This window comes from Oryza glaberrima, chromosome 4 (genome assembly GCF_000147395.1).
Source record: "Oryza glaberrima chromosome 4, OglaRS2, whole genome shotgun sequence".
NCBI classification, from domain to species: Eukaryota; Viridiplantae; Streptophyta; class Magnoliopsida; order Poales; family Poaceae; genus Oryza; species Oryza glaberrima.
The window spans coordinates 2,959,604-3,103,782 of record NC_068329.1 but is presented as its reverse complement, the minus strand read 5'-3'; the positions used below and the strand labels follow the sequence as shown (position 1 = coordinate 3,103,782).

At 42.2% G+C, this 144,179-nt stretch overlaps 7 protein-coding genes and 2 pseudogenes across 14 annotated transcripts; 1 reads left to right on the top strand and 8 right to left on the bottom strand.

The window, feature by feature from the left end:
* Window positions 1-15,578: 15,578 nt before the first annotated feature.
* On the top strand, window positions 15,579-17,668 carry LOC127771664 (uncharacterized). The gene is made up of 2 exons (XM_052297590.1): window positions 15,579-16,858; window positions 17,248-17,668. Exon 1 carries the CDS (start codon window positions 15,626-15,628, stop codon window positions 16,847-16,849), a length of 1,224 nt encoding a protein of 407 aa, XP_052153550.1. The 5' UTR covers window positions 15,579-15,625; the 3' UTR covers window positions 16,850-16,858; window positions 17,248-17,668.
* An 11,113-nt stretch (window positions 17,669-28,781) lies between these two features.
* LOC127771387 (zinc finger protein ZAT5-like) lies at window positions 28,782-30,343 on the bottom strand. The gene has a single exon (XM_052297290.1). The coding sequence runs from the start codon at window positions 30,063-30,065 to the stop codon at window positions 29,025-29,027; it is 1,041 nt and encodes a 346-aa protein (XP_052153250.1). The 5' UTR covers window positions 30,066-30,343; the 3' UTR covers window positions 28,782-29,024.
* Window positions 30,344-36,031: 5,688 nt separating this feature from the next.
* On the bottom strand, window positions 36,032-51,431 carry LOC127770519 (polycomb group protein EMF2A). Of its 8 annotated transcripts, none has more exons than XM_052296261.1 (23): window positions 51,157-51,431; window positions 49,392-49,536; window positions 48,387-48,523; window positions 48,128-48,244; window positions 46,838-47,006; window positions 46,709-46,764; window positions 45,365-45,479; window positions 45,035-45,278; window positions 44,155-44,291; window positions 43,412-43,471; window positions 43,017-43,141; window positions 42,141-42,193; window positions 41,913-41,965; window positions 41,592-41,645; window positions 41,444-41,503; window positions 40,925-40,971; window positions 40,720-40,847; window positions 39,772-39,886; window positions 39,632-39,680; window positions 37,287-37,370; window positions 37,054-37,133; window positions 36,401-36,490; window positions 36,032-36,243 (listed from the first exon to the last, which is right to left on the bottom strand). In XM_052296261.1, the coding sequence occupies exons 4-23, from the start codon at window positions 48,160-48,162 to the stop codon at window positions 36,120-36,122; spliced, it is 1,878 nt and encodes a 625-aa protein (XP_052152221.1). In that variant the 5' UTR covers window positions 48,163-48,244; window positions 48,387-48,523; window positions 49,392-49,536; window positions 51,157-51,431; the 3' UTR covers window positions 36,032-36,119. The 8 variants fall into 8 exon arrangements, with proteins under 8 accessions (XP_052152221.1, XP_052152223.1, XP_052152226.1 ...); XM_052296263.1 differs by having other exon boundaries at window positions 49,449-49,536; XM_052296266.1 differs by having other exon boundaries at window positions 49,449-49,502.
* Window positions 51,432-71,276: 19,845 nt separating this feature from the next.
* Window positions 71,277-78,296, bottom strand: LOC127770011 (G-type lectin S-receptor-like serine/threonine-protein kinase At2g19130; annotated as a pseudogene).
* A 3,749-nt stretch (window positions 78,297-82,045) lies between these two features.
* LOC127770190 (uncharacterized) lies at window positions 82,046-82,975 on the bottom strand (annotated as a pseudogene).
* Window positions 82,976-87,338: 4,363 nt separating this feature from the next.
* Window positions 87,339-91,813, bottom strand: LOC127769528 (uncharacterized). Its single transcript, XM_052295116.1, has 2 exons — window positions 91,696-91,813; window positions 87,339-89,341 (listed from the first exon to the last, which is right to left on the bottom strand). The coding sequence occupies exons 1-2, from the start codon at window positions 91,724-91,726 to the stop codon at window positions 87,426-87,428; spliced, it is 1,947 nt and encodes a 648-aa protein (XP_052151076.1). The 5' UTR covers window positions 91,727-91,813; the 3' UTR covers window positions 87,339-87,425.
* A 5,711-nt stretch (window positions 91,814-97,524) lies between these two features.
* LOC127769529 (uncharacterized) lies at window positions 97,525-98,596 on the bottom strand. The gene has a single exon (XM_052295118.1). The coding sequence runs from the start codon at window positions 98,594-98,596 to the stop codon at window positions 97,544-97,546; it is 1,053 nt and encodes a 350-aa protein (XP_052151078.1). The 3' UTR covers window positions 97,525-97,543.
* Window positions 98,597-113,493: 14,897 nt separating this feature from the next.
* Window positions 113,494-115,718, bottom strand: LOC127771719 (uncharacterized). The gene has a single exon (XM_052297645.1). The coding sequence runs from the start codon at window positions 115,636-115,638 to the stop codon at window positions 113,494-113,496; it is 2,145 nt and encodes a 714-aa protein (XP_052153605.1). The 5' UTR covers window positions 115,639-115,718.
* A 3,515-nt stretch (window positions 115,719-119,233) lies between these two features.
* Window positions 119,234-121,282, bottom strand: LOC127770189 (uncharacterized). Its single transcript, XM_052295854.1, has one exon. The coding sequence runs from the start codon at window positions 121,280-121,282 to the stop codon at window positions 119,234-119,236; it is 2,049 nt and encodes a 682-aa protein (XP_052151814.1).
* Between the last annotated feature and the right edge of the window lie 22,897 nt (window positions 121,283-144,179).

The window sequence follows — 144,179 nt, the reverse complement described above, 5'->3', positions numbered from 1 at the left end:
GGTGTATGATCTTGATCATAGAGCATGAGAAGTATCTACACAAGTCACAAGAGTTTGACAAAGTTCAATGGAATGACAAGTAACCAAAATGTATATGGTTTAACCATGATAGCATATTTTTGGCTCTGGTAGGAATTTATATCAAATGAGAAACTTTCAATTTATCATTTTGAAAAAACAAGACATCCGAAATTCAAGTCAAACTAGTCTCAGGATTATAGCAACTCATATTTACTATCTCATATCTCACAACAACTTAGACTCAGATCAGCAAGTGCAGCCCATTTACCTCAGGTTCCCGGATAATAGTTGGCTACTTATATTTAACCTTTGAGAGAGCATTTACCAAGAACCCATATATCAGAGATATAAAACAGAGCAACTATTCATTATTTCAACAAAGAGAATTAGCTTGTCTTACCTAGCATGACTCAAACCTATCCTATCTTTTTGGTATTTTCTATTTTGCAAATTTTTATGTTGTTTTTTCAAGTTTTATAAGATGCAATTTGAAAGCAAATATGCAATTGGAAAAGGGAAATATGCAATGTGATACAAGTTAGCTCAGTAGGGGGAGCGATGTCTCCTCCCTCCCCCCCCCCCCCCCCAAGCTTGGCTTTCGCTCAGGGTCCTTGATGAGGATTGAATCCCTGAAAACGAAAGTACGCTTGAAGATCATCGTGCTGTTGCTGCATCATGTTGGTGATGTTGGTGAACTAAGCATCAGCAGATTGTTGCCATTCTTGCGTTTGTGCTATGTGTTCTGTGAGGTTGTACTGGATCTCCCCCGTCTGCATATCAAGGGTGTCCATTCTCCTAGTGATTTCACCCAAGTCCCAAAGAGAGGAACTCACTACTACAATACCCATTATTCCGGGCGGTTGAATAGATTATCCCGTGCAGTCGCCCGGCTCGCCTGCAGCTCCTCGTTTGGGAAAATCTTTATTTTTGCGTGCGGGCGGGCCGACCGCACGGGATAATCGATTATCCCGTGCAGTTTGGTTATACGGACCGCACGAGATATTCTATTATCCCGTGCGGTACAATACGACCGACTGCATTATCCCGTGCGGTCAAATTAAGTGGCCCGCACGGGATAATAGGTTACCCCCCACGGCTAGCACGTGCTAGGGTGACCGCACGGGTTAGCGACTAGCATGTGCTAGCCGTCTGGGATAACCTATTATCCCGTGCGGTCGGTATAATTTGACCTCATGGGACAATGGATGGAAAATTAGCTGAAACATCAAATTAAATCATATTACATAGAAAGTATAGTGTTTATTACAAGTATCCCCCGCAACAAATACATCCATTTAGCCCACAGCATGTTGCCTCTCCCACTCTCTTAGATTCTTGAATTTGGGGTCCGTAGCAAGTTCGCTATGAGGATCATGGAACTCTCCTAGATGATTGCAGATGTCGCGACGAATGAACCGGCACAAGTCCGTGCACAAGTTGATAAGCGTTTTCTGATCAAACCGGCTTGTGCTATAAGGGATACTCGAGAGCTATGGAAATTAAAAGACAAACGATTTGTGTTACAGTCAAGTTTAATGAACTATTTGCAATATCTAAGGAGAGTTTAATGACTTACATATGTAAACTCAGTTCTGTCTCTCCTATTGACCCTGAGCATCTCGCACACGTAATAACCGCATAGGTTTGTCAAGCTAGGTTGCTTATAACACTGCATACACAAGTGGACACGTCAGAAGTAAGAAGTGCCAATCGTGATGTACGTATCGAATAAATGCTGACATACCGGCCAGTGTCCCCTTATGTACAGTTCCTCTCTACTTGGATTCTTTACGTACCCGCCATATTTCTCATAACGGCCGTGTGCTCTACAAAAATAAATTAATTAATTATGATAAATCTATTTTAATGATCTTTACAGAAAGTTGGAATCTTTACGGAAATTGTTTTGAACTTACAAGTTCAGCAAGCATAGGAACTCCATGTACACGTTCTTGTCATAGTCCGCCGGATCAAGAACTACGACGGTTTGGTCCGTTGGATAGACGAGGAATAGTATGTAGTGCTCGCTGCGAACACGGATTATGAAATTACGTAAGACATATTTTCATGCGATGTTATTAATACGTGAACAGAAATATGTCGAAGTTGCTTACCCAAAGTGGTAGGGGACCATGATGACTCATTTGTCGGAGTGTGCGAGAAATGATGTGGCCAAGTAATTTCCCACCTCAGCCATCTTTCTCTTATGCAGACGCTCGATGTAATCTTTTTTTCTCCTAAGGTGTCTTATTCTTTAGTACCGCACTATCCTCCGATATCCGCACAGTGTGGGCCGTCTCGCAAACCATCGTTGGATTTACGTAACCGATTGAGGCCCCCGTTCTTTGAGCGTCTACCCATTGTGACCTGAGGAAATTTGGAAGTTAGAATAACTAACATTAATATTGGCACACTATGTACAATAACGAAGTACATGGAATGCTTACAGGCACCACGCGCCGACGAGATTGATATCCATTTTATCCATCTTAAAGAATGCATGGAGGTCCTTGAAACTGAAGGCGAAGTTGCGTTAGGTCCATCCTTGAATGCGCCTTCCGGGACATGTACTGTAATCATCCCGAGACCTAACTCGCTTGCCCTCAAGTACCACTCATGCATCAACCTCATTGCCCATGGGAGTTCACACATCAAGTTGAACGGCAAAAACGGCTTGCCATATTCATACTCCTTAGGCACTTCATCGGAGGTCCAAGATTGCATTTTGTCAGCAAGACCTACAACGCTCTTCTGTGCGTCTGAATACTGATTAGGTCCAACTGGCTTTAGCGAACCCCCTCGACCCTTGAAAGACTGCAAAACCATCCGCGTCTCATACTCTGCCATTTTCTCCTTGTTGTACGTGGATACCATAATGGGTATGAGCTTGCGGGCTTCACAGGTTTTTGGCTGCTCCTTTGATGTATCTGGCTGTGGAGGTGGCACATGTTCGTCAAAGGGTGGAGCAAGATACGACGACTGAGGAGCAGGAGACGGCTGCCGAGGTAGGGGAGTTGGGGAGTTAGGTGCTACCTGTTGTGGAGGTGGAGAAGGACCTCTAAGTGGGGATATCTGTGGGAGTGGAGATCTGGGTGGGGTAGTGCAGATCAGAGGGGATGGCAGTGCAGGAGGTGCAGCCGTAATTGGCACCGATGGAGCTGGTGTCGTCGACATGAATTGTCTAGTGAGGATGATGTCAGGACGATGCCAGAGTATGAACTGGTTAACCGCATCCCCGAGAAGTTCAATCCCCTCTGGTGTTTGGATGTCAAGCTCCAACGACATCTGGTCGCCATTAACACGTGCGACCTGAACCCTTGCGTAGTCCGCCGGAATTGGGCTGTTATGGAACTGTCTCCCCGGTATCGCCAATCCAGATGCAACCTCCTTTGTTTTTCCCGCTCTCCCTATCGGAACGACAAGGCTGCATGGTATCGGACCAGTTATACTATCTACCGGGTAGGTTGTATTTTCTACTGACCCGACAGAGCTTGGGATCTATGTCGACTGTGAACCATGAGGAACTAGGTCAGGGAAGGCTTGAGGATGTACGGCAAGACTGTAGAACTGTTGGTGACTTGTTGTGTGACTTGATTTGTGATTTCCTGGCGCATCTTGGCCTTGTAGGCGTCGCGCTTCTTGTAACTTTGGGCTTCCTGTGGAAACCCTACCTTCCAATTCGTCTTGCATGACTGTCCTCTGACCCTACCGGAGTGTTCTGCAGTTCCCAAAGCTTCGGTCAGCTCATCATGCTGCCGTCGAGGGACGAACTCACCGGTCTTCTCCTTCTGGACGATCTGTTGGAGAGACGTGGTCACGTTCTGGATGTCCGGACAGTCCAACAGCATCTCACCCTCATTTTTCACTTGCCCCGAAGTTCTTGCCCACACCCAATTTCTAGTTCGCTTATTTAGGGGCTCCCCAATCAAAGGTTTGCCTTCGGCGGCAAAATTTTCCTCCGTAGCTCGCCATTTCTTCTCGTGACCGGCGTATCCACTTGACCCTAACCTGTGTGGATATATGTTCTTCTTCGCCTGGTCCGACATCTTCTTCCTCCTTTGTAGAGCTTGAGGCGTTGTCATCTTGGCCACGAACTTGTCCCACTCAGCTGCTGAAATGGTGCCCCATTCTTCAAATGGAGTCTTATTCTTCTGAACATAATTGGTGTTCATGTCCGACTTCCACTGTCGCCACCGATGGGCAATTGTTTGCAGTGCAAATTTCCGGCCAAGTGCCTCCGACCCAGGCGGATAAATAAGGTGCTCCTGCAGACCTTCCCACATTAAGTTCTTGATGTGAATGCTAACGTGCTTCCATTCATCCACGTTGAGAGGCCCATGAAGCCTTGCCAGCGCACCGCATGCGGTGCTAAACTTCGCCCTTACATGTTGCGGCTCGACGGGTTTGCCGTCATCGTCGAGGGCAGCAATGTAGTACGTCTCTTTCTCGCCACGTGGTGAGAAGGTTCCTGCCCTTCTCGCCACGTTTTTTCTTTGGACAAGCTCCCCCACTCGTCTTCGTGTCCGTTCATGGTGGTCCCGAGGTTGTTGTCTCCGAATCAGCTTCAACCCTGACGGCACTTCATTTTGACCGATGACGGGTAGCCATCTACACGGTTAAGTCATTAGACCGCTACGACGGGGAAAGTTTAATTCCAAATATATATATATTTCGACAGGATTCAGTTATTACCGCCTGCTCGATAGGAATATAATCCGGGTCATCCTTAGGTCTTTCATACTGCAATTGCGCTAGTTCTAGCTCAAACGGGTCGCTCGGTGTGCGCCACGATTTCTCGCTCGACGCCGGTACCTTCCCGGCATCTTCTTCGTGTTGGGGAGTGTTAGTGACATCGGTTTTATGCCTGATGGAGCTGTCCTGAGCATTCATCATTGGCCATTTATCACCAATATAAAACAGCCCACATATATCAGCCACAAGTATAAAACAGCCCACATATCACTCACATATAAATCAGCCCACATATATCACCCACAACAATCACCCAAATGTATCAACCACAGTGAGGCATAAAATAGCCCAAAATATACGGTACAAACAAGTGTAAACAGCAAAAAAAAAAAACAGCACACAGTGACATAAAGCAGCCATCTATCCCATATAGACATACATCTATTTATCACAAAGAGCACAAGTCCTATCTATCACAAATATCATCATCTCAAATATCATCTATCTATCACAAATAGCCATCTATCTATCACAAATATCATCTATCTATCAGAAACAACCATCTATCTATCACAAATATCATCATCATCTTAAATATCATCTATCTATCACAAACAGCCATCTATCTATCACAAATATCATCATCATCTCAACATCACAAATCAACATATCATTCATCCATTCAACCAAAAAAATCTCGATGTCAATTTCACTGGTGGAGAAACCATCTTTAGTCAGTTGCCCAAAATCCACAGTAGTCCCGGTTCACTAAAAAATCGGGACTAAAAATCATCTTTAGTCTCGGTTTATAAGTGTGAGAGAACTTTGTGATCTTTAGTCCCGGTTGGTGATGATCTTTAGTCCCGGTTTATAAGTGTGAGAGAACTTTGTGATCTTTAGTCCCGGTTGGTGATGATCTTTAGTCCCGGTTCACCTCGTGTCAGGGGCTGTCAGGTCTCCCGAGATCTTTAGTCCCAGTTGTTGTTCCAAACCAGAACTAAAAATTAATATACCTTATATAATCCCTTCCTCTTATCCTCAAAAATTTCTATCTCCTATTCCTCCTCTCTCCCTCCCTCTTATCCTCTCCTTACCTTCCTATTCCTTCTCTTATCTCGGTCTTATCCTCTCGGTGAGAAAGCCTCGGCAGGGACCGCGGGAGAGGCGAGGCGATGGGAGAAGCGGCTGCCCGCGGCGGCAGCGGTAGGCCGTGGAAGGAAGCGGCGGTGGCAGCAGGCCGCGGCAGTAGGCGGCAGGCCGGCCACAGCAGGATTTCATTTTTTTTTCTTTATTTTAAGAATTTGTGTTTCATTGGATCTGTGATGTATTTGTGATCTGTGATGTAATTTTTTTTAGAATTTATGATGTTTTTTATTTTGACAATATGTTATGTAAATATTATGATTTGTGATGCTGTTACTTTTTTGATTTGGTGATGTAGGGAGTATCTCGATTTGAAACTTGTAATGATTTTGTGATTTTGGTGAGATTGGTGTGAAATCAATATTCAAAGAATAATGAAAAAATAAAGAGAAGGATAGGGACCTGAGATTTGGCGCAACCTCTTTAGTCTTGGTTGGTAACACCAAAATCCGGGACTAAAGATTCCCCCTCTTTAGTCCCGGTTGGTGTTACCAACCGGGACTAAAGATTGATCTTTACTCCCGGTTATTTCACCCGGATCTTTACTCCCGGATTCGTAGTCCCGGTTATTTCACCCGGATCTTTACTCCCGGTTATTTCAACTGGATCTTTACTCCCGGATTTGTAGTCTCGATTGAAAAACCGGAACTAAAGGGGGTTACGAACCGGGAGGAAAAAACGTTTCTCCACCAGTGTTTGAGGGATCTCCGGTGAACTTATTCCCCCATTTTTTGGGATCAGTTTTGTGATGTCCAGATCACAGGAGTTTTGTGAATGCCCTTTTGTTAAGCCCCAGAGCATAGTAAAGGCCCGTTTTGTGATTGTTCAGACCAGATTATGTTAGCCTTATTCTCAGTTCAAAAAATAACGACACACTTGTCCAGATCCAAGCTTTTGTTCATACGTAGTATATATCACATGAAGGTAGTACATCGCATGATAAAAAGATGATTCATTACTGTAAGTGAAATATATGAATCAGGACAAAATGGTGGGGTGATTGTCACCAGTAAAAAAGTTCTTGCTCCGTTGATCAGACCTCCTATAAGGCTAAAACCGTTGACTAGTAGACAGAGTAAAATACACAATATAATCTCATATCTTTGGTTATCACTACCTCGTGGTACCCTCTACACCACCATGTACGGATGTACCTTCTTAATCTTACAAAACAACATAGGTTAAATTCAAAACATACTCATATAGAACTTTATTCCTTTTACCTTGCATAAGCAGCAAAAAAAATCATACATACAAATATAATAATTCACATCGGTTAAAAACTCTTGCTGATTTCTGACCAAAATTCAGAAAGAACAAGCATAACAATTCGGTGTGCAAGGTTGTTTTCACACATGACATGAATAGGGCAAACTAGTTATTAACTGATCAGTGAGTGAGTACCTGTGCCCCTATTTCATCGACTTTCTTTTTACTTATATTCATCCACTAGTTGTTGACCAAATAACCCACAATGTAATGGTAGGGCAGCAAAGCAAATGATAACTAATATACACCATCTTTAATTTTTTCCGCTAGTCTTGAGAAACGAATAAATATTGCTAATTATCTCAATATACAGGAGCAAACAAAACAAAAGCACTCTTAATAGGCATCAATGTGGATCTGAGAATTGTATGGACAAGTACCACATTGAAATGCATCACCCAACCTGCATTGCCATGATCATTTCACACAGATAAGCTTGAGAGGAGAATGAAACAACAGATTTGAGAGAGGGAGATACTCACATTGCCACAATCTAACTCATGAAAGTTATTGATCTGTTTTTATGTGAAATTTAGCTTCTCCACTTTCTGCTCAGCCTTAGCCCTTGCCACAAAGTACAGTTCTTGCATTCTAAATAAAACACACCAATTAATTGCAAATCTAAGGGCTTAAAAAGACAAAAGACTATTAAGAGTATATGTGAAAAACCTGAACTGTATGGATAAAATAGTTTACTATATGCACAAATAAACTGCCCCATATATACAAATTAGAAAGGACCAGGCATCCAGAAATTCTTATCTACCCCATATAACAACTAACACAACTACTCAGTACAGCTAAAAATTTGGTAACTGAATTGCAAATGGGACACACAAAACCACTTTTTTTTTTGCTTTTTTTTAAAAGGCAAAGGCAAAGGCAAAGACAAAAACAAAAACAAACGTACAAATTCATCTTGACTACTAGTGCCTAACAAAAGTACTCTATGAACTAAATAATATGATTTAATACTTATTTTCATGTAGATAGTGCATCAACTTGATTAATATGTAGCTAAAATTTTTTTAAGAAAAAACAAAAACAAACACAAATCTATATCTATACCTAATATAAAAATTCGTATTTTCTAATCGTCACACTCCGATTCATCTGTCACAATGCGCTTTCACAGCCGGCGTGTATCCTCAGAATCGGACAGGGAAAAGTCAAGCATAAACACATGAACAAAATCAAAAATTCCCATGTAGCTAGATCGTTTCCAAATTCCCAATTCCCAACACGTACACGGAATTGAAATGAGAACATTGAATTTGTCAATTTGGACCCCAAAAATTCCCACACAACTAGATCGTTTCCAAATTTCCAATTGCCAACTCATATACGAAACTGAAAAGAGAATACTGAATTGTCACATTAGACTCTAATCCACACAAATTGGACTCTAATCCACACCAAATTAGACTCATAATCCACACCAATCCAATTATAGTCAAAGCAGAGGAATCCATGGAAGAAATCCAATCCATCCCAATAAAAACAAAATTAGCATTGCAAGACGAAGTAATCGACAAATCGGACCAAGAGTTTGCGACTCCACCTTGACCCTTTTTTAGGCCCGCCCCGGATTGAAGATGAACAAGGGTATATCCAACTCGCCATTGCCATAGAGCTTCGTGCGCCTGTGGCCGCGGTCACGCCATTGCCGCATGCACCCTCCTTCTCCGCCGCCTACGTCCAGATATAGAGAAGATTGGGGGTGGTCGCCGGCCTCCGTCTTGCTTGCTGCCCTCGACCCATAGCCAGCCTTCACCTTGCTAGCCGCCCACCGCCAGATCTACCATCTCCATGGCCACTGCAGCCGCCTTCTCCTCCTCTTCACCGTCGTTGCAGTGTCTCGGAGTGGACATGAGATGAAATGCACCGCGGGCGTTGAGCTTGATGTAGCGCGGGTGCAATGAGTGACGCCACGACGGGCATTATGAGAGGGCAAGCTCAGGGCAGAAGATGAGAGAAAGAGGAGGAATGGAGAAGAGGCAGAGGCAGAGGCGGCGAGCCGGCTGCTCTTGCGTGGAGGATGCGAGGATGGACTGGTTGGTGGCGGCTGAGGGTAGTGGGAGGGAGAGGACGGGATTAGGGATTAGTGGTGTTGGACTATGGGCTGAGGATGGGCTGCTTGCGACGAGCCCCCTGTTTTCATTTTTTTTTTCTTTTTCGAGCTTCTTTGCGTTGAATTCTTTTCTCTCTGCGAAGAGCTGGAAACATGGCTGCATGCAGTGCTGCTGTTTCCGCATCATTTATAAGTGTAAAATTTGAAATATAATAGAAACATAATAATATTTCTAATATATTATATTTATAATAGCATGGATCAAATTAGCCATTATACCTATTTAAAAAATTAGAACTGTGACGGTAGTGACACTGTTCCAATTTTATAAAATTCCTGTGACATCCACCCATCACCAATAAGAAAATGATACTTCCTCCGTTTCACAATGTAAGTCATTTTAGCATTTTTCACATTCATATTGATTTTAATGAATCTAGATAGATATATGTCTAGATTCATTAATATCAATATGAATGTGGGAAATACTAGAATGACTTACATTGTGAAACGGAGGGAGTATTTTTCTAATATGGCACAGTTTATAATGGTTTGGATCAAATTAACACTAAATATAAAGATATTTTAAGTAAGATAGCTTAGGTTCTCATCCCACATCAAGCGAGATTTTGTTGTTACTAGCATTTTTTTTCTTAGGTTCACGTCCTTAAAAGTTTTATTTTATTCTCTCCTTTTCAGTTTGGCATATTTGAAACCTCGCTCTTGCCAATACTGAGATAGGTAGGCTAAAGTTAATTTGGAATTTATTTCCTATTTTGAATAGATTGGGTGTTTAATATCTTTCGTGCGCTCATATTTATGTATTTTGCCTTGCGAGAGAAATCTGTACAATTTTATCTGTGTGGTACTTGGAATGCCTACAACTATATAGCGGAAGGTTTCATCAAAGGAAAAGAAAGCGCAGTAGGAGACGACATAGAAGGACGTGGAGTCGTGGACTCTTGATCGCAGGCTAGTCTTGTGAACAAACCTAGACTCCTGGCCTGCTCCTAACGAACCTAGACTCCCAGACGGATATGAGAGCGACTAAGGAACGCAAGCAGCGTGCAACGAAGGATATCGGATGACGCAAATGCGCACACGAACGGACCTCCATGTGAAGACTATTTTTTTTATGAAAGAGCTCTAATTATTCACAATAAACCTTGATCACTAAAATGATTTATGTAATGTTAGTTCCCCCGTTGCAACGTATGGGTTTTTCTTCTAGTTTGACAAAAAAATAACAAATAATATAACTATTTCTGACAGAACTGATTGTTTAGAACTAAAGAGGTTGACCTCTTTAGCTACTAAATACTGCTACCCACATGAGAAAACTATTTCTAACAAAATACATAACTGATTGTTAAGAACTATAGAGGTTGACCTCTTTAGCTACTAAGTACTGCTATCCACATGAGAAAATTATATCTCTAACAAAATATAGAACAAACAAAATAGGTTTCTAACACAACTACTCACAACACATAAAATTTGGTAAGAAAATCTAGAAAACTAAGTATTAGCTAACAAAAAAGCTGTTAGGAAAAAAGTTATACTCACATTGCCACAAACTGACTGTGGGAGTGTGGGTTATTGATGTGTTGTGATGTGAAATTTAGCTTCTCCATCTTCTACTGAGCCTTAGCCCGTTCCACAAATTATAGTTCTTCGCATTCTAAATAAAACATACAAATTAAAGTGCAAATGTAAGGATTTAAACCCAAAACTTTTATGAGAAAACAAAGTATTCTTCATATAGCAGATACAAAGAAAAAAAAGTAGTCAAATTCAGTGCAAACAAAACTAAGATCTACTTTATTTCGAGGAAAAAGTATGTGCTTTAAGTATTTAAGTACTATTAGTTGTAACAAAGCATAGGACTTGACATAACCATGTAGATCTAACCGAGCCTAAGGCAAGAAATTAGCATGTGGAAAAGGTACGAACAGTCCTTAATTAAATTCCATTTACATACAAAAATTTAGATCACATAGACATTCTCCAAGAATGCACCTAGCTTGATAGACTGCATCTCCAATCCACGCAGCAAATAGGACAAATTAGAAAAAATAAACTTTGATCTAGCCAAATCGGCAATAGAAAACAACAGGGAACTACTGACATAGGTGCCATAGTCACATAAAAAGCAGCAGCCAAGGAGACCCTCCTTGCCTCGCCTCTACCGTACCTCATCAACTATGCCTGGAGACACCGCACCCTCCCCTGCTACTGCTGTAGTATGTTGGATCCACCGGCGGGGAGGCCAAGGACAAAGCGGAGAACAGGGGCGTATCTATGGTTGGGGCTTGTTGGGGCTTAAGCCCCAGCTCTGCCCGTCCAACCTATGAGCCATTCCAACTTTCCAAGCTGCAATAATGCAATATTGTTTACTGAGAACCAATGAGTATGGAAAACTTTAAAAGCTATGAGTATTAATTGACCAGATTGTTTGTTAGCTCGTTAATCCTATCACATGATCGATGAGCAGATTCTAAGATAATGTACCTGATGTGCCAATTAATAAACATTGAGAATACCAATTTGTCAATTTTGGTTGAATTTTTTTTTATGTTCCAAAAACTATAAAGTCATTGATAATTTGGGAATTTGGTCATACGGTTAAACTATTGAGATGGCCATGGGCCACACCAACAGTTTTGAATCATAATTTGGTTATACGATTCATCTTTTCATTTCATTGTTTTATTTATGTACTAATTGATTGAGTTTAGAGAAATGACAGGCATAAATATATTTTCTTGGCGCCAAAATAATTTATATATATAAGAGCATGCCCTTAAATTTCATTCTAGATTCACTACCGGCGGAGAAGGAGAGGAAGAGGGTGGGGGTGGAGAGATGGATAGGGGAAAGAGAAGAGGGAAGACGGCGGCGACTCGCGTCCTCACCTTTGGTGTATCTTCCTCCCCTCTGGCCGGCCAGATCCACCGGCGGCAGGCTGGGTCGCCGGCGACGACGACGGCGGTTACGCTCGTGTCTCCTCGTGAGGAGGGGAAAGCGATGCGGACAGAGGGGAGTGAGCTGCGCGACCACGACTGGTGTGCGGAAAGATCAGGAATACCTGCACAAATCTTGGAACGATCGGACGGCCAGCAATTCAGCTCATAAAAACAAACAAAACTACCTGGACGGCCTTGATTAAGGCCCAAGCAAAGCAATCGATCAATATTCCCAGAAAAAAAAAAAAGGAAGTCCGATCAATAATCTGTGTACGCTTCTATCATCCTGAAAAGTCCTTAATTACTTAATTGTTTACACTTTAGGTTTCTTTATATACTTTACGATGTATTATTCTTAGTCTTGTTTTGAACCTAAAAACTAACATGGAATTAATCATAATTAAAAATAATATCGGAGTTTCTGTCGATCTTACTTAATACATATGCATCTTTACTAACTTTATGTATATTTATCACTTATATAGACATATCATCCTATATAAATATACCAAGTTTAGATCAGTATCGGCTGGGTCTAATTGTTATTTGATATATTTCTATAGACTAGAAAAAATGCCCGTGCGTTGCAACGGGTAAATTTTTTTATTGATAATATACGTTTTTATGCATAATCATGTCAATGACAATGTTTCTTTTTTAATGAGCGGCTTTTTTATAAACAGTGTTTTTTTTTCTTGTGCGATTTTCTCAATCCATTTTTCAGAAATGGCGTATTTCTTTATAACAAATTTTTCCTAGCATGTTTTATTTTGTTTATTTTACTGACGAAGAAAACCATATTTTTCTCCTTTTTTGCTTTTCTTTTCTCGTGTGTATTTTTTTTGCCTGTTTTCTCGCACGTTTTTTTTCTTGTTATTTTCGAATGTTCTTTTTTGCTTTTTTTTTCCAATACAGTAGAATGTATGACGAAATAAAGCCATGTAGTAGATGGCAAAAAATCGATGGATCCTATCCGACTCAAGCGTCCATCAATTTAGCTTTTATCTAACAGTTTTTTCAAAGCAATTTATTTTTCAGTAGACGGTGTTTTTTTTCACGTGGTTTTTTAAAACCAAACTTTTAGAAATGGAGCGTTTTTTCTTATAATTTTTTCCTCGCATGTTGCTTTTAAAATATTTTTACCGACGATGGAAATTTTTTTCTCGCGCATTATTTTATTGAAGATGGAAGACCTTTTTAGCGTGTGTTTTTGCGCTTCTTTCTGACTTTTGCCTCACGGGTTTTTTTGAACTGTTTTTATTTTCTCATGTATTTTCTCTTTTTAAATAGTTATATTAGATTAGAGACAGAGAAGAGATATATACCGGTTAGAACTCGGATTTTGTTTTGCCCTTTCGATTTTTTTTCTCGTGTGCATTTTTTATTTTATACGAACCATTTTTTTCGCCACTTTCTTAGGGAATCGGACGAACTTTTTTAGATGTTTTTTTAGATTTTTTTTTTGCCTTTATAGGAATCAGATTTTTTTTTATTTTTAAAGGAATCAGATCTAGCTTTTTTTTCACCACTTTTTTTTTTGCCTTTTCTATTAATCAATTTTTTTTCCATTCGGATCTACAGCTTTTTTTCGCCACTTAGGGGAGAAATACTTTTATTCTTGTTGTTTTTCTTTATTTTCTTTTTTGTACGGCTTTCCTTTTTCTTTTTATGCACCTTTCTGTCTTTGTTCTCTCTTTTTTATTATTTTTTTTTAACAAAAACGACCTCAAGTACCTTATTGTAGTAAGATTACAAGGACTCAAATGTAAATATAAAAATTACAGGGACTCAAATGCAAAAAGTACAAACCCAAAAAGTTAAAATAATACAAAACGTACCTGTAGCTTCTGTTTTTCAAACAGATCATCAATCCGGCACATCAATTTTCACCAATCTAGAGTCGAATTTTTTTTGGTTTCTCAGAGGGAATAGGATATAGGAGTAGGACTTTTTATTTTATTTTTTTCGCTAATCAGCCCAAACGGAAACGGACGGGAGTTTGTTTCCTATTTTTTGGAATCGAACAGATTTTTTTCTTTTACCGCGTCGATAGAACTTTTTTTTTTTGGATCGGATAACCTTTTAGGTTTTTTTCGCCCTTTTTTTTCTGGATCGGACTTTTTTTTCGTCCGGTTTTTTTATGGATAACTTTGGTTTTTTTTGCCTTTTTTTTGATCAGACTTCTTTTTTTCGCACTTTTTTTCCCGGCTTTTTTATCAGACAAACCTGGTTTTTTCCGTCCGGTTTTTTTGTCCTTATTTTCTGGATCGGACTTCTTTTTTTTTGCCCATTTTTTATCGGACAAACCTGGTTTTTTCTGTCCGGTTTTTTTGACGGAGGATGGAAGCACCTCTTATTTTTTAAGTAGTAGAGATTGATTTGTTTATATAAGTTTGTACAGTTAATGAGTATTAACTAGTACATTATCTTTATTTATCTATCTTGCTCTAAATATTGTTCCATCAACTAGGTCTTGAATATCATCTGAAATATATTTGATAAACCAAATAGATGATATTACCGCCGATGAGGCATGTTTAGGTTTTGTGTTTAATTTATATGTATCAATCCGTAGCCAATCTGGTATAACTATATTAACCGGGACTACCAACGATACGTCATTGGCCCGTTGGGTATCGACTGACTTACTCTGCTCGTTGTTTTCCTCGCTGGTTGCATTATCAAAACAGGTGGCACACCCTTAGACGTACTCGAGGCTAGCCTTAGACCTGCATTGGTGTTAAGTAGATCTCCCAGGCAGTCGTGTTTCCCGTCAACAGGAGGCCAGATAAAGTCTTCAGGGTCACATGTGACGGAGGAGATTGTTGGGTTTAGTCCCGGAATGATTTCCATGGATCACATGATGGGGAGGCCAAGGTAATTGATGATGGGAGAGTACGACTTAAAATGTGGGGATAGTCATCATCCATCTAACTAGTTTTTTTTTGCGTTGAGTAGACCTAGGACCTAAAGCCGTGACTCCAGGTAGGCATATGGTAGAGTAGATCCAATGTGATCTAGGTGACTCACGGTTGATGAGCCGGTCTGCGCACTCCAATAAAATCAGAAGTGATCACGACGCTAATCACGTATTTTCTTGTTGGATTCTGATTTTGATTCGTAACGCTAAGCTAACGACACTCGACGTGTGCACGCGTAACAAATCTTGCGCGTATGCGCTAGTTGGTCTGTTCGGTTTTTGGACTACTTCTACACCTATTTTATGGTTAAGGGACACAATTGAAACTTAAACCTTAGATGAGGGATGAAGAATTGGTTTATTTGGACAGGCCTCAATCTGGCCCAAATATCTCCTACCTGGACGGCCTTGATTAAGGCCCAATCAAAGCCATCCGATCGATACGATCAATATTCTCAGAAAAAAAAAATCCGATCAATAATCTGTGTACGCTCCTATCACCTAACCCTAACGTAATACTCTATTCGAGAAATCGTTCTGGTGATGCGCGCGCCGCCGCCGTCGCCGTCGCCGGCGGTGGCGAGGACAGGATTCTCCGAACTCCAGCCAGACCTTGTGGGCGAGATCCATGGCCGCCTCAGCTTCCTCGACCGCCTCGCCTTCGTGGCGGTCTCCTCCGCCGCGTCACGCGACGCGTTGAAGCCGGAGCCGCCGTGGCTGGTCCTCCCGGGCGAGACGCCGGAGACCGCCACGGTCTTCTCCCTCGCCGACCGCCGCACCGCCACCGTGCGCGCCTCGGACCCCGCTATGCGCGGCCACGTCATCATCGGCTCCTCCGGCAGCTGGATCGTGACCGCCGACGAGCGTGGGCGGATGCGCCTCGCCAACCCCGTCACCGGCGAGCAGGGCGAGCTCCCGGCCATCACCACCATCCCCTTCGTCAACGCCACCTCGCCGGGGGGTCACCACTTCATCATGGACATGGAACCCTTCGTCCACATCCGGTACAGAGGCGACCACGAGTCGTGGCCGCACCCGTACGGCACGTTCACACACACCGCCGAGGACATCCGCCTCTGGTTCTACCGCAAGGTCGTCCTCTCCGCCTCGCCGCGCCCTGGCGACTACGCCGCCATGCTCCTCTTGGACAGCTACTTCGGCGCGCCGGCGTTCGCCACGGCGGGGGACGGCCGGTGGAGGGTCGCGCCCTCGCGCGACGGCGTCGAGGACGCGATCCACCACGGGGGCAAGTTCTTGTCCGTCACGTACACCGGCACCGTGGAGGCGTGGGAACGCCGCGGCGGCGACGACGGCGAGTTCACCAGCGAGGTGGTGACCACGCCGATCTCATGCCCCCCGCAGCGCCGCAAGTACCTGGCGGCGGCGCCGGACGGGCGGCTGATGATCGTGCTCAAGAACACCAATGGCGGCGGCGTCAAGAAAGGCTACTTCGAGGTTCAGGTGTTCGACGAAATGACACAACGGTGGGAGGCGGCGGAGGACATCGGCGAGCTCGCTATCCTCGTCGGCGTCAACAGCTCGGTGTGCGTGTCGACGGCGAAACACCCGGAGCTCAAGGGCGGATGCGTGTACTACACCGACGATGAGATCGGGAAGGCATGGCTGCGGAGAGAGTACGGGTACAGCAACAGCAAGCCGAGCGTGGGGGTGTACAGCCTCAAAGACGGCAATGTGATGAGCATCCCGGGGCTCGGAGAGCACCTCAGCTGGCCGCCGCCGGCGTGGTTCACGCCTTCCTTCCGGTGATGATATATAGTTAGTTCTTGGCCTCTTCATGGTCTTCTACATACATAATGTTTACATATTCAGCTTTGCTTTTAGAGTGAACTTGCGCAGATCAACAGGCCAGGACAATAACTCATGAGGTTTAGTGGCTATCATATACGGAGTCATTTAGTAATTTGGTCTACTTGAAACTTTAACCATATGTGCAGATGTCAGTCACAAAACGGTCTTGTCAGAAACTCAGTTTTCGCTATTTTGGGCCTTACAAGATTCTGGGTCGCGTTGGAGCAGTTGCCTATCGTTTGGAGTTGCCTCAGGGCAGTCTTATTCACCCTGTGGTGCATGTTTCACTACTCAAGAAGGCGATTAGGCCAGCTATTCCTGTGTGCTCTGACTTGCCTGTCCATTGTGTTGAGCAGGATGATCAGGTCCAGCCAGAAGCTGTGCTCCGTCGTCAGCTGATCAAGAGGGGTGGTGCAGCTGTGCCTTATGGGGCTAATACGCTGGACCAATCTAACTGACGATTTGGCGACATGGAAGAACCTACGACAACTACGTCAGAGGTTTCCTCAAGCACCAGCCTGGGGACATACTGGCTGTTAAGGAGGGGGAATGTCACGCTGCTGATTCTACTGTAGTTCTCTGTGATCTATTTTAGACTTCGATTGTTGCCATTGGGCCGTGAGCTATTGGGCCTCGAGTATGAGGCCTTGTAATCGTTGTGAGGCGCGGCTATAGAACAAAGTACACCGAAGGTCCCTCAACTTGTCATCGAGTTACAAAATCGTCCTTGAACCGCAAAATCGGATATATGTCATCCTCAATTTACAAAACCGGATTACCTTGGGACCTCAGGCGGTTTTTACCCCGGTTTTATCCGACGTAGCAGCTGAGTAAGCGTGGGGCTCACGTGGAACCCACATGTCAGGGTGACACGTCATCACCTCACTTTTCCCGTCTTCTCTCCCTTCCTACTCTCTCTCAGTCTTCTCTAGGCCGGTAGGGAGGGGCGAGGCGGGGTGCATCGAGGCCGGCCGGAGCAGCAGGACACGGCCGGCGTGCTCAGCGTCTTCAGGGAGCTCAACCCCAATGAGATGCTGGCCAGGAACACACCCAAGGTACATAGCTGCATCCATTAATTGCTGTTGCTGTTGCTGGATAATGAGGAGGATGATGGGATTAATGGAGTTTGTGAGGTGCAGTTCTTGGTGGAGAGGAGAGAGGGGGGGGGGGGGGGGGGGCACGCGGGTGGAGATGTACTGCGCGGCGAAGCCAGGGCTGCTTCTGTCGACGGTGAGCACGCTGGAGACGCTGGGAATGGTGGTAGCAGCAGCAGATCGAGCAGAAAGAAAGATAGAGAGAGAGAAAGAGAGATTCAGAGTTCGGTGTTGTTGAGTAGGGCAGGAGAAGAAAAGTTTAGACCCGACGATGACGACGACGTGCCGGGGTGACCACCCTCAGCGCCGCCGCTCTGTACAGGCTCATCCTGTCGCTCGTCGAGCTCGCCTACAAGCACGCCGGCGGCGGCGGCCGCGCCGTCACGTATGCGCTAGCGATGGAGATGCAGCTGGTCAAGGGCTTCTTCACCACCGCGTTCTGCACCGTCGGCATGGTCATGTGCTCGGAGAGGAGAAGGTCCGGCGGCTGGCTCGCCCGCCGCCGCTCTGCTCCACTCCACCTGTCGCCGCGCGCTCGCCTGCCGCCGCCGGTGCTCCGCTCCACCGCCCGCCCGCAGACAAAGCGGCCGCTGCCGCTGCCGCTCCGCTCCCCTTCGTTCGCCGTGGCGTGCTCACCCGCCTCCTCGGGTAGTCTTCATCGACCTCCTACACCCCGTCCTGGCGCACAGGCGGAGGCGGCCGGAGGGGAGAGAGAGGAGGAAGGGAGAGAAGAGGGGAAGAGAGAGGGGTGACGTGGACACCCTGACATATGGGGCCAACGTGGGTCCCACGCTGACTCAGCCGTCGTCGCCACAGACGCTTCGCTGTCGACGGGTACATCGCCTACCATTGAAAGAATAATTAGCCGTAAATGCGAGTACCCGTGTTAAATCTAGGATTTGAACCCGGGTGGGCAGGTTCCACCACAAGAAACCAAACCAGTTGAGCTATGCTCATTTCGCTAATCCTCTGCATTCTGAAAACACAAGATAGCATTTTATTCGTTCTGGCAAGTAGCTGTTGATGATCTGTTGATTTGGCTTTTTTTTTCTTTTTTTTTCTTGAAAGAGAGGATGTGGCTGTTATGTGTGGGCTTAACTGGGAGTGCAACTTAGGGAAAGGAACATATGTGGTCCCTTATCTTTATCGAATTACAAAATCGTTCCTCAACTGAACAACCGGATATATGACATCTTTCAGCATATAAAACTGGTTCACTTTGAATTCTTAGACAATATTGACATTGGTTTTGTTCAATATGATGGCTGAATCAGCATGGGTCCCACATGTCAGGACATTTTAGTCTTTTAAATAATAAATAAATATTCCATCTCTCACTGTTGCGAGCGGCAGCGGGTGTGGCGAGTGGCTTGCCCGCGACGCAACAGGTGAAGCGGGAGGGATGCCACGGGCGGCCATCGCCGGTGAGGTAGAACGACGGTGACTCCAGCAACGGCTGCGGTAGCGCGCCGCGGAAAAGGAGAGATGTGATCGATGCATCGCTGAAAGCCTGAAACCGAAAAGGAAAACAGGGAAAAAAAATGTGAAATCTGAAAGCGAAGAGGGAAACAGGGAAAAAGTCGTCAAAGCTCAGAAGGCACACAAATTCTGTCCTGAATAATCAGGTAGACACACCGGACCCACCGGTGCTGGTGCTTTTCGTCATTGCTTTCTGCCATTTGCTACGTGCGGCAGTATTTAAACAGGTCGGCCATAATGTGATTAAGCAATACGGTACTAAAAAAGCCTAGCGCGTCAAACCGAAGCGACTGCAAGGGCTTCCGGTTAGGTCGGAAGGTAACATCCAATAGATCAACTCAGACTTCGTTAGGATGGGCTCAGCCCGAGGTCGTCAGGCAATGATGGGTCATGTAGGGCTTGTTTAACCCTGCCGTTTTGAGGCAACGATGGGCCGGGCCTCTCTTCTAAAAGGAAGAGATTTCTCCATTTCCAGCCCAATTGAGAGAAGTGGTGGATGTGGTATTCCCTACGCGGCTACGTCACACTACAGCATCCACGAATTATCAAATTTATTATAACCCAGAAACTTGCAATGTACTTCCTCCGTTTCATGTTATAAGACTTTCTAACATTGTTTATAACTTCATATTTATATAAATGTTAATGAATCTAAACTTATATATATGTGTATAGATTCATTAACGTCTATATGATTGTGGACAATGCTAGAAAGTCTTATAATATGAAACGGAGGGAGTATTAGAGGTACATGTATTATACATACTGGTGGTGTACTGGTGCCCGACGAGAAGGCATCGCTTGGATTCAAGGCTGTTTTTGACAAGGTTTATACGAAGATTGAGTGCACAAAAAATAAAAAAAAAACATTAACATATAATTAATTGAGTTTTAATTATTATTAATTTTAAAATAGATTGTTCTTTATATTTTAAAGCAAAGCAACTTCTATATAAAAAGTTTTCGTATAGAACACATCATTTTACAGTTTGAAAAATGTGCTAACAAAAACCGAGGCAAAATCTACATCTTAATCATAAAAGTATGGAGCCTGCCAATGCATGCTGAAATGGAAGGTAAAAAAAAAAATTATCAAAGCTCAGTGGCGCACAATTTCTGTCCTAAATGATCAGGTGAATACACAGGACCCGCCAGCGTTGGCGCATTTCGTCATTGCTTGGCGATGTACTTGCTCCATGCAGGACTATTTAAACCGGTCGGACATAATGTGATTAAGCAGTATGGTACTATAAACGTAGCGAGTCGAAACAAAGTGCGTGCTAGGGTCCCTAGTAGGGTATAATAACCAATGGCCCAAGTCTGATCTAGGCTTTACTAGGATGAGCTTAGTCCGACCGTTTTGAGGTAGAGCGTTTTACTACGGGTATCCAAAGTAGTTACATTCATGTGATTTTAGTAAAAAAAAAATTACCAAGTGATATATAAGTAGTCGCTTTCGATATTGGTTGATTTCAATGTGCAGGGGATGCGGCTGTTTTCTACTGGGAATAAGTTCACTTGACTTACCTTAACTTGTTGACGAATTCGATTTTCATCCTTCAACCGAAAAACTAGGCTTACGATTAAAGGACGAAAATCGGATTCGTTGAAAGTTAAGAGACCTCAGGTGAACTTTTTTCCTTTCTGCTGACTCATTTAGGTGTGCAACATAACACCCATCAAAATCTGATGGGCCCAACATAAGGCCCATGTAAATCTTACAGGCTCATTTGGGAGTGCAACTGGAAATAGTCCACTTAGAGTCCCTCAAATAATATAGGTCGGATCTCATCCGCATCCCTCAAATGTAAAACTAGGTATATCAAGGGTCTGTTTGGTATAGCTCCAGCTCCAGCTCCATCCCTCCTGGAGCTAGAGCTCAGCCAAACAGTTTTAGCTCCACCAAAACTGGGAGTGGAGCTGGGTGGAGCTCTCTCACAAAATGAACTAGACAGCTCCACAACTCCACTTCAGACCCAACTCCTGGAGCTAAATTTAGAAGTTGGAGCTGTACCAAACAGGCCCCAACTCTCTTTTAACTATCAAAACCATACCAAATGACTTTCATGGATGTTTTGAGAGCGGTTTTCACTAATGTGGCGTCCACGTGGCAGGCTAGCAGCCCAATCGTTACAAGAATAAAAAAAATGACCCATGTGGACGGCACGCCAACTAAAACCACCTCTTGAAACAATCAAGGGAATCGTTTTGCACAGTTTTAACAAATAAAGGGGTTGATATATTCGGTTTTACAATTGAGGAATATAAATCAATTCCGACCTATGTTTGAGGGAGTCGAATTGGACATTTTCCAAGTGCAATTTAAGGCACATCATAATCTGATGGGCTTAGTTGCTTACTGCTAGCTGCTGCTGAGCTTATCTTGATTGATTACAAGAAGTGCAGATGAAGCCTAACATGATGATGACTGAATTCGCTAAGTTTGTATATAAAAAAAAATTCTAAACAATCACATAAGCATATCACAAATATTGCGTATCACAAATATTTTGACAACAAAAGATTAAACCCTCAGCACAGATAGAAGGTCTCTGCAAAATGAGGCTGTGGTGCGGCTGGCTGTATTCACGGAATTTTGAGCGACTCATTTTCTAGTAGAAACCAACGGGTTCACGCATAATTAAGGCTAATTTAGTTTAGATTATTAAGAGCATGTACAATAGCAGGCTATAAGCCAGCTGCAAACATATTTTAAGAAGATAAATGAGGAGAGAGAAGGGCAGCGGGCTACAGATTTGTAGCCAGCTGTAGCACAGACTCTAAGACACAGTGTGTGTATGACAGGTGGGACCAGATATTAATAGTGTAGTATGTAACTATTGTATGAATGAGCTATTAGATTGGCTATAGATGAATTGGAGCTAGTAGTTGGCTATACTATTGAACTTGCTCTAAGTATTTTATTGCCATGGATTATCTACTCGATTATAGTAGTTAATTAAAATTTAAGAGTAAATTTCATAAAACCTCACATATTGTGATTCAAGTTACATGAAATTATTAGGATTTTATAACGTGGCACATAACCTCAGGTATTATATACTAAAGTCTCATAAAACCACACCGCTAACTAATTTAACATACTCCTATATCAAAATTAAAAAGAACTTTACTTATACAATGTAACATTTATATAATGGATAAAAAACCTATAAATTTGAGTTATGGTTGTAATTAAAAAGTATGATTGATTAAAATTAAAATGATCAATAGTGTGATTTTGTGTAACTTTATGTTCATTATATTAGACTTATATGCCATGTGTCAAAACTCCTGCGATTTTGTGCAATTTCGACCATGGTGAAGTTAGTTGAAATTTACTCAATACTTAATTTAATAAATAGCTTAAAATAATTGGCTTAAGTAATGCAATAGAAGTTTTTTTTAAGAAAACATATTTATTTAAAGCGCAGAGATAAAAAAATCCGATGAATAAACTGAAAAGAACATGACCTAAACTACCCGTTTGATCATTTGTTACTGCAAAATAATCTGAATGTGCCTAGTGGAAGAATGTGAGCGTTCACAAGAAAGACCACCGAATCAGGGCAGGGAGATATCCAATCCAACCGGTGAAGCCATCAACACCACTACTCCACTCCCCAAAGAGCTTTCATCAGCTATGTAGCATTGTAGCTTTAGCTACTGGATCACTTGGCTGCCATGGCACGGCACTAGGACGGCTGGGCCTCTAAATAATACCCCATGCACCCTGTGAAAAGATTGTGAGGTGCCTCTTGTGATCAGCTAGCTCATATGGCCTTTTGTTCTTCTGCCACTTGCCACTGAGCCCCATCCATATGCATTTTCATTTCCAATCAACAAAAGGTTCCAAGTAAACGGACGTAATCAACGATAGGAACAACAAAAGGGGGAATGAGATATATTCATGGCTAGAAACAAGCTATGGGTACACCTCGAGTTTTTTTTACACGTCATTATTTTGGTCTCCTTTAATTCTTATGATTTTAGCGGCTAAAACCTAGTTAGAGCAATATGTCTTTTTATGCCAGAGAACCATGGACCTATTTTAAGATAAAAAAAAACAACACCTTTTTAATGCAATTCCTACATAGCAACAGTGCTTTTAGTGCCTTTCCCCACAAGTACTTTAGAATGATTGAAGAAGGTAGAATAATCATTTGTTCTCTCCTTCTGCAATCCCACTTTAGTTAGTGCATTTTTGGCGCATTTTTTTCCTTTTAAGTGGCAAGTATGTAACCTCATAACTCTCAGTGACAAATATGTAAGTGAACCTTGTTAAACTAGTTTGTACTGAGACAATCCATGAATCTTTTCAAATAGAAAAAAATAAAAGTAGAATAAATAAAAATACCAGATCCTCCTATCTGCATATTATTAAAGTACAAAGAGTATGCTCCACATGCTTTAGTTCTCCCACTAATTTAATGACTCAAGGAGTCAATCAAGGTTGATCACATAGTACCACTATTGCTTTAGGTCTAACCATATATACTAACCTTTTGGTATAACAAAAAAAGTTTGCATAAAATATATATTTAATGCCACACACCACAGAGTGTACATTCATGTACTACTACTGTAGCACCTTAATTTTTTTTCAGCTCTCACAAAACCTTTTGGAAGCTGGTGTAACAGTGTGTGTACATAGCATTTTAATTGTTGTGGCATATGGATGCTTGGAGGGGGGCAGTTAGTTGTGGGCTCCACAAGGCAGTAGGTTCCAACGACCTCTAACTACTGGAAGAGAGTGTGGCTGCTGCTGCTGCTGCTTTAATGCCACTGGAAGTGAAGTCCACTTTGCTGAGAGTGTGAAGCACTCCACTCCACTAGCACTGCTACTACTTCTTCAGCTGAATCCAGCTGCTCTCACTGATCACTCACTGCCTCTCTCTCTCCTTTCTTAATTAGTAGGTGACACTCTGCTAATCAACTTGAGCTAACAGCACCCACCACTATTAGTACAACACACACACACACAAACACATGTGTCTTGACTTTTTTTCTCTCTTGTTCTGAAACCCCATCAGAAGATAAGTCTTCTGTTTGTAAATTAATTCAGATGAAAGGTCCAGTGCTATCTCATCAGAAAGATAAGTACATATCTTACTGAAAGTTGCACGGAGCTCTTAGGTCATGCTCTGCAAGAAAGCAACAAGAATTGCTTTTTTGTGTGTAGAAAAAAAATGGAGAGAGAGTTGAGAGATAAGATCGAATTGTGCAGGTATAGAAATACATATTAGGTCAGGTGAGTATATAATATTATATATGAATAATACTGAGAAAAACTAGCTTGTCAATGAAAAAGAATATGCTAAAAACTGATCTCATGTATATGGATGGTCTAATTAAGCTAGCTCAAAAAATGCGAGATATATGAGACCCTTTTTTAATTTATCTTTGTTTTAAATAGGGATATTAATTCTGAAGCAAAGCAATTTACTATTTATAATTTCCTGGTTGTTGGCAAGTTAGAGATAATGGAAGACTAGTCCTAATTAATGGAGTGTTGCTCAATTGTATTAGAGTATAATGCCACTAGAGCATGCAGTAGGTTAGCATGTGTATGCATGCTTCAGAGATTAGGGCCAGTTGATGAAGTATACAAGCATATAGAAAAATTAACTAATCTTTTGCATGTGCCATGCTCTGATCTCAAACACCTGACATTTACTCCACAGCTAGAGATATGCACTACTTGCATAGTGACAGATGGATCGCTCTTTAGTTTCAGCCTTAATTACTCCTCGATCTCCAGGTTAAACATATGCATAACACCCCGGCCACTTCGATGCATCTTCTGTTTATTTGGGAGAGATTTCATTTTGATTTTCTTCAGATCAATGTGCTAGCTAGCTAGCTTGGGATAATGCATGTATCTCTTCCAGGTAATAATTGGGATGTGCAGCTGTTGAAAGTGTGTGTAACCAATCAATTATAATCATGTATATACTCTATAAATATAGTCATATGGTATACTCTCTCACTCTGATTCGAAATGTAAAATGTGGGTCATTAATTCTAGAGTTGTGCATAGGGATTAAAAAGGTGTTAAGATGACATTATTTTCCCTTTTATAGACGCTACACTAGGGATGAAAACGGTTCAAAAAGTTTCCGATTTCCAGACGTGTTTTCGGAATCGGAAACAAATATGGTGAGGCTATCCACCAGAAATCAGAATTGCCGGAAATTTTCCAGAAACGAAAACTTTTCATATACAACTAATTAGCTTCAGTCTAACCTACTCTAGATGTTCATATTTCTACTGAGTATTGAGGTGGTTAGTGGAATGAAAATATGTTTTTTCTACTACGGTTCTTTAGATCTGTTTTTCTTTTGCCTAACTATTGTTTTTAGGCCATGCTATACTAATTATGTTTATAGATAAATATAGTCCTTGTTCTTCTGAAAAATAAAGCGTACAACTAACTGTATTATTACTAAAATTGATAAAAATTAGAAATGTTGATTTATTGTTTTAGAAAAGATAAAGAGCGAAGTCTCTTTTGTTGATTTGAGATGTTCACTTTGAGGGTTTTTATATTATGATAATATCCGTTACTGTATTCGCTATGTTTTCGTATTCAATAATATTCGATTCCGTTTTCGTATCCGAGATTTCCGATTCGGATTCGGATTTCTATTTGGAAAAAAAATATGGAAATGGAAACGGTAGAGGTGGTTTTCATCCATTGCCGAGTCGTTTTCATCCCTACACTACACATTAGAAAGTGATATCTAATTTATTGATAAGATTTGTACGTAATAATATTTAAGCATCGAGGACATAAAAGGGAAAATGGGAGAAAATATATAGAAATCCTATAGCAACTAAGATATGAGACTCTAAAAATGTAGATAGATACCTCCCAAGAACGTAGAAGAACCTCGAAGTATATACGTTTAGTTATTAGAATCATATATATGGCACACAATTTAATTTTAGCCACCCATGGAGATTATATTGTCAAAAGATCTTTATTTTAAAAAAAGAGAACAATCAATTAATGATCATTTGTTAACCATGAAATCCATGAGTCTTGCATTGAACTATCACGTGGAGACCTGTGGTTGACGAAAAGGAAGGCCTACTTAAAACTTTGAAGATCGATCGATCACAAAGCAAAGTGTTAGTGTTCACATGTTCTATCAATTTTCAATGCAATGAAGCATGGCACAGCATATGGTAGCATGCTTGAGACTGTGGTGTGGTTGGGAAGGTGGAGGTGATGTAGACCAAACCCCATTATTAGTTCTCTTGAAAGACCATTTCTACCATGCATCTTATTGATCAACAAATTAGAAGCGGTTGCACTAACCATTTTCGTCTATATGTTCTCCAATACACCTCATCTCTTTCAGATTTATAGCAAATTCCACACAACTCTAGTGAACCATTAGACCAACGGAAAAAAAATCCAACATTCTTAGGGCTTATTCGGTTCGAAGGAAAAACAAAGTATTTGGATTTCGAAAAAAAATAATTCCTACAAGTGCCATTCGGTTTGTAGGAATGAAGTATAGAAAAACCAAAGGAATTTTTCCTTTCCCTCCAAATTGTAGAGAGAAAACATAGGAAAATTTTCATCCACTCAAGCCTCTTGAAAAAATTTCTATAAATTGATGTGTGCAGACCTTCCTATTCCTATGAGTTGAAATTCCTCTAAACCGAACAAACCCCTTAAAGGTTTATGTTCCTGATTAATCTATATTGTTCCATTTTGTACCATAATAGAGCGATTGTTACAATTTTAAACTAGAGACCACGGGCAAGTGATCCGCTATACAAATTGCTATCAACGAACACGAGTAGTACGAAATGTCATCATACAAGCATTTTTCTTTCTTTTTGGATATCGCCATTAGTCTTCTACCAAACACACTCCAATAACCCTATGTAAAAATATTCTTTGCACTAAATATGCAATACCACTACTAGAATTGCAATGCCAAAAATATTGAAAACAAACACACATTGAGATGGCAATAATACTAGAAGCCATGAGAAATTGGGAATATACATAGAATAGTTAGTAATATAAGTTGGGGGAGGGAGTGGAGGAGCAATACAACACACTAACATGTATACTCCACTGTTAACACATTGTTAGCAAGCAGGTGGTTGGAGTTGGGGGCCTCTCACTGATCATCAACTCTTTTCTTTCTTTCAGGCAGGAGCAGAGCAGAGCTGTGCCAGTTAGTTACCATGTTGCCTCGTTGTCCAACCCCAGGTGGGACCCACTGCCCCCACCGCACGAGCTCACCCCGGATTCTCTACACCGCCACCACCTCCTCCTCCTCCTCCTAACCACACTCCTAATCACCCAACTAATCACACTTCCAATCCAAACCATTCATTAGCTGTCCCTCTTTCCTTCCTTCCTCTTACACGTTTCCAGTGGAAAAATAATGCCACTCTTTCATCAAGCCCCTTACACGTTTCGAAAGGAATACCGTACCAACATAGGTATCTATATGTAAGACTCGCACCGCATACAAAATGTTGTGAAAAAATCGGGAAAAAGATTGGTGACATGACGTGTACGGTATATACTATCGTGCAAGACGCAATGTTACAGAGAAAATAAGTAGAAGGTGAAAAATATGATTGTTCTGTAGTACCTGGTGTTGTTTTGAACATGAGAAATTATCGATGCACCATAAAATCTAACTATTTCGAATTGTACCTGGATGAAATTGCGAATTCAAGACGATGTCGATAGTGCGAGTTTGTGTGAGAGAATAATGTGCGAGTTTACGGTGTGCCACAGGTTGGAAAACTGTAGAGGATCCATGAGGATGATCACCCAATGTGGCATTGAAGAGTTGGGGGGGTTAGGCATGTTCACCTTGCAAAGCAATTAACCAAACCAAACCCAAGCTAACCCTCCAAAAGGAGGATTAATTAGTAGATGACAACAATGTAGAGAGAGAGAGGGACATTGAAAGAGAGGGAAGAGAGAGAGATCACATAATAGCACACACCTAAAGAGAGATAGAGAGATCACTCCCTTTACGTGAGCACAATGCCTCCTTTTCCAGCTCTTTCCCTCTCTTGCTTGCTTGCCACTTTACACTCGTTTGCACTCATCACTACTAATCTCTCATCATCACACACATCCTAATTTGATCAAATCTTGTACAAACAATCCAAATTTTGATCAAATCAAGTAGTTGTACTATTTGTACTAGTGATTAAGAGAATTAATTAAGAGGAACCGAAAAACAGAGCAGAATATATTGGGACAGTACTCCAGCTGGTTAATTAGCTGTGAATGAATGAATCAATAGAATTAATCACACAAAAGGTCAAACTCCAAGCATCTGTAGCTGTAATTCACATCACCCTTTCCAAATTCCCCAATCTTTTGAACAAATTCAAATGGAATTAGAATGGCAAAAGAAGAAGAAGAGAAAAAAAGAAGAAAAATATTTAGATCACAAGAGAGAGTATGTATGTGTGTGTGTGAAGTGTGTAAGCAATGAGAAATAACAGAGAATTATATCTAATTTGAATTGAATTTTGTGTTTAATTACTCTCTGTCGCTTGTGCTGCTAGTAATGGCATCCGACCAGCGCCGCCGGCACCAGCAGCGGCGACCTGTCGCTGACGGCGAAGGCGAACGCCGGCGAGGTGGCGGCGGACGACGTCGTCGTCTCGGCGGCCGCATCGTCGCAGGGCGCCGGCATGTTGAGATCCAGCTCGAGGAGGCTCTTCTCCTTCTGCCTCGGCGCGTCGACGGCGTCGAGCACGGACACCACCGCGGACGACGCCGACGCCGGTATGAGCGGGCGGTGCCGCCGCATGTGGCCGCCGAGCGCCTGGCCGGAGGCGAACTCGGCGCCGCAGATGGAGCACTCGTGGACACGCGGCTGCTTGGAGACGCTGGCAATGGCGGCGGCGCTGTTGGCGTCGAGCACTTCTTGCTTCGGGATCACCGGGATCGCGAGCACTGTTGGATCGGTGGCGATCGGCCTCGAGGCCGGTGGTCGCGGCGGCGATGGCTTCGGCGGCTTCTCCTCGGCGGCGGCGGCGGCGGCTGTCTCCGGGATGGCCGGCTTGACCTTGTCGTCGGCTGCCGGCTCCGTGGTCGCCGGCGGCGCGACCAGGCGAGGCTTCTTGTGGCTGGTGCGGTGGCCGCCGAGCGCCTGGAACGACGGGAAGCACTTGCTGCACGTCTTGCACTCGTACACGAACTCCCCGGCGCCGGCGCCGTCCGCCGGCCGCCGGCTCCGGAACTTGGCCTCCTTTGCCACCGCCGCCTCGGCGTCCAGCGCGCGCTCGCCGTGGCCGCCACTGGCGAGCAGCATGAGGCAGAGCGCCATGTCCTCCTCCTCCTCGGTGACGCACCCGGACACTGCCTCGTCGCCCCGTGCTGTCGTCGTCGTCGTCAACAACGGCGACGTCGTCGACGACCCCTCCGCCGCGGCGCCACCCGACAGCGACAGCGACGACTCCATCGACTCCTCCTCCTCCGCCGTCGCCGACGCGGCGATCGGGACCACCACCGCCGCCGCGGCGTGCGCCCGCTGGCGCTTGCTCCGCTTGCCCTTGACGACGGCGGCGGCGAGCGCGGCCTCCTCCTGGACGCCCATGCCGCGCGCGCGCGCCTGCCTTCTTCCTCCAAGAAGGCAACAAGAAGAGGAAGGGAATAGGAGGTGGAGTGTGCAAGAGTGGCAAGGAAAGGTTGGCTATGGCTAGAGAGAGAGAGATCACGAAGAAGAGGAGAGGAGAGGAGAGGAAGAAGAAGAAGATGGTGGTAGCTTGGGGGGAAGGAATGGAATGGAATGGAATGGTCACTTGATGTATTGGGTTGATGATGATGCAAAGAAAGGAAGGAAGGAAGGAAGGGAGGGAAGAAATGGAATAAAAAAGTGAATGTCAACAAGGGAGGGCTAGCAGCCAACACACATATATGTGTGTATTTATATGTATATATGTATATATATGGCTGGCAATATAATGTGGCAATATGCTAGTGGATCATGGATGAGTTGGGGCATATATTGCTAGCTGCTGCTGCTGCTGCTGCTTAATTCTTCTCCTCCTTCTTCTCTTTTCTTCATTTATTGTCTACTACGTGTTGCTTTATCAGCCACACCAGAATTTTAATTTTGAAACTGTAATTTTAGAGTTGATTTCGAGGTTTCTTTTTTATCGTAGTGATTAATTTTGGTGCACTAGGTTTTAAATTATGGATAATACAGATATACTTCCTCTGAATTGATAATAGTACTTATCTTTTTTTTTTACAAGAACACGATCTTAAAAAATAACTTTCGAACACTATTTTTTTATTACAATATATATAGAATCTATTAATATATAATTTTATTGAAGTGACTAATCTATACATATGGTATCCATATTTATAGGACACAAATATATCAGACGTAATTCATAGTTAAAGTTTTTAAAATTTGAACATCTCCTTATTCAAAGCAACAAGTATTATTAATCGGAAGGAAGTAAAAGTTTTATTAGTACATTATTTTTATTGCATTATTCGTATTTCTATGGCTTCATTTATATTTGGTTATTTTGGGGACAGGTGGAATTTTGCAGGGACAATAATTCAACAAATTGAAGCAAAATTAATGGTGTGCATTCTTTGGGTTGTTCAGTAGACGCATGTGTGTTTTTCTTTTAAAAAAATGGTAGACGTATATATGTTTGCATTCGTATACGGTAGCGTTTATGGTTGGATATATATACGTATTGTAGCCATGTAGGTGACGGTAACGTATGTGTTTGTTAATTATTGACCGGTTGACCAAGTTTTGCTCTACGCATCAGTGATCAAAATGGTTTTATTTTTTGTCAATAGGGTGTTATTTCTACTTTGGCTCAATCATGTATATGTGTCCATGTGGGGTTAACGTATTACAAAAGCTATACATATTTGTTGCCATAAATAGTGTTAGGTCACTGAAGGTAATTAGTAGTAACATGCATACTTGTACATATAGGATGGCCGGCACAATAATGAGCCAATGCTTAATCAAAATTAGGTTTGCAATATATCCCATCGTCCAAAATTTTAAGTATTTTTGAAATAGTGCGAAGTCAAACTTTTTCAACTTTAGCGGTCAATAGAAAAGTTCCATAAAGTTTGAGAATGTAAGAATAATATTACTAGATTTATCGTGAAACAAACTATCATATTATACAAGTTTTCTATTTAAAATATTTTATCTTCAAATATATTATATTGTTCAAAGTAGCATATTAAAAATTGTGTTGATGTCCTAACTCCTGAATGCTTATATTTGTGACCGAGGGAGTAACATGTAAATTGCTGTGCAGAAGTTGCTCAATCAAAAGTGCCAGGCCGTACAAAAATTGGCACCACACCAATGGAGGATGTAACAGCCATTGGGCGCCGCCGTCGCCACCATTGACAATATCTCTAGCATTGTACCACCCAATGTTTAATGGCTCTTGTGCTCCTCCTTGTAACGTGGAGATCATTTCAGGGTGTCATGCTATCAGCCAATAGCACAAGGCCAATGTGTCACTGGCAGATGAAAATTACAATGAAACAGCTACTATTCTGTTTGGATACATATTCATGTATGTGCCATCCGGTCCTTTTCCATCTAAATAATTTCATCACTATACTAACTAGCAAATTTTGTTTTAATTTACAAGTGAGAAAATTAATTAACAGTGTACAAGAGAAAGACACACCAGTAACCAGTTGATCTGAGTGGTTCAGTGTTGACTGGCTGGTTCCCTTATACTCCCTTTGATTAATTCCACAAGAATTAAGAAAGTAGTTCAAATAATTTTGCTGGCCTTAATTAATAATACACTGGAATTGAAGGACGATTCATTTATTTGTGAGTATGTTATTATATATATTTGATAAGGGACAACATGGAATAAAAGTGAAAAATGCATATATAACATTTCTAAAACATATTGTCCTATTTAATTATTTAATTAGGAAAGAATTGAGGAGGCAATTCTCAAAAAAAAAAGGAGGCTAAAGTGATCTACATTAATTGGGAATCGGAAGGAATACTACCAATAAGCCCATTTTCTTGATGCAGCGAGGTAACTTTCTTCCTAATTAATACTCCTAAGTTCTTTTGATTTTTTTTTTCAAATGAAACTAAATTCAGATTTAATCATCAATATATAGCATGCATCTGTGTGTATATGCTACGTTCAAGAATATACATACACAGAATCTGAGACTGTGCAGTGGTTGAGGCCTTCGTTTCATCATTGAACAACTACCGTGAAATTAATTAGGTTGTCAACACCCTGTTTGTCTAGCTCCAGAATGAGCATATCAATATACTGTTTTTGCATAAAAGATTAGAAGAGAATAGGTGGAAAGTCATGGTTGGGACTTGAAGTGAAAATGAAGTGATTTAAGCTCCAAAAAAGAGAGCCCTCTTTCAAATAAAAAGGACTACTTCTCTTTCTTTGCCTTTTCTTCCAACTCCATTGTTTTAATTCCCTGATTGCAAAGTACTAAAAAACAGAAAATATTTTTTCTCCTTTACTTGTTTTTCACATTAATTCATCATTGCTTCACTTTATGTTTTTTTTTACTTTTCATTGCCGCACTACATTTATAGTTAAATTCCATAAGAAGTTACTTAGCCTTTAATTCCTATATATGAGTAAACTATAAGAAATTAAGTAGCCGAAATAACGTCTTTTTTTTTGCGAACGCCGCCGAAATAACGTCATTCTGCATATATTACATATAAGCTAGCATTGCTAACTCTTTTATTACTCTTTTATAAATGATTTTCCAAACAAATCGCACATCTAGGTATCATTTGGAATTGGGCAGAATTTGAGTGTCACAAATATGGTGCATCTACTATAGGTCAAGTCATCATCAAGTGTTAAGTATAACTGCCTCCAATTCATCCACATTCCATATGGTCCCTTTTGATTATAGCCCCTAGAATCATTCAATTCAATTGTCACTCAACACTGAACATGCTAATGATAAAAGGAGTGATGATGTCCGTGTTAAACCGTTAATTAGCACTAAACTAATTGTGCAGGTCAGAGGTTAGGATGGATGGATGGCTTGCTTGCGCCCCACTTCTATTAAAAACAGCAGGCAGGCAGGCAGGCAGCTACGGCTGTTGCCTTTCCTGTAAGTTGCAGCTATACTTTATAGTGTGTGTGTGTGTGTGGTGTGTACTAGTAGCCTAGTAGTGGAGATGGTGTAAGTGTAAGCAACTGCCTCACTCTCCCCAAATCTCTCTCTCTCTCTAACCTTTCTCTCAAGTGTCCTGAAATGGAATTAATTTGAGCATAATAGTCTCATTTATAATTGATTGGCATCCTATAAATGCATCCTTGAGAAGATCAGGGATTAACACTCAACAATTAATAAAAAGGTTAGTTTTTTTTCTTGGTAGAGTGATAGTATGTTGTACTAGCTAGCTAGTAGCAAGACATGGCACCCACTTCTCTTCTTTTTCTCATGGCATGGCCCAAGTGGCAGCTGTTACATTTTATTTTCTGTCCAAATAATAAATAGAAAAGGGAAGATTCATACGGATACAAAGTCTTGTATGTATCCATTCAAGTGGAAGCTGCTTGCCTGCTTCTACGGAACTCCACGGCCAAATGGATCACTAGCATCTACTCTGAAATCTGAAGTTTTTTTTTTTACTAAGCTCTACTTCTGAACTCAACAATTCATTCTTCTTAATTTCTTGCTTGATATGCATTCCAAAATATATCCGTCATCTTGGACCGTTTAACAGTCCAAGATTTACGTAACAGCATTGCCCGTTCATAGCAAAACACACACCAAGTCTTGCTGAATTGTATTAACTATTTTAACTGATATCTACTACCTCCGTTTCAGATTATAAGACTTTCTAGCATTTTCCATATTCATATAGATATTAATGAATCTAGGTACATATATATGAACGTGAACAATGCTAGAAAGTCTTATAATATGAAACGGAGGAAGTACCATAGTTTAAATTAACAGAACCCTCTGTCTACTACATTATGACACTTTGGTTGCCTTTTAGAGCTTTTCACAGGAGAATGTTAGCTACAATTTGGTTGCCAGGCTGCAGCTAGCTGAGTTGGGTCAAGTGCTGTGATGAGCTAGCTGACCAGTTCTTGCATTACGTACAACCAGCTTGTGTGTGTGTTCTTGACAATGACATCTCTTTGAGAGAGAAATGACGCCTATCTTTTGCAAACTAAGAAAGAACATGCTATCAATATATTGTCAATGGACAATGTGGCCCTGTTTGGTATGGAAGAATTCCATGTTCTTTTGAAAGGACTGTACTACTGATTGCAAGAAATCATTTCTGCATCCCAAACAAACCCCATATCTATTTGCAAGAGTTATTCTTTTGTAACAGTCCCAATAAACATTATGCAAGATGCTTTAGTAAATTCCATTATCGAAAAATTAAACCAATATGCAAGGGTGTTCCTTTTGTTCTCACCAGTAATAAAGTGGATCAGGCACAGCTATATATAGCATCATAGGAGCAGAGATTATAAAATTGGAGCCATCAGTTACCACCCATTGACTTGTACATAGTATGGGAGATAATGCAGAGATTAAACAATTAGACCGACATGAAGAACTTCTCTTCATCAACAGATCAAGGGAACAAGAAGAGATGGTGAAGTTAAGTCACTTAAGGTGTTTGACTTGGGCAATGTGCTGTGCATTACCTCTAGTTAATTGTGATTGGCATATGTTTGCATCCCAACTAACCCAACCCATGTTCATCTCTATGATTGGAAGATTTGGATTAAATCCTAGTTGACCTAATCAGCCATAACTAATGGGATCAACAACTAAGAGTCTAAGAACGTGTCGTGGAGACATTGGATTGCCATGAGTTTGCCAAATTTCACATGTGGAGTATTGTGTCTTAGCTTAATGAAATATGAACTGTATTCTGTTTTTTTTTTCTTTTCTCAACTTCTGGGATTTGCTTGGATTATGTTGTTTAACTGATTGCAAAGCGACGACCTTCACCATGGCTTCACATTCACCCAAAGGGAGAATATTGACTGTTTAGCAGCCAAAGGAGCATTTGGTTGCAAGCAAACGAGATTAGCAATAATTCTAACATTCGTCCGTAATACTAATTATGAGGATTATATAGGAACACAATATTCATAACACGCGAGTTGATAAAAAGATAAGATCTCACCGCGAGAACAATTTTAAAGGTAGTTACCTGTTTTTAAAATGAAACTTAGTACCACAAACTTTGGAAATTTGTTTCAGAATCCTATATTCCTCGCTGAAGTTCACATAACTAGCATACATCCAGTTTAATGGTGCTGAATAAGAAAATTAAAAAAAAATTAATGCTCCACAGAGCTGAACAACGAATGGTCCATGTAAACTCACGTTATCCAGGTGTTGGCTGGAACTGAATGTCATCCAGAACAAGAAAGTTTGTTATCAGGCCCTGGACCTGGCCCTTCAGTTTAATCAATGAATCGAATTGAGAATAGTTCTCTGCTTCTCCAAGTAAAAACAATGACAACCTCAGCATATATGTTTCTAACTTTGGGTCATTCAGGCTTCAGAGAAAGCTTATGTTTTTTTAAGAAACTTTGAAATGATCAGAATCAACACCATGGTACACAAGTTGGCCAATATTTCCTACACGTCATTGTTTCTTAGGATCTGATCTTTCATTTTTTAGGTCATCAAGAATTCTGTTGCAGGTGTCCATTGTGCGGGCAGAGAGTAGACTGTGATTCCAGAGTTTGATCATAAACATGCGCCATCCCCTGTTCATACAGTGAGCGAATTGCAAATCAAATAAATAAGTAAACAAGAATAGTCCAAAGGTATGTGTGGACATGAAAATACTGCCTGTTGCAGACAAAACGTGTTCCAAATAAACAAAACTATAAGAGGTATAACAAATCTAAGATTTAAACTTACCATAGTAAAGCGGAGTTTTCTAAAAGTTCTTCTCCATGATGTCGGGAGAATGCCTCACAAGCCCAAGGTACGTGACTATCAGCTAGTATACTGCAGCCAGATTTTACAGTTAGAGAACCGAAACATATATACACCTAGTGCTTAAACAAGAAAAATTCTACTAGCATTTTCTAATCTACCCTTCAGGACAAAGAATGCGCTCTGGCTTTTAATTGTTCTGATGTCATTAATGGGCTACAGATAAGATAGTAAAACAATAATGAACCCAAACAACATAAAAATTGAGTGTTACACAGGACAACTAATGAAAAATATGGCGAAAGCAAAATTGTGCCATGAAAGGAATGCCAAATGTTACACAAATAATGAAGAAAAATGTGAAGAAAACTGTGCCATGAAAGGAATGCCGGATAATTGATGTATGCCCTCCCCAGAAAATTATCCATTCCCTGGCTGTTTTGCGGTCCTACCAATAGTTGTTTAGTAGCACAAAAAATGGCTAAAACATTAAATGGATTGAAGAACAGATTGTAATAGTTGGTTCCCTCAGCTGCCAAGTTGATGAACAAAAAAAAACAGCAATGCCAGGTCAAAACACTCCTGCCTACACCCTACGTTGATAGAGCCAATGAAACTTTGAGGATATGCCTGACCTTTGTTTTCGAATAAATGAATTCCACATGTGCATAATGCGCTTCTCATCTTTTGTAACATCAACAAAATCATCAAGCATCTGCATTTACTCAGCAAAGTTAAAACAAAAATCAATTAAGAAAAGTTAAAACAGCAATAATAGCCATAGAAGATTGATTTGAGCTCATGGCAATGCAGAGCTTGAACTTGATCTATGTTCAGCCAAAAAGATTATCAAATAGCCACATCTTACCCTTCTATCTTCTAAATCAGCAATATCATCATCTACTTCATCTTCACTATCATTATCTGAGAGAACTTCTTCGAATGTCATTGGCTATGAAAATACATAAAAAATAATGATTAGCTTGATTTCAAATACATGCATAAACTACAAGAAATATGCAAATAGTTTTTTTTTTCTTGAACACGCAGGAAAGTTGCGTATCATTATATTAAGAAGAAAAAGGAGAGGGTAAGAAACAAGTAACATTATGATAAGAGTAAAATACATCGGCAATCTTTAAACTCGTTTCCTGGCTTCATCCCGGTCCATGGAATTTGAAAATGCAGATTATGGCCCCTATTATTGGTAAGACCTTGTATGGGGGAGCTCGAGATTCTCATAAACAACTGGTGAGAATCTGGAAAACCCGGGTTTCCTATCTTACGGCTTCTAGTTCATTTGGGTGAGGATCTCAGAATCTAGGTGAGAATCTGGACTGTTTAGGGGAACTAGAGATTCTAGAAGCTGCGGCTGCTAGAAGCTCCCAAAACAGGGCCCAAATGTACTATAACAAGTCACAAAGAGCATGGGCCCCTCTACAAACCAATATGGCATGCCAACTTGGCAACACGAGCGACTTCACATGTGAATTGCACGTGCACGACGAATGTGCACAAAACCAGTTTGTGGTCATCAGTTTGGCAAAGTAGGGGGCACACAATAACCTCTGGATTTGTGCATATCACTTCACATGTGCAACTCACTCCCGACGTGGCAACCGCCGGTCACCAAGTTGGACACCTTGTCATCTCCTAGAGGGGTCTTGGACAGTGATCGTACATTTAACAAAATTAAGGGTTCTAATTTACATTTTCAACATTTTAAGGCTCGGATGAGATGATAAACAATTTTAAGGACCGCTGGTGTATTTTACTCAGTTACAAGACAGCATAATAGAAATGGAAAATGGGAAAAAAAAAGGAAAATGAAAAAAAAAGCCCAATGTAAAAGCTAATTTTGATTATGTATTTTTTACTTTTGCTAATGTTTGTTCATTCTGCATTTCTAGGTAAAGTTTAAACCTCCATTGAAAAATGCAATTGTCTCGCTATATGGATAGTCAACCATGTTGCCCAAGATGAATTAACAAGATCACCCACCGCTATACTATCCAGCTATAATCATGTAGTTGAAACATCTTGGAGGACAAAATATTTATGTTAGTATTCTAGTTAGCCACTCTTTCCATTCTCAAAAAGATGCTTTAGAATGTGTGTAATTGAACTTCAAAATCCTATGATTATATGCAAAAGAATATTAGGATTTGGCATGTGAGAATGATTTGTCACGAAAATACTTTCATATCATTATATTTCTAAGGAAAAACTCCATTGTACACCCTTAAAACCTTGCAAAAGTCTGAAAAATCAACCACGAACTGCAAGAACACAAACTCCCTAAGTAGTTCATGTAAACCCCTGAGACTAAAGTTACATTGGTTTTGTTCACATGGCATCGACATGTCACTAGGTTTTGCCACCTGATTGCCCCCAACACCCCCCCCCCCCCCCCCCCCAAACCAACTTTACAAACATGAGATGTGGACACTAATGTGGCTAAAACCACAATCAAACCATCCAACGGGTTCTGAGAATTTGAGGTTGTAAAATATTTAGTTTCGTGATTTATGTCCAATTTCCAGAGTTTCACAATGTCGAGAGTTATAAACAAACCTTTTCCTACCTTATTGTGTATTGGTGTCTTGGTGACCATGTTGATGTTCAATATGACTAGTAAAAAAGAACACACAGAGAGAGAGTGTGTGCATGATCAATGCTCTCATGATCTGGTGTTATACTATCTTATATATGCAGTCCAGTGACCTTTACCCAAAATTTCTAGAAAAGCATATAAACCACATCTTTGTTTATTACGACTTCATATCTTAGTAAATGACAACATCCTCATTCTGGTGTTCACATTTTTTCCCCATCTGTATACAATTACTTTTCCAGGCCATCATACGCCACTTCAAGAGGATCTAGCTGAGAGTGGAATATGTAGTATGGCTTCCCACCAAATTCTGCTAGAGATGGACCACGACACATAATCTTCTACTAGTAATTGGGAATGAAATAATCAAGACAACAGTTGGGCTATTATCTGTTCACACATAATATACGACTGAAGCAGCAGCTGTCAGTAAAAAGAACTACAAAAGCAAGTTTTAGAAAGTGCAGACAAAGCCCCAATTCAGAAAACATTGCAAGTAATGCATATCTGAAGCCTCAAATAGATCTTATCAAATTTGAGGCCAAGTTTTACTGAAAATAGAAACAAAATAAAGATGAGAATAGGCGTTTTTCGATCACCTGTGCCTTATGAGAATGGATGAACTGACGTTTTTGCAGAAGTAGACGACTGCCAGATAATATAAATGCAATGAAGAATAAGTTAGATTAAAAACCCATATAACAGTAAGATGATATCATGAAGATAAACAGAGGACTACTTTCTGGGATCAGCTCGATTTGCTGATAGCTTCCTTGATTTCCCAAATGCCAGAAATTCTGATTGTGAATGATTGCTACCATGTAATTTCTTAGAATCATCAATCAAAGCGTTTTCTGCAAAAAGAAAAAAGAGAGAGAAAATTAGAAAGAAAATGCCTCAATTGTAGTAACATCAGGACAACATATGGAATAGATTTTCGGCGGAACAAGTATAAGAACATAAACTTCACAAAATGCCAAAATAATGGGAAAGAGAAACCCCAGGATATGGTATAGACATTTCCTTACATTCTAGCAGAATGATAATTGCAAATCTACAAAGAATAGGTTTACTAGTAGGTGGTTGGGGTTCCATTTCAGAAGCTCTCAGCTAAAGCTACACAAAGATAGTACTACCTCTGTTTCATAATATAAGTCATTTTGACTTTTTTCTAAGACAAACTCTTTAGTTTTGACCAAGTTTATAGAAAAATGTAGTAATATTTTCAACATAAAACAAAATACTATCAAAATATAATAAATGTTAGATTTAATCAAACTAATTTAGTACTATAAATATTGCTATATTTTTCTATAAACTTGGTCAAACTTTCAAGAAGTTTGACTTTTAAAAAGTCAAAGCAACTTATAATATGAAACGGAGGTAGTAGTGGTTTAAGTGTTGAACTTTTACTGTCAACAAAGAACCGAACTGAAGTTGAAAACAAAGGAGAGAACACCTGTAATTCAAGGCTACATTTGCTTCCCTTTTGTTTTAACAAGATGGCACATAATAAACAAGTTTTAACAAGCTACCATAGAATAAAGAAATAATTCTCCAAGAGTAGACACGTAACAGATTACAACCCACTTAATATAGAAAAGAAAAAATACTGTAAATACCAATATGTTTCCTTTAGCATGTGGTTTGTTTTGCATGCTAGGATACCATAAGACGAGAAATATACCATTTTCCTCTTGGACATCATCCTCAGACTCCGCTTGTGTTTCTTCAGGTGATCCTGATTCCATAATATGTGCATCTGCACGCGCAACCGGAAGTATTTCTGTTCTTCTACTCTTTTTAAACCTTGATCTGATGGAACACAGTTAGGCACATTGAACAAAGGATTTAGCATTGTTACAGCTAATGTAAAAAAAAAAAAAACATACCGGTAGTAAAAGATCCGATGGCTATTATCAACTTCTGCTGCCACAAACTGTAAATTATGTTGACAGTTAGTTTTTCCAGATACTAGCAATCTAGCATCATGCCCACGTGTTGTAACGGATCCCAATAAATATGTTATAAGTCTAAAATATAAATTGAAAAGAAATTGTCTTCAAATCCAAAACAAATCTACATATATGAAACCCATTAGCAACCTTGTGTGCTTTATACAATTGTTTTAGAAAATCTTACAAACAATACACAGATGAGTACACATTTATAGCCACAAAAGATTTTATAGTGGAGTGGGTGTAGAACACATCATCATGCCCAACACCGTCTTTCAAGAGAGTAATGGTTCTAAAACAAAGATTTTCACTTAAATCAATATTAAATAGAAATGGAGCTTTTAAGCCATGTATGTAAAATTTATGCTAGTTTGCATGGGCTGGATCCCACAACCCTGGTACATCAAACCTAGGTCAATTAGGTACAGTGTATGTCCTTTATCACTAATTTACCTCTGTTCTCATGTTATCTTTCTTCAGCGCAACATTAACAGCCTGGTAGTCTTCAGATATCTGTCTTGATAAGAGAAACAAAATAGTTATCTTACTATGAGTATGATTGAAGGATACTGTGCAATTCAGACTTCAGATATTTACTCACCCAGAATTCGTAGTGGAACAGATCATGTGATGAAGTCATGTGACATTCCAGACCCTAATGTTGCACAAAATCACAATATTAGACATGACTTCTAACAGGAAAGCAGGAAACACAAAAGGGTATTGCTTTTGTATGAAGATGTATGAAAATATGGACCAACTTTTTTTTAATTTTCATCAATATAAAAGGTACAGTACAAAATGGAGAATGGATAGCTTTCATAAAAAAATGTAGCAGGTGACAGGAACCATATGCCAGCCATTAGCAGAAACCAGTGACATGAGCAAACACAACATAAAGAAACACTGCTTCGGACTTTACCTTGAAGTTCCCACACCGTACCAAGCAAAACGGGCAAGTAAAATCTTCCGTTACTGGTAAGAAGGAATTAAAGAATCATTAGGAAAACAGAAAATGATGCAAAACTAAAGTAAAACAGATAGTTGCAAAGCATGTATTGATCTTCATTATTGGCCAACAGCAGTTCTTCCTTTTCTTTTCCTTTTCTCTTTGGAGGGAGAGGGAGGGAGAGAAGGGGGGGAGGATAACCTTCACTCATTTGTGTGTTCTTGTAGTTAAAGAGCACATTTCCAACTCTAAGCCTGTACAAAAAGAACTTCTCAAAGTGAAATTTGTTACACCAGAATTGAAATGCATTAGATAAAGAACAAACTAGAGCAAGGTAATATAACTAGGCATGATGATATCACCCAGGCAGGCCAGGCACCGGCACCGCGCTACCTGGACCTTAGCCTGACCCTAAGAGGCTATTTTGGAGCTCCTCAATCCGAATAATAAAACCCAGTCCTTACAGAATTTCATAAGAGTGGTTTTACCATGGTATTAGCATAGTACTGCAGTGCCCTAAAAAAAAGCATGGTACTGCAATAAACTCAACCTAGATGGGGTCAAGTGCAGCTTAAGCCAAGAAAAAGAACTGTGCAAAGCTTCACATCAGGACCTTCATCAGGGGAATTTTCTACTTTTCCAAGGTCAACAATAATCCACTTTGGCTTTCTTATGGGATTCTTATTCATAATGGAATTTATCATGCTTTTCAAATACATCCAAACTACATGTAATTGAGACAGTATCTTTGGTAAAACTTAGTATTAGGAATTTAGGATGACATGTAGTGACTGGGAAGTGTGAGTGTGTCTTGCAAATATTTTCTCTCCTTAATGCAATGATATGCAGTTCTCCTGCATATTCGAGAAAATACATGTTTATGTGACTGGGGACGGGGGAGTATAGTCCAATGAGCAGATGAAGTCTCACATATTAGGGATAAAAGCACATAAGAGTGAAAAACATATTTTTTTTCTTATTATACTGGGTAACAATAAAGTGAGAAATAAGAACTGTCGGCTGAATAACTCATAACATTACAGAACATGAGCCATGCATAGCTGGGATACAAGTTACCTTACAATACGCAGTAATAAGGATGGTGGGACGTCACTATATGAGAAGGAATTGTATGGAGATTTGAGTATGTCTTTTGCACCAGCCTCTGCTGCAGATACTTTTACTTGCAACTGATATGGAACCTGTAATAGCAAAGATCAATAGTCTCAGTAAAGCTACATACATGAAGTAATTTGTACTTTTCAGCAAACCAAAGTGATCAAGTACATTATAATATTATATACCCCACAGCAATTTCAAAAGTTGGAAGCAATGATTACTTGATTAGATTAAACATAGAAAAATAAGCAAACGATAGTGTTCATGTACACCGTAAACAATATTTATCAGCTATTACATAAATTTGGAAACTGAAAGCAATAATGATATTAAACAAAGAAATAAGAACTTACCATAGCATCAGCTTTACGGGAACAAAATGACAAGCAACTGTCATGCTCAAGAAATGTTGGCTGCACATGCGTTATCAAAAGATAAAAGTAGTGTCAACATATAGTTTCCACGGTAAACAAGGAGGATAGCAGAATACAAGGGGCATAGGAAGGAAAACACGGAGAACTTGCACGAGATTCCAGGAAACTTTTGTAACTGCAGGTTCCAGCCTGCGCTACAATTTTTTATAATTCATCAAACAATGCTAACTTAGCACAAGACATAAATTTAATTAGGCAATTTTCCACCTGTACTATTGAAGTGCTTAGTATGTGTCAATTTAAACAAGCACTTATCACTCCTACAAAATAAATGTTCCACTTCTGTAAGAATCCAAAATTTTCAATTAAACAGAACATGTTGATTAGCATCACCACTAGTAGAACTGTAAAGTAGCAGCAAATTCTGAAGCACAGATAGTTTTTGCGCAAAATACAAAAGTAAATGTGGCAAATATTGTCCAAGAGTAGCAATTTGCATAATCAGAAGTTACATGTCCTAAATCATCAAAAATCAAGTGAAGTGCATATGCAGGCAGGTTAGATGGCATCTTTTTTTTTTTCCCCTAAAACAGGTTTCTTATGCCATGAAAGCCAGTGGCTGTCTATCTTATGATTGTGAATTAGATGGAAAATTGGCATGCTCAGAAGAAGATAATGAAATGTTAGAATAAGCTGTATGTTTTAAGGACATTGGAGTTAACCTCTAAGTAGCCTGGGCTCATACATATACTGATAGGTGACTCCACTATATGCCCCAAAATTAAATCCGCACAAGTCTCCAAAGATGAATTAAGTGAAGTGATCGGAATTTTACCCCAGAAACATTTCCCTGCAAGCTCTGGAAATGCATATGAAACAATAGTTAGTCCATTCAACAAGACAACAAGCCTAATTATCCGCGAGATACAAAATTGCATATTTTTTTATGCTTAATTTGTAAAGGCACATGTTTTAGAATCGGAATCTGTAAGAGTGGAAATTCCAATAATGAGAAAGCCCTCTACAGAAGGAACTAAAGGATCTGTATTACTCATGAAAATGGTCTAGTATGTGGTTCTCTCGGTAGAGACTAAACAAACAATGTTTGATGGTATTTTATTCACTTGATCATGTTAAAACCAGTAAAGACAGGCAAAAATAACCAGTACCGCTTAGCTAAAATGGAAAGTCATTTCTTAAATATTAGCTTTCAAGTTGAGTAAAACTGTACAATGCTGCCTTTGTTCCCCATGAGTCCACATCAATGAGAAGAGTTGGCATGCTACTAGTAACTATATACAGTATACCACCTGGAGCTAAGGATTAAAACTTTAACAGGTTAGTTGTTTTCCGGTTGATGTGGATGTCAACTGGATACTGAACATCATGGGATGCTGAGATTCAGTAAACATACAGAAGAGGCCTTCGGTATTTTCTCTAAAATGGAAATGTTGTGCTTTCATATCTTGGTTATGGAGGAGAGCAGACGCCTCTGTGTCCATTAGTTAAGAATTGATTCTTTGTGTAATTACATCATCCATGGCATAAGGAAGCAAAAAGTTATTACACTGTACCAATTATTCAGTTCGATCACAGACTTACTTCGGAGAGAAGAGTAGTCCACATGTTTCTCAGAACAGTCATTTTCACAAAGATTTTGTCCAGTTCGCCCTTTATTTTTTTTGGTACCGCGGCTAACAAGGATAAAAGTAAGACCATAAGCTTGGGTGGCAATTAAAGTCTCCAGATCAGGAATAACAAATGTGGCTTCAGCACGGTCATTATTCCCAGAGTCATTAAAGGAAGTAAGCAAACGGGCCTGACTGAACCGATATATTGGAGAATGCTGCAATATAAAGCCATAGATGAGAAGAGAAGTAGTAGACAGAATAAATAATAAGTCATTTCATGAACTACAGAAACAACACTTACTCCTTCTATAGGAACATTTGAAGTAGGTCTAGCAAACAGAACATACAGAGGAAAGATATTCTTTGCTTGCAATTCCTTATTGTTACTTCCAGGTAATGATATAGTTATCTGTATCCTACACATTCATGAACACAGATGCAAATCAGAGTTTGCAACAAATAAGTTTCAAAATTCAATAACGCTTTATCAAAAAGATTACTCTCGAAAAATAATTTGAGTCAGGTTTATATTATAAGAAAACTACATATGGGAACGAATTAGGCTTCATCTATGCAACTGTCCACGCTTGAGAGCCCAGCTGCTGCCGGAGTCTAAATTTCAAGTGCTGATCCACCCAAATGTTCAAAGAATACAGTAAACATATAATTTTCCACTTAAACAGAATATGCACTTCCCAATTTAATATTTAACTAGTCAAGTATTCCCTCCGTCCCAGAAAGAAACCAACTTCACCAGAAGTTGGTTTTTTCTAGGACAGAAGGAGCATGTGGTTTAAAATAAGATTGTCTTGTAGGTGCTTTAGAACAACCAACATAATATAATTTCCATATGTTTCTTTTAAACCATGTTGGAATCATACTCATAACTCTGCACTATCAGCAGAAGGAACTGCTTTGTGAATCAGAATATTTTTTTTCCTTTTGAGTTTTGGCATATTTAATCCAAACGATTCTGACTGTCTTTCAGCAACTGAAACTGCTGGATAAGAGTCAAAATTGTGTCACATATTACATATACCAGTATCAGTTAGGGCCTCTTTGGCACAACAGGAAAAACAAAGGAACAGGAAAAAAAAAACGAAACAGGAATTGGGGATGCACATCAAGTTGAATCCTAAGGTTTTCCAAAACATGTGATTTTTTCAATTGAGCTAGTTAATTTAGAGAGAGAGTAGCATTATGAAAATTACCAACATGCTGGATTTCACGTTTGAATTCTTGTGAAATTCCTATAGACTAAACAGATTATTCCTATTGGATTCCTATGATTTCACTCATTTCTTCCATAAGGCCAGGTGGTGAATTTAAATGTATACATAGGCCCAGTTTGAAACAGATTATCTGCTTGATTGTAGAACAAATTAAATATTTTTAGAATTAATAATGAATAGCTTAGAACAAGTGGTCTATCAATGCAGTGAAAAAAATGTTTTTTTTACAGACGTGGAGCAAATAATCCACCGTAATAATCCGATGAAGTAGCTGAAAAGAACTGGGCCATAATATAAAGAAAAAAATGTAAGAATATCAGTAAGTTCTCAAGATGCTTAGCTGAATATGAATGGTACATGCATAGGATGGAAGTAGTTCAGACTTAAACCACTCATGGATCAACGAGACATACCTTTTTTTTTGTTTTGCACGTATCTTATAAAGAAGGCATCTTTGAAGATAAGGAGGCTGCAAAATGAGACATACTGAGCATGCTTATCTAAACCATATCAGAAGACAAGGTTTTCATGATGAGATTTACATTTTCAATGGCTCGGTGTCGAATAAAGTTGTACAACTCAAGTGGCTTGCAGTATAAAGCTAAATTTTCTTCAGGGTTAAGTTGTTGAACTGAAGAGAACTGAGCGACAGAGTGCTCACAGCACATCTGGTCCGAAGACCTCTGACAATCAAATTCACATCCAGTATTCCTGTATATAAACACACTTGAATAAAAATATAGAATAGCTTTTAAACCTATCCAACATATAGAAATGGCTCCAATCTATAAATAAACTTAACTACATACAAATGACATGATTAAATTCAAGATACAAGCCAAGGTTGATTTATGCTGACCAATCATCAACCATAAAAATAGCTATTCTTTTACAACTTAAGAAGACTAAGTTGGTGAGAGAGACAAGAGATATAAAACTACTACATGTCCATTCGACCTCACTAAAGTATCCCTTCCATGATCATACCATCAACCTAAACATCATCATGTTTCACTAAATCAACTAGAAACCAGATATCACATACGTGTAACTTTGGCCTTAGCAACCAGTCAGTAATTCAGGCCTGTATGTCAGATTCCTCCTACCATTCATAAAATATATGCATGTTGGACTATTTTCCATCATTCTTTGTACCTGTAATTATAAATTCAACTGACTACCTAGTTAAAAATTCCTTTTTTTCTCCCTCCTTCCAAATTCCAATCGATTTTTAATTGAAGTTTTCCTGATACCGACTCAAAAGTTCCAATTTGAAGGTTTGAATCAATTTTGAATGTTTTTCAAACATGAACTGAGTTTTAAGAGTTCTTCCAATGTGGTTTCGAGGTTCTCTGTCCATCCATTGGAACTTAAATACTAGAAAGTTTCCAATCAATTTATTTGAAAGGGCTCTTTACTTTCTAAAATCCTAAATCACTGATGATAAGGACTGACCCTGGGCATGTGCCATGCCATTTTTTCGTTTGTTGGGGAAATACATAACAGGTTCAACAGAGAAGGGTCTGATGCATGCTAACCCATCCAACACTAGCATTAAATTCTTAGAAGACTAATAGACCTATCTGCTTTGCGTTTATTCCTCGATTAGTGCAGGTATTATAGAGGGGGAGGGATGGGTGTGGGTGGATAGTGTTGATAACGGGGCTGTGGAGGGCACCATGGCACAATTTTGTGTTCCTATCCAATTATCCAAGCATAACAGAAAATCTGCCCCTTGCTTCAGTTCACAAAGAAGCATCATGAGGATGGTAAAAGAAGAAACAAATAGCATGAACAAGGCATAGCAATTAACATAGTTGGCATTTGCGTACACTGCATCATGGTCAGTCAAAGGTAGGCCAGGCATCCTTGTCGACGAAAAGCTCAGTACACTGGAATCCACCAAAATCAGCACATAGAAGCACAGACGAGTGCCCGTGAAAGGAACCCTATGAAGATATTAGATCAGTCAAATCAAAAAAAAATGAAATTAATGGATTATCCAAGAAAGGGATTGGATCCTACAAGTAAACCTGAGCACTCATGGGAGAAAATTAGGGCAAAGTAGAACCAATCAAAGCTAGGGCTTACCAAGGAAAGTAGTCAGATCTCCAATAGCGGAAAGAGAAGAGTTTTTCTCTTGATAGGATCCGGTCGAAGAACAGTGGTGGCAAGGTGGTTGCGAATTATATGAGAGGATTTGGGGATTGATTTGCTCGACTTCTTTCCTGCGCACAGGCAGATCGAAATGGAGTGCGCAAATATGACCAGGCGCAAAAGGGGAATGAGGGGTTCTTTATGGAAGGGGATATGGGGAATGCAGATCCAGCAGGGCAGAATGTATTTCTTAGCTGCCAAATTCATTAATTAATATTAATAATGGAATAAATGACATAATCCTGCTCAACTAGGAGTATTGCCAGGTGTGGTGATAGCTGCTCTTTTGAGTAACAAAGTAATTTACTTATGTTAAGACCTAGCACCATCAGAAGTTTCAAGAATAATCTAGAAACTCCACTTTCCGACTAAAATAACTGGATAAACATAAATCATGTAGACATTTGCGACATGCATGGGGCCCAGCCACATTTGCGACATGCATGGGGCCCAACCAGTGGCTGGGCCCCCACCGATATCAGCCTACAATAGTACTATTTAATTATCATGGGCACCTCTCCCTAGTCCCTACTTGACAAATTACAAGGTCCCCATTGGTTACTCTCTTGAAAAAATTCCCTCATTGGATAAATGTGCTTATGCCTACAGGCTATCTCACAGATTATCAATTTAATATATGGTCTAATATATTTCTTGGACGATACATGTAAACAGTTCTACACTTGTATGGCTAAACTTGGATGCCAGAGCTGATTTGATTTGGTGAAGAAGGTTACAATTAGACCAAAAAACAGATTTCAGATCTTCTCTTTGATATTGATTGCCAAATGGTCAACTTCACATGACTTTACATCTACGGTGGTAGGTGGAGGGTACAGTTGGGACAAGGAGTGGTGACCGAGGATGAGCTGAAATAAATGCAGGATGCTTGTTTTTGTGCCAGCTTGAAATAGTGATATTATTACAGTTGGAGCTAACCATCTGGCCAAACACCTTCCTAAATCAACCCCAACTCCAACATGAAGCAGTCCCAACCTTGAACTTTGAATTGGACCTTGAACTTTGAATTGGAGCCATACCAAACAGGGCCTATGAATTTACGTAGTTAGACAGCCAGAAATCACTGCAAGTGACAAGAAATGCTTTAAAGAAGAGTAAACTGAACAGTAGCCTATAGGTAGAAGAATTTGCAAGTTCCCAAGGTGGATGCTAATGCAAGTAGATTACAGAACTTGGCAGTTTTTGCAAATTCGTTTCTAATCTTGTTTAGTTGGTAGGCCACTTAATTCTATTTTTCATCACCAATTTCACCAAAAAAATATCAATCACAGTTTTGTACTGGCATGATTCACTTTAATATGGTTAGTTAACAAATTTAGCAACCTTCAAGTTCTTTGACCTACTTGCACTCATGTAGCCATTGGTTGCATCTCTGGTGCAACTCACTCTTTGAAGAATGGGTAGAGGAAATTTAGCAGTGAAGTGTTTCTACAGCAGGCACAACACATGCACGCTAAAATAACTTGGCCTATTTTAGGATTACATCTATATTTTATGGTGAAAAAACTTATGTTTTATTAGGATTACCACAATTAATTTTGCATGTCTCAAGTTTTGAAGGATTCAAAGCGGATGGTGTCTAGAACGTATGAAACCCCGAATTGTATTTGTACAGAATGTGTGCAACAGCGGTCATAACTGGACCGGTACAGCATTGCGGCCTTGAACCATATCAACTGGTAGAATAGCTGTTATGTACTACAACATATCAATCATAGCAGAACTATATCGTGTTATTTCAAATTTTAAATTCAGAGGTTGGGAGGGGGCATCTGTATACATGTAAATGGAGGATAGAACCATATTATTTGTTTACGTTCTGAGACCATACAATAAGAAATTGGGTCTCCAAAAGCAAGAGGTCCGGGATGAATCTTTTGCACAAAATGGTTTCTTGTGTGCATGATTCATCCCTTGTGGACGTAAATCGTACCATGTTTAGGGCCAGTGTGAGGATGGTACTAATCAAAAAGTGATCCAGATTGATTATCTGTTGCCAATCAGAGAGGCAATGAGTAGCAATTAACTAATGGTGCTATATAAAAGTTAGAACCTTCAGAATATGTACTTGGTCAAGAAGTTCTGCCCGTTTATTTGTTGGTTATTGTCCTACAAAATAACTAAATATGACATTGAGGTTTTCAGTATAGACACTGTAACTAACATCCGAGACAAGACTAAAAACTCTGTTGTAAATCTGGTGTGGTGCTCTCTACTAAAAAAAAAAAAAGCATCCCCTTCGCATTTGTGGATGTCCCGATTGTCTACTAGAAACACCCTTTGGCTGACAGCTCCACACCAAACCATTGTCGATTTGCTATCATATTTCATGACAGGCAGGTATGAAAAAAAAAATTAGGGAAGAAATTATTTCTGACAACCACAGGATATGTACAGCGCGCTACCGTACAAAAACAAAACGAAACAAAACAAGAAAACGCGAAATTCTTCCTAATTTGCTAATTCACGTGTAACGATTGTGCTACACGGTTCCTAGCTGCCTCGCACATAACATCTGATGCCAAACTGTAAAGTAAAAAAACAGCCAATCGCCAATATGATCTCCCGTTTGAGTGGCAGCAACCATCCTAGCCAGCCATTGACAGCTCTAGCGCAATACGCGGCCACCGCACAACAGTTGGGGGGCGAAAGTAAAAGCGGAGTGATTCGAAGAAGGGCTTACCAGCCTAGGTCAAGGCCTCGCCGAGGTGGGGGACGACTCGGGCTCACGGGCGCTGGCTGCTGCTGCTGCTGCGGCCGGCGAAGGGGGAGGAGGCCGAAGAGCAGCTCCGGTGGAAGGGGCAGTAGGGAGCCCCGGTACACGGCGGCGCCGGCGTGGGGGGGAGACGGCGGCGCGCGCCGGTGGGGAGCGGGAGTAGCGGCGGCGCTGGAGTGGACTTGGATGGAGCTGCTTCTCCTTTATTTTTTATTATTTTTGTTTTTTTTCTGTTTTGTTTTTTCGCGTTTTGGGTTTGGACTCGCGGGGAGCTCTTAAGAAGGCCTGATGGGCCCTTGTGGGCTTGGGATTACAGTCGCGTGCGGCCCATGGGCCTGAACGGGATTGAAGCCAGGGATCCAACGGGTCCGGTGGAGGGGACAGTTCTCAGTTCTCACCCATGGGTGAGTGGGGATGGGGCCCGCAAATTTTTAGGGACGGGGATAAAGATCATGAGTCACCCACGAGTAACCCGATAGGGTCTCTGGATATGAGTTATGCCTTGAAAAATAGTCCATTCCAACAATACAAGCTTAGTTGACACAATAAGTGAGCCATAAAAAAACTAAACCCTAATTCCTCAATCCCTTATCCTCTACTCCCACTCCCGTCACCCATCCTCCACAGCCCCCATCGGCTGGCCCACGTCGCGCTGCCTCCGCCCGTCATCGTGCCCCCAACTGCCATCGTGTGGCCTCCATCTCCACTCCAGCTCCACACAGGCGTGCCAAGGCTGATAAGCGACTAGTCGCGCACTGCTCCGCCCGCGCGATCAGTTGTCGCCTCTAGTCTATACTACTGTATATATATATACTACTATATGTATACTACTCTAAGTATATACTATATATACATACATACGTATAAACTTAAACTTTGTATAACAAATTTTATACGTATGTACATATAGTATATACATACGTGTGTGTATATATAATTTTTTATATGTATACATTTTAATGTATAAAAATATATACACATGTATATAAAGTTTGTATGCGTACGTATAAAAAACCTAAAAAATATGTGTATATAAAATTTGTACACGTACGTATAAAAACCCAAAAAATAAGTGCATACAAACTCTATATGTGTATAAAAACTTTGTATACGTGTATAAAAAATTGGTATGCGTACGTATAAAACCTCAAAAAAATACACGTATACAAAGTTTGTATATGCATATACAAATATTGTATACGTGTGTACAAAGTTTGTATACGCGTATGCAAACATTGTATACGTGTATACAAAGTTTGTATTCGTACAAAATTGGTATACATACGTATAAAAACCCAAAAATACACGTATACAAAGTTTGTATACATGTATATAAACATTGTATATGTTTATACAAAGTTTGTATTTGTATATATACAAAGTTTGCATACATACGTATTAAAACGAAAAAGATACGGAAAGAAAAAAAAGGAAAAAAGCGAAACAGAAGGTAGAAAGAAAAACAGAAAAACCCAAAAAAAGAAGTGAAACTGAAAAAAAAACCAGAAAAAAGGAAAAAAGTGTGTTCCTTCACGCAGCGCCGTCTGCCATCCCCTCCGTGTGAGACACGTGTCCAGTCGCGTAGGGAGGGGCGCGCGCGACTGGTCGCTCAATAGCATTCGCGCCTCACACGACTGGTTGCTCAATAGCATTCGCGCCTCTACCCGTCACCGTGTAGCCTCGCCATCTCCTCTCGTCGATGTGACGTGCAGTCGCACCGCCTCCTCTAAGCGTCCTTGCATGCGAGTGTAGCAAGCCCCCCGTCGTGTGGCGGGTCCCCAGAGGGGGTGGGGTGGGGATCAATTTCAAACCTCCCTCCACTCTGGGGGGCAGGGGCCAGATGGACCCTCATGGGAGTGGGGCTGGGGCCATTCCAGCTCAACTCAGCCCTGCCCAGTCCCGTTGCCATCCCTAATTGCGACTCTTTTATGACATACATAAGGTCTTGTTCGGTTATTCCCACAAGGAGGGGATTGAGATCTTTGTGGGTGGAATTAGCCAGACAAGGTATAACATGTTTCGAATGGGATATCGACTGGGAATAAGTCCACATGCAATCGAGTTTAAATCATATCCCTAAACCAAGTTAAATTAGATCTCATGGAAGAATGAATGTGGTGGTATAGATGGTTGGTTTCGCTGACGTGGCATCCTAGTCAATAAAAAGAAAATAAAAAACATGACCCACATGTAAAGTGAGAAGTAAAAAAATAAAGAAATATATGTGAAGCCCACATATCAGTGTCAAGCTTCTTTCTTCTCTTTCTTTTCCACCACACACGTTGTTTACGAGTTGATAGTGAGGGAGGCGACCGGCGAGCCCGTCGAAGCTTGAGCTCCCCGGCCTTTGTCGGAGAAGAGGCCGAGCTTCGTCGTTAGCATAGAGGAGACAAAGGGAAGAGAAGAGAAGAGAGGAGAGGAAGGGTGGATCGAGTGGTAGGTCTAGGCCGAGTGCACAAATGGGTGGCTGTGGAGGAGAAAGGAGATGAAGCGGTGTCACTCAAGCCTTATTGAGGGCAGAACCGTTGCCCATGGCAGGAAATTTAACTATTTGCCACTTTTACGTTTCGCAATTATCCAAGTACTTCTCTTAAGTTTACACATACTAATTTACCATTGGAGAGAGGGAAGAAATCTTAATTCTATACCATTTTTTGTCCATGTAGCAGAATAATCAGATTGTCAGCATGGATGGATGGTGTGAATTATCAAATTTGCCCTCATGTGGACCCCACATGTCAGCCTCTTCCCCCATCCTCCATCTCTTTTCTCTCTCTTTTTATTGCCTGCACTGTCGCCAAACCCATCGCCAAATCAGCCTCGGATGCCACCGCCACCATGTACATCAGGGACTCCCCTGCGCCGCTGCACAGCCCCGCCAGCCCACGCACACAAGAAACGTCACGGAAAGCAAAGCAGCAAGCAAGCAGGCGCTTCTACCTCTATCAGGAGCAAGAAGCAGGTTGCAGATTGCTAGGGTTCAAATCCGGTCATCCCTACCTATTACTTCTCCTATGGGCAGTAACAAGGCCCTTCCCCGTTGGAAGGCTGTGGGCGAGGAGGGATTCGAATCCCCGACACCGTGGTTTGTAGCCTGTTTCACTGAGATCTGCTTTCTTATCTTCCTTAACAGCTTGAGTCTTGTTTGTCTCATGAGATTCTACCTTTTTTATTATCATCTTCGGTCCGATCCAACCTAGTAGTAAGCAATCCGCCAAAAGCAACCAAAATATTCCTTGGTGAATCGGTTGAAAACTTCTAAGAGATCGGCATCATACTAAGGACAGTGCCGAGCAAGGTCCTAAGGGATTTGAATTCCACGCGCCACTTCAAAAGTTGCTGCTTCAGCTTCAGCCACGCGAATTCTCACCGAAAGTGCTTTTGATCCATTTTGGATTCAGCCAATAATTCCTATCGAGAAGCTCAAATCGAACGGATAGAGTAGATGGTCCAACTACAGAACTTCTTCTTTTTCATTACTTCCATGGTCCTGCCCCGTGGCATGGCAACACCTGGAGGAAGATTGGCCTTGAGTTTCTCGATACATAACGTTGTCTAAATCAGCCCAAGTCGCTTCTTGCTGGGGCGGACACGGATTTCTCTCTAAAGGCAAAGACTCAGAAGTGGGCGAACACTCGGCCCAGCGGGCAAACATGAGCAAGAAACGCCTTCCTACATCTCGCCGAAAGTGCTTTTGATCCATTTTGGATTCAGCCAATAATTCCTATCGAGAAGCTCAAATCAAACAGATAGAGCAGATGGTCCAACTACAGAACTTCTTCTTTTTCATTACTTCCATGGTCGTGCCCCGTGGCACGGCAGCACCTGGAGGAAGAATGGCCTTGAGTTTCTCGATACATAACATTGTCTAAATCAACCCAAGTCGCTTCTTGCTGGGCGGACACGGATTTCTCTCTAAAGGCGAAGACTCAAAAGTGGGCGAACACTTGGCCTAACGGGCGAACATGAGCAAGAAACGCCTACCTACATCTACCCCCCGCTAAAAGCTATCGCACCAGGTAGAACAGAGACACTCGACCATTTTGTTTGAGTGCCATATAGCTTTTCCTATTCAGTTCTAGAACTAGTGGTTGCAATGAATGAGCAATCTTGTGTATATCCAAGGTAAAAGGCAAGGCGATAAAAGTCTTCCTACGTTTGCGGGCCGGTCGGAGTTCAAAAACAAAGCTGGGGAATGCCATTGATTTAGTTCAAGGATTTGACATATTCTGATACACCAATATGGCCTTCTAGCCAGAACAGACATAAAAAAAGGGTTTTTGGTATATTGTGACCCAGAATGCATCTTCCCCACCACTGGCACAGTAACCGCAAGAGCAACAGCTCTTTTCTCACTGTATGCCAGTTGTCAAGACGTAGGGAGTCTTGCAACATGGACAAGCTAAGCTTAATGTGGAGGAGCAAAGCATATGCTCTAGTCTCTCATGTTGTTTGATGAGAAGTATACAGCTGAAAAGATCGAAGATGTCCTCTTGTGATAATGAGAAACTTGAAAAAGGGATAGTGTGTGGCCTCGTGCTCACTGCATGCGCACCGCGTAGTGGAGCGGAGCCTCGCCGCGTCTGTTGTTGGTGCACAAGGACAGGGATGAGGTGACCACGACGGAGGAGGAAAAGAACGTGATAGCCTTGTGCGCCCTGCACGGGCTGCGAGGTGGAGTAGGCCAGTAGGGTGTGTGATGTTATCATGCCTACTATGGATATAACTATTGTTCACATCATCGATTTACAAGAGGATATCAAGATAAGTCGTCCAAGTGTTGAAATCCGATCAGGCAACCTGCTACATTATTTGTCTTCAAATGGCTGCCAAATATGTATATGAGCTCTGTTTTGGGTTCATAAATACTCGATGAAAAGCTCTTGGACTCCTCTTTCCAACGGATTCAGTCTCATCTCTAAATTCCATCATAATCGGCCGTAATCACAAAACAAGAAGTTGTGTTAATATAATAGGCATATGGGCTTATAATTTCATCTGGGACCTAGGGTAAAGTGGGGTGCGCCCCAATCTGGTGGAGCATGATCCTAGGGACTCTTAGCTCATCCTCACACCTCGATAAATAAATAGGTACCCCTTCAAAGTTTATTGGGTTTTGTTTAGATTAATGTTTAGCCATTATTACTTTACCTTACAGTTACGTGTGCTGGCTAGACCGCCTAAGTACTCATCCCCGGAACCCCAACTTATCCTGGGCTTTAATTCGTATTTGCAATTCAGGTTGCTTTTATATTATTCTTGCTTGTTTCTTTGATTTTGCTTGCAATAATAAGGTTGGTCTGCATTAGCGAGATCAACAACCCATGAAGAAGTGTATCAAAGCTAAGGCACAACACAACAACGTCTCGTATGATTGTAGTCGGGTTGGCAACTTCTCTCACAAATTAATCGCAGGTATCTCAACTCACTGAAAGATCGGGTCAATCAGAGCCATGAGCATATCGCGAGTGGAGCTCAAGGAAGGCCGGGGCTATCTGGAGGACGAACAATGTGAGCGCGGGGTGCCCTCTAAACACAACCACATGGAGGGGCAGGAGCGTGTTGCCCTTTACGGTGGCGACGACTTCCAGGTTCGTACACCCAGGTCCGCGAGGAGTGCCTTCATAAACCAACTCTCGGCATCGCCGGTGGCCGCAAGGTTGGGAAGAAGGTGGTGGTGAGTTTGCCGCCTCCGGCAATGCCATCGTGTGCGTCGGTGGTGGATTTGGCGATGACGCTGGCAGTAAATAGAGAGAAGAGATTGAGGATTGAAGAGGCTGACAGATGGAATAAAAAGAGGGTAAAATAGACATTTGATACCATCCATCCATGCTGGCAATCTAATTTGTCTTGTCAGATAGACAAAAGTGGCATAGAATTAAGAATCCTTTTTTCTCTAATTACAAACCTAAAAAGAGTATTTGGATAATTGCCAAACGTAAAAGTGGTAAATAGTTAAATTTCCTACACACGCCACTCAGGAAAGAGGATGGAGAAGAAATGAGATGGATGCTCGAGCTCGGTGTCGCCGTGGCCACAGCTCAAAAGGAGATGAGGTCACAAACTCACAGACTCCTCGGTATTATTTTTTCGCATTTTCATTTGGACTCATGGGGAGCTCTTAGGGCAATAGCAATGGAAGGCATGCATAAAGTATCTCTAGCCCAGCTGAAGTTGTCAAATCAGCCCAAGGCCATCAACTCACACATTGCTTGTTATCTTTTTAGTTTGTCTCTAGTGTCCATTCCTATTGTACTGAAGGGAGCCACGAGCTCCACATTGTGAGCGCTTTTTATTTCTGCGATGCATGTCCTCGTGTGCAGCTGAAGAATACATCTCCATGTGAAAGACCGAGTAACTCAGTAGGGGCACGTAAGCAGTCGACACGTCGGCGTGAGTCCGAGCTAGCGCGGTAAGGCAACTCGCCACGTATACGCATTGTGAAGGGCATTCAAAAGTCCTTATGGGCCTTTGTGGGCTTGGGATTACAGTCACGTGCGGCCCATGGGACTTAACGGGACTGACTGCGATTCTCGTGCGGCCCATGTAATATGGCCCGAACAGGATCGCGACTGACTGCAGGCCAGACAGTCCAGCCCAGCCCAGGACACTTTACGGCCTCGGCTTGTGGACTCCTGTTCCTATTTCTGTTTTCCGTGATGGCAGCTGCATTTTGTCTCCATCAATGGCTACTCCATCCTGCCTAGCTCGAATGCTCAACCGATCAGGTGAGGGGAGGAACAAGTTGAAGGCCAGTGGATTGGCGTTGGCATTGGCAACCACTGATTGCATCAACACTCTACCAAGCAACAGCTTTGCCATGGCCATTTTTGGTGCACCTATTTGGGTTGACGCCCATAGGGTGTTCGACGAAATGCCTCTGCGACAGGAGGCTTTGCGCGTCCAGATTCTGTGTGTGGGATTCCGCCGGCAATCAAGTTATGTGTGTGCTAGATTTGTAATACTCACTACTTGCATCAGCAACTGACTCTAGCTGTACTTGTACAAAAATCTCAAACTGCAGGAGTGGGGACTGCGCTAATTCTGGGAGAAGCAGCAGAACGGTCGGTGTACAGATACTGATGTGATATGTGCCTGCAGCGATGTTCAGAGAACTAGACAGCTCCGATTAACAGCATTGCTTGGACAGAATCTTAGGTCAGCCCCTTTCTTTTCGTTTAAGCACTTTAATCAACCAGAGGGCCTGTGATTTTCTTTGTTTGATCTATGCTCATTGTTAAAAGATGTTATGTGGGGAATTCCATTCTACCGCCGACGTCGGGACGATCAGCGTGCCGGCCGCGCTACAGTACCACACGAGGAGAATAATTAGGCGTGCAGTTATCAGGTTGTTAGGATAGTTTTGTTATCCCTTTTATTTAGTTAAAGATCAGTTCGGATGTAAGGCTATTTATAGCTATCAAGTTATGGTTAATGTTAAGCAGAAATTAATCCAATCTATCTTCGCTGAAACCCTCTGTTCTCTCTAATCTCTATCCCTGTTCTAGCGTGAGCTACCGGTGGTTGGGAGCGATTCATCCTCGCTCCTAATATCTTGGTATCAGATTCCTTTCGATCCTTCGTGTTTCCGCGGCTCCGATGGCAGATGGTGCCAACAACGACGACGTTTGGCGCGGGCGTTTCGAGGAAGTCCTGGAACGCCTCGACGCACTCAGCGGCCAAATCACCGATCTCGATCAGCAGCAGCGCGATCAGAACATGGCCATCAATCGTCTGGAGCGTGGGGCTCGCGCACAGTCCCCTCGTTTCGACGACGTAGGTGGCGCCGGTGGCCTCGGCGGAGGCCGTGGCGGCAACTACTTCGGCCGCGGCGATCCCTTTGCTCGTGGCGGCGATGGCTTTGGCCCGGACGGCGGTCGGGGCGGCTTCCACGGTCGATTCGGTCACTGCTATGATGGTGATGGCGAGCGACCCCCACGCTACCACAAGCTCGACTTCCCCAAGTACGACGGCCGGGGCGATCCACTTCCTTTTCTCAACCGGTGTGAGCAATTCTTCCGGGGACAACGCACGTCGGAAGATGACAAGGTGTGGCTGGCCTCCTACCACTTGCTCGACGGAGCACAGCAGTGGTATACGCGTCTGGAGCGTGACCATGGGCCGCCCTCGTGGCACTGTTTTTCGAAGCTCCTCAACATGCGCTATGGCCCCCCACTCCGTTCAGCACCGCTGGGCGAGCTCGCGGCCTGCCGGCGCACGTCTACGGTGGACGACTACTCCGACCGCTTCCTCGACCTGCTGGCTCGCGCGGGCTACCTCTTCGAAGATCAGCAGAGTACAACTGTTTACGGTTGGATTACAAGAGCCAATGAGTTTAGATGTGCAGATGCAAAATCCGATGACATTGGAAGCGGCAATGAGCCTCGCCCGCTCGTTCGAACGCCGCGACCTCGCTGCGCGTCCACCTCCCCACCGCGACACGCCGGCCGCGGCCTCTTGCCGCTGCCACCAGCGGCCAACCCTCCGGCACCGGCTTCGGAGCCACCAAACCAGCAGGCACGCTCCCCGCGGTTAACCGCGCCGTCCGCCATCTATCGCCGGAGGAGATGGACGAGCGCCGCCGCCAAGGCCTGTGCTTCAATTGCGACGAGCCGTACTCTCGCGGACACAACCGCGTGTGCCGCCGCCTCTTCTTCCTAGAGATGAGGGAGGACGACGCCGACACTGATTCCACCGATGACCCGGCGGCCGCACCCTCAACCCTCCGGATTTCTCTGCATGTGGCGACCGGAGTCCGCGCATCCGACGCGATGCACATCATGGTCCACCTCGGTGACACCGACCTCTATGCCCTCATCAACTCCGGTTCCACGCATACGTTCCTGTCTCAGGACGCGGCGGCGCGTGTCAGCCGGGATCCTCAACCTCGTTCGGGCCTCAATGTCACGGTGGTGAACGGCGACAAGGTGGCGTGCCCCGGCGTCTTCCTCGACATGCCGTTCTAGATCGCCGGCGAGGAATTCGCCACGGACGTGTACGTCCTCACTCTGGGTGGCTATGATCTGGTACTAGGAACACAGTGGCTCGCGACACTGGGCCCGATCCTCTGGGACTTCACGGCGCTGACAATGTCATTCTGGCACCGCGACCACTGCGTCACCCTCCACGGACTGCCGGGGCACCAGCGGCCACGCGTCCTAGCATGCGCTCCCTCGGCGCTCTTGGACTCACTGCTGGAGGAGTTCTCGGACGTTTTCGCCGAGCCCACGGGCCTGCTGCCGGTCCGGGACCGCACACACCGCATCCAGTTGCTACCCGGGTCGGCGCCGGTGGCAGTGCGCCCATACCGTTACCCGGCTCGCCACAAGGATGAGTTGGAGCGCCAATGCCGTGTGATGGAGGAGAACGGCTTAATCTGCTGGAGCACGTCGGCATTCTCCTCGCCGGTGCTGCTGGTGAAGAAAGCGGATGGGTCGTGGCACTTTTGCATCGATTATCGGGCTCTCAACGAGCGCACGATCAAGGACAAATACCCCATCCCCGTCGTCGACGAGCTCCTGGACGAACTACACGGTGCCACCATCTTCTCCAAGCTCGACTTGCGGTCCGGCTACCACCAGGTCCGATGCACTTCGATGACGTCCACAAGACGGCCTTTCGCATACATGATGGGCTCTACGAGTTTCTCATCATGCTGTTCGGCCTGACGAACGCGCCAACAACGGTTCAATCACTCATGAACGACGTGCTCCGGCCGTTCCTCCGCCGTTTCGTCCTCGTCTTCTTCGACGACATCCTCATCTACAGCCCGTCCTGGACGTCGCATCTACAGCACCTGTGTGCCGTCTTCACCGCGCTCCGGGCGGCCCGACACTTCGTCAAGCGCGCCAAGTGTTCGTTCGGGGACGCCAGCATCGCATACCTGGGGCATATCGTGTCGCACCATGGCGTCGCCATGGACGCGTCCAAGATTTAGGCCGTTGTCGAGTGGCCGCGCCCGCGATCGCCCAAGGATCTTCGCGGCTTCCTCGGCCTGGCAGGGTACTACCGCAAATTCATCCAGGACTTCGGCACGGTTACGGCGCCGCTCACACAACTCCTCCGCAAGGATGGATTCACCTGGTCGCCGGCGGCCGACGACGCGTTCCAGCGGCTCAAGCTTGCCCTCACCACCGCGCCCGTCCTCACACTCCCAGACTTCACATTGGCGTTCACGGTCGAGTGCGACGCATCGGGCACGGGATTCGGGGCCGTGCTTCACCAAGGGGCTGGGCCGATCGCCTACTTCAGCCGACCAGTCGCCACACATCATCAAGCTCTCGCCGCCTACGAACGTGAACTGATCGGGTTGGTGCAAGTGATCCGCCATTGGCGGCCGTACCTCTGGGGGCGGCAATTCACGGTGAAGACCGACCACTATAGCCTCAAGTTCCTCCTTGATCAACGCCTGTCGACGATCCCACAACATCATTAGGTAAGCAAACTCTTGGGATTTGATTTTACTGTGGAGTATAAACCAGGGAAGCAGAATGCCGTGGCGGACGCCTTGTCCCATCGCGCACCACCGGAGGGAGAGCTCCTCGCTCTCACGACGCCGACGTTCGACCTACTCCATGACCTGCGCACGGCGAAGTCGTCCAACCCGGTGTTGCTGGCTCTCCGTGACGAGATCGCCACCGGCACACGTGGCGCACCGTGGGTGGTCACTGATGGCTTCGTCACCTACAAGCGGCGCATCTACATCCCACCGGGCTCGCCATGGCTCTCAACGATCGTGGCGGCCGCCCATGAGGAAGGGCACGAGGGGATCCAGAAGACGCTGCACCGCCTCTGCCGCGACTTCCACACGCCCAACGACCGCCGCCTCGTCAGCGACTTCGTTCAAGGCTGCATCACATGCCACCGCAACAAGACAGAGCACCTGCATCCAGCGGGATTACTGCGTCCTCTCCCGATTCCGACGGCCGTCTGGTCCGATGTCGCCATGGATTTCGTTGAGGGGTTGCCGCGTGTTGCCGGCAAGACCGTTATCTTGATGGTCGTGGATCGCTTCTCCAAATATGCCCACTTCATCGCCCTCACACACCCCTACACGGCGGAGACGGTGGCACGTGCGTTCTTCGCAGACATCGTCCGGCTACATGGTGCTCCCAATACTGCATCAACTTCTGCATCTCCTCATGAATTTTCACACTTTGCGCCTGCATCGTTATTTGCTAATCCCGCAGAAGGTAGTGGTGGATGGCTTGACGAATAGAAGTTATAGATAGTTAGAGGTCTTAAGTGTAGAATAGTTAGTGATCCTACTCCTCTCTAACTTCTATGTGTGATTTTTTCTTTGGTTTGTTTCTTTTGTAGCATACACCATGTACAACGTTGTCCATAAATAAAATCTATGTTTAATTATGGATGTTGACTCCCCTTTGAGAAGATATCAATTACACCATTTTTTAGATGAATGCGGGCAATGGCAGTACGGGTGAAGGAGATACAGGAGAAATCCCTTCACCAAATCCTACCACCTTGGCAGAAGTAATGGCAAGACAAACTCAATTATTACAAGCCATAGCACAAAATCAAGGAAATAAAGGTTACAGCACACATGCAAAATTTATTTGAATTAAACCACCGGTCTTTTCTAAATCTGAAGAACCTATGGATGCCGAAGACTGGCTAAGGGCTATTGAAAAGAAACTAACCTTGGTCAGAACAAACGAACAAGAGAAGGTAACCTTTGCAACCCATCAACTAGAAGGACCAGCCAATAAATGGTGGGAAGCATATCAAGCTTCTATAGAAGATCCTACACATATTATTACATGGATGGAATTTACTACAGCCATTAGAGATGCTTTTATACCTACAGCTGTGATCAGGATGAAAAAGAATGAATTTCGAAGATTGAGGCAAGGTTTTATGACAGTACAAGAATATTTGAATAAATTTACACAACTTGCTCGATATGCTACCTCAGATATTCAAGATGAAAAAGAGAAGATTGAAAGATTTATAGAAGAACTACGTGATGAACTTCGAGGACCAATGATTAGTCAAGATCATGAAAATTTTCAAAGCCTAGTCAATAAAGTGGTTAGGCTAGAAAATGATCGTAGAATGGTGGAAGGGCTTCGTAAGAGAAGAATGAATTTACAACGACAATCACCAACTAGAAGTTCACGACAAGTTCGGAGGCCTTATTCATTTAAGCCATCTCTACCCAATGCAAGGCCAGGCATGCCACCAATATTAATAAGACCTGGATTAAAAATGGAAGACTCTCCATGTTATGTTTGTGGGAAAATTGGACATTTTGCCAGACTATGCCCTAATCGTCAAAATATGGGTGGCCAAACTTCTTATCAGAAACCATCTGCTACAGGTTTTATAAAGAAAAATCCTCCAACTATTAAGAGTGGACCTAATCTTGGATGTGGTCAAGTACATCATATTAAAGCAGAAGAAGCTCAACAAGATCCTAATATATTGATGGGTATGTTCACCATAAGCTCTAAACCAGTTACTGTTCTATTTGATTCTGGTGCCTCTCATTCCTTTTTATCTGCAAAAGCCAGTTGGAATCAGTCTTTACCTAAAGATAATTTAGATAAGGCTATGCTAATACATTCACCTGGAGGAACTGTATTAGTATCATCTATTTGTAGAAATGTTCCGATTAAATTAGGAGATCAAGTATTTTTAATTAATTTGATGGTACTACCTACCCAAACTATAGATATTATTTTGGGCATGGATTGGTTAGGCAAGAATAACGGACTAACCAACTGTGCAACAAGAGAGGTTATCCTTACTGATGAACGAGGAATAAATACAAGGATTATAGTTAAATCCAATTTATCTATGGAACAACATATGACAGACATCTGTATGCTTATACCAAAAGAAGAAGTTCCATTGGTGCAAGAATATTTGGATGTATTTCCTGAAGAATTAAGTTCATTACCTCCAGATCGGGAAATAGAATTTATTATAGAGTTACTTCCTGGAACGACACCTATATCAAAAAGACCTTATAGGATGCCAATTAATGAACTGGAAGAATTGAAGAAACAGATAGCTGAGCTACAGGAAAAAGGTTTTATTCAATCCAGTTCTTCACCTTGGGGAGCTCCTGTATTATTCGTAAAGAAGAAAGATGGAAGTTTAAGAATGTGTGTAGATTACCGAGCTATAAATAAAGTAACTATTAAAAACAAGTATCCTTTACCAAGAATCGACGATCTATTTGATCAATTAAAAGGAGCAAGTGTATTTTCTAAAATAGATCTTCGATCAGGATATCATCAGTTGAAAATTAGACATGAGGACATACCAAAGACTGCTTTTGTGACAAGGTATGGATTATATGAGTTTACAGTAATGGCATTTGGATTAACCAACGCCACTGCTTACTTCATGAATCTTATGAACAAGATATTTATGGAATATCTAGATCGATTTGTGGTTGTATTTATTGATGACATCCTGATATACTCCAAAAATAAGGAAGAACATAAACAACATCTACGATTGGTATTGGAGAAGTTAAGGCAACATCAGTTATATGCCAAATTCAATAAATGTGAATTTTGGCTAGATCAAGTTGCATTCCTAGGACATATAATAACTAAGGAAGGAGTTGCTGTGGATTCGGAGAAGATTAAATCGGTAATGGAATGGAGAACACCAACCTCAGTACCTGAAATAAGAAGTTTCCTAGGACTTGCTGGATATTATCGGAGATTTATTAAAGATTTCTCCGCTATTGCAAAACCTATGACCAGATTACTTAAAAAGGACATGAAATTTGAATGGACACCAGAATGTCAGAGTAGTTTTCAAAGATTGAAACATAAGCTTACTACTACACCGGTATTAATCTTGCCAGACATCCAAAAAGAATTTGAGATCTATTGCGATGCCTCTCGACAAGGATTAGGATGTGTTCTTATGCAAGAAGGTAAAGTAGTAGCTTATGCGTCAAGACAACTAAGACCCCATGAAGATAATTATCCAACTCATGATTTGGAGTTAGCAGCAGTCGTACATGCGTTGAACATTTGGCGACACTACTTAATTGGGAATCATTGCAAGATCTATACCGACCATAAGAGTTTGAAATATATTTTTACCCAGACGGATCTTAATCTTTGGCAAAGGAGATGGTTAGAATTAATTAAAGACTACAATTTGAAAATTCTATACCATCCAGGAAAGGTTAACGTGGTTGCCGATGCTTTAAGCCGAAAAGTTTATTGCAATCTACAACAAGAAATAGTATCAGAACAATTGCAAGTAGAAATGCTTAAACTAAATCTAGGTATTATTAAGTTTGGAGAATTAAACACTTTGGAGTTAAAGCCTACCTTGATGGATCAAATAAAAGAATATCAGAAGGAAGATTCTGAAATACAAACTTTTAAGGAATGGAAGGTGCAAGGAAAGGCTGTAGATATTACCGAAGACATGGAAGGAACATTATGGTACAGAAATAGAATTGTCGTACCACAATTAGGAAACTTGAGGAAGGTAATACTAAAGGAAGCACATGATTCAGCCTACTCTTTACACCCAGGTAGTACAAAAATGTACCATGATTTGAAAGACGTATACTGGTGGCCAAATATGAAACGACATATCGCAGAATATGTTGCACTATGTCATGTTTGTCAACAAGTTAAAGCAGAATACCAAAAGCCTATAGGATTATTACAACCCTTACAAATACCTGAATGGAAATGGGATGAAATAGGAATGGATTTTATTACTGGATTACCTAAAACTTCTACTGGATATGACTCTATATGGGTAATCATTGATAGACTTAGATTCATTCATGTGAAAACAACTTACACTGGAGCACAACTCGCAGAACTTTATATGACGAGAATAGTATGCTTACATGGAATACCAAAAAGAATTATTTCCGATCGTGGTACCCAATTTACTTCACATTTTTGGCAGAAACTGCATTATGAATTGGGAAGTTATTTGGATTTTAGTACAGCATTCCATCCGCAAACCGGAGGACAAATGGAAAGACTGAATCAGACATTAGAAGATATGTTAAGAGCCCGTGCTCTAGATTTTGCTGCTAGTTGGGACAAATGTTTACCCTACGCAGAATTTTCATATAACAATAGTTATCAAGCCAGTTTAAAAATGTCACCACATGAAGCTTTATATAGAAGAAAATGTCGAACACCATTGATATTGACAGAAACTGGAGAAAGAAGTATATTCGGAACAGAACTTTTAAAGGAAGCTGAAGAAAAAGTTCGACTTATTAGAGATAGACTTAAAGTAGCTCAATCTCGACAAAAGAGTTATGCAGACTCTAGACGGAGAGAGTTAACTTTTGACATTGGTGATTATGTTTATCTAAAAGTTTCACCTTTACGAGGGATAAAAAGATTTAAAGTAAAAGGAAAACTAGCCCCTCGTTATATTGGACAATATCAAATAATTGCTAAACATGGAGAAGTAGCCTATCAATTGGCTTTACCAGATTATCTATCCGATATACATCCTACATTCCATGTTTCACAATTAAAGAAATATTTACGTATCCCAGAAGAAGAAATATCAGTAAGTACGGTCGAACTGAATAAAGATTTAACCTATCCAGAATACCCTATTAGAATTTTGGAAGAAGCACAGAGAACAACTTGTACTAAGGCAATAAGAATGTTTAAAGTTCAATGGAATCATCATACAGAGGATGAGGCAACTTGGGAACGGGAAGATTATTTACAATTGGAATTCCCGTATCTTTTCGAGGACTCCTAAGCAAATCTCGGGACGAGATTTCTTTAAGGGGGATAGGTTTGTAACATCCTCAAATTTTAAACTAAAATTTGACTGCATCATGCTGGCTTTTGATTAAATTAGAGTGTTTTAAAAATCTATTTGATTCATAAATTGGTTCAAGTATTACTTCTTTAGAACCCTACTAATTTACTCTAATTATTCCCTTTATTCCAAACCTTAGTGAATTTGAGCAAATTCTCTCAAATTTCAAACTATAGATTACTTCCTTAGCTTACCCTAATATTAGTGAGGATTTGCTTTACTCCAAACCCTAGTGAAACTCTTCCAAATTCATAGATTAAATTGATTCTTTTCCTAGGGAAATATTCAAAAATTCTGAAATTCACTGTTCATCGCACATAAGGTGCTCGATGAAATGTCTAGCCCATCTAACACAGCCCAAACCCTATCCAATCCTCTGCAAAGTCTATGTTGGATCCTTGGGGACCACATCCCACTCAAAAACCGTGGTTTAGTTGCCCTTTTCCTCCCCTTGCGCGTGCCGCCCTGGCATCCGACTTTGCCGCACGCCGAGCCACCGCGCGTCGGTCTCTAGATCGATCGCGCGTGTCTGACCGCCTTGGCACGCCGTTGCCCGTTCGACGCCCTCAGACCGTCGTCGCCACACCAATCTTGACGATGACAAAGACGGGACGACGACCGCCGCAAGAAATCGCCGCTCGACGCCGTGCGCTCTCATCCAAGCCGCCGCCGAGTGCAATTTCGCTTCTACCCATGGTGAATCGCACCAATTCTTGCCGCGCGGTTGGATTGAAGATAGACGGTGGTATCCCCTCTCACAATTCAAACCATTCACCCCCGAGTCGGCCGTTTTCACCCTCGCCGCCGCCGCGCGTCGCGCCCGGATTGGCACCAACACATCGCTAGCCGAATTCGCACGCGGTCAAGCCAATCCTTCGCTGTTAAGTATTCAAACGTGGCCTCCCGCCACTCAAATTGATCTTGCCCGCCCTCTCACAGCCTCTGCCGCCCCATCCATATCCAAATCCCGAGCTCATCCATGGCGATGACAGTGCCCGAGCTCATCCGCTCCTCCTAGCCCTATAAATAGGACCCCAATCCCTTCCCTGTCCATCATCGATCATCAACAACCATAACCCCACAACCCCGAAGCTCTGCTTCACTAATCCATCCCATCAAGCACTATTGCCCGTCGGTCGAACACCTTGTGCGCAATCGACTCCACACCCCTCCATCCATCCTCCGCCCTAATTACCCCTTAGAACACCTATATCCTACCATGTTCTAGTATACTAAGCCCTAACCGAAGCTCTGCGTCGAGTTTTACCTCGCCGCGCCAAGCCGAGCACCGCCGCCCCCGCGCTGCTCTATTCTTCGCCGCCAAGAAGTTTTTCCGGCCGCAATCCTTCATCTCGGCATATCTCGATAAGTTCTTTCGTTTTAACCATCTACATACTCCCTAGATTCCATTTTAGCAATCACTTTGCACTATCATGCCGCCCTTTGGGCTGCCGACGTGAGCACGACCGCCGCCTATGGAGGCGCTCGTCGGCAACTACCCTCCGCGCCTTGCCAAAGGTTGGCAAGCTGCCGGAATCCATCTAGGTACCTTGTAGATGCTCTAGGAGCCCTCCCCTAGCCATGTCTAACTCGTACCATCCCAATCGCCTTCATGGCCTAACCGTGCCGCCGCCGCCCTAGCCGCTAGGCCATCCACATATCAAATTAATCCCTCCACCGCCGCTCGCCGTCGCCGGAGAACCCTAGCTCCCTCTCCTCGGCCGCAACCACTCTCCTCCTCCATCGCCGCCGCAATCGCCAACCCTAGCGCCGCCGGCCCGATTTGGGGAACAGCCGAAGGTAGAAGAAGAGAAGAGAGAGAGAGACTGACTGGTGGGACCCGCACACAGTAGCATTTCACTTTTATTTGATTTTCAAACTTTAGAAGCCCATATCTTTTAAAATATAAATCCAATTCCAGTGAAACTTGGACCAATATTCTTCTAAAATCATTCTCTATCTTTTGAGCCCCTTTTTGCTATTTTTGCATTTTATTTTCTCCATTTTTCTTATTTTTGGATTTTATTTGAACTCCTTTTGAATTTGTATTTTATATATCTAACCCTAGGTCTTGAGGATTCTTCTGACTCAATAGATAATATCAATCAATCTCAGGACATTGAGCAAGGCAAGTTACCATATACCTTTTGATCATTTAAGCCTATATTTTATAAATTATTTATTTATAGCCTTCTATTCAATATTCTATTTTCTATGCATAAATCAATCATAGAAACCCAGACAATTTAGTATTGCTTATTTTGCTTACAATCTGGTTAAAATACCTTATACTTAGATTGGGACAGTACGTAAGATTTGGTTGATTCCCGGGTGAGTACGTAAGATTTGGTTGATTCTCGGGTGGCTAGTACTGTCTCAATCGATATAGGTTTTGCCAGGTACTTATGTCGAACGAACAGGTACGACCGCAGTTTCTAGAATGGGGACAAACCTAGTTATTATGTTAATTAGCAATATGGCACCTCTGTATAGTGGTTCTTATTTTTAAGTCCTCGCGCAGGAGGCAACTATAGCCGCGAAGGGCAATTTATACCATTACCATGTACAGGTAATTGGTTTGTTGAGCTCAATTATATTTATGGTATATTTCTAAACCCTGATCGAGATGACGTGGTGTCATACGATCAGTTCCCCTTAAATACCTCGGGAATGCCAGAACTCCTCTTGCTGCTGTTAACATTACGTTCAGAGCATATGAGGATATAAGTTCATGGAACAGGTGCCACAATTGTTAATAACCTAATACTGGGCCATGACTAAAGCTGATGATTATCAGCAAGTCGTGGACTACGGGTAAAGCGTACATCTGCTGCAGTAGAATATCATTGAAACTACTCGAATAGTCGTACTCATGGAATTGAGTACCGGGACTCATATGGTACCCTGGTTAGAAATCTAAAGTCTATAAGTTTTACAAATTCTTGCTATAACTCTTCCAGATTGTTTATTACTGCTTTTTGCAAAGAACCCTACTATATGTCAATGCATAACATATTTCCATGATAACTTGCTGAGTATTGTAAATACTCACCCTTGCTCTTATAACCCCTTTTTCAGATCTGGGTCAAGAGGAGGACCCTTATGACTATTACTACGATGACCCCGATAACTTAGAGAATCCCTAAAGGTTATACCTCACTAGTCAGAATGTATAGAAACTTCCGCTGTGTATTAAGTAGTTAGGTGAGTACCTATTATTGTAAAACCCTTAGTATTGTAAAACTTTAACGTATGCAATGAAGAACCAGTTATATTATATGTATCAATATCTACTGATCCAGGGATTGATACATTAATTTACGTCGGATTGAAGTTGTTAGTTTCGGGCTCCGACAGCCAGGCTCGCCCGTGGCGTCCGCTTGCTGTTGGTCCAGTGGGAAGGGTTGCCATCTTCGGCGACCTCGTGGGAAGACCTTGAAGAGTTCCGGCAGCATTATCCAGCGTTCCAGCTCGCGGACGAGCTGCTTGTCGAGGCGGGGAGAGATGTTATGTGGGGAATTCCATTCCACCGCCGATGTCGGGAAGATCAGCGTGCCGACTGCGCTACAGTACCGCGCGAGGAGAATAATTAGGCGCGCAGTTATCAGGTTGTTAGGATAGTTTTGTTATCCCTTTTATTTTATTTAGTTAAAGATCAGTTCGGATGTAAGGCTATTTATAGCCATCAAGTTATGGTTAATGTTAAGCAGAAATTAATCCAATCTATCTTCGCTGAAACCCTCTGTTCTCTCTAATCTCTATCCCTGTTCTAGCGTGAGCTACCGGTGGTTGGGAGCGATTCATCCTCGCTCCAAACAAAAGATATAAGGAGTTGGATTGTCTTCAATCACACATATCGATTCAGGCAATGAGCCAATTTTGTGATCTCGACTGAATATGGTATTCAGGAAAATAGGAATAAAATCGTTCATTGCCACTGGATGATGTTACAACTTACAACAACGTTTAGTCCTGGATATTTTGTTTTTTCTTCTGGGGTCCTTTATATGTAATTCTTTTTTTTTGTGTGTGTACTTTTAAAGCGTAGTACCTAATATACTTGCCATAAAAAAATGATCTCTAGCTTTTTAAAAAATAGAGGGCTGGCTGGTTCAGAAACAAAAACACATGAATTGTTTTAAGTAAAATTTTCAACTAAAAAGTTGTCTCGCTGCTAGCCTTACACTAAATTTAAGGATCTTATATTGTTAGGCACTGTTCTTGGTACAATTGCATAACAATGATATCATTTAGAAATAATTACCATGAAAGGAGGTTTGACCATTAGGAAAACAAAATATTTCATTCACACATGTTTGCATCCACAAGTAACTGAAGCAACTCTCTCCTCTCTCTCGAACATGCTGAGAGGAGAGAGAGAGAGAGAGTAAATATTAAAACAACATCTTAATAGCTAATAGTAGTGTTTTAATAAATAAGTAAGATAATCAAAGCTTCACCAGCCTTTCCATCTAGGATGTGCACAACCATTATTTTCGCTATCAATAGTGTACACGGAAGCAAGATAATTATTCTGTTGAAATACCACTGATCTGGTCAAATTTGAACTCTTGCACGTCACCCAAAATACTTTCAAGTAATCTTGGCACTTGGGGCATGTCAGGTTCTACTAGACCCTCTAGCACCTGAACCACGTCACCCATTGTCGGTCGATTAAAGTCTTCATCTTGAATGCACCAACATGCAACCTTGCAAGCTCTTTCAACCTCCTCCATGTTGATATCACCTTTTAATTAGTGATCGAGCAAACTCCGCACATCTCCCTTTAGAAGATTACGCGCAGCTTGCACAGGAAAATAAACAGTCTGATCACCACTGCTTTTACATTCATTGAGTGTGTTCCGTCTTCCTGATATGATTTCCAACAATACCATTCCATAACTATAGACATCAACCTTTTGTGTAATTGCTACTCCACTAATCCATTCAGGTGCAAGATACCCTATTGTTCCCCTCATTGTTGTTAGAACTCGACTGAAGTCCCTTCCTAGCAGTTTTGCCATTCCAAAGTCTGCAACCTTAGGAACAAACGACGCATCAAGTAGTATGTTTTCTGGCTTAATATCACAGTGTATGATACAGTCATGGCAACTCTCATGCAAGTAGGACAATCCTTTAGCAACCCCTACGGCTATCTGGTACCTTGTACTCCAATTCAGAATTGTACCATTGCTGCAAAACAAATGAGCATCAAGAGACCGATTTACCATATGTTCATAAACAAGCATCCTTCTATCACCTTCACAACAGAAGCCAATTAGTTTAACTAAGTTCACATGTTGGATCATCCCAATTGTACTGACCTCAGCCCTGAACTGTCTCTCCCCTTGGCGTGCACCATCGAGCATCTTCACTGCTATAGTAGTTGAGTCGCTCAGAATTCCTTTGAATACAAAACCAAAACCTCCTCCACCTAGCTTCTCGGAGAAACTTTTGGTTGCACACTGCAAATGAGCATACCTGAAAGCAACAATCCCAGCACCTTCTTTAATTTTATTAATTGGATAATCACATGACCTCCTTTTGATCCAAATCATCAATAGCAGGAGGAAGGCTAAGAAACTGAAAGCAGAAACAGATGCACCAACAACAGCAGCTATTATTTTCTCTCTTCTATTATATCCCCAACTTGGCAACTCTGCAGCAGCAAGGCGGAGGTAAAGAATCTCTTCATTTGTATTGCTAGTGCCATTATATTGCTTTACATTAATAAGTTGTTCATGCCATACTGAGCAACCACTTCTGCCGTAGGAATATGCGGTGCAAGAGCAGTTTCTCAGACAAACCTGCATACATTCGTGTGCACTTGCCACAGTTTCCATACTGATACTCTGGGCATCATAGGGCAATCTAACACTAGGTATGGGAAAGAACTTATCAGTTACACCTGTTGTGCTTTTGTTGCTGCTGCAGCCCAGTGGAATATTTCTTGTGCAACCTTCCCGTCTGTCATCAAGTTCCCAGTCCCTTGGTGACTTCACAGAGAAGCCCTTCATGCAGTTGCACAATGTAAGTGCATTATCGTTGCAGATTGTGTAAGGTCCACAAACAGAGGAAACATCACATGAAGCCTTGGGTTTGATGAACACCGTTTCCCAATCTTGTAATTCTTCAACCCAGAGAAGCTGCTTTGTAAGGCCAGATACATCAATTAAGCAGATTGTGATTACTGTTTTATCAAATGGAGTGTAAGTAAAGTACTCCTCTTCATCGTTGTCAATGAATTGGGAGTCAAATAAAACATTGCTTGACATCTCCGGCACTGAGTTGAAGTATCTTCCGTTCCACTCCCCGGTGGAAAAGTACACAGTGGACGAGTTGCAAAGCTTATCATAGTATTGCCTAGAACCAGAGGGGTCTAACTCCATGCAATATAAGCCTAGAGCTGGGTCTTCGGAATTCTTCTTTGAAGTAAAACTATATTTCTGACCAGTGATCTTGTTCCGACCAATCTTCGCTTCAGGGAGGAAGACATCTGTGGGTGATCAAAGCTCTGCCACCACACATTGGATGGGTTCGAGGCATCTCGTATGACAAGGTTTCCATTGTCTAACAGCACTAAACTATTGTTGCTGCTGGTTTTTGGTCTATTCTCAATTTGGCTAGACCAAATCATTGACTTGGCCACCTTGTTTAAGATGACAAGAATGCCATCTCTTGAGACTCCGAGTTCTGAGTGTTTAAAGGTGGGGTCAGTTATTGGCTTATCTCTATTAGCAACCCACACAGTTGTGAACTTTGGGATATTGTTGAACCATATTCCTAGGTACCAGTTGGGCAAGGTGGTGTTGTCTGATGACTTACTGCTGCCTGTTTGGAAGAAGCCGAGCGCGAACTTGCTGTTGCTTGAGATGAGCTTGTTTCCACCGGTGAGCACTTGGCCTGCCATGAGAGTACTGCCATTATTTGTGGCAGAGCATGCAGGGAAATTGCGCTGTAGGGAGAAGAGAAGCCCAAACAAGATCAAAACAGGAAGCATAGCAGCTGATGTTTGTGTGTGTGAGAGAGATAGAGATAACAATTGGTGTAATATAAAGGATTGATATATACAAGCTATTTTGGTGGTGTTTTGGCATCTGGGATGAAGAACAACAAATATAGAGGGTCTCAGGGTGTGACTATTATAGAAGCATAGAACAAATAACACAATGGCAGCTTGCATGTGTTAAGTGGTTTGAATAACGGGCAGCGTGGACTATCTGGTTACTGGCATGATTCTTTTGCCGGTCAAGCTTTTTTCTGGACTCAATTCTCCCATTCAGTCATTCGGTCTTGATGCAGGAGGGAACCGATTTCTGGTCAGAATTACTCTATACATTTGTTTTCACTTGTTGTCTATGACATCAGTATAGTCTTCAATGCGGATGTTTGATCACTTGCCTTTTCTAATCATGTATTTATAAAAATTGATACAATGAAACTGCATCAAATTGTTGCTCATAATCCACTGATGACATTTCTAAATATCAAATCGTAATTTCTATTTTATATTGGTGAGACAATACTTATTTATTATGCTCAGGTGCACAGAGAGGAGTAGAAGCATCTTGCTTATAGGGCATGACTTGATTGAGAGTTGTGCTGAAGTCAAAGACAAGCAACCTTTGTTCGTTGCTTCATCACTACAGGTTCTAGAAAAGTTATTGGAGTACACTGTTTAGCATTTGATAAAGGGGTGCCTAAGATACCAAAAGGTAATACGATATTATTTAGTGGGTTTATTTCCATTGATGCAGAACAGAAGACTGAATGATGGAAAGCCCCTTCTGATGACCGTTTGAAAATATATGTTCATGGCACATTTACTGGATATTTTGGAAATCCAGACGTCTGAATTTTCTGTTCCTTTCCTGAAGCGTCTGTGTGGAGGTACCAAATTTTTTTGGCACGTCAAAGCCTCACAAGGACGTTCAGGAGGTATAATGATGGGCATCAACTTGGCCATTTTTTTATATGTATACACACACACAGGCTCCATGGATGAAGTGGTTTATTATGTCGAATTTCATTCGAGAAACAAGGAAAATTTTACAATGGGTTCTCGTCGTTGTATGGAGCTGCCCAATCTCAATTTAAAGAGGTAATTTTATCGGAGCTAGCCCCATAAGTGCAGTAGAGAATCATTATCAATTATTGTGTTTGTGGGTTGGAATTTTAACATAATTCATTCACTTGGATGAGAAAAATATGGAAATATTATAGCAATCTGGACTTGAGAGAGAAATTGACCTCTCACGGAGAAAAGTTTTCTTTGGCAAACAACTTGGAATAACCAACTTTTGAAAAACTTTTTTTAGGACATTTTAAAAAAACTCAAAAGTTGGAGTATAGACTGGGAGCTAAAATTTCCATCAACCATTTAACCTCAGGAAATGCATTGGATAGGAGCCTTTCAGACCACACCCCTTTACTACTTCATAATGGTGCTACCTGTCATGTGGGGCGCCACTACCACCGCAGGAGCAGGCCGGAGGCACAGTTGCAGCAAGCAGCATGAGTCAAGGGTGCAAACTTAGAAAGAATCATGCAAGGAAAGTATTAATTAGGAGGAAATAAATGTCATTTCCTTGTATTAGAGGCCAAGTGCCTATGAGGCATGTAATCAGCAACTTTTGAAGACAAGCAATTTGAGATCAAAATTCCTAATCTCCCTCCTTCCCTAACCTCCCTCTGTTCACCATTGAGCGTGCAGGGAAGAACCCGCCACCGCCCCTGATCCTAGCTACGAACTCCGTAGCCGCGGTCCGGCTATCCTCGGCGTCAACGCACTTGACACTACCTCACATCCAACAAACCTTCCTATGTTCAGATTTGAATTTGGATGGCTGGGGAGGGATGTTTTTTTTAAAATGGTGGCAAAGTAATGGAGTAGCATGCCAAGAACACCAATGGAGCGTTGGAGCAACAAAATTTGCCACCTCCGGCAACTTTTACATGGCTGGGCTAGGCACACAAGTGGAACATACAAAAAAGAAGACTTCAATTTTAGAGAGCTTGATGAGCTTGATAAGAAAGCGGAGCGGTTTTTGCTCTCTGTAATAGAAGTGGAATCCCTGAAACAAGCAAAAGCAGGCTTGGTTAAACTGTACTGATTTTTAAGTGCAGTTTTCACTGTCCGCAATAGAAGTGAAGTTTCTGAACGAGGAGCTTTGTTGGTACTAACAAAACAAAAATGACCTGTTTGTAGAAGATAGTACTATCACCTCATTGCAAATGGGAAGCATAGAAAACATTGTATTCTCCAGCTAAGACAAAGTGATGGTGTAATTAAGGATGAAGGATAACTTTGGACATATATTACCAACTATTATGGAGACATTTTTGGCCCTCCCAAACAAAGATATTTTAAAATTCGATTCCAACACTATGGAGAGCCCTAGCCCCGACACCCACCACCGGGCGACTGCGACCCCCACCGACGCCGCCACCCATCAAGAGCCCTCCAGCAAACCTCTCGTTCCCAACGCTTGAAGTCTTCCAACCGACCTCTCCGACGCGACCGCCCGCTGAGGCAACACTCTCTTTCCGCCATGGTAAGCAAGCCATCTCGTTCCCTAAGTCACCAGATCTGAGTTCACACACTCTCTCTCGGCTTGCGGTAAGGTCCAAGCAGCCGGGTTCCTTGTGTGCGAAGAGTTTCAAGGCGGCGTTGATCTCTTCTCCCTATGCTACTCTTAATGTCACGGATGGGAGCTCTCGTCCAGTTTTGTCAAACTCAAGTACTGCCCTTGCCGTGCGTGAACACTTGAGTGTTAACTGCCTGCTTGGGAATCCGGAGAAGAGTAGAGCCCCGGTGCATGCAAGATTAAATCGGCCCTGCAAGGTGCTGAGTGGCACATCCTCTCAGATCTAATGCATCGGGAAGGGTTCTTAAGAGCGGTAGGTTCCTTCCAAATCCATCACATCCTCCAGCTACAGCAACAAATCACTCCGGTTCAGAGCATTGGAGGGAAGTAAAGGCTAAATATTGGTGGAGAAAACAGCAATCCTGCATTCAAAACAAGGAGGAGGTCGAGCAAAGGAGAGCTCGGTTTCTTAAACACATGGAGGGGAAATGCTTCAGATGCCTTCAAACAGATCACAAAGTTGCTTCTTGCAGGAACCCTCTTAGATGTTGGTCTTGTAGAAAGATTGGGCATGAAGCCCTTAATTGCCCGACTAGGGGAGAAGGCCATAAATCCCGAGCTACCCGCCCGCCTATTTTACCCAGCCCGGTAGACTTCCCACCACTCGTTACAAGTACTTCCATAAGCCTCAAGCCCACAGCGCCTTCCTCCTCGACGATGTCGGCCATGGACGAGCTGTTGGCTCGTCGCCAGGAGTCCGCGGTCATCATCATGTCCTCCATGGGGGAAATCGAGCGCAACGGGCTGCACTATGCAGCGTGCTCCCTGGTTGCTTGGCCAGTGCATGGGAAGCCGGTGGAGGAGGGGGTCTTTGCCGATGACCTCCGCTGTGCTTGCTGGATCCATCGGCGGGATGTGCAAGTCACTCACTATCATCCGAAAGATTTCTTTGTCACCTTCTCGCGCGTGGTCGTCCTCACTTCACCAAGGCTAGACTGCCCTTCGAGGAGGTCCTACCATCTCCGTGCGTGGGATGACCGTCGCGAGGGCCACCACATCTTCTATCGCTACCAGGCGAAGCTTTGCATTGAGGGCATCCCCATGCATGCCCGGACTGATGCGGCGGCAGAGAACCTAATTGGGCCAAAGTGTGCTGTGCACTACATCGAGGAGTACTCAAGGAGGGGCAACTACAACCGCACGCATTTATACCAATGACCTAGGCTTATCCCCAAAATGGCTTGGTTCGGGTTGCCTAACCCAGACATGGAGCTAGTCCCCCGGAACATGCCACTGCCAGAGATCGACCCACTCCACAATCCACCGCCGTCATGTGTGGGCACAGCGGCTCCGCTTGCGGCAGTGTAGGTGGCACCACGAATGCACCATCAGAGGAAAGCAACTGGGGAGGAAGAGGAGACCGGAGGGCTACTTGATTCTTACCGTGTGGCAGCCAAGGAGCGGCACCATAGCGGTGTCATGGACAATGACGGGCAGCAAGGTACATGTTGGTGTAGGTCGACTTGCTTTCGTCCAGCGCTCCCAGCTGCGGCGTTGGCTGCAAGGCATGCTTGTGGATCGTCCTAGGTTCATGGTTTGTCCATGGTGCTTGTCGGCTCCTCTTCCAGTTCCAGGCTCGGCCAAAATCCGACTCTTGCGCTGCCCCGCGAGAGGTAGAATGGGGCACCGGGAATGAGGGTGTGACCAAAGGGGTAGCAAGTGGAGGAGCGTGGGACAAGAAACGGAAGAAAAGAAGCTCGGGCAGCCAGCTCTAGCTTTCATAGGCGGCAGGCGGTCGTTCTTGCCGTGAAGGGCCAAGGGCGATCTTGAGTTGGTCACGGAGGCTGTCACCGCCATTAAGGCGGTGTCCTTGCCCTCCCCTAATCCCTCTATGATGTGCGGTTTTGGGGCGTGGAAGACTAGGGATAAAGCTGGTCACAGTATGGGCGAAAGGCATCGGTGCTGCGTGTGGCAGCGACGGAGGGCTGGCTTGATGGCAGGGCCACGGTCACTGTGCGTGGCTGGAGTAGCTGACATGGGTGGCAAGCGAGTGGGCATCAGTTTGCTGAAAAGGGGCAAGGGGGGAGAGAGTGATGTGGTGTATTGGGACGACGTGGTGCTCCCATCATTGTCGCTATGCAGTAGTGTCGTGAAGGCCGGGACTGATCATGCAACACTCAGGAGGGTAGGTGAGCGCAGGTGCATGGTGCTGTGGACAATGACAGCTTGGGCAATGTGGCTCCCGCGGCTAGGATTTGAGCTTCAGCACAGCAAACTCCAGCGAAGGCAGCGCACAACGGTTAGCGCGGAGCTCGTCAATGACCTTGACGGCGACAGGAGTACTCTGGACTGCCAGATAGGCAACGAGCAGAGGAAATGTTGGACAGGCTCTATCGAGGCCAGTGGGGAAACGGCCTCGGTTGAAGGCCGCCTCAGTTCGGTAGCTTGCTAGGCCGGCTCGGCAGCAGTTGGGTTGGAAGCTGGTGTATTGGCAACTGTTAACGGCCAAATTTGGCAATATCAGTATTAGAGATGAAGATTGGATCGAAGTGAAATCGAAGATGAAGATCGTTTCGGAAACAGAGTAAGAATCGGCTGGAGTCCAAATCGGCTACGACCAAGATCGGCTGAGTCCGAGTCAGACTGGGTGAGCCGATATAGCCGATTCCGACAATACGACGCGGTATACGTCATCGGGTTGAGTTGATATGCTTCAAGATGATTGCCATGCATGGATAGAGTCCTGAGAAGGCAATTGTATCTATTAATTAGGATATTTTATGTAATTTCCTTAGAGATATATTTGGGCAAAAGTCTGCCGCAAAGACTTATGGTATTTTAGAGTTTGTTAGGGATAAGAGTCGTGTCTGATATGGACATATTTTATAATTCTCGGGTATAAATAGACCCTGAACCCCATGTAATCAAATTAACACATGTTCAATACAATCTCGGCGCATCGCCACCCTTTTTGCTTTCGTTTTGTTTCGACGAGTTCTTGCTTTCGGGTTGAGCTGCATCGGTTTCGATCTTCAACAAGAGGTAAAACTTGTTATGGCGACTTGCGTTCTCGGGATTAGTGCTTCCATCTTTATGATACTCTAATCTTGTTTATGTAATTCGTCGAGTTATCATATATCTTATATAATCTCCGGCAATATCGACATCTAACCTATAATCGGCTAACATCTGTCAGTAGAAGGCAGCCGATTAGGATAGATAGCGACGTTGGCTTAGATTATATATGATATCCACCACTCTATGAAACTTCCAACGGCTTGATTGTCTAGATATTGCCCTTCTTTTCATACTTATAGCTGCATCAGTTGAGTTTGATCTTATGAGTCATGATTAGAATCTCAATCTCTAGCCTGCTTCTTAGTTGCCGATTAGGGTAGTATCGGGGTTTCAGCCGATCTTACCTGATTTAACTATATTTACCTTATATGCTTTGTTGATATGTTAAATCTGCCCTTTATGTTAAGATCTTGTTGCATTTAAGTATATTAGGCTTTTGTTTGATATATTCTACTTGCTTTGATATCTTAGTATAGGGTGGTATCGGAGTATTAGCCGATACATGCTAGATCTATCTGATCGGCTATGCTACGAATATATATATAATCTCATTATTAATATATATTTCGATCTAAGTGATTTATACTGTCTCGGCATGGCGACCGATCTATCCCAATCGCTTGATTTAAGTATATATCGATATAAGGATTATATATCGTTAATATCTACAGCCGATCGAGTAGATTTAGTTCTGTCTTATTTATTAATGCCTGCCGATCGGCTTAAAGATAAATGATATGTCATCAGCACCTAGCCGATCGGCTATCGTTTATGGATTTAACCGCGGTTTCTTTGTCTTTGTTCTTGTTGATTGCAGGATCAAATCAACTGGCACGCTAGCATACCCGAAGGCGAGTTTTGGACCTGCACTGGAGTTAAGCAGATCTCCCAGGCCTCGTGTTTTCACATCAACAACAACCTGGTAGGTGGAAATTTCTAATCTTCCACTGAGTCAATGACTCCCAGGAGATCAACCTCTTAGTTGGTATTAACTTGGCCTTCTCAAGAACAATCAAATATACCTTCCATAGCATCGAGGATTCCCAGCCCTGTGAAATGGAGATGGCACATTTCCCTAATTCTGCTGGACCGTTCTTGTCCACATCGCTCACGTCGCCTTCACTAGCTTCTTTGGTGCATGTTGGTTGCAAAGATTGGTGGCTAGGACCTTTTAGGCTAATTGGCAATGCGGGTGCAAGGAGGAAGATGAATAATTGTCGCAAGCTTTGCCAAGAAGGAATGAAACGGAACGTTTATTTTTTATCCACTACCATGCAGAACCTATGAATAATTGTCGCAAGCTTTGCCAAGAAGGAATGAAACGGAACGTTTATTTTTTATCCACTACCATGCGGAACCTAGAGCAGAACACAGTGAAAAAGAATATCGAGCACCCTTCCCAAATATCCACAATTATTGCGAGAGAGAAACGGTACAACCATGAAAGTTGAGGCATCACATGTGAAAAAACCATTTTATAACCTCTATTCACAATATCAAGCAAAAGTACTCGACACTTGGGTGAAGAATTTGGCATCTAACATGACTCAGCTGTCGTGAGGTGCTCGAACCTCTGCCTTTTCAAGCTCACGATATTCGGAGATCCCCTAGTCAGGATAATCGGTATCTATGGTCAACTAGCACAAATATTGGCATATCACATGGTTTTATATGGAATTTTGAGTAGAGCTTGGAGTCTAATGACGTGTATGAAGATATGGGAATCTCTTCTACCTGATGTTCGATTTGAGCACCTTGAAAGTTTTGAAATAATTCCATCTAAGTTAAAGTCGTATCACTGAACTTGGGAGAAAATAAAGGACCACTATATGGTAACCACCAGGACAACTATGAGCATGGAAATCGACTCGGATACGAAGATAGAGTCCTACCTGACTACAACAAGACATTATATTATATAGGACTATAAATATGTAACATGTACATCTTGATGGGGGAAGAAGAGCTTTAGGATTTACATTCTCACTGATTTGCTCATGCACGTAGATTCTTGCATATATATCAATGCAATCGACTAACATGATGCATGGCATTACTCCCAACCCGAGGAGAGGACCTGAACCTGTATAAAATCCACATGTGCTCTTGTGTTTGACAGGTTACCAATCCTTGATAGGTATAATACGCTAGTGTTTATGCTGAACAAGTGAGAGAACCATGCATGCGTATCTAATTAAAAATATAATTTTGTTCCACGTTTTGTAACAAGCAATATCATGTAATAACACTCTCACAATTATCATCTATTTCTCAATTGTAAACCCATTCCAAAACACCTATTTATTTTAGTGTTGTTAACAGAGTAGAGACAGGGAACAACACCACAAGGGGACACAACCACAGAGCTAGGTGCCAGACCATCCAGAGATATAAATGTTTCAAGGAAAAATATTGGCTAAATATTTTCCTTGAGGCTCTCAACCTCTTCTTCTGAAACTTCCAACCAAAGCTTATCATTTTCACACTTCACGTAATCCTTTGCAGCCTGGATTTCTTACATGTCCCCTCTTAAGGTCTTCTGATTCCTTCATGATTTTGCCTATTACACCTATCTAGCTCCATCTTGAGCCTCTCAACCCTGGCTTCAAACAACCCATGTTTCTGCTTTTCTCTCAAAACCTCTGACTGGATCTTATCATTTTCACCCTTCATCATATTCTTGTTGGTATGTATCAGCAGCATTCATGATCATTAAAATCGCCTTCCTCGCATCCTCCAAGTCATCCTCCTTTGCCTTAATTTGCTTCCTTGCTACTTCTTGGTACGTATCAGCAGCGTTCATTAATTGCATGCTTGCCTTCCTCATGTTCACCAATTCTTCTTCCTTTGTCCTAATTTGCACCTCTGCTACGTGTTGGTACCTATCGGCAGCATTCATGAACAGCAGACCCACTGTCCTCGTGTCCTCCCTTTGCCTTACCAACTCACTGGACAGTTTGGTGTTTTGGTGCTCCAGCTCCCACACCTGGTATTCTAGTGTGGAGATCCTTCTTGAGTATACATCCGCCGCCCACCTCTTCTCATTAGACAGCTCGGTGTTTTCGTACTCCAACCTCTGCACCCTTCTCTCTAGGTCATTCTTCTCATTAGATAGTGTAGTGTTTATGCGCTCCAACTCCTTCACCCTTTGGGTCAACACCAAGCCCCTGCAGTGAATGTTTTAGAGGGAGCATTAGAGAAGAGAGATGGGACCAAGCTATGTACGTGCAGGGGAATTGGATCATTTTCAAAGATATAAAATGATGTCTTGGTCCACTCGAATACCATGCCACGCCAATCAACCCGGCCATCGGCATGACTTGGAGGAGTGAGGATGACGACGAATTGCGGCTGCTGTTGTCACACACTCGTCGGAGGTCGAAGACACTTGCGTGTGCCGATAAAATGTTTGACTTGAGGTGAATACATTTGTTTATATATATAGGGAAGAGTTAGAGGAGAGAAGGGCGGAAGGCATCGACTGCTGGTGAAGAAGAGGATGGAGTGTTGGTGAGGTAGAGAAAAGAAGCAGTGGAGGGAAGGCATAAAATACCCATGAAGAAGAGGAAGGATGAAGCACTAGTGAAGTAAAGTCGGGATGGGGCGGTTGAACCAGTCCTGGCTATCTTATCCCTGAGTGTATTCTCGTCAGAGGACATGAGCATTTCTGTTTGGGAAATCTCCGTATGATGCCCCTAGTTACCTGCCTTGTGTCTCCTGTGCTGTATCCGATGAATGACATCTCACAAGGGCTGGAAAGGATGAAAAGATCATTTGCGATGGTTACCCCTATTATCTTTCCATTTGTTCTCTATGGCCTCGGACAGTTGGACTATCCTTGAACGTTTCGTTCGGAAAATTGATGTTAATGGCTGCATTGTGAACCTTTTTTTATGAAAACTCCACGTATTAATACGCATTCGGTTGTAGAAAATGATATGCTCGTCAACTCTAGCAGCGTAGGCCGACTAATTTTCAGAGGAATCTTTCTTATTGACTACATAAGAAGAGATGTCATCAACAAATTAGCCACAAGATGAATGCCACCAAAACACTTCAGTCATTGGATCATCATCCATTAATTAATCCATGTGTCAGAACAAAATATGCGGATCAGTTAGTAAAAAATATGGGAGTAGCAATACAACACAACATTTAGCAGTTGTACTTTCAAACGTAACTATAGTATAATTAAAAGTGTAATTATAATATATCTAGACTTTAATTACATTATAACTTATATGCAACTTAGAATGGAATCAGAAAAAAAAAATCAAACTCGCGGGTTTGAACCCCCGTGGCGCACGTTGCATGAAATTTTGTTCAGTCCCTCACACGAATCTCAATGGAATCCGATATGGTCTACTAAATGAAAGTTTTGGAAGAAAAGAAACTACTGTCAACTGTTTTTTTTCAAATCCAAAAACTATTTCTTTTGTGCAGTATCTTAAGAAAAAAGCTTCTTGAAGATCTCTCTATTGCAGTTGTTTGTCCTACTACTATAGCTACCAATAGGTCTCAATACTGCACACTCCATTGTTATGCAGTTGGATTGTTGTTTTCTCTATTTACTATTTATTCCACTCCATGACGATTTGATCTTCGCCAGCATGGGCCACGATCAGGTGGAGCTCGGTTTCATGGCTGGCCGCTGCAACGACGGTACTATGGCAGTGTCCAACAGAAGCAGAGGAGACGATTCCGACAGTCCCAATGACTTCCGGAGGAGGCGACACAGCTCTCGGAAGAGGCCGATGCCACGTGGCTTCCAGGCGATGCCGCATGCTGCACGGTTGGGATAAAGTAGCTCAGTTGGTTAGGAAGTCTATTGGGATAGGATTAGATTAGGTAATCCTCTATCCTTGTAAGGATGGTCCTTTTCTAGGTTAAGATAGGCATTAGATTAAGATTTATCTTAGTGCCTACTGACCCTACTTTCTCGGCGCATGTCGCATGGTTTTGGTTCAGGGTTAGTCCTGTTACTTTCTCTATTATAATCCAATCTATTCCTCTTCGTCTATTTCACTTGCACGACACTTACCTCATTCAATCTTGCCACTAATGAAAACTTAAGCCGCGTTCGGAAGCCTGGCTTCCTAACCCAGTGATGTGCGTATGGAAAACGGAGCGGTCCATTAGCACGTAATTAATTAAAGTATTTGTGAATTTTTTTTCAAAAATGGATCAATATGATTTTTAAGCAACTTTTGTATAGAAACTTTTTCCAAAAAACACACCATTTAACAGTTTGAAAAGCGTGCGTATGGAAAAGGAGAAGAGGATGGGAACTGGTAGTGCCGAACACAGCCGTACTCCTTATTGGGCACACCTAAACATATTTGCAAGATCGTTGGAACATTTGCATCAATCAAAGAATCGATGCATTTTTTTTTCTTTTCCTGATACCATAGTTTGCTTTCTGAATCATATTTAGATGTTCGCTGACTACTTTAATTTTACCTTGAAGAGGTCTCTACGGATGGAACCTACAAATCATGGCTATTCATTTTTTCCGTTCTTCTTTTGAACTTTTAATCAACGTGAATCATGTCAAAGGGTATGCTTGAAACGCCATTTGCAAGCACAGTTAGGACACAATTCAGTAATAATTCTGAAGTTTGTTTTTTGTGAACTATACAGACGCTGATTAGGGATCGAACTTAATTGGCGAAGCGACGAGGTTGCCCTTCATCCGGATCAGCACCTGAATTATTCTTTGAGTGCATATATGAATGTTTTTATCGTCGATCAGACTTGATTCTCAAGCCATCATCTAACGGTTGCATGCGGGCAGGCTAAGGCAAGGAAGAGTGTACGCAGCGACGACTAATGCCCGATCATTAATGGATTGTTTAATTAAGCACAATAATTATGAGAGCAGTGTCTACAGGGCACATAAAAAGCAAAGCTTTCTTTCGGATCAAGCTTGCTATAGGCTGATATATAGTGATATCGCCTTCATGATCCTTGGTCGCTGAGGGCTTTATGGAGAAAAGGATATTAACTACTAATATCAATGTCCCACAGTTGAGTCCGATTCATCTGTGGTCGATTTCCTCATCTGTAATCTACATATGTACCGTTGAATTATGTTAGTCATGCATGTTCTATGTGCCTAATTCAATATATCCTTGATTTTGTTTTATTTTGATTGAAATAATAAATCATGCTGCTAATATTTTACCTATTGAATATCTGTTTTAACATAACTCATAAGTGATTAAGTGCATTGTTCAAGCAATCAGGTCGATTAACAGCATAAACCTCATGCTCATTATAATTGGGTTAATTATTTGATTTTAATCTTGAAACAAAGAATATATATTGATATATATTTTTTTCAAATAAAACCTAACAACTAATAACTACTTTCTAGATGTGCTGTCCATATATCCATATGCATATTGTATACAGTTGTGGCTTATTGTTGATGTTCATGTCGTTGGAGTTTTGTAAGTATAATTGCGACAGTATATTATATTGAGGATTCGTGTTAAACAGAACATGCCATAGGAGATATCAAGGACTATCCAGGATTTGTTTTTCTAAAAATCAGAAGTAATATATATAGAGTTGTATCTATTTGTACTTTATCAATTTAATTTCAAAATTCCAAAGTGATAATTTCAAATTGTAACTTTTTTCACCCTAATCCCTTATAATTCTTAAATAATTTTGAATTGATAAATATGGAGTACCAATATTGGATTCTCAATTTAGGTCCCTATTAAATTAATTATAAAATTCATAATTAGCAAGTTGTAAAAGACATGAACTGATTTTATTCTAAGCCGCTATCAATAACCAACATATTTAACAAAAACATATTTTAGACATAATAATAGTAATAATAACCAATTGTTTTAGGCCTAAATTATGTCTCGGCGGAATGGAGTAATTACATTACTAATGGACATTTTAGTCATAATATAATAAAAAAATTGTTAGTGAAAAAGTTTACTACTGACCAGATGACAATGTGATCCAGTAGTAAAAAATAATTGTAAAAACATTACCATCAGATGATGCATGACAACATCTAAAAAAAATTACATGTCAGTAAAAACATTATTACCTAATGACAACTGTGTGATTTCAATTAAAATACATATTAGTAATTTCTTTATCATATAATTAGGTTGTACATTTTACTAAAGCGTGGGACCTAGAAATACGAGGCAGGAGGTGGCAAAGATTGAAATTATGGGGATAGGAATGTCATACATATGGTCAGACCTAGGCCTCAAGCCACCCATGCCATGGCCCGAGCCCCGAGGCGTAGGAATTGAAGCTCACTACATCCAACAAACTTTCACTATATAATGGTGGTCTTGGCCCAAATATGGCATGGGCTGGCTTAGGCCTCAAGGAAAACCTAGGTGCACCCCTGGCATATGTAAAATTTGCACATGAGTAAATTTTTTATGGGTAGAGTAATTTTCTTCTGTAAAACAGAGAATAATATGCTAAATAAAATTGAAACATGCATCAAAATGGCAAGTGGACCTATACTACTCTGTAGAATCAAGCCCATTAGGGCCATTGCTAAAAGGAGCAACACTTTGTTGAGTAATAATTGTTAAGGTGGCCAGTTTACCAAAGTGCTAACAGTGTAGAGACATCACGAAATGTATCTGACTAATCAATTGAACATTAGCATTATAGCATATCACATATAACAAAGGAAGTGAAAGTTTTATTTCATTGCATAGTATTAACTGATCACCATTACATTATTAATGCAACACATTCCCAACCTAATTATTTGGAGCCGCATGGTGATAAGCATGATAAAATGCTGCCCTTATTCTTCTCCTGTGCCTCAGCAACTGCGAGATGCAGCAGCTCACTGTCCTTGCTGAGGACATCAATCTCACTTTTCTTTTCCTCCAATGCCGCCTTCAGTTTCCTAGTCTCTTCATCCTTTTCAGCCTTATAATTCTCAAGTTCCTCAAATTTTGACTTCAGCTTACATGCTTCAACTTTCTCAACATCTAATGCTTTCTGGACTGAATTCTTCTCGTCACTCAGGAGCGAATGCTTAGCATCAAGTTCATTATAGGATGCTTGTAGTTGTGATAAAGAAACATGGATCTTCACCAACTCAGCCCTCAGCCTATCAGCCTCTGCATTCTTGTTGCGCCCTACTTCCTCAGCAGCTTCCTTGCTGACCTGGATTTCCTCAATCTTCCTCTTGAGGTCCCCCATTTCCCTAATGAATTTTGCCTTCTCAGCATCAAATGACTTCACAGCTATCCCATTTGCCTCTGCCAATGCACCAAGTTCCATCTTAAGCCTTTTAACCTCCAATTCAGACATGCTATGTTTCTGCTCTGCTATTAATATCTCCAACCGAAGCTTATCCTTTTCACCCTCCACCAAATCCTTCTTGACCTGGATTTCCTCCATCTTCCTCTTAACATCCTCCAATTCCTTCATTATTTTTGCTTTCTCAGCGTCGAATGCCTTTGTAGCCGCCTCCTTTGCCTCCACCAATGCACCCAATTCCATCTTGAGGTTGTTAGCCTCTACTTCTAATATGCTTTGTTTCTGTTGTGCAGTCAAAACATCCAACCGAAGTTTATCATTTTCTCCCTCCACTAAATCCTTGTTGGTTTGGATTTCCTCCACCTTCCTCCTAAGATCCTCCAATTCCTTTAGGATTTCTACCTTCTCAACCTCAAACGCCTTTGCAGTGGTCTCCTTTGCCTCCTGTAGTGCTCCCAGCTCCTTCTTGAGGCTAGTAACCTCTAGATCAAATTGACCATGTTTCTGCTTCATAGTTAAAATCTTTGACCGAAGCTCATCATTTTCACTCTCCACCAAAACCTTGCTATCCTGAATTTCCTTAACTTTCCTCTTAAGATTGTCTGATTCTTTCATGATGTCTTCCTTCTCAGCAGCAAATGCCTTTGCAGCTGCCTCCTTCGCCTCCACCACTGCTCCCATTACCTGCTTAAGATACTTAACCTCTGCTTCAGACTGGCTGTATTCCTCCTCTGCTGACAAAAGCTCCGACCGAAGCTTACCATTTTCACTTTCCACTAGATCGTTATTTGTTTTGATTTCCTCCAACTTTGTCTTAAGATCCTCTAGATCCTTCGTGATTTCTTCATTTTGAGTGTCAAATGCTTTTGCAGCTGCTTCCTTCGCTTCTGTCAATCCACCCAATTCCATCTTAAGCCTCTCAATCTCTGCTTCACATATGTTTAGTTTCTGCTCTGCAATCAAAGCTTCTGACCGAAGCTTATCATTTTCACTCTCAATCATATCCATGTTGCCCTGGATTTCCTCTATCCTACTCTTAAGATCCACAGATTCCATCATCATTTTTGCTTTCTCATCATCAAATGCCTTTGCAGCTACCTCTTTCACCTCCGCCAATGCAACTAATTCCTTCTGGAGCTTCTCAATCTCTACTGCAGACTGGCTATATTTGTCCTCCGCCGTCAAAACCTCCAACCGGAGCTTATCATTTTCACCCTTCAAGCTCCTCTCCACCTCTTCCTTCTCGCTTGAGATGGCCTGAACCGCTGCCTTCGTCTCCTCCAATTGCTTCTCCAGTTTACCCTTCTCGCCAAGCAGCCAGGTATTTTTGTGCTCCAACTCCCACACTCTGTCCCCAAGTGTGGAGACTTGGTGTGATAGGGTCCTCACCCTGTCATCTGTGAAGATCTCTGCGCATATGTTTTAGAGGGGCATTAGAATCGAATAGATCATATATATTTATGCTATCATCATAAATAACTACTGGTAATAAAACTAATAAATCAACGGTTGAGGCCATTTGTACTGGCTAATACTGCTAGTAGAATCTATCAATATAACTATACCTATACTAATTTGATACTTTTTGCGAGCTCCATATTAACCAGAAATGTCTAGTCATTGGTTACGTGGATCGTATCATCATGATGGTAAGTCTAATCATGCCGGTGTCTATAGATGTTGTAAGAATCTTTTCCACAGAAATTAAATAATCATGTGCAGAACATAATTCAAAGGTATTTGTGTTTACTGCATGTAAGAATATAAGTATATAACCATACGCAATATTTGGGTTGAACGCTCATATACGGCCATACCCATATGAATATTCGGAATTGCTATTGAAAGCACCTAAGCAACCATGCCGTGGTGTCATGTTCACATTTGCATATAATCTCAGACGTTCACCCATGATGGACGAAGCACGCAATTATATTTTTCTCATGTGAATATCTCCATTTACAAATTTTCCCTTTTATATAGCTTGATTGCATGCCATTTTACTTTTAAAAATTCAGTAGCATTTTTAGCTGCAGTGTAGTAAGAGAAAGAGAAAGGAGTTTCTTTTAATATACTAATGTCACTGTAGGAGTACGTGGTATACCGGAATTAGTCAAGCGCGAGCACATGCAAAGATGGTACTCCCTCCGGTTCCATATTTATTGACGTTTTGGACAAGGTTAAGATCAAACTTTTATAACTTTGACTATCAATAACTTTAAAACTATTTAGTTTAAAAGAATTAAAACATCAAATATATATATATATATTTATTTATTTTACAAAGTACTACAATAAAGTAAACTTTTTTTAATTTATTGTATATATTATAATAGAAAACAAAGTGAAATATATATTTTGGAGAATGTGTCATTGTCCAATATGTTAAGAATTATGAAACGGGAGAGAGTAGGTTATTAATTAATTACTCGGGAACATGTAGGCAGAGTTGTTTTTCCTAGTATCATTTGCTAAAAGGTATGGGGTTAGAGAATAATTGAATCGCAGATTAGCAACATACACAAATTACCACAATAATCTTATAATAGAACTTTATTAAAATAAAGGTTGAGGCAATACAATCTTCATCTAATTAATTTGTTGGATCCCACCTCATTAGAAATATAATATTTTTTCATAAAATTTAATGGTAGAAATGCAATTATTATAAGATGGAGGGAGTATATTCTTTTAAAAAAATTTAGGCCTATGCGAAATTCTAGCATTAATTAGGAAAATTTCTAACATTAATTAGGACAAAGGAAAAATAATATGGCCTTCCACTGGCTGTGAGGTAGAATTAGAATGATATAGAAAAAAATAATACATGCTAACTGAAATTCCGAAGAAAATAAACACGCGATATCAGCTAAATCAGATTAAAATAAAACAAAAATCCATGTTAGTCAATTTTGAAGAAATACAAGATTCAAAATATAATACCACGAATACTACTCTGTACCTGTCAATTTGAACTTAAGCATCATTAAATATATTTAGTATAGCTTTGATACTTGTTAATTTTAAATTTCCTTATTATTAATTTTTTAATTATTAATTTCCTAATTTCTTAATAATGTCAGTTAAGACTTCAATACAATAACAAATAGGTAATGACTAATTATAAATTTCTGAATTATTAAATCATAAGAAAAATCATAATTGAAACTCCAAACAGAGTACAGCCCAGTACTTATTAATACCAGTCACAGAATTGTGACATCATGGAAAAACTATACTTGAGATTCTAGGCCAAATACAAGTACAACTCCATAGTTGTTACATACAGAATTCAGAATAACAAAATGATTCAAAAGCTATAAACAAGACACCAAACTACACTCAGTACTTAATTGTTAGTCATAAATCTCTGAATTAAGTCAAGACAAACTAAACTGAGAGTACCATATGAATAAAAATCAGTACTTACTCATTCCAAAAATTAAACAATTAAATTAAGAAAATAGATAGCTACGGATGGAATATTGCAACAGATTCTATATAATTTTGTATCACTAATTTTTATTTATGTTGAACGACAAATAAAATTTATTAACCTTTCCACAGAAAATAAATTTTGTTAACCAAATAGATCCGACACAAAATTAAAATCATATGATTTGTATAATGGTAGTAAATAGATCGTGCAACGTATTTGTTGGCAACCTTCCGAGATCACCGTAAAAGTAATGCGAGGAGCTAGTGGAGAGAGATATGACCACCACACAGCGCGGAAGGAAAAAAAGATGTTGTCTTTGCCCACCCGCAAACCACGATGCGCTCGACGACGACATCGTCGGTCGCTGTTGTCACAAAGGTGCAGGTGGAAGACGCCTCGCTGTCTTGCTGTGCATCCGCCGAAGGATGCAGAATGTTTTCCTGCCTCTGCAGAAGTTGCATCGCGTGAAAATATATACAAGAGAAGGAGAACTAGAGGATGAAGTATCCATGACTCCCTTGAAGAAGAGGGAAGAATCAAGGGAGAGAAGAGGAGTGTGGGTTCAGCAAAGGGATGGAGTGTCGATGGGGAAGAGTGATGAGTGAATATACGTTTTGTTTTGTACAAAGAAAATTAAACAAGAACAGAGGAGTGCTAGTAATAATTCAACAAAGGAGAAAAATCACCAGCAAAAAAAAAACAATATATGCAGAAGGAAGAAAGAAACAAATCAATTCTCAATGGAAAATTTAAATCAGCAGAGATATATCGATCGTTCATCAATGACTGCAATCGCATGGCATCAAATGTTTTGCTATTTTGATGCTGGCACATTTTTTTTCTTTTCTTTTATTTTCTAAACATTCCGCGACACAGCTCGATCGCATTATTCTTATTGCTTCGATTGCAAGAATTCAAAGCCATAATGATTATATTCCACCCAAGGTATTGTACTAGCTAAGTAGCTAGTACCTCCCTTTCTTTTAAAGAAAGGCAAAATGGAAATCCTTGCATCTATCAATCTTTTTGGATATCCTATATATGTATATGTATAAAGTTCATCTCCAGTGGATGCAATTAAAGCTATTTTCCTTTCTTTTCATTGCACCACATCAAGTCAATAATTTTTATCTATTAGATCAAAATTTAGCGCTTTAGATTGCTCCAAAGTACCTTTGTTAGGGCCACTGCCCATTCGATTTAATTTGGTCGGTTCAGATTGTTTCAGTGTAACACTTGCTTTTATTCCCTCAATTCAATTATCTCTATTCAACCCATATGACATGTTAACATTCTATTTCAAAAAAGAAGACTAAAAAGACTATTGGTTCGTATTGTTAGAATAAGTATCGAATATACTAGATCTATTTGGTTACGGATGGATTTAGAGTTGTAATAGGTGGTAGAGGTATAGTTAGAGTCGCACTCTATAACCCAAAAATCTTTCTTAAATAGAGAGGGGGGCATCACAATATAACCATATAGGTTACAATGTACGTAGGATAAACATGCAGGGAGATGATGACTGCGAGGCCATGTACCCGTAGCAGCTAAGGTGCTATGTTTATTGGGGAGGAACGCCCATAACCAGAGCTCCTAGGATTAGGTTTCGGCTAACCTCGTTAACAAATATCGTGTGTTCCTATATCGTCATCTGGCATGTCTTGGGTGATGAATACATGAAGCTATTGAGAAGGTTAGTTGTTGTTTCGCTATATCAACTAACTTTTATAACAAGTGATATCAGAGCCAAAGGTTTCATCCTCAAATCAAGAAGACATGCGAAGGAGGAAAATTGAGGTGGGGTCGTGCATTGACAGGAAATCACAAGTCATGGCAATGAGATTGATGGCGACAACAAGGAAGTTGCGGGGGCGACGACCTCACCTATGATTAGACCTGCTACGACGGAACGTGGCCGAAAGACAAGGCCGAGCGTGGCTGAAAACAACCAGAGAGATTGGAGTGATAGATCCATGGATGGCATGCTCGACACCCATGGTGATCACGGATCTATGGTGACAGGGAGGCTGTAGCGGCAGGGCACAACCGACGAGCGTGGCACCATGTAGCGTACGTGCAGGGCTAATGAAGATGGGGTCGTGAATGGTGAACATAAGGGTATTCACGGTGCGTCCCACATATTTGAGGAGCCTCAGGGTGCCATGTAGGCTAAGGCTACGGGTCCAAAATCTGGGTTCCTCACAGTGCAAGTGACTCTAGGAGTGGCTTCAATTTTATATTTCAGCCCCTAACATTTTATTTTCAGTTCTCGTATTTTTTTCAATTTATCTGTAGGTCCAAATTTTACACTTAACACCCTAAAATCTAGAAAAAAAAATATAAGACTTCCCTCACCCTCTCTCTCTCTCGTATCCTCTCGGCCTCTCCCTCTCCTCTCCTCACGCCAGAGATCCGGCTCTCGTATCTTCCCCAGCGCCTCTCTTCTCACGCTGGCCGCCCTGCTCTCGTCTCCTCCCTCGGCACGCGGTGGATTAAGCGAGCTACAGTAAATTGAGCTCCTCCGGCCGACGAATCGAGGTCGCACTAGTCGTCGCCGTCCCCATCTCTTCTCCTCTGCAGGCCACCATGGCGCTCGGCTCCCTGGCAGCGTAGAACGAGGTGGGCGGGGCAAGGCGGCGCTGCTCTCCCTCCCCATCTCCGCCGCTCGTCCTCCCCCTGGCAGATGGGTTGAGACAGCCGCCATCGAGCTGCTGCTACTGCACGGGTGGTCGACAACAACGAGCAGCGGCTTGTATAGAGCGAGACGACGGCCTCGGCGGCTTAGAGTAGGGGACGATGATGAGCTCGGCGGCGGCTCCCCTCTCCTCCTTCCAAGGCCGGCGCCCCTTCTTCCCTGGCCGGTGCACGACGAGCTCGCCGGCGTGAGGACTACAAGCGGGACGGTGCGGATCTTGGCGGCATGGAGCAGGACGACGCAGATCTGACGGTGGGCCTCGGCGGCGGAGGACTCCGAGGTGGGACTCGGTGGCGGCACGGTGGAGTGGCCTCGCCACCGGCCAGCCTACCGCCACTAGCTCCACCTTCCGTTGTCTCTTCTCCAGAAGGCGGTGAGGCTTTCTCCTCCCTTCACCGGCCCTCATCTCCTCCTCCGTCCATCGGCGATTTAGGAGCCTCATCTCCACAATGTGGTAGCACGCTCGTGCTCATCCATCCTCGCGCCACGCGTCCTCGATCCGAGTGAAGAACCCATGGCTCATTTTGGCTGCGTGTACTCCGTTTGGTCACGACCAAAGCGAACATGGAGGCGAATCTCTTACGTGGAAGGTCGAATGCGAACGACACGTAGACGCACTGTGAATGGCTAAGGGCTGTGACCCTGATGGGTGAGGAGGCACGGATGATATTTATGGATGCATGTCATACGCGTATGTATGGTGCGAGCGCCCTACCGAGCAGAGGCACAGAGAAAAGCGGAGGATGACCAAATTGCATGTATGGACCTGCTTCAGTCTTGGAGATCCTCGTGCATGAAAGATATGTGAATTAACATGCATTCACATGTGGCTATCGAGCATGCACCGTGGGGCAGCGGTACTGATTGTGCAGGTGTAACTTTTAATGTGTTAGTATATGTGTCATAGGCTGTTTTGGAAAAGGACCACCACGAGCAAAGCGATGTGCTTGTTGGAAATTTCACTCAGTGGATGATGGAAACACACACACTGCACAAGGACAAGAAGAGCTTGCACACACAAAAACTACTCGATGCTGCACACCAGCACCTGCACTTGCACTTGTATTCACCTCACACACTAATCACACCTCTGATTACATGGTTTAAATAAACACACGCACACATGCACAGGTTCAGCCGGCCGCACGACTCGGCCCAACTCTCCCGTGCCCACTAATCACCTTTTCTACATGCAAAGCACATCTCCCTACATGCAGATCACCACTAACCACTACATGCATGAGTTATCTGATCCACTCTTCTCGCCATGAACCATTCACTTAACTTGGCCACAACTCCAAGCTAACGTGTGCATGCAAGACTGATCAAACTAACTAACACATGCATCGGCTGATTTGCTGCTAAGCACTCGCCACAAATTGACCAAGCACCTGGTCACACAAACACTCACATCATGGCTGCCTCCCTTGGCCACTAAGCCATGTGTTGAGATAGAGAGCACGTACACAGCTAGCACAAACTAATCCATACACGACTGACTCACACAAATATGCAAAATAACAAGATTAATTCTAACAGTGCTGAATAAATCGAGTTAGACTACAGCGATGCGGAGGAGAATGGAATGCGGACGGCGGAGTCCTGTGCAGGCTTGGGTTCATATTCATGTCGGACTTCAGTTGGGTGCCCAGGGAGGTATCCAGGGAGGAAGCTAGACCAAGGCAGTAGCAGTGGCAACGATTTCGAAGGAAGCACATATTACTTGGTAAGATGACTGCGATGACAGAAGAGAAGGTGGAGCATTGTTGTATGTGAAGTCTAGGGGAAGAAGTGACAAGGATAGCAGATTTCCAAAGATGGTTCAAAATCAGCACTGTTATTGCGACTTGTAAGATGCATGATTTGGTTCATGATCTTACTTACTCATTTTATTTACAAGATGAAATTGCTAACATACCTAAAAAGTTTACAAGTGATCTCAGCCAGAGCTGCCGATACATATCTGTAACAAGATGCATTAGTAAGGTTGACAGAAACAATGTTAAAAGAAGGCTCACAGTATTTATATATCTGATGGCACATTTGCTAGAGAGAAAAGGTACAATGACGAAAACCAAGGCATCACATGTGAAAAATATCATCTTTAAACTATTGCTCAAAATGCCAAGAGAAAGTCCTCGGCACTTTGGAGCATAACTCGACATCTATGATGATTCGGCTCCAGGAGATACTCAGACCTCTACCTAGTCAGGTACACAATATCTAGAGATCCCCTGTCATGATAATCACAGTCTGTGGTCAATCGACTGGTACAAATTTTGGGTCTGTTCGTTAGCTGGACGCTGCAGCTGGCTGCGGCGATAGCTGCACTGCCTCAACGGTACAAGCAGTGTAATTTCTACTGTTATATACTGTAGCTGCTACGGCTGTACAGCTGCAGAAAATCTCTACCGAACAGGCCCTTTGACGTAACCCACACAGTCTTACCAAGAATTTTAAGTAGAGCTCAGAGACTAATGGTGCATATGGATATATGGGGCTCCCTTTTACCGTGTTTGATTAAAGAGCCTCGAAGGTTCCGGAATAATTCCTCTGAAGTAAGAAAACACGAATATTACCTCTATCTCAAAGTAAGTTCATTTTCACCTATCTTTAACACACCAATACAAAACAAAACGACTAGAATATTCTTACTTTATCAAATTCCAATACAACTATTTCTCACTTTATCTACTCACAATACAATTATTCTCTATTTTCACAAACTCCAATATACTTTCACAAACTCCGATGCTACGATTACTCTAAAAATAAACTTTTATTTTGGGACAAATGAAGGAAATTAAAAATGAACTTATTACGAGATGGAGGAAGTATATAGTAACCAATAAGACGTTTGTGCGCACAAGGATCAATCGGTGTGAAGATGTAGTCCTACTCAACAACAGCAAAGACAGGGCATTACTCCCGATCCGAGGAGAGCCCAAACGTGTATAAAATCCTCCTGTGCTGTTTTGTTTGATGTCCATGCTTTTGCCGATCATGACCTTCTATCAATAGACCAGGACACCAATCCTCACCAGGTATAATATGCATGTATTTATACTACCCAAGTGAGAGAACCATGCATATATAATTGAAAAGATAAATTTGCTCCATGTATTACGATAAGGAATCTCATATTTACAGTTTATTTCTAAAAATTGTAAACCCATTCCAAAGCAGCAATTTATTTTATTGTTTTCAAGTGGATAGAAACAGGTCGCACCAAAAGGGCCACCCTAGCTTCTGGACGATCCAGAGAGATATACATGTTTCAAGAAAACATATCATCCAAATATTCTCCTTGAGCCTCTCAACTTCTGCTCCTGGCAGACTATGTTTTTGTTCTGCAGTGAAAACCTCTAACCAACGCTTTCATTTTCAACCTTCATGAAATCTGCATCCTTGATTTCCTTCAATTCCCCCTTCATGTCCCCGGATTCCTTCTTGATTTTGCCTCTACTAACACATCTAATTCAAGCAAGCAATGTTTCTGCCTGCTGTCAAGATCTCCAACTGAATCTTATCATTTTCACCCTTCATCAAATCCATGCTAGTCGGAATTTCCTCCACATTCATCTCATGGTCTTTCAATTCCTTCATAGTTTCTGCCTTTTCAGCACCAAATGCATTTGCAGCTGCCTCTTTCTTGTGTGCCATTACCCTCAATTCCATCATGAGCCTCTCAACCTCCAACCAAAGCTTATTATTTTCAATCATCACCTTATCACAGTCAGCCTCCAATTCCTGATTCTTCGCTAGAGCTGTCTTAAGCCCTGATTCTAAAGATGCAGCCCTCGCATCCATTTCTGCCTTCTGGACCCCAAGGACCCTCAATTCCTCCACCTTATCCTTAATTTTCTTCTCCGCTTCTAGTTGGTATGTATCGGCAGCATTCATGACCACCAAAACCGCCTTCCTCGCATCCTCTAGGTCCTTCACCTTTGCTTTAATTTGCTTCCTTGCTACTTCTTGGTACGTATCAGCAGCGTTCATTAACAGGAGGCCTGCCTTCCTCGTGTTTGCCAATTCCTCTTCCTTTGTCCTAATTTGCTTCTCTGCTACTTGTTGGTACGTATCGGCAACATTCATGAACAGCTGACCCGCCTTCCTCGTGTTCTCCCGTTGCTTCACCAGCTCACTGGACAGTTTGATGTTTTGGTGCTCTAACTCCCGCACCCGGTACTCCAGTGCGGAGACCTTTCTTGAGGACTCATGAGCAACCCTCATCTTCTCTTCTAATAGATTGGTGTTTTCATAACCCAACCTCCTCACCCTGCTCTCCAGGTCACGCTTCTCACTGGACAGTCTAGAGTTTTGTTGCTCCAACTGCCAGTTTTGGTTCTCCAACTGCCTTTTTTGGCTCTCCAACTCTAGCACCCTGTGGTAGTGCCACCACCAGCTCCTGCAGCGAATGTTTGAGAGGGTATTAGAGAAGAGAGATGGGACCATGCTACGTATGTGCATGGGAATTGGATCGATTTGAAAAAATAAAAATGATATCCACTCGAATACATGTTCCATGACATGTTGTAGACACTTGGAGGAGATTGCAGCTGCTGTTGTCAAGCACTTGTTGGAGGTCAAAGACGCCTGCCTGTGTCAATGGAATGAAGCTGCCTTGGGTATATATTGAGGGAAGAGGCACAGGATTGACGGGCGGAATGCATTGAATGCCTGTGAAGAAGAGGATGGAGTGTCGGTGAGGAAGAGAAAAGAAGCAGAGGAGGGAAGGAATGGAGTACTAGTGAAGCGAAGTCACTATGAGGTGGTTGTTGATATTTCTTAACAACTTTACTAGAAATATAATTCCCAGCAATGATGCTCAAAATATTACTTGGTATTCTTTACGGTTACAGATATAATCCGCAAGCGCTAGGATATAGCGTTGTAGCATTTCACCCGGAAGTATTCCAAGATATCATATTTATTTAATCTCATGGGAATATTGTTGACGGCTGTTAAGTACCAAATTAACGCCATCAATACCTGCATAAGACCATAAACATGGAACATCCAACATAGTGGTAGGGCTTATTTCTAACAATTTCCACGAGTGTTAGTGTATATTCATATGCAGGTGACAAACTACCAAAGTTGAGAGGAAATATACATGAAGGAGGATGAGAATCAAACTCGTATCCGAACTTATGGAGTTTTGGACCCAAAAACCCAATTAAACACCTCCAAATTGGCCAAACATTCATACCAATGAATTGAGGGGCCCAAAATGAGTGTCCAGGATGAAAACTGGAGCGAACGGAGCCACCCTGGGTTCAGCCAAACCCCTGAGTTCGGCCGAACCCTGGCAGAGGCCATTTGCCCCGGCCCAAGTCCAGTTCGGTAGATAATGCTCTCCTGATGGTGGTTATGACCGTTTCCGGCGCTCCAACCGTCATCCAAATGGACACTTGGCATGAGGAGAGTGAAGATGCTCATAGGATTCCATGGAGGATCTCCACACTCCCAAGCAAGCTCCACACTATAAATACCCCTCTCCTCTCCCTCATTTGACACACACCAAGATGTAGAGCTGAATTACAAGAGGCTCTAAGTATGCTTTAGCTTCTTTACATGTTCTATAGTATACTTAGAATAGGGAGAGAGTGAAGTAGAAGAAGTCGGAGGAATCCCGGAGTTGTCGGTAATCCTCTCTTTATTCTTCTACTTTGGTAATTACTCTGCTTCAATAGACATATCATTCTGACTAATTAAGATTTGCTTAGTGAGAATTATTCTTGGTTAGTTCCTAATTAGCATACGGGATCATTGTTCACTATAGTCCATTAATTATATAGTGTTTGCTTAAGTGCTTGGCCAGTGCTAGAGTAGTAGTTAATTGCGTGGACGCGGTGTCTGGGTAATTAATTGCCAGTGGTTGCTGCGTATCCCACAGTACGTTAGAGGTGGGTGTAGAGGTGGTGACAACCCTCAAGAGCACTTAAGTCCTCCCTATCCGGGTACATAGTAGAGCGACATCTGGTAAACAGCGGGTTGCCAGTGCATGAAGTATCATGTTAGGATTAAACTTAAGCTTTCCTTAGACACTGTTTCTCATAAGGAAATCCTCTCTACCCTTTGCCCATATTTATCTTGTGTCCTTGGATGAACCGGAGGAAGAGATAATCACACACATTCCCTTGGATTCGATACCCTTAGAATACTCCGTAGGGGAAGTGCTACTTCGGTATATCCATGCGCTTGCGGATTTTATCTGTGATCGTAAGAAATACCAACAAGCATTTCTGGCGCCGTTGCCGGGGAACGGTTGCTGTTTATCTCTGAACCTTGTTCATCCTCATATCCTTTTTATTTTTCTTTCTTCTACCTTCACCCCCGCTACCCCAAAGAAGTATTCCTGTAAAAGTCTTCTCATCCATGGAGCCACTATCTATCTTCCAATTATCTGCTCCTCGAGGTGAATTTTACGAGCCACCTCCTTCATCGGAACCTATTTTAACACTTGGCTATGAAATTCGTCCTGAATTTATCAGTATGGCTAGGGAGAAATCTTTCTCTGGTTTAGGCCAGGAAAACCCCTACCATCATCTGCGGAAATTCGAACAGCTTTGCTCGTGCCTTAAGATTCGAGGCATGAAGAAAGAGACTGTTCGGTGGAAATTGTTTCCGTTCTCTCTTCATGAGAGAGCGAAACAATGGTACACATCTACCGTTGGGTGTGTAAACAGTGACTGGGAGAAATTGCAAGATAGGTTATGCCTCGCATTCTTCCCTGTAACCCGTATTACTACTCTTCGTGTAGAAATTCTGAGTTTCCGGCAGAAAATAAAGAATCGATTGGTACAGCCTGGTCTAGATTCACTAATTTAGTTCAGTCTGGTCCAACCCTGTCTATACCCGATTACGTGCTATTGCAGCATTTTCATACAGGTTTAGATAGGGAGTCTGCATTCTACCTTGACATAACTGCTGGAGGGTCATTCATGCACAAAACTCCCACCGAAGGCAAGGAAATTCTCGATCGCATATCGAAAAATACCTCCTTTGTCGGGCAGTGTGTTGAACCCTATCCAGAGGCATTTGTGTCAGGAAGGGAGGAACCCTCTTTTGCCAAGCCTGAACCCGAGCCTTCAACATCTTCGGTTCTGACTAAAGAGTCCTCCCTGGAGCCATTGCCGGATTCCAAAGAAATTCAAGCTCCGGGTTACGCTCCTAAATTCAGGGATGATCCTCATACCGATTATGAGAAAACCTTGACAGGCATCCTCCCTGATAATACGCCGATAGAGGAAGTAATGGCGGTTCTCCTTCATGAGTCCCCTGAGTCTATTCTAGAACATGATGATCTTCATTTCGTTCAAAAAGATTCTGGCAAGATTTTTGAATTGCACTCCAAAGAACCACCATCACAACCTCCTATCGAGCGTTCAAAATGTTGTTCTCGACATTTGTCAAGAAACAACCTTGTTCTTGCACGATGCATCTCTTGAGAAGAAGAACCTGCAAGCCATGGACAAGCTTGAGACATCAACCCTAGAGGATGAGAACTCCACAAATGAGCATGAAATATTCTCTTTCAAAATCCCCCAGGATTCATGCTCACATAAGGAATCCTCAGAATCATGTTCGATTAGTATTGACCCCTCGTGCGAGGACCACAACCGCCTTTCGGGCCTTAACTCTAACATGTTTAGAAGGTTGGTTGTGGATGCTTTTATTTATCATAAATATTGCAAATCTCATATATGTTGTGGCACTAATCCTACAGCGAGATGTCTCCATGGTCGAGCTTGTGACCATAAACAAAGCACTGCCGGGAGATACCCCGGATTATCTTGGTAAGTTTTTTTTCCAATAAAAGCAAGAACCAGTTTTTAGGATAGTATGCACCTTCGGGTATTCTTGGTCAATAACCATTTCAGGTTGAGATTAAGAACGAGAGACGTATGATGCCTAAGAACTCGGGAGCCATATCAACTGTACATTTTGGTGATCCTTGGTGTTGAAACACACTTTATGAAGACTCCAACATCACACACTTGGTTTTTGATGTCTTACGACACAAAAGTCCAAGTGTGGGGGGAGGTCAACGAGCTTGCGTGACGAGTTCCATCAACCAAGGTCATCCTGGTTTGCAGTTGGTGTTAGCCTTACCTTGCTTGAGTAAAAAAAAAGAAAAAAAAGAAAAGAAAAGAAAAGAGAGACGGGAAAAAAAAAGATGGGAGAAGAGGAAGAGGACAAGAGAGCTGACATGCTACCTCTAGATCATAGACCGCATTATGTGCGAGTCTTTTCTTGCTATACACCTTGCCAATAGCGATCTTGCTGCTTGGTTGCACCCAGCCCCTCTCTTGAGCTCATGTGCCACCTAGGTTAGCCTTCATCCACTCCTAGCCGCGCACAACTTCTCGCTCCCGCAACACCTGCATGCATACAAGCAAGAGGGGATGCCCTCTTCTTTTCAAGGTGTTTGCTGCTCCACTCCAGTTAGCACTTGCACGCTTGCCAAAAAGAGATGTATCCTACATCTCTTCAGCATTGCACCGACGGAACACTCCTTCAAGGCACAAGGTTCTTGCACTAGAGGTGTATGCAGAACCAAACCACTCACCTGAGTTGGCATGGTCAAAATGCCTTCCTCCGCCACAACCCACATCAAGATGGAGGAGAGATCGACAATCACATGTGACCATGCCACTGCTCCAGAAGTTTCAACATACACATCATGCTGGCGGGAAGTACACTCAGGTATACGAAATGCAGCAAAAGATTCACCGTTTCTTTTACTCATACTTATCTCTAGTTGAGTCTGGCTTGATCATGCATAGTTATGCGTCCTCGGTCCATTTTCGTATGCTATGGTTTGGGTGGTCGTCGACATTCATAGGCTTTTTAAATTGAGCATGATGCTTAGGATAAATAGCCTGCTTTAATCAAAGTTGACGTGGTGTCAAGTTTGCTTAAATGAACCATAGAGCCAGTACTTTCATAGACTTCGGATGTATATCCTTCGTGGACTAACCCCTGCAGGAAACTTTTTGATTTGACGGGTAAGTTCTCAAGCACGAATCACACTGGAGGTAAGTCAAGGGCCAAGAACAAATCAATTGCCAAAATAGACAAAGGAGAAACATATCACCTCTCAAGGTGCACGGTACGTATATTTCCAAATGCTCCTTTGCTGTGTAATGTAAGTTTATCTCAGCCCTGTATGAGTTTTGCTTGAATAAAAGTTTGGTGAACAAAAAAAATGTTTTTAATGTCTCTCGAAAAAAATGAGAAAATAAAAATCATGGCAAATTTGTGGGATCCACGCTCTTTAAGTTTTGAATCCAATTCCTTTTAGTGTGGATGTGAAGAACTAATCTTGGGGCTATGATAAAATCTTTTCAAATCTTTGTACTCCCTCGGGTATTTGTTGTCCACTAACCTTTTGCAGGAAATAAAAAAAGACAACTAAGGAGCAGTGTACAATAACTCCAACACCCATACCACGCTTCTTGGTTTATCAGAGAGATGCACAGGGAACCAAGCAAAACAACACTTTATTACAGTCGATTTGGTTCAAAGCTTGGTAAGACCTATCTGGTAAGAATTCGAAACACCTTGTGCATCCTCATGTCCACCCTGCTAAGTTATCCATCACCTCTATTGCTGCCATAGAAAAAAATAAAAATATAAAAATATATAAAAAAATAAAAAAAAGTGAAATAAAATAAAAGTAATTTTAGGCACTTCATGCGCCTAGAATTACTTGAATAAAATTTGGCTCACTGGTACTTTACCCTAGTAGAAGCCCATTTTGCTTTTCGATGTTCTTGAATAAAGACAAGGTACAGAACAAGTGTGGGGGAGTCTTTTCGGTACTCCCGATGCGCAACAGCATCAACTCAACATGACAATCTGATGAACACTGGCCAACGGCTGCGCACAAAATTCAGCAGCCAGAACCGAATCTTGGCTGGGTCGGTTGAACCAAGTATTTGCCCAACCCATGCCTGGCCCGGTTCTGTCATCCTTCTCCGTGTGGTCAGGTTTGCACGTCTCCTCCCTTATCCTCCCCTGGTTGTGAGTTAAACTTGGCAGAAAGTTTGAATATAAATTTACTTTGACTCCAAATGAAAATGAAAACATTAACTCTCAATGAATAGAATTTTCCTATGATTGATCATGTATACTTTTTATTCTTTGCTAACACTTGTCACTTGTGAACAACCATCTATCGTAGGGAACCTTGCTAATTGTTAACAGTGAAATTTGGTAAGCCTGGAGTAGTCATCGGCTTAGAATCAGCATGGGCTTCGAAGTCCTAAGATTAGCCGATGAGAGTTGTCAAGTTGTCAGTTGTTGGATTCTTGCTATATTCGGTTAAGGAAATTGATCTACTAAAGGAAGCTTATCCAGAAGAGACCGAGTTCAAACAGAATGCGTTACGACAAGTTATCTATTAATTAGGAATAGTTTGTTAGTTTCCTTTTATCTTTAGGAAAGTGTGTTTAGTGTCGTATAAGGACATTATCTTTTCCTTTTATCTTTAGGAAAGTTTCTTTCTTGTCCGGCAAGGACTTGTATCAACCCATGGGTATAAATATGTATACCCAGGGTCTATGTAATCTATCTTCACGATCAATACAATTCAGCGCATCGCCACCTTTTACCTTTTCTACTTTATTTTATCGTCCAGCGCGACTTGGTACCTGACGTGGGGCTGCATCGGTGTTCGATCTCCGGATAAGGGGTAAGTCCAATGCTCTGCCGGCCCAGGCAATTGTATCGTTTACGTCGGCGTCGTTCAAGGCTGCATCAGTACATTCGACCTCTTGAATTGCTCTGGTTTGGATGATATATTTGCCTTCCTATTTATCATATGTCTCTGTTAATCTAGTCTTAGCATATCAATTTAGCTCTATCAGCTACTTCTCGTTTTAGGGTTTCTGCCGGTATCGGCTAAATCGTGTTGCTAGATTAGATTAGCTTAGACATCTACCACCCTAAAAACTCAATCAATGGCTTGATTGTCTAGATATTGTGTTTCTTTTCATACTTAGTGCTGCATCAGTTAAGTTTGATCTACTATGTTATGCTTAGAACCATAATCTCTAACCTGCTTCTTGATTGCCAATAAGGGTTTCATCGGGGTTTCAGCCGGTGAGTTATCGGGACGTTGCATCGGCTCATAAGGATTGCATATACATATAAGTTGGATTTAGCCGATGGCAACAAAGGTTTCACTGTTTAATCTAATCTTGTGGATTTATTGGCATCGGACCTCCAGCTGATGTATGCTTTAACCATCGGATCAGTGCTTATTCTATCATGTCATTGTTAGCCGATTGGTTTCTATTGGATTATATTATTGTTATATTTTATTATCATCAGCCGATTGCGTTTATATCATTATCTACATTGGACATAAAGCCGATAGCTCAGAACCCTATCGCCATCGGCTGGCATCGGCTATCGGCTGGTATGGGCATCGCTGAAAGTACTCCATCGGCGTGTCAGCCGATCAGCTATTTGATCTATTGTTTACATATCTTATCAGTTGCAGGATCAAACTGACTGACACGCCCGCATCTTATCAATCATTGGACCTGCACAGGAGTTAAGCAGATCTCCCAGGCCGGTGTGTTCGATTTTTTCGTCAACATAAACAGCAGGTAAAACAGCCGATAGGCTGACAAGCCGACGTAGTGATTCCAGCCGATGCCGATACCAGCCGATAGCCGATGCCAGCCGATAGCGATAGGGTTCTGAGCTATCGGCTATATGTCCAATGTAGATAATGATATGAAGGCAATCGGCTGACGATAATATAATATAGCAATATAATCTAGTAGAAACCAATCGGCTAGCAATGATATGATAGAATAAGCACTGGTCCAAAGGTTAAAGCATACATCGGCTGGAGGTCTGATGCCAATAAATCCACAAGATTAGATTAAACGATAAAATCTTTGTTGTCATCGGCTAAATCCAACTTATATGTATATGTAATCCTTATGAGCCGATGCAACGTCCAGATAACTCACCGGCTGAAACCCCGATGAAACCCTTATTGGCAATCAAGAAGCAGGCTAGAGATTATGGTTCTAAGCACGACTTAGTAGATCAAACTTAACAAATGCAGCACCAAGTATGAAAAGAAACATAATATCTAGACAATTAGGCCATTGAATGAGTTTTCAGGGTGGTAGATGTCTAAGCTAATCTAATCTACCAACACGATTTAGCCGATACCGGCAGAAACCCTAAAACGAGAAGCAGCCGATAGAGCTAAATTGATATGCTAAGACTAGATTAACAAAGACATATGATAAATAGGTAGGCAAATATATCATCCAAACTAGAGCAATCCAAGAGGTCGAATGTACTAATGCAGCCTTGAACGACACCGACGTAAACGGTACAATTGCCTGGGCCGGCGGAGCATTGGACTTACCCCTTAGCCGGAGATCGAACACCGATGCAGCCCCACGTCAGGTACCAAGTCCCGCCGGACGATAAAATAAAGTAGAAAAGGTAAAAGGTGGCGATGCGCCGAATTGTATTGATCGTGAAGATATATTACATAGACCCCGGGTGTACATATTTATACCCATGGGTTGATACAAGTCCTTGCCGGACAAGAAAGAAACTTTCCTAAAGATAAAAGGAAAAGATAAAGTCCTTATAGGACACTAAACACACTTTCCTAAAGATAAAAGGAAACTAACAGACTATTCCTAATTAATAGATAATTTGCCATGCCGCATTCTCTTTGAACTCGGTCTCTTCTAGATAAGCTTCCTTTAGTAGATCAATTTCCTTAACCAAATATAGCAAGAATCCGACAACTGACGACTTGACAACTCTCATCGGCTAATCTCAGGACTTCGAAGCCGATGCTGACTTTAAGCCGATGACTACTCCGGGCTTACCAAATTTCACTGCTAACACTAATCTAAGTAATTGATATGTGTGATATGGTTATGACAAAAGAAATTCTTGTCCAACTGTCATGATACTTGGGATTTTGTCTTTGCGAAAATTTTAAAAAAATTCTTTTAGAGCAATACTCCTCAGTGACTATGTTATTACCTACCAAGGCCATATATGATTCTCATTGCAAAATCCTGATATATGTTTAGGCTGCTTGGCATTACATTGAGCTTTGTCAAATTATTGTGACCCGTGTGAGATGCTTTTCGTACTTTAATGATCAAGATTACACGCACACTCCACATACACACACTATGCTAAACTTCTACACTGGAAGCTAGCATCCCTCATCCATCATTTATTTTATTCATTATCCACAAAATAAATACTCCATGTCATTTATGCCTTTTCCTCCAATATTCTTTCAAAGAAAAAAAACAGAGATAGAGAGAGGCGTGGCTATGCAAAAGAAGGAAAATAAAGTCTTGCTCATACAAGTATGGAGTATTGAAAAAAAAAAGAAAAAATGAATAAAAAAAATCTTGCTCATACAAAGTATGGGGCATGATGAAAAAAAAAGGTAGCCATGCACTCTCTCAAATTTCCAAAGAGAGAAAATTGGAGGAGGTATATCAAAGGAGTAGTTATCTTTTATTTTCCTTTTTCCACCCATAAAACAACCATACACATACATACCCATGCATATCACACACATGCACATTCTTGATCGGAGAGTATGACTTGCTATCTCCTTGGGTCCGGTATTTTGGCTTTGCAATATATGTGATGCAGGTATGCCCCGATTGATCCCTACCGAGCTCCACCTATACAGCCTTTTAGAATAGGGACAATTCAGCAAACATGCCTTGGTGAGGATCCACAAATAAAATCACATGAGTGATTTGAGATAAAGTCATTCAAGGAGTATAGCTACTTTGCAAAAATATATGAAAACCCAAGAGATTGACAGGAGAAACAAGAAGGACTTGAGTCACAACCGTTCCATTCATCAATTACCCAAGATGGTAAGTTAGACACTACAAAGTTCACAGGTACAGATATGGCTTAGAATAATTTGTGCACTTGTATTATATCTTGGAAAGTTTTATTCCACATTAATCCTTAACCTTTACTTGGGACGAGTCAAGAGCTAAGTGAGGGGTTTGTTGATGGCTGTTAAGTACCAAATTAACGCTGTCAATACCTGCATAAGACCAAAAACATGGAACATTCAACCTAGTGGTAGGGCTTATTTCTAACAATTTCCACGAGTGTTGGTGTATATTCATATGTAGGTGACAAACTACCAAAGTTGAGAGGAAATATACATGAAGGAGGATGAGAATCAAACTCGTGTCCGAACTTATGGAGTTTTGGACCCAAAAACCCAATTAAACACCTCCAAATGGGCCAAACATTCATACCAATGAATTAAGGGGCCCAAAATAAGTGTCCAGGACGAAAACTTGAGCGAACGGAGCCGCCTTGGGTTCGGCTGAACCCCTGAGCTCGGCCGAACCCTGGCAGAGGCCATTCGCCCCGGCTCAAGTCCAGTTCGGTAGATAACGCTCTCCTGATGGTGGTTATGACCGTTTCCGGTGCTCCAACCGTCATCCAAATGGACACTTGGCATGAGGAGAGTGAAGATGCTCATAGGATTCCATGGAGGATCTCCACACTCCCAAGCAAGCTCCACACTATAAATACCTCTCTCCTCTCCCTCATTTGACACACACAAAGATGTAGAGCTGAATTACAAGAGGCTCTAAGTATGCTTACTTCTTTACATGTTCTATAGTATACTTAGAATAGGGAGAGAGTGAAGTAGAAGAAGTCGGAGGAATCCCGGAGTTGTCGGTAATCCTCTCTTTATTCTTGTACTTTGGTAATTACTTTGCTTCAATAGACATATCATTCTGAGTAATTAAGATTTGCTTAGTGAGAATTATTCTTGGTTAGTTCCTAATTAGCATACGGGATCATTGTTCACTATAGTCCATTAATTATATAGTGTTTGCTTTAGTGCTTGGCCAGTGCTAGAGTAGTAGTTAATTGCGTAGACACGGTGTCTGGGTAATTAATTGCCAGTGGTTGCTGCATATCTCACAGTACGTTAGAGGTAGGTGTAGAGGTGATGACAGCCCTCAAGAGCACTTAAGTCCTCCCTGTCCGGGTACGTAATAGAGCGACATCTGGGAACAACGGGTTGCCAGTGCCTGAAGTATCGCGTTAGGATTAAACTTAAGCTTTCCTTAGACACGGTTTCTCATTAGGAAATCCTCTCTACCCTTTGCCCATATTTATCTTGTGTCCTTGGATGAACCGGAGGAAGAGATAATCACACACGTTCCTTTGGATTCGATACCCTTGGAATACTCCGTAGGGGAAGTGCTACTTCGCTATATCCGTGCGCTTGCGGATTTCTATCTGTGATCGTAAGAAATACCAACAAATATATGATAAGAGAGTACTATGCTAGTAATTTATATCACTTGTATAGATCAAAGTCTAATGCATGGATTAATCATTTTAGGGATAAAGATAGATTGACACACAAGGAACTAAACAAAATATTCTCACTAAAATAATAATCTAAGCTAAGTGGAGAAAGAATAAGAAAAGAATCATTTATGTACTTATAGTATATAGTCATTTTAGTCTATACTTGCTATTGTACAATTATGCAGCCAATACCCCATAACTATGCCCTCCTGGTATATCGAGAAACCACCCCTGATTGTTGAGTTCCTTACGATAATTCATCATGACCATCCAACCGGTAATAGATACGGAGGAGTACCCACACCAGGAAAATACCTTAGCCTATATATGCCATAGTACAAAAAAATCGGACCGGGCCAGTGGTTGAACCGGAAAAAACCGGAACTAGCGACCTTGGCAGTTCAGTTCAGCAAAAAGATCATCCCTGCAATCGAATTGGTAAAAAACGGTGAACAGGTGGTTTTTATGGGAACCGGTGAACCAGTGCCATTTTTTGAGAATCGAACCGGTTTTTAATTTGTCTATGGTAGTATGGCATTATGAATTTATTATATTACCACACTACATTTATTTTTTTAATGTTGTGGCCATATAATAATAGATATACTAGTTTATTTATGCATATATTCACCAATTTGTGATGGTTCTATATTTATAATAATGCAAATCAAATATAATATTAAAAATAAAAAATGGCGGTTCGACCAGTGACCCGACGGCTCAATCGGTGAACAGGTGAACCGGCGGCCAGAGCAGGTCGACTCCCGGTCCGGTTTTTTTACTAAGATATACGCACTTGGAGGAATACCGCGTACTGAGCTGTCACCATCAGTGGCCTACCTCTACAGATCCATGGCATATAGCACCATATAATGGTATCTAATAATCTAAGCACCGCATTTACATTACTAAATACTACTCTACATCTCTACATATGACAGAGCAATCAAATAATTGAACACCAAACCAATACCATTGCATATCTCCAGTAAGCTAGCTACATAATTATTACGAGTCATGTATGAACTAAAGTCAGTACTCGAATAATTATATAAATGAAGCAAAGGAACAAAACTATATAAAGAAGAATATTTCATTACTGAATAAAGTCTTACAAGATAGAGAGAAGCTACTAGAGGCATACCCGAAATCTCCGGAATACATGAAGAACTAAGAAACTTTTCTAATTCTACTCCACTAGCACTAGAACAAAGTAAATAAACTAGAGAGAGCTTCTTGTTGGATCCTTCTTGGTGTGTGTTGAAATGGAGAGAGTGAGGCCCATAAATAGGCTGCTAAATTGCTAATGATGGTTGTGACAGTTGGAAATGTCCTAAACGCCCTGCAACCATCATTGGGAAGCAATCTAGGACATCCACGTGGAAGGCCAAGATGAATGGCGCCAGAGGCGGTTCAACCGAACCCTGGGTTCGGCCGCCCAGGGCTAGCCGGCTAGCCCATCTGGCCCATTCTTTCTCCAATGCTTTGCTTGATGGATCTTAAACTAGCATGGTGGTTTGGCCCGTTTACGAGTGTTCTAATGGGTTTCTGGGCCCATTCATCCATAAGTCTGCCACACGTCGAGCTCTGATTGATCGAACGGTTATTTGCATCGTTTTCCCTCCATTTATATGAAGATCTCCTGCATATGAATACTTTGCTAAGTACAAGTGGAAATAGATTATTCTTAAACAAATATGCATGCAAGCATTGCTAGTTCTCCTTTATTTCTGGATGTATTGACGGTCGAAATTCATCTATAATGACCGTCAACAAACCCCCCAAGCTTAAGCCTTTGCTCGTCCCGAGTAAAGAACTTGCAAAGACAAACTCAGTTGTTCAGGAGTTGCTACAATGATGTATATCTCAAAGGTACAGGGTGCATAGTTTGAGTACTCTCTCTCGAGTTAAGTGAGTTAGCACGGTGGCTTACGCATACGCCCAATACCTATGGGACACATGCTTCTCTTTTATCTTGGACGGTTGAGAGATAGAACGGTTAGTAGAGCACTACTTACTCATTTCTTGTCTAACTTTTATTCCAGAAGTTTTCAAATGATTTTGCAAATAAAAAGACCAAGTTACTCAAGTGATTCCCTCATTCACTCAAGAGTGTATACTGTATATCCCTCACCAAGATATTGCCATTTTTGCCCTATCCTACAGCTTAAGTATGCAAAGTTTGGAAGAGATCAAATGAGGCATACTTGCATTCACATTTATTACTAAGTCATAAAGCCAGACCAAAGAAGATCAAGATCGTGCATGTGTGTGATATATGGTAGTGGATATGGAATGAAATAACTCCCTTTTTTTTTACCTCTTTTTCCATTTTTTTTCGAAAATTGAGAGAGTGTTTGGCTAGCCTTTTTTTGTAGAAGTTTTGAGAGAAAGATCGTGCCTCATACTTTGTACGAACAAGATTTCTTTTTCCTCTCCTTTTCTCATATGAAAAATATACTATAACCGAGAGTGGGTTTTTATCCCTCGTGGAGACACCCCCTCCTTTTGTGCATGTCACCCAAAAAGTCATCATTTTTTTTAAAAAAAAGATTGACATGATAGATCAATATGAAATATATCATTTCATAAACATGTAAATTCAAATTCAACATATACAAGTATAAACAAAAATAACAAATTTCACTTCAAATAGTACGTACTGTTTATATGCATATTTTTTATTTTTTTACTTGCATAGGTTGAATTTGAATTTTCATATTTGATAATATATTTTATATTGATATATCATATCAATTTTTTTTTCAAATTTTTGCTACCTATCTAAGTGACATGCAAAAATGAGGATAAATATACGGAAAAAAAAATCAGCGGAGCTGATTTGACTCCCACTGTAACCGATGTATATATACCAGATGCGGATTGTCATCCCTCAAAAGTATGTCCCATCGTTGCTTACATGTCATCTGAATAGTTATAAAAAAATTTGAAAAATATTAACAAGATAGATTAATACGAAACATGCTGTCATGGTTAAGGATACCACATACCCAATAGTAATCGACTAAACTTGACGGGGCCTACCATATACCAAGTCTTGTAAGGAATCATACCTCATATATTTAAGGAGTTTCAGATAAGAAACAACGAGTTGAGTTCTATATGGAAACGAAAAGGACTACTCGGATTGTATCCATACTTGTCTCCCTAATTCTACTTAGACAAGAGAACATCTATGGGTATAAACAGAAGACCCCCTAGGAGAAGAGAGGGGAGAAAGACACACGACACAGATTGACACACAAGTTAGAGTAGACACCAACACACGCCATCAAACATCAACATCAAAGATAAGCATAGGAAAACCCAGTATGGTTTCTGCGGAGGTCGACAAGAGGGATCTAGTGCCATCTCTAATCTTGATGAGTTCGTACTCGAGGAGAAAGACTACCCTGTCGTCAACTACATGTTGGTTATCTATGCTGCCAAATCGACGACAGCTACATAGGTTATCCCAAATATTGTACTTGTGTGATCCAGATGAATAAAGAGCAACACCGGCTTCGGCTAACAGGAGTAGGGCTATTACTTGTCAGACAAGGGGCCTGGACCTGTATAAAAATCCTTATCTTTATTTCTTTTACTTCAATCTCACACATACCCTGATACCGACGATCTCCATACTATGCAAATACCGTAGTCGTGATCTCAAACATCGATACATACCACTACACAAACATGCAAAACCAAATTCGATTTCTACAAGTTGCAACAAAAAGAACAAATTAAATTGAAAATAGTTATCGTACATTTGCAGTTATATTTGTTATTTTTATTACAACTTGTAGAAGTTAAAATTGTCTTTGCATGTTTGTGGAGTGATATATTTCATATTAGTCTATCTTGTATTTTTTTTCTAATTTTTTATAACTATTTAAGTGACATGCACGAAATAAGTGCATATCCGCTCGAGGGATGCATATATACTCGTGAAATCATCCATCCATTGGGATGTTCCGGTGTTGCAGACTTGTATGCCCAAAAAAATAAAATGAGACAAAGTCTACCTCAGTAAACTATACCATATCACTAGCATATTCAGCACACTTGAAATGCTGCTTAGGTTTGTTTATACGATACAGCCCAGCGTGTTCAGCCAACAGCCACACCAGCGTGATGAGCTCACCGCCACTGTTGAGCTGCTTCGCATGCGACTCCCTGCTGCACCGGTTGCCGGCGTACAGCAGCATCTCCACCCACACCTCGAAGATCACCGGCAACAACCACCTGCCGCCGCCGTCCGACGACATCCGCCGCTCCTTCTCCTTCAGCAGCAGCTCGTCGGCGAGCAGAGCGCCGGCGAAGACGCCATGGCTCCTCACATTCTGATCGCCATTGTAGGCGTTGTCACGTAGCATCGCCGCCAGCTTCTTCCTCTCCGGCGTCCTGGAGGCGGAGGTCGGGTCGTCGACGTGCAGCTGGAACAGCCTGGTGACCATGCTTAGGACGTCGATGAAGCGGCAGCTGGAGGAAGAAGACGATGATTCGTGGGTGTCCTTGCGTTCCCGCCATATCCTGGCCATGTCTTCGCATGTCACCTGGTACAGCCTCCGGAGCACGAGGCCCGGGAGCATGTCGGGGCGTATGGCGACGAGGAACATCATGTAGTTGGACAGCGCGCGGACCGCCTCCGTGAGCTGCCGCGCCGCCGCCGCCCTGTCGCCGGCGTTGGCTGGAGAAGATCGGTCGCCGCCGCTGACGGCGAGGTAGATGTCCGTGGCGACGTGCCAGGTGAGGATGCTTTGGTGGAACTCCTCGCCGAGGCTGGCGGCGAGGTCGCCGTCGAGTCCGTGGCGCCGGAGCGCGCGCTGGCCTCTCGTTGTCCTGATGGCGTCGAGCTCGGTGGTCGACATGGAGTCCACGCCTCTCAACATGTTCTGGATGTGTCCGAACACGAGCTCCTTGACCTCGTCGGAGATGACGATGCTGCCGGCGTTGACGTGCCTGTTCCACCAGCTCCCGAGCCCGGCCTTCTCCGCCGCCGCGCCGAGCCGCTCCGCCGCGCCGTCGCGGGTGCAGAAGTGGAGCACGTTGAACTGCCCCATGGTGCCGGACCAGTACCTGTGCCCGTCCCGGTGGACGAGCCGCCGGAGCGACGCGACGGCGCGGCGGAGGCTGGACCACCGGCCGGTGCAGAGGGCCTCGTGGCGGAGCCACGCCCACCGCGTGGTCTGCAGCAAGGCGGCGATCCACGTCGACCCGACCGCCCGGCACAGCGAAGTCGTCTCCAGGACGAAGGCGGCGACCAGCAGCGCGTAGGTGATGTCGACGTCGATCTGCCGGTAGCTGCCGAGGTCGTCCTCGAGGCAGAACAGGCCGAGCGCGGCGGCGACGGCGAGCGGCGAGACGACGCGGATGGCGAAGCCGAACCAGGTGTGCATCACGGCCGCCTTGGTGTAGAGGATGTCGTACATGAGGGAGAGCTCCATCTCCACCACCCGGCACATCTCCTTCCACCCGTAGGAGAAAATCTTGGGGTCGTAGTCGCCGGAGTCCACCTCCACCGACGAGTCCGCCATGGCGCGCTTGCAGATATGGAAGTGGAAGTGAGCAACAAGAAGAAGCTCCTCCTCGTCGGCCTCCTCGCCGTCACGCCGAGGCAGCGACGACGGAGGGTAGTACTGAACCCGACGCTCCGGCGGCGTCTTGACGACATTGACGGAGCTCCGGATGCTGCTGAGGTTGGCGTACTTGAGCGCCCATGTCCGCTCGCCGTACTTGAGGACGCCAATGGCGAACATGAGCATGGCGGCCGAGAGCAGCGTGGTGGTGGTGCCGGCGAAGGAGCGGTAGATGACGTTGGCGGCGCCGAGCGCCTGGGGGACGAGGCCGAACACGAGGTGGCGCTTCCAGAGCTGGTTGTCGGCGAGGGAGTAGGCAGTGATGTTGTCCGGGCCGCCGAGGTGGAGCAGCAGGAACGGCGCCCAGAACGCCACCAGCCGCCGCCGCTCGTGGCCGACCGAGAGGTGGCCGATGGTGAACGTGGCGACGAAGTCGGCGAGCTGGTACGCCGGCCAGACCACCAGCTTCAGCACGGCGGAGGCGCCCACGCGGCGGAACCCGGCGAAGAAGAGGAGAACGAGCTGGAGGAAGAAGCTGACCAGCAACAGGATCTCGATCGCCCATTCGTTCAGGACGTGCATCACCCCTCCTCCCGCCATTGTTGCTAGCTAGCTGCGCCAGCTTCAATTCAATGTCTACATGGACATGGTTAACAACCAAGTTGCTCACAAGTGTCCATCGTGTAATCCCAAAAAACTTGCAAGTTTCATACATGTACAGCAGTAAGAAAAAGGACTTGGTTGGGAAAGTGATTTCATCTCTAGATGAGATATCCTCTCGTTTCGTTCATGCCACCTAAATAGGTATTAAAAGATTAGAAAAAAATTAGCAACATAAATTAATATGAAATATATCATTCTACAAACATACAAGTTTAAATTTAACTTATATAAGTTGTAACATAAATAATAAATATAGTTGTGAACGTGCGATAAATTTGTTCTTTTTGTTGCAACTTGTAGAAGTTGAATTTGGTTATACATGTTTGCGGAGTGATATATTTTATATTAATCTATGTTGTTAATTTTTTTAAAATTTTTAGTAAATATTTAGATAATACGTAAACAACGAGTGATGTCCCCTCGAGGGATATATTAATCCACATCCGATGTGGTTGGTACTTGATGGAAGCAGCTAGTACGTGAGTACCTAATCAGATGAAGTCCATTCTTATAGGCCCACACATCATAGTCACACATTATTCTGACGTGAAGTACTGCTCCATCTCTATTCTTGTTTTTTCCCTTCTTTGTTTGATACTGGATATATAGCTTTGACCATTATTTCATTTTTTTTATATAAATATATGATGTTTCGACGTATGTTCCACTATTCAACTTATTGATAAAAATCTGTGTAAATACAGAAAAAATATAATCATGCTAAAAATATCTTAAATAATAAAATATATCACAACAAAATAAATAATACTTAACTTTTTTCAATAATATGAATAGTCAAACATATGTCTAATAAGTATTTTTATATTTAGAAGTAGATGGAGTATTAATTTATATGAGATGTAATATTTATAGCAACACATATAGTGGTTTAAATTTTTAAAAGAAATATAGATGGTTGAAGTGTACGTTGAATGAACAAAGAAATGTCGACTACGGATTTTAGAATATCGGACAGAAAGGACAAGAGCAGTACACTTCAATACTTCATAGACATGGTAAACGAAGACGTGAAAATATTCCGTCAACTCCATGTATCAACTAGGAGTAGTTATCTTCCTACTTTCGTGTAAACATGTTTTTCTCCCTTAATTAAGAAAATATCCCTATATTGCTGTATGTCTTCTTAAATACTCCATATCCAAGTTTTAAGTTTTGACAATATAACTCTCCATAACCAAGTTCAAATTCGACATGTATAAATTAAAACAGAATAATAATCTTTCATTTGTCATTTGCAGATTTAACCCATTTCTCACTGCTTCACGTGATCAGCAGCAAGTGACCATGTGATCATCATCCTAAGTTTATAACTATTGTCAATGAATAAATTGGAGAAGGGGGGATTAGTTAATGAATTCAGTTTCTATCATGTGTGCGTCGTTGTCTATCGTGTCGTTGTTGGCCAGAGGCCAACCGGCCGGGTTCCGTTAAGTTCCACCAGAAAAGTACGTATGAAGCTATATTTGCCTTTGGAATATTCATGTTTTACTTAACATCTTGCATGGGCAGACAAGCAACATATCCAAAGCACATGTGTCTGACCTTAGTTTTGTTTCTAATGATATATTTATTAAAACCATTAAAATATTATGGCATCAAAGTATTTCCAAATATAAATCTATTAACTAATGTTGCGTTTTTATTTTTTCTAAATCTAGTTTTGTTTAAGTTTAACTAACTTAAGAAAAATATAGCAACAACTATGACCTGAAATTAGTTTTTATTAAATATATTTTGATAGTATATTTGTTTTGTATTAAAAATTTTGCTATATTTTTCTGTAAAATTGATCAAATATTTATAAAGATTTAAACCATTTATAATATTAAGAGGAGGGGAAGATATTAAATATTAATTAAAAGAATAGTGTTATGGCAGGATATGACGGAGACTATAGGGAGTCAAGTGGATGGCGGTCTTCTTTGAAAAAAATATCAAATGGAAGGAGGTTTGGTGAGCAGAGAACTTGCGTGGACTAAAGCTCGTCAACGGCTCTAGTTCTTCAATTAAGCAGACAGATGGGTTCAACAAACGGCTCCAATTTCTACTCATATCATATTATAAGTAGTTTAATTTTTAAAAATATATTTTTAAGTTTGATTAAATAAACATATTATCAAAATATATTTAATGTTAAATTTAATAAAACTATTTGGTGTTATTACTAATTTTTTTATAAACTTAGTCAAGAAAACTAAACGACTTATAATATACAACTGAAAGAGTATCTTATAATAATAATGTAAGGATTATCTTTGGGCCAAGTCACGTCCATCTCTGAAAATGGTTGCTAAATCTGTTATATGAGACATGGTATGATGTTGGGCTTTGTAGACACCGTGTATGAGACGACGTATTGCAATGTATTTCCTCCGTTTCATATGATAAGTTGTTTGACTTTTTTTAAGTTATTTTTTTAGTTTGATCAAGTTTATAGGAAAAATTAGCAACATTTATAACATCAAATTAGTTTTATTAAATTTAACGTTGAATATATGTAGATAATATGTTTTTTTATTGAAAATGTTAGTATATTTTGCTATAAACTTGGTCAAACTTAAATAAATTTGACTAAAAAAAGTCAAACGATTTATAATATAAAACGGAGGGAGTACTAATTTGTTGTCTTGAAAAACGATGTAACTTAATTAATTACTGTTTTTTAATAGATAATATCGTTTATCATATAGTACACGTTTGACCGTTATCTCATTAAAATAATTATGAAATTATCATTTATTTTATTGTGAGTTGTTTTATCACTTCAAGTATTTTAAGCGCAATTCACAATTTATATCTTATGCATTTGCATAAAATTTTTGAATAAGACGAATAATTAAACATGCGTTTAAAAGTCAACGACGTTATCTAATAAAAAATGGAGAGACTATGTAGTAACGAAACCGACCGAGTTGTGTTGACTTCCTTCATACGAGTATGATAGGTATATTTGTCTTTAGAAAAATATAATCATGCTTTACTCTACCTCTTGCATGGTCAGACAACATCTCCAAACACATGTTTGAGCTCAGATTGTTTCTAATAATATATTTATTAAAACCATTAAAAGTGGAGGAGAGGCAGAGGGGTTACCCGCTCTCTCTCTTTACTCTAAAACCCTAAACCTAAGTCGCTCTATCGATTCGACGTTGTAAAGGGTTCATGAGGTATCTCTACAATTTTCTTTTTTTTTTGCATCAACAGGAAGCTCAGGGCAAAGTAGAGCAAAAAGAGGAAGAACAGAAGAAAAGCAGAAGAAGAAAGAAAAGGAAAGCAAGAACGGCAAGCAAATGAATTCAGCAAATTGGCTTCAATGGCTTTACAAACAAGGTCAGTTAGATTAATTTTTGCATTAAACAGAGATGATCATGTTTAGCTAAGATACAAAGTAATAAAGTATGATTAAACTCTAACAATATGATAAGTCCCCGTACCTTTTCTAAGACCTTAGAAAATCTCAAAAAGTAAAATATTACTCATAGTCATAGGCCAATATAGACATTAACCTGCATTATTCATTGCCGTGCTCCTTTTTTGCTTTTGCTAATTGTTGAAAGTGCTCAATCATTAGCCAGACGATGGTCAAAAACTCACCGCCAGCGTTGAGCTTCTTGGCATGTGATTCCCTATTGCAGCGGTTGGCTGCATACATCAGAAAATCTATCCACAGGTCAAACAACACATCAATTGGATCTTCATCCTTCCATTTGTACAGTGTGTCAGCAACAATTCTTGCATACCTGAGACGAGGAACTTTAGGGCCAGGTTGTACTTCCCTTTTGTCAATATTGAGTAGTTTGCCAGCTACCTGCTCTGTCTGTTTGAGCCTAAGGGATCTTTGCCCACCATGCTTCACTTCATTAGTGAAACCATTAGATGCTCTGCATGATTCGATTATGTTTTTTTTTGTCATCTCGTACAGCCATTTATGTGGGAGTCCCGGTAGCATTTCTGGGCGATCCACAAAGAGGAACATCATATAGTTGGACATCGCCCTGATTGCCTCCACAGTTGGTCCTTCCTTCCCTATTTTAGCGAGGAATAAGTCTGTGGCGATGTGCCAAATAAGGATGCTCTCATGGAAGTCAACACCATGAAACCTCTTCAGGTTCTTGAACTGCTCAGGGCGAGTCCCGCTGCCCATGTCCTCACCCATTGCCAGCATCCCCCAGTTATGCCTCAATAAGCCCATAGTGTTCAAATCATTTGGTGCAAATCTCTCATGCATATCTTGCAAAGTTGTCTTGACCTTGTCTGGAATTTCGAGATTTGACGAGCAATGCTGCATATCCAACCAGTCAGCGAAGCCCACCAGAGTGGACAAATTGTTGAGCGTCTTGAACCAATGGTGACTTGTTGTCGCTTCGGTGATCTTATGATAGCATGAGTGCAGCATGTTGTACTGCCCCATCCTTCCCGACCACCTCCTTGAATTTCTTGAAAAAACAATCTTGATTGCTCTGCGGAAAGAGAGAACTGTGTACCGAAGCCGATGCCATCTTCCGCTGCAGAGAGCTACATGTCGAAGCCAGCTCCAGCGTGTGTCGCAGAGGAACACTAGCCCCCAAGTAGACCAAAGTGATCTCAGCAGCGACCTCGTCTCTAGGACGAGAGTGCCGCCCAACAAGACATATGTGATCATGACATCGATTCGGTTGTGGCCACCTTTGCCACTGAAATGAAACAGTAAGAGTGAGGCAATGATGGTGATCGGCGCCATGATGCGGATGATGTATCCTAAGCTAGTGTGAATCACATATGCCTTGGTGTACAAGATGTCATACATGAGGGAGAGCTCCATCTCCATCACTGTCCACATGCTCTTGTGATCTTTATCTTGCATAAGAAGGTCCCCAATTACTTTACTGTCAGGATTATCTGAATCATCATCATCATTGATGATCACAGAATCAACTATCCCACGCTTGCAGACATGGAACAAGGAGTGAGCTCGATGCAAAAGCAACTCATCATTGGAACCATGATTGTCACCAAGGTGGCGAGAATGCTCATACTTGATATAGAAATGCTGGTGCTTGTCACGCTGTACAAGCTTGAGGTAGTTCCCGATGGTGCCGAAGTTGGACCACCAAAGCGCGTACGTCCTCTCCCCGTACTTGGCGGTGCCTACCACGGACATCAGGATGGCAGCCACCACGATCATCATCCCGTTGCCGGCGATGTTCTTGTAGAGGACATACCCTACTCCGAGGACCTGCACGACAAGAGTCACGAGGTGACGCTTCCAGAGCTTGTTGTCCTCGAGGGAGTAGGCGGTGATGTTGTCTGGGCCGCCAAGGTGCAGCAGGAGGAATGGTGCCCAGAACGCAACCAGGTTGTGTTCTCGTGCGGTGCTGCTCAGGGAAAGATTACCGACGGCGTATATTGCGGTCGAGTCGGCCAGCTGGTACGCCAGCCAGAGGATGAACCTCTCCACCGGCGTAGCTTCGCGCCGGCGTACCCCGGCGAAGATGTGGAGGATAACCTGCAACGTGAGGCTCAAGAGCACCAGGATCTGGGTCGCCCACTGGTTCCACAAATCCATCGGCCCTCGTGCCATTGTTGCGATCAATCTTCAGGAGATCCTGCAACAGAACTGCACTAGTACGAAATTGAGAGATGTCTGCGTGTGACACTGTTAATTAGCAACATGAATGGAAAAAGCATGTAAGGAGCCTTAGCCTAGCTATATGATGCTCGAATTAGTATAGTGCAGAAACAAAGAACCGTCATACAATGTCAAGGCTGCGCCTGATTGAGAGCTATATACGGGAGGAGCTTCCTAAGCAACAAACAATATGACGAGCTTCACATCCACTTTCAACAAGAAGTCAAAGAAACAGCAATAAAGTTCAGAATATTGATGAATCACCCATGTGCCCTGTTCATGTGACTGTACATGGTTGCATCTCACGGATCAACCCCATCAAGTTAGTTCTTCGTCAGTAGTAAAAAATTTGTATTCACGCGATTAAGTAGTTAAGTACAGCTCCAGACATGTGCCGCTTTGCCAATTGCACCATGGTGTTAATCGATCTGATATTGTTTAAATAGTAGGGAATCACGGTGATGCAATTAGACGCCAGAAATAGGAACGTAATGTGGGCCCTAGGTTTTGTACATCGGAAACCTCATGTGTTTATAATACCATTTTATAAATCAGTAGATTGCACACACATGAAAAGTTACATATCATGGTTAACTGACATCGTTATAAAGGTCTCACTATACATTAATAATACTAGAGTTGTCCGAGTAGAACTCAAATAAAAGACCAAACATGGTTGATTACCATACCAAACACCGAAAGGAGTAGATGACATAGTGGAAAAGAAGCTGCGATGGTCCATCTTATTCCACATGCGATGACTGGAGAAACCTAGGTCCCTACTCTATCTTCTTCGGCTCCTCCTCGTCCATGTAGCACTTGTACAAGTCGAATCCTACCTGTACTCAGTAAGCCAATACTATATAATAATGCATTAGTTCACATAAGGGGTTCAAGAATAGCTTGGTTTATTAACATAAAGCTACATTTCACAAACCTATCACTTGGCAGTTTTAAATAAAAAAGTTGAAGTTGTTGTTAATCAACGAAGGTTCATCCACCTTCTCCAAGCTTCGCTTGGTTCGGTTTACCCTCGTATCTAGGTTCCCACATTTCTCACCATTCTGACCTTCCTACACGTCAGGAGAGGTCACACAATCGTTTCCAATACTATTCTAAGTAGAATTAAAACTTATGAGGCTAGTCAAGACTAGTACACGTTCCGATGCTCACACTGCAGTGTATGTATGCTTTTAATCTCGCACTCCATGGCACTCCAACCAATGCCATCGGGAATGTCTTTGTTTTAGAAGAATTCCGGTGAAAGTTTTATCGAAATCCGATTTAAAACGAGTGAGTTATGGCATTTCAAATATTTAAATTTGAAATAAATCAGATTAATTGCAAAAATTCTCTGTTCAGTTATTCTATGTTTTGTAAGAGTTATTTTTCGGAAGAAAACCTTTTTTTTCAGTGACAGTGTTATACCACAGTATTTTATTTAGAGAACATTTATTTTTAGAAGGAAAAACACTAAACTATTGATAGGTGGGTCTACGGTCAACTTGACTTGGTCAAAATTTGACTATCAAGGATCTGTGGCCCACATGTTAGTGTCATAGCAATTAAACAAGGTTTTAAATCCATTTTGCAAACTAGGGTTGGCTCGCACGGCGGCTGGCCAGGGTGGAGGCCGGTGCGCCTGAAGTGAGGGTCATGGCGACCTCGTCCGTCCCCTGAGCGGTGGAGGTGGGGGCTCGGGACGGCCATGTGTTGATGCGAAAACACGAGGCCTCTGCTTAACTTCAGTGCAGATCTAAAAATCTTGCTTTTAGGTTCGCGAGCGTGCCAATTGATTTGATTCTGCAATCAACAAGGAATAAAGATAAAGAAACCGCGGATAAATACATAAATGATAGCCGATCGGCCAGTTACCGATGACATATCATTTATCTCCGAGCCGATGTCATATTTGAATCGATCGGCAGATATAAATAAGTAAGAAAGAACTAAATCTATTCGATCGGCTGTAGATATTAACATTATATAATCCTTATGATGATATGTATTTAAGTCAAGTGATTGGGATAGATCGGTCGCCATGCCGAGACAATATAAATCACTTAGATCAAAATATATATCAACAACGAGATTATAGATGTTTATAGCATAGCCGATTAGATAGATCTAGCATGTATCACCTAATACTCCGATACCACTCTATATTAAGATATTAATGCAAGTAAAATATATGAAACAGGGAGCTTAATATACCTAAGAGCAACAATATCTTAACATAAAGGGCAGATCTAGCATGTCAATTAAGCACAAAAAAATATGAGGCTAAATCAGGTAAGATCGGCTGAAACCTCGATGCTACCCTAATTGGCAACCAAAAGCATGCTAGAGATTGAGATTCTAATCACGACTTAAAAGATCAAACTCAACTAATGCAGCTATAAGTATGAAAAGAAGGACAATATCTAGATAATCAAGCCATTGATTGTCTCATAGGGTGGTGGATATCCTATATAATCTAAGTCAACGTTGATATTTAACTTGATCGGTCGCCTTCTAACAACAGATGTTAGCCGATTGAAGGTTAAATAACAATATTGCACAGGATTATATAGAAGACATGATAACTCGACGAATTACATAAACAAGATTAGAGTATCATAAATATGGAAGCACTAATCCCGAGAACGCAAGCCGCCATAACAAGTTTTACCTCTAGTTGAAGATCAAAACCGATGCAGCTCAACCCAGAAGTAAGAACTCATTGAAACAAACGAAAATAAAAGGGTGGCGATGCACCGAGATTGTATTGAACGTGTGTTAGATTGATTACATGGGGCTCAGGGTCTATTTATACCTGAGATTACAAAATATGTCCATGTCAGACACGACTCTTATCTCTAACGAACTCTAAGATATCATAAGTCTTTGCGGCAGACTTTTGCCCAAACATATCTCTAAAGAAATTACATGAAATATCCTAATTAATAGATACAATTGCCTTCTCAGGACTCAATCCGTGCGTGGCAATCTTCATGAAGCACATTAACTCAACCCGACAACGTGTACTGTGTCACACTGTCGGATTCGGCTTAATCGACTAACCTTGTCCAACTCGGACCCTGCCGATCACGGTCGCAGCCGATTTGGACTTTAGCCGATCCTTGCTGTATTTCCGAAACGATTTCCATCTTGGATTCCACCTCAATTTTATCTTTGTCTCTGATACTGAAATTACCAAATTTGGTTGTTAACACATGCCCCCCAAGTCCGGAATATTTGGTAATGTTTCGGATTTGCCATATCTGCTTCCCCAAGAATATCGCTCGTTGCCGTTTTTCCGACCGTTACCGCAGCGCTTTAAACACTAACCGTCACCCCTGAGAAACTTCACACCGTCACCTCCGTTTTCACCGCTTAAGCCAAACTCATCTTCTCTCTCTCCGGCCATCCCCTCGGCGCACCACACGACCCCAAGGCGATTTCCCTTCTAGCCAAATCTCTGCCTGTGGCGATGTCAACTTCCGCCAGCCCGTTTGCCGCGCCATCGGCCAAATACGCAGAGGTAAGTATCCATCGGCTAGATCCTCTCCTTTCGCAATAGATTGGTTCTTCTTTGTCTCATCTTGTTTTCTTCTTCTCTATTCTTGTTTGCATCTATAGCATCTGTCCAATCTGGTCGCGATTCCTAGCCTGTCACATGAGCATCACTATTTTCTTGGTCCGATTGGCAACCCTGATCCTACTGAGTTCATCATCACTGAAACCAATAGGATTCCTTTCAGATTGGCCAACCCGAATCTAGGTCACTGGAAGAACACGTTCAAGTCTTGGCCCTCTCTTGAGAAAACTGCCCCCGAGAAGAGTTGGACTGTGTGGTATAAGCATATATCGGCTAGCAAGCAAGTTCATTGGGACGAATTAGGGATCGGCCAAGCGCTTGCTCTTACTCTAGCAAATTCAGCCAAGGATGAACCCCTGATGGCTTCCGCAGCATACTTTTGGTCCAACACTCTCAACGCTTTCTTGTTCAACCAAGGGCCAATGACCCCAACTCTGATCGACATCACTAAGATTACTATGTTAGATGTGACTTCATCGGCTAACCCCATGAGCCTGAACACCAAGAACCAGTTTGACTTCAGGACTAAGAGCATAGGGGGCTGGTCTGGCTATTTAGCAGCATACATGGGCAAGGGATCTGTCACCCCTCGAGAACACACTGCCTTTCTCATGATGTGGCTCAAGAAGTTTCTCTTTTGTGGATCGAGCTGTGGTCCGACTACCAACTGGCAATTCTTAGACGAAGCCCTTGAAACCAAAAGGCAATTTCCCTTGGGCAAAATCCTTCTCGGCTATCTATACGAAATGTTGAGCAATGCATCGGCCAAGATAGCCACAGGCTCAGTAGTAGGTGCAGGTGGACCATGGTGGCTGTTGCAAACATGGCTCAACCTTGTTGTTATGAAGGTTGTGAATCGGCCAATTCTGATAGATGCACAATTCCCGAGGCTGGAGCCGATCACAAGTGATGATGGAGAAGAACTCACTCACCGCTGATGTATGTCATATGGTGAAGGTTCATCAACACCAGCCGATTCTGGATCAAAGTTATCGGCCGAAATACTAAAAGACTGGTTCTGCAGTTTCTACGAGGGCTTCCAGAGAGATGCTCGGATTTGGTTCCCTTATGAGGACTCAGTGAATTTTGACCTCCCGGAAGAATTTAGGTTTGAGGACATCAACTCTGAAAAGTATCAAAAATCCAGAGAAGTCTTCTTGACTGCCATTAGTCCATGCATTCTTCCTGTTGGCATCCATCAAGGAAGAAACATATAGGTGTCTTATGAGTTCTATCACCCAATGAGCTCAGCTAGGCAATTTGGAATGGGGTAGCTACCAATCGGCTTATTCTTTGCCGATAAAATCCAATGCAGAGGGGAGATCTCATCCATACTGATGATGGATCAGCTACTCAATATCCCAGGACCCCCTTTGGGCAGCATTGACAACATAGAGCTTGCAAGGTTTAGGAGCAGAAACTTTGACCGATGATGGGGAGAATGGGAGCAACATATATTCCATTAGTCGGCTTCTATGTACATGACAAACCTATTTCCTGATGTTGTCCCTTAGGTACATCTTTACTTAGCCAATTTTGTTTGAATAATTGTTAGCCGATTTGAATCTTGACTAACTTCTCTCTTTACCTTGCAGATAACAGAATCTTCTCCTCCTCGCAAGAGCAATAGCGGCAGGGACATAGAATATGCTGCAGGCCTTCTACCAAATGGAGGTGGATTAGCTCCTCCAGTCATCGGCTATCATGCCCCCAGGACCTCAAGTCTGCTTCAACGACAAATGAGAGAACCAACCGATGTCGGCAGGAAGAGGAAGACCAAGGCATCGGCCATTGATCCATCGGCTCTGGCTCCTAAGAAGAAGGCCAAGAAGCACAAACCCAAGCCAGCCGATGACTTGCCCACCTTAGATCCATCCATCGAGCAAGCTCTAGATGAGAAGAAATCGAAGAAGATATCAATCAAGCAGCTGCCGAATTGAGTGATACAAGAGAAAAAACACCGTCGGCTTCGCCCAAGCAAACTCCTCCCATTCCTGCTGCTCTAGCTCATTTTTCAAGGGTAAACATCTCTCATTGATTTCCTTTTGCAATCATTTTATTCATAGCCGATCACTTATAAATCCCGTTTTTTCAGAAAAAGAAGACTGCCGTGAAGAAGAAATCGGCAGCAACAACACTTAATCCAGCTCCACTGATAAGATTTTCCTATACAAATCCTTTCACTTATCTGATCATAGCTGATATTTACTTATCCCTTGTCTTTTTGCAGCCTCCACCTCCTCCTTCACCTCCTGTACAACAAACATCAAGTGATTGCACTCCATCGGCTACAGGAAGTCATAATGTCGGGGAAGAAGAATAACCAACTGCTCCTGCTATCCCAATAAGTCTCTCCTTAACATAAGATTTTAGATCGGCTATATCTGTTTAATATTTAATTGTCTTCGAATTTCTCTCTTGCAGGCCTTAGCCGATCTGTTCTCTTTCGATATCAAGGATTACTTTGATGAGATAGAGAAAGAAACCACAAGCAAGGCTCTAGCCCCTCTAGATGAGACTGTTAAGAAAACACTTGAAGATATATCCCTTCGGCTAGAGTCATCATTGGATAATCTGGTGGCTGACTGTGGTTCAATTCGGGCACGATTTGCAGAAATCCAAGCCCTAATCCCAAACGATCTGGCAAACACCATTACTCCAGCTGTATTCCTCGAACAACATCAATTCAAGCTGGAAAAGGCTAAGTAACGGATAGCCGATCGGCGGGAGCGGAAAGATATCGAAGCCACCATCCAAGCCAATCAGCAACTCGTGCATGAGGAGAAAGCCAAGCTTGATCAACCTTCTGTTGGGCCGATTCAGTCGAACATAGATCGGCTTGAAGCCCGCAAGATTGATCTTATAGCTCAACTTGAAGAATGCAATGCCGAGTTGGATCTTGAAAAGCAAAAGTTAGCCAATCTCCCAAGTGTTGTTGAAGAACAGAAGTGTTGTTGAAGAACAGAAGTCTAGATTGAGATCGGCTATCACAAATGTGGCTGACATGACCAAGTTCCATAAAGTCATCTCTGGAACCGACGCCCAAGACATCCAAGCCATCGAAGAAGTAGATCAAATTAGACAACGCGCTGTGTCGGCTATCCAACGTTACTTGTCTGGATAATTGGTCTTGTAATAGGATAACTTATTTTTGTAGTCGGCTAAGAAACTTTGATACCCCCTTTTGTCACTGAACTGCTACGCCGATTAATAGATCTTAATGTGCTAAAAAATTTGCAACTTTTTGTATATATGTGCCCCCCCCCTAATTTTATAATGATGAAGGCATTGATAAAATTAAAATTTGGACTAAGGGTGATATAACTATATCGGTCATTGTACATCGGCAAAACACAGCCGATTGCAATATGAAAAAAACTAAGGGCGATATAACAATATCGGCCATTGTGCATCGGCAAAACACAACTGATTACAGTATGAAAACGGCTAAGGGCGATATAACAATATCGGCCATCTGAAGGCGATGTAAACACAACGGCTAACATGCATCGGCAACATCCAACCGATCATGCATTCACCCAAACACTTGGGTAATATTTCTTCAAGTATTTGCCATTGAGCGCTTGTCCATAGACTTCTCCATCAAGTCCTTGCAACATATAAGCCCCTTTGGACACAACCTTATGAATTTGAAACTGCCCTTCCCAATTCGGTGACCATTTGCCGAACTTGTTATCTCCAGTTCCTATCAGCAAAATCAATTTCCACACAAGTTCACCTTCCGAAAAAGACTTGGGCACCACTTTTTTGTTGTAATGTCGAGCAATTCTATCCTTATCTTTGGTAACTTTTGCAAGGGCTCTCAATCTTGATTGAACCAAGTCCGCCCTCTCATCGGCCATGAGATTGTAATATTCCTCGGCTGTCAACTCATTTTGTAAGTCTGTCCTCCTCGAGCCGATTCGAACTTCCCATGGTAAAACCGCCTCATGTCCATAAACAAGTTTATAAGGACGAACTTGGATCGAACCGTGACAAGCCATCTAATAGGACCACAATGCTTCGGCCAATCTAGTATGCCATTGCCGAGGATAATCGGAAATCTTCCTCTTAATCAATTTGATCAAACTCTTGTTAGACGCCTCGGCTTGCCCATTAGCTTGTACATAATATGGTGAAGAATTCAACAATTTGATACTCATGCTATCGGCAACTTGAACAAACTCATCGGACACTAAGATCGAGCCTTGATTGGGTGTAATGGTCTGAGGAATACCAAATCGATAAATAATATGCTCCTGGACAAATTGTATAGCATCCCCCGAATCAACTTTCTTCAAAGGAATCGCCTCTACCCACTTGGTAAAGTAATCGGTTGCCACCAATATAAACTTGTGTCATTTGCTCGATGGTGGATTAATCATACCGATCATATCAATTCCCCAACCGCTGAATGGCCATGGCTTGATGATAGGATTCATAGATGATGCTGGTGCTCTTTGAATTGCTCCAAACTTTTGACAATCTTGACATCCCTTGTAATATTTAAAGCAATCTTCCAACATTGTTGGCCAAAAATACCCTGCACGTCGAAGCAACCACTTCATCTTATGAGCCGATTGATGAGTTCCACAAATTCCTTCATGTACCTCGCCTATTGCAACCTTGGCTTGATTGGCACTCAAACACTTAAGCAACACCCCATCAATCGTCCGATAATACAATTCATCATCCAGCAAAGTATATTTCAAAGCTTTATAGCACAACTTTCATGAAGCCGATTGAGATGGATTCTATAAATATTGAAAAACATCATGTCTCCAATCATCGGCTGTTATCGTAGCAACTTCTATTCTAATATCTTTCACCATCGGCTTGTACCCCGATGCCCCTTGGGCCAAGTCATTAGCTTCGACATTTTGTTCTCGAGATACATGCTTCAAGGTTACCAGCCGAAATCCTTTCATTAACTCTCGACACTTCTCATTGTAAACGATCAATGTATCATTCTTGCATTCAAATTCCCCTGCCAATTGGCTAATCACCAACAAGGAATCTCCCATAATCTCAATAGCATCGGCTTCAGCTTCCTTGAGTAATTGCAACCCATTGAGAATCGCTTCGTACTCAGCCTGATTATTGGTTGCATAGGGCTTAATAGTGTTGGCAAACTCGAAACTTGCTCCCCTAGGGGAAATTATAACCAAGCCGATACCACAACCATGGGTGCACACTCATCCATTGAAAAACAAAGTCCAAGGCACAATTTCAACCGGGCCTATTGAGTCATCACAATGATCAACAATAAAATCGGCTATAGCTTGCCCCTTAATCGCCTTTGGTGATTCATACCGAAGATCAAATTCTATCAAAGCAAATATCCACTTTCCAACCATTCCTTTCAGAACTGGAGCCGATAGCATATACTTAACCACATTGGCTTTACATATCACAGTGGATTCATTGGATAATAGATAATGTCTTAACCTTGTACAAGAGAAGTATAAGCATAAACACAACTTTTCCACAGGAGAATACCTTGTCTCTGCATCCAAAAGCCGACGGCTCAAATAGAACATAGCTCTTTCTTTCCCCTCAAGCTCCTGAATCAAGACTGAGCTGATTGACTTCTCACCAGCCGATAGATATATTCTAAAAGTTATCCCCTTTTGTGGAGGGATTAAAACTGGAGGAGAACTAAGCTATTCTTTAATATTATCCAAAACCTTCTGTTGCTCCGCCCCCAGGTGAATTTCTGATCGGCCTTCAATCTTAGTAAAGGCGTAAAAGGTTCTAATCTTCCAGACAAATTAGAGATAAACCTTTTAACAAAATTTATCTTGCCGATCAACTCCTATAACTCTGTGTTGTCCTCCGGAGGTTGAATCTTCTTGATTGCGTTAACACTCCTCTGATTTATATCAATCCCCCTTTCATGAACAAGAAATCCCAAAAACTGACCAGCTGATACGCCAAAAGCACATTTTGTCGGATTCATCTTCAGGCCACACTTTCTAGTTCTCTCAAAAACATTCCTCAAATCGGCTATGTGGTCCTCTATTTCCTTTGACTTAACAACCACATCATCAATATAAACTTCAACCAACCAGCCGATTAGATCATGGTATATGTAGTTCATAGCCCGTTGATATGTAGCTCCAGCACTAGGACATCTAAAAGCTGTCTTATGAATGTCTTCTTCTGCCATAAAGATCTGATTGTAACCAGCATTACCATCCATAAAACTCAATATCTTATGTCCTGAGGCAGCATCAACCAACTGATTGGCAACCGGCATTGGGTACTCATCCTTTGGAGTAGCCTTGTTTAAGTCTTGGAAATCAATGCACACTCTAACTTTGCCATTTTTCTTGATAACTGGAACTATGTTGGAAACCCACTCAGCATATCGGCACGGATGAATAAACCCAGCATCATATAAATGTTTAACCTCAACCTTGGCAGGTTCGAGCATATCGGCTTTGCATCTCCTTGGCGGTTGCTGGTACAGTCTAACCCCAGGTTTGATAGGGAGCCGATGTTCAACAATCGAGCGGCTGAGTCCTGGCATCTAATAATACTCCCAAGCAAAGCGATCTCTATATTCTTTTATCAGCTCTATCAACTTGGTTCTAAAATCTGAAGATAAATTCTTACTAATGAATGTCGGCCTTGGTCTATCACCTGGACCTATATCAACTTCCTCCAAATCATCAGCCGACAGGAAACCTTATCTTTGCTTGTCATCGAGATCATCTACTGTGTCCTTGGTGTAGACATTGGAACCCTCCATGACGCCCTCAAAACAATAATTTGGGCTCTCCGTCTTCAATTGGATATATATCACAATCAGACACTTTTAGAAAATCTCCATCCCAAAACTTTCTAGACAAGCAATCAATACCGTCCATCTCCCAAAGAGCTAAATCGGCACTGGCAACGTTAACTGACCTGTCGGCTGGCATGATCTCAATCTTGTCGCCTTGCCATTGAATCAAGCATTGGTGCATGGTTGAAGGAATACAACAATTAGCATGAATCCAATCACTTCCAAGCAACAAGCTATAGGAACCCTTCCCATCGATGACAAAAAATGTTGTAGGGACGATTTTGCTGCCGACTGTCAGTTCCACATTCAAAACTCCTTTTGTTTCCGATGGATTGCCACCAAAGTCTTTGAGAACCATGTTTGTCTTGATGAGATCTTCAGAATTTCTACCCAACTTCCTGAGTGTAGCATATGGCATCAAATTCACAACAGCCCCACCATCAACCATCATCTTAGACATCGGCTTCCCATTGACATAGCCGTTAATGTACAATGGTTTGAGATGTGGATTCTCTGTCCCCTCTGGCTTCTCAAAAACTGCTTGCTCTAGTGACAAAACCAACCTTGCCGAAGCTTCCTCGACTTCATCAACATCGGCTTGTTTGGCTCCAAATTCCGTAGGCAATGTAAAAACCATGTTTACCGATGCAGTCACGACACTCTTCCCTTTAGCCAACCTTTTTGCTTTATCGGCTGTGGCAGCTTGGTTCTTAACACGCCACTCTTGCCTCGGCTTTGTCTTCTTCAGCCGATGGTTGATCTCTTGCTCTACCTCATCAAAACGTTCTCTGTTTCTCAATCTTTGAACACTTCTCAACTCGGTCCCACTGGGCGTGCCAAAAGCGTGTTGATGCGAAAAACACACACTGGCTTGGGAGATCTGCTTAACTTCTGTGCAGGTCCTAAATCTTGCTCTTGAGTTCAAAGGCGTGCCAGTTGATTTGATCCTACAATCAACAAGAAAGAAAGACAAAAAAACAAGGTTAAATCCACAAACGATAGCCGATCGGCTGGTTGCCGATGACATATCGTTTATCCTCGAGCCGATGTCATGTTGTAATCGATCGGCAGTAAAGAATAAAGCAAGATAAAATTAGATCTATCAGATCGGCTGTAGATATCAATAACGATGACACTGTCAAGAAAACACTTAAAGACATATCCCTTCGGCTAGACTCCTCATTAGATAATCTGGTGGTTGATTGTGGTTCGATCCAGGCACGATTCGCTGAAATCCAAGCCTTAATTCCGGACGATCTGGCAAACACCATTACTCCAGCTGTGTACCTTGAGCAACACCAATTCAAGCTGGAGAAGGCCAAGCAGCGGGTAGCCGATCGGTGGGAGTGGAAGGACATTGAAGCCACTATCTAAGCCAATCGGCAACTTGTGCATGAAGAGAAGGCTAAATTAGATAAACTCTCTGTTGGGCCGATTCAGTCAAATATAGCTCGGCTTGAAGCTCGCAAAATTGATTTACTAGCTCAACTTAAAGAGTGCAACGCCGAATTGGATCTTGAAAATCAAAAGCTAGCCAATCTTCCAAGTGCCGTTGAAGAGTAGAAATCCAGATTGAGATCGGTTATCAAGAATGTGGCCGACATGACTAAGTCTCTCATGGTCCTCCCTGGAACTGACGCCCAAGACATCCAAGCTATCGAGGAAGTAGATCAAATTAGACAACGGGCCATGTCGGCTATCCAGCATTATTTGTCTCGGTGACTTCCTGTGTAATAGACCTTAGAAATTTTTTGTAATCGGCTAAGATACTCTGGTACTTTATTGTCTTGATAATCCTTCGTGCCTATTAATATAACTTCTAAATTTGCTTAAAAGTTTTCACTTTTTGTATATATGTGCCCCCCTAATTTTACAATGTCAAAAGCATTGATAAAATTATAAAAACAACTAAGGGCGATATAACAATATCGGTCATTATACATCGGCCAATCACCACCGATTACAACAGAAAACAACTAAGGGCGATACAACAATATCGGCCATTGTACATCGGCAAATCACAACCGATTACAATATGAAAACAACTAAGGGCGATATAACAATATCGGCCATCTCAAGGCGATGTAAACACATCGGCTGTCATGTATCGGCAACATCAGCTGATCATGCATTAACCCAAACACTTGGGTAATATTTCTTCAAGTACTTGCCATTTAGTGCTCGTCCATAAACTTCTCCATCGAGTCCTTGCAACATGTAAGCTCCCTTGACACAACTTTGTAGATTTGGAACAGTCCTTCCCAATTCAGCGACCACTTGCTGAATTTGCTATCCCGAGTCCCGATCGGCAAAATCAACTTCCATACAAGTTCACCTTCCGAAAAAGTCTTGGTCACCACTTTCTTGTTATAATGCCGAGCAACTCGTTCCTTATCCTTGGTAACCTTTGCAAGGGCTCTTAATCTAGACTGAACCAAGTCTTCCCTTTCATCCGTCATGAGATTATAATACTCATCGGCTGTTAAATCATTTTGCAAATTCGTTCTCCTCGAGCCGATTCTAACTTCCCATGGTAAAACAGCCTCATGCCCATAAACAAGTGTCACACCCTAAAAATCCCAAATATATAGATTGTTGTCTAAATTGGAATTATTAGAATTTATGTTAAAAGCCTAGAAGAGAACATCTAGTTTTAATTAATAAATTCCAATATAAAATGGGGCCAGATAAAATTTCATTAAATACTTTGCTTAATTCTATAATTCCTAGATTTTTCTGGGATTTATTTGAGCTAAGGAAGTATTTTTAATAAATGGAATTGCATTGAATGAATAATTTAAATTGAAAAAGGTTTTTAAAATCCTCTTTTGGCTTTGGGCCGAAAGTCGGCCCAAAACCTTCTCTCTCTCCCCGGCCCAAGCCGGCCCAGTCCGCCCGCAGCAGCCGCGTGCGCGCGCCCTCGGACGCTGACAGGTGGGGCTCGCCTGTCAGGTCGTCGTCTACCTCCGGCCGCCCGCCGCCCGAGCCCTAGCGCCGCGCCGCCACCGTCTCCTTCCAAATTCGGCCGCCCCTTTCCTTTTCCGGTGAAATCAGTAGAGGGGAAATGATCTTCGGGATCTCCTCTACCTTTTCTCTTTTGGAATCGTCAGCTAAAATCGTTTGGAAATCCGTAGATTCGAGTTTGATTCGGATCGAAATCTCTCCTCCGAACCCTAGACTTTCCTTCGCGTCGCCGGTCGCCGTGGGCCTTCGCCGCTGCCTCCTAACCCCTATAAATTGACCCCCAAGCCCGTCGCCCGCCGCCACCCTTGCCTTCGCCTCTCGTCGCCGGTAGAGCACTAGCGCCATGTAGCCTAGCGCCGCCGTCGCCGCCGTTCGTCCAGCCGTGCGCCGCCGCCGCTCCGGTCATCGTCGTCGCTCGAGGAGGTCACCATCGTGATCGCCAAGCCGTCGCCGACCTCGTCCGCCCCTCCGCCGTCGCTGTCGACCGCCGGAACACCGTCGCCGTCGTCAAGCCGAAGGTCGCCGCCGCTTCTTCCTCGACGCCGTCGCCGTCCGTTGATCTTCCGCCGTTGTTTTGGTCACCGGTGAGTTTGCCGTGTCGCCCTCTACGTGTTGGTTCCCTCCGTTCGCACTGTCGTGCCGTTGTTCGCCGGCGAGCATGCACGCCCGAGCCGCCGCCGGTGGTGACGTCACCGCTGACGTCATCGTTGCCATCTGTCGTACACCGGTCGTGGACCGATGGATCTTGGCCGTCCGTTTTGGATGAATCGATCTCGGCCGTTCGTTTCCGTAAGCCGCCGCCGTGCACCCGGTTCACCACGACGCAATAAACCCCTTTTTCCTTTTCAAAAATAATTCATTATTGCGTCATAATTCAATTAAAATCTAAATAAATGATTTAATCCGATTTAATCTTTGAAAATTCATAACTAATTCATCTTAGCTCGGATTTAGTTGGTTCAAGTCTCTAATTTTTTCTAAAATTGAGATCTACATGTTAAAAATATCCACATGTACTGTTCATGCTTGTTTATGTGCTGTTTGGTGATTTTGCTCCTTTCTGTTTAGATTCCGACGTTTCCGGAGAGTCCGTTTTCGCAGGAAAAGAATTTGAAGAGTTCCAAGGCCAGCAAGGCAAGTCACGCGGATCCCAAATAACCCTTTGAGCATGTTGATCCCGTTTAAAGCTATTGTTTCTATTCAACTATTGCATTTATTTTTGAATGTCATTGGGTGGAATTATCCTATTGTTTGTTATAGCCCTTTTGTTCTTGATTACTTTATTCCTTGATACCTTGGGTTATTGTAACTTGACTAGTTGAGCTTTATATATTGTTCAGCTAGATAATAGATACGATTGCTTAGCCATGCTTAGAAACTTTAGCACACTATTGGGATAACTTATGATTCACTATTATTTAATGATGGCTTAATGATAGCTCACGATGGTTTATCGTGATTGGTTAATTAATTAAATTGCCAACTAAAACTTGGTAATGGTGGGTTGTGAGCACATGGTTTTGATGGTCGTGCTCATGACAATTAAGGACCGGTTCACGAGTTTCGGTTGTGAAACATTAACTGTGCCAACCACAAGCCAGCGTGGGCAACGGCTTTACCTTTTGTATAGCATGGTTCATTGCGGAGCACCAGACTGAGAAGTGGCGGAGATAAGCCCACGGGGGTCGCTTGGGAGTCCATGCCTTGTTTATAAGGGGATGATTATGATCCAGGAATGGTGCGCTGTGGTGGATTGTGTTGTGCGAGGGGTACTGTCACAGCTCCTTTCCGAGGTACCGTGGTGGTATTGAGGCGCATGGTGACATGTCGGGGGGCTGTGTCTTGTGGGTACAGTGGTACACCTCTGGCCAGAGTAAAACTATTCGAATAGCCATGCCCGCGGTTATGGGCGGGTCTAACAATGTCTTTCGTGATTAGTCTCACACTTCTCATCATAATAAAAGATGCTATAACTGGTAATAATTTGATTAGCTCCTGGTTTGGAATGGTTAATTGCTGGTTTGGAGATAGAACTGTGCAGCCGGGATGGTTGTGCAGAATGATTGGGCCTATGCAACAGGGTATGTTGTATAGCGTTGGATTAATATTTATTACTTAACTGTTTTATTAAATTCTGAAACGTTTATGCAAATGAAACCCTACTATGTCATCCTTTGTTATCCTGTGCACTTGCATATTTGCTGCGTGGCTTGCTGAGTATGTCATATACTCACCTTGCAATTATTCATCAGAGGAGGAGTTCTAAAGTGATGCTGATGGTGTGGAGGATTAGGTGTAGCCCTGGTCAAGCTGCTTGTGGAGTGGAGTCGTCTGCGCCGTTTATCTTATTTTTTTCTTTCCGCTGCTTAGATCTTTACTGATTGAGAGGAACTATTTACCTCTGTAATGACATTTTATTCGCTTATTAATTAGAGTAATAATTGTACTCCATTATCAATTTGTTATTGTGTGCCTCGGCTGATTCCTGGATGAGGGTTCACACATATGTAAGCGTTTGGAATTTTGGATAGAAATTCCGGGCATGACAACAAGCCATCCGATAATACCACAATGCTTCGGTCGATCGAGTATGCCACTGCCGAGGATAATCAGAAATCTTTCTCTTAATCAATTTGATCAAACTCTTGTTAGATGCCTCAGCTTGTCCATTAACTTGTGCATAATATGGTGAAGAATTCAACAATTTGATACCCATGCTATCGGCAAACTGAACAAACTCATCGGACACGGAAATTGAACCTTGATCAGTTGTAATAGTTTGAGGAATACCAAATCGATAGATTATATGCTCTTGAACAAACTGTATAGCATCCCCAGAATCAACCTTCTTCAAAGGAATCGCCTCCACCCACTTGGTAAAGTAATCGGTTGCCACCAATATAAACTTATGTCCTTTACTCGATGGTGGATTAATCATGCCGATCATATCAATTCCCCAACCTCTAAACGGCCATGGTTTAATGATAGGATTCAGAGCCAACGTCGGTGTTCTCTGAATTGCTCCAAATTTCTGACAATCTTGACATCCCTTTTAATACTTGAAACAATCCTCTAGCATTGTCGTCCAAAAATACCCTGCACGTCGAAGCAACCACTTCATTTCATGAGCCGATTGATGAGTGCCACAAATTCCCTCGTGAACTTCTCCGATTGCAACCTTAGCCTAATCGACACTCAAAGACTTAAGCAATACCCCATCAATCGTCCGATAATAGAGTTCATCCTCTAATAAAGTATACTTCAACGCCTTATATCTCAATTTCCGAGAAGCCGATTGAGATGGATTCTTTAAATATTGATGTACATCATATCTCCAATCATCGACTGTTATTGCAGCAACTTCAACCTTAACATCTTTGATCATTGGCCTATACCCCGATGCCCCTTGGGCCAAATCATTAGCTTCAATATTTTGTTCTCGAGATACATGCCTTAGAGTCACCAGCCGAAACTCCTTCATCAGCTCTCGGCACTTCTCATTATAAACCATTAATGTGTCATTCTTGTACTCATATTCTCCTGCCAATTGACTGATCACCAGCAAAGAATCCCCCATAATTTCAATAGCATCGGCTTCAACATCCTTGAGTAACTGCAACCCTTTGAGAACTACTTCATACTCAGCCTGATTGTTAGTTGCATAAGGTTTAATAGTGTAAGCAAACTCAAAACTTGCCCCCCGAGGGGGAAATTATAACTAAGCCAATACCACAACCATGAGTGCATACTGATCCATCAAAGAATAAAGTCCATGGCACAATCTCAACCGAGCTGATTGAATTATCATGATGATCAACAATGAAATCGGCTATAGCTTGCCCTTTAATTGCCATCGGTAACTCATACCGAAGATCAAATTCTGTTAAAGAAAATATCCATTTTCCAACCCTTCGTTTTAAAATTGGAGCCGATAACATGTACTTGATGACATCGGCTTTACATATGACAGTGCATTCGTTGGACAATAGATAATGCCTTAACCTTGTACATGAAAAATATAGGCACAAGCACAACTTCTCCACAGGGGAATATCTAGTTTCTGCATTCAAGAGCCGTCGACTTAAGTAGAATACAACTCTTTCTTTCCCTTCAAGCTTCTGAATCAAGACTCAGCCAATTGACTTCTCACCAGCCGACAGATATAATCTAAAAGGTATTCCTTTCTGTGGATGAATCAAAACCGGAGGAGAGCTAAGATATTCCTTAATACTATCCAAAGCCTTTTGTTGCTCTGCCCCCCAAGTAAACTTTTGATCAGCCTTCAATCTTAATAATGGCGTAAAAGGCTCTAACCTTCCAAACAAATTAAAAATAAACCTTCAAACAAAATTTATCTTGCCAATCATCTCTTGCAACTCTGTCTTGTTCTCTGAAGGCTGAATCTTCTTGATTGCATTAACACTTCTTTGAGTTACCTCGATCCCCCTCTCATGAAAAAGAAATCCCAAGAACTGGCCAGCCGATATGCCAAAAGCACACTTTGTCGGGTTCATTTTCAAGCCATATTTCCTGGTTCTCTCAAAAGCCTTCCTCAAATCGGCTATGTGGTCTTCTATCTCTTTAGATTTAACAACCACATCATCAATGTAGACTTCAACCAACCAGCCGATCAGATCATGATATATATAATTCATGGCTCTTTGATATGTAGCCCTAGCACTTTTCAAGCCGAAAGTCATTACAACCCATTCAAACAAGCCGATTGCACCAGGACACCTAAAAGTTGTCTTATGGATATCCTCCTCGGCCATGAAAATCTAATTGTACCCTGCATTCCCATCCATAAAACTCAATATCTTGTGTCCTGAAGCAGCATCAACCAACTGATCGGCTACTGGCATTGGATACTCGTCCTTTGGGGTAGCTTTATTTAAATCTCTGAAGTCAATGCACACCCTCACCTTGCCATTCTTCTTGATAACAGGAATTATACTAGAAACCCACTCGGCATATCGGCAAGGACGAATAAAACCAGCATCATATAAGCGTCTAATCTCAGCCTTGACAGGTTCGAGCATATCGGCTTTGCATCTTCTCGGAGGCTGTTGACGTGGTCTAGCCCATGGTTTGATAGGTAGCCGATGTTCAACAATCGATCGGCTGAGTCCTGGCATCTCATAATATTCCCAAGCGAAGCAATCTCTGAATTCCTTTAATAGCTCTATCAGCTTGGTTCTGAATTCTGCAGATAAATTCTTGCTAATAAATGTCGGCCTTGGTCGATCACCTGGACCTATGTCAATTTCTTCCAAATCATCGGCCGACATGAAACCCTGTCATTGCTTGTCATCGAGATCATCTACTGTGTCCTTGTTGTAGACATTTGAACCCTCCACGACGCCCTCAAAATAATAGCTTGAGTTCTCCAACTTCAATTGGCTGTATATCAAATCGGACACTTTTAGAAAATCTCCATGCCAAACTTTTCTAGATAAACAATCAAGACCATCCATCTCCCAAAGAGCTAAATCTGCACCGGCAACATTGACTGACCTGTCGGCTGGCACAATCTCAATCTTGTCGCCTTGCCACTGAATCAAGCATTGATGCATGGTTGAAGGAATACAACAATTGGCATGAATCCAATCCCTTCCAAGCAACAAGCTGTAGGAACCCTTCCCATCGATGACAAAGAACGTTGTAGGTATAGTTTTGCTGCCGACGGTCATTTCCACATTCAAAACTCCTTTGGTTTCTGATAGATTGCCACCAAAATCTTTGAGCACCATGTTTGTCTTGATGAGATCTTCAGCATTTCTGCCCAACTTCCTAAATGTAGCGTAAGGCATCAAATTCACTGCAGCCCCACCATCGACCATCATCTTAGACATCGGCTTCCCATTGACATAGCCATTTATATACAATGGTTTAAGATGTTGATTCTCTGTTCCTTCCGGCTTCTCGAAGACTGCTTGTTCTGGTGATAAAATCAACTTAGCTGATTCCTCTTCAACTTCATCGACATCGGCTTGCTTGACCCCAAACTCAGCAGGCAACGTGAAAACCATGTTAACCGATGCAGTCACAACACTTTTTCCTTTGGCCAATCTCTTTGTTTCATCGGCTGCGGCCTCATCGGCTACAAGAGCTTGATTCTTAACGCACCACTCCTGCCTCGGCTTCGTTTTCTTTAGCCGGTGATTGATTTCCTGTTCGACCTCCTGAAAACGCTCCCTATTCCTCAATCTTTGAACCCTTCTCTTTTGATTCTTTGTAAATATACCAGAAGGACACCATTGAGTCTTCCTATCTTCATTGTCTTCTTGGCTACAATCTTGGTTCACCGGGCCCAACCTTTGATGAACAGAAACTCTTGCTTGCCTTAGCCGATTGCTTCTATTATACGATCGGCTTCAACTTTCTGCAACATTACTGCATCCAGGACAGTCTTCAATAGATGGCAGCCTCATAACTTCATTCCAACAAAATCTAAAGAACTCACAACCCTAATGAGGATCAAAGCCGTCATCATCTTCTTCATAATGCCTCTCCTGCTGCTTGTCATATTTCCTCTAATACTTATTGATAATTTTAGCCGAATTCACCTGAAAACCTATTGCACGTCCTCCATCGGCTGTTCAGCCAGCTGTATGCACCATATTGACGTTAAAAGGATTGCCATCAACCTTCATCGGCCTCTTAGAATCATCAAACTTGATTTTGCCTCCCTCAATGGCTGCTTGGATCTGTTGTATGAAGACCTTGCAATCATTGGTAGAATAAGACCCAGAATTATGCCACTTGCAATACCTCTTCTTGCCCAATTCTTCAGCCGATGGAATTGTATGACTAGTAGGAAGTTGAATCTGCTTCTCTCGGAGTAGCAAATCAAAAATCTTGTCAGCCTTGGTAATATCAAAGTCATACCTCTCCTCTTTTCAAGAATTCTTTACCCATTAGCATGGTATAACCTTTTTGCTTCTCACCCATTCGGCTGCTGCTATCTCAGAGTCATCATCATCATCATCATCCTCCGATCCATATATGTAAGGACAGACATGATTAACCTTTTTAAAGTTCTTCCTGGCCTCTGCAAACCTCTGTTCATGCAAGGTTACCATCTGTGTAAGATGCGACAAGCTATCAAAGTCTTCAAACGATAACTTCTCCCTGATCGGAGCAATCATACCCTGAAAAGCCAAATCGGCTAACTGGGCATCAGTCAAACTCAAGCTATAGCACTTATTCCTCATCTCTCTGAATCTCTGAATATACTTATGCACAGGCTCATCATGTCTTTGTTTGATTGCTGTTAAATCGGACAGTTTCATCTCATGAATCCCACTGTAGAAATAGCTATGAAATTGCTTCTCCAAATCGGCCCAACTGTTGATTGATCCACATGGCAGAGAAGAAAACCAAGTGAAAGCCGATCCAGACAAAGACAACTGGAACAACCTAACCCTCAACGCATCCACAGCCAATGCTTCACCACACTGAGCTAAAAATCGGCTAATGTGTTCATAAATTGACACACTATCATGCCCTGAGAATTTTGAAAAGTCTGGGACTTTAAACCGGTTAGGTAGAGGGACTCTCTCAAACCATTCAGGGTAGGGATGCCGATACAGATTTCGAGCGTCTTTCGGCCTGAGCCCAAACTGCTCCTTCATCACATCCGCAATCATATCGGCCCATGGTCGTTGCTGAGGTACTACTTGAGGTTGTTGTGGCATGAGCTCGAATTGATTGTGTTGAGGAACAAACTGGGGTTGAGCCGATCCTTCCTGCTGATATTGAACTTGCGGTGAAGGAGGCTGATACTAATAATTCAAATTGCCCCCCTGGTAATTTTGAAAATCTTGCTGAATATTGCGCACCAAATGCCCAGTAACAACTTAAGGTATCACCGTTTGATGTGGTTGTACATGATGAACCAATTGCTCTGGGACAACTTGATTCGCAGCATGCCGCCCTGGCTGACTGTCAGGTGTTGCAAACCCAGCCGATGCACTCATCAAGCCTTGCTGTTAAATCGGCTGAATAACCTGTTGCCTTAATGATGTCTGTTGAATCGGTTGCAAAACCTGTCGTCTTGGTGGTGTTTGCTGAATTGGCTGCAGAACCTGCTGCCTTGGTGGTGTTTGATGAATCGGCTGCTGCTGGCTTGGATCAACAGTAGGTTGAGGAGGTAAGAACATAGCCGCAAGCTGATCTTGCGTTAGCCGATTCACATCCTGTCCACTATGTTGTGGTTGTTCTCTCACCAACAACCGGGGATTAACTAATTGGCCCAGAGCCGGTGATGGTGCAGCAGGTGCAGGAGTCGATACTGGTGCCATCGGCTGAGCCGATGGTGCATTGGGAGGAATTGGTTGAACAGCTGGCTAATTATCAGTGATTAATGGCCGATAATTTGGGAATACCCCTCCTGGTAGATAGACCGGTCCTGTAGCCTAATATTCAGCCATTGAACCATCAACCATTGTCTTCACCATGTTTGACAAAGTGTTGACTAATATTCCAGATTGATTGATCAAAGCATAGTGCATGGCATAGTCAACCTAATACTGGAAGTTGTTAAACTGTAACTGTGCTGTATTGCCATCTTGATTAAGGCCTCCACCTTGAGATCCCTGAACACCATCACCTTGAGATCCTTGAGAGCCGACGCCCTGAACTCCTTGAGAGGCGTCACCTTGATCTCCTTGAAAATCCTCTGCAGCACCTTTATTGCTCGGTTGAGCTGCGCCATCTGGAGCTTGCTTCACTTCTCCATCCTTAGAAGAACCTGTGCCAGGAACATCAGCAATTACTTTTACTTTATACTTCTGAACAAGTGTTCCCTTGCGGGTCTCTGTGAATGAGCTCAAGAACTGATTCCGTGCTTGCTGCATCATTGCCTCAAGATCCTTTTGCTATTCAGGTGTCAATTTATCCATAGTGACGGGTATAATGTTGCCTTCATCAATCTCAGATAAGCCCAGCTTCTGGATCTTTTCTTTAACAGAGCCAGGACCAGCCGAGGACGACGATGCTGGCGGTTTCTCGGCCATGGGGAAAAACTGCTGTTGTGATTCTGATTTATGATGGGTCCCACTAGGCGTGCCAAAAGCGTGTTGATGAAAAACACCAGGCCTGGGAGATCTGCTTAACTCCAGTGCAGGTCCAAAACTTGCCTTCGGGTATACTAGCGTGCCAGTTGATTTGATCCTGCAATCAATAAGAAATAAAGACAAAGAAATCGTGATTAAATCCATAAACGATAGTTGATCAGCTAGTTGCCGATGACATATCATTTATCTTTGAGCCGATGTCATATACGTATCGATCGGCAGTCATAAATAGATAATAAAGAACAAAATCTACTCGATCGGCTGTAGATATTAACAATATATAATCCTTATGTCGATATATACTTAAATCAAGTGACTGGGATAGATCGGTCGCCATGCCGAGACAGTATAAATGACTTAGATCGAAATATATGCTAACAACAAGACTATATAAGTTCATAGCATAGCCGATCAGATAGATCTAGCATGTATCAGCTA

Bases quoted from the DNA above. Each gene is read 5' to 3' on its own strand.
- LOC127771664 (XM_052297590.1), top strand. From the start codon at position 15,626: ATGCGCGCGCCGCCGCCGTCGCCGTCGCCGGCGGTGGCGAGGACAGGA.
- LOC127770519 (XM_052296261.1), bottom strand. From the start codon at position 48,162: ATGCCTGGCCTACCTTTGACTGACCATGATGCAGT. The intron at 40,972-41,443 runs GTAAATTAGTGA...CATAATTTACAG, and splicing joins AAGATAACATGAGAACAGAG to TTTGTGGCAGCAGAAGTTGA. The intron at 37,134-37,286 runs GTAAGATGTGGC...GAGTAAATGCAG, and splicing joins CTGATTTAGAAGATAGAAGG to ATGCTTGATGATTTTGTTGA.
- LOC127769529 (XM_052295118.1), bottom strand. From the start codon at position 98,596: ATGGAACATGTATTCGAGTGGATATCATTTTTATTTTTTCAAATCGAT.
- LOC127771719 (XM_052297645.1), bottom strand. From the start codon at position 115,638: ATGGCGGGAGGAGGGGTGATGCACGTCCTGAACGAATGGGCGATCGAG.
- LOC127770189 (XM_052295854.1), bottom strand. From the start codon at position 121,282: ATGGCACGAGGGCCGATGGATTTGTGGAACCAGTGGGCGACCCAGATC.
- LOC127771387 (XM_052297290.1), bottom strand. From the start codon at position 30,065: ATGGGCGTCCAGGAGGAGGCCGCGCTCGCCGCCGCCGTCGTCAAGGGC.
- LOC127769528 (XM_052295116.1), bottom strand. From the start codon at position 91,726: ATGTCGTCGTCGAGCGCATCGTGGTTTGCGG. The intron at 89,342-91,695 runs GTGGGCAAAGAC...ACATATGCGCAG, and splicing joins GAGCGCATCGTGGTTTGCGG to AGATCTTCACAGATGACAGG.